Genomic DNA, 144,179 nt, shown 5'->3' on the forward strand with positions numbered 1-144,179 from the left:
GTCGTTAAATTAGCTATTGGTAAATTATATTCGATTAATTAGCGACTAATATTTTATATTCAATTGTTATAAATTTAGCGATTGAACATTTCAATTAATAATAACCATTAAATACATTTACCGAGTGATGTGACCAAATAATCGATTTCTTATAATGGTTATTGGTGAAAGCTCGATATATAGTAAATATTTGCTATAACTAATATGAATTACCTATATATTGATCCTCAAATTAATATTTGAAAGATAATTACAAATCTAGCTCGAATCCTACAAATCTCACGTAGTATCCTATTCTTCAGTAAGAAAAATTTACCTAGTGTTTTACTTAGGCACTAAGTTTACAATTTAGTTGACAAACAAGAAAAGAGTTATATAAAAATATTGCAACCAAAAATTATCAAACTAATAACAAATAATTACACCATATATTATAGCAGCGTAAATATTAATTTTATAATCTCCTCGGATAGGTCTAGTGGTTAGTACATGAAATATTATCATCATAAGGTCTGGGGTTCGAATATCGGCAAAGCCGAATAAATATCTTCCTTATGTGTTAGTCACTATTCCAAAAGCTAGTAGTCGCCCGTGATTTACCTCCTCCGTGTTAGCCCTGGGACGGGTTGGCGGGGGTGCTGGGGGCAAACGTATTCACCTTTTGCCATTGTAAATATTAATTTTATGGTCTGGATTATAATGTAATGGTAGGGTATTTAAGTTATTAATCAAGTATTTATGGTTCGTTCTTCAGTTATGATATATTTATAAGAATTTTTTCTTCAAATGGTGTCGAACCAAGAGATGTTAGACTTATGGCTGTCCGCCATGAACGCTTCCTAATTTACCCTGATGATCAGTGAAAACAAATCTATGGGATCGGACCGGTGCAGCAGTAGGGCTAGCTGAGTTTATCTTTTTTTTTTGAATATATTAATTCTATGCTCCCAGGCTATGGTGCAATTGTAATACATCTAAGTTATCACCTAGGTATTTATAGTTCGATCTCCAGATATGACGTATTTGTAAGATTTTTTTCTCCAAATGAGGCGCGCAACCAATGGATGCTAGGCTTATGGCCGCCTGCTATGAACGCTTTCTAATTTATTCTAGTGGCTGATGGAAAAAATTCTATGGGACCGAGCCGGTGCAACGGTAGGGCTAGCTGAGTTTATCTTTATATATATATATATATATATATATAAAAGTTGGCACCTAGGTATTTATGGTTCTATCCCCGACTATGACGCATTTGTAAGGAATTTTCTTCCAAATGGGGTGTACAATTAAGTGATGCTGGGCTTCTGAGCCGCTCGTCGTGAGCGCTTCTTGATGTACTTAGTGGCCGGTGAAAAAATTTTGTGGGTCTGGACTGGTCACCCCGGGGTTAGCTGGGTTAACATTTTTTTTTGAGAAAATTACATTTTCAGTCCTGTAAATTACATCTTTTTCAATTTTAGTCTTGTTATGAGTTAATTTACGTTCTTAGTCCTGTAACTTATAATATTTTTCAATTTCAGTCCTTTTTCCTCTAAAATTGAAATTTTTCAACGAAAAATGATGAGTTGTAAATTGAATTTGGGGATTTTGATTTTTTTATGACCCATGTGCTTTTTATATTCCAACTACAAACTAGATATTTTTCGTTGAAAAATTTCAATTTTGGAGGAAAAAAGGATTGAAATTGGAAAATATTACAAGTTACAAGACTAAAAATGTAAATTGACTCATAACAAGATTAAAATTGAAAAAAATTGTAAATTACAGGACTAAAAACATAATTTCTTTATATATATATATATATATTAATTCTTTCCTGATCCGAGTTACTTGCGGTGAACAATATCATATTTTTGCTCTAATATATATTAATTCTTCATGCCTCCAAGGACACAGCGAGATGGTTAGAGACACGACGGTTGAATCTCAGGGGGCGTTTGGTTTAGGGGAATAGGAGTGGGGAATGGGAATGAGAATCATTGATTGCCATTGTTAATGTTTGGATTATAGGAATAGGAATACAAATAAGGGAATGGATCCTTGAAATTGGGTAATAACTCATTCCCATGTACCTCCCCTTCAATGAGTCATTACCCTATTTTCATCAATCAAAATATTCCCTTATTCCAAAAATACCCTTGACCTAAAACTAAAATTTTCTCCCTTAATATCAAATATTAAAATTTATTTATTTATTTTTTCTTTCATATCACTTCTCTCTCCTTATTCTCTCTCATCATATTTTCTCTCTCATCATTTTATCACACACTTTCTCTCTCCTTAATCTCTCCTATCACACTCTCTTTCCTTTTTTTTCTCATTACACTTTCTCTCTCATCATACTTTCTCTCTCCTCAAACTCTTCTAGCGCACTCTCTTCTTTCTTTTTTTTTTTCATCATACTTTCTCTCTCATCATACTTTCTCTCTCCTCAATCTCTCCCATCACACTCACTGTTCTCTTTTTTTCTCATTACGCTTTCTCTCTTATCATACTTTCTCTCTCCTCAATTTCTCTCATCACACACTCTCTCTTCATTTTTTTCTCATTATATTTTCTCTCTCTTCATCCTCTCCCATCATACTTTCTATCACATCATATTTCCTCTCTCATCATGCTCTCTCCTATCACACTATCTTTTCTCATTTTCTCTCATCACACTTTATCTCTCTTCATTCTTTCTTATCACACTTTCTCTCTCATCATTATCTTTCACCATATTTTTCTCTCACATTCATCTTTCTCTCACATCTAATTTTTTCTCTTATTTTCCTTTAAGGGTAAAAAAAGAAATTTTGATTTATTCTGATAGAAAAAATGCAACTAACCAAACATTACTTTTAATAGTGATATTCATGCTCATACTCATTCTCATTCCACAATACATTGATTCTCATTCCGATTCCTATTCTTGGGAAAGAACCAAACGCTCCCTCAGTGTCGATGATTTAATTTTCCAAGAGCACATTTATCAGACGTCTGCAGTGCTTGAAATCCTGGTGTGCTGGGCCCATCAGGCAACGGGTCGACTAGTTTGCTAGATTTATTTGATGGTTGAAATATGAAATTATATAAATATATAAATCAGCATAAAGGTGATATTGACACCACGAAACCATCATCATCCACATTTGTATTGGCATCATCAAACGAACATCATCCATCTTAGGACTAATTTCTACAAACAAACATAATTTGGTGCTAGTTTACTAACCAAGTATTCATTTCTACAAATTATCATCACTCTCTGTTATAGCTGATTTTTAAAGACCAACATTAATATATTAAAATTGATATTTAAAGATTAACATCACCACATTGAAATTAGTCTTTAAACATCAGTACAATTTTAGTATTGATTTATATATATAAATATTAAGTTCGTACTAATGTTTATAAATTCAAATTAAAGTGGATAATATTGGTTATCAAAATGGATGGTACCTATAAGAGTCGATGCACGCCGATCAAAAAGGGTTTAAATTTTTTTTATTTTAATCGCGTCGGATATCTATGTCGGTCGTCACTCTTCTTCTCTTCCAATTCTATGTACCGTATATTTGTATATAAATAATTTTTTTATTTAGTGTAACGAAAAAGTTGTTTCATATATGAATGTGCAAAAATACTATTAATTAGAAATATATATATATATATATATCAAATTGCCCAAATACTATAATTAAAAAAATGACGTACCTACGAGACAAATATTTAATAAATACATCCATTAAGTTTTCATGCCAATGCTAGCTTATTCCCAAAAGAAAAGTTTTAGAGGATCTAATAGGGTTCTAGAGCTTGTTTGGCGCACCGGCCGCGACCTTAGCCACGTGAAGAAGGGAGAGCTTGTTCTTGAGATCCTTCAACTAGTTTTTAATTAAGCTCGCGGACCTTAATCGCACAAGATGTGTAACGAATTCTCTTATAATTCGTCATAAAGTGATAGTCACACATCCGCCATGAGGAACTATCAGTTTATGACGAATTACCTATCCATTCCTACCAAATCGCCTCTCCCTCTTCGTCCAACTTCCCTGCGTCCGCCATGAGGAAACCCTAAGTTTCCGACACTGCGGAGCTTATACACAGCTCACCGCTGACGTTGCAGGAGCGGTAAGGGGTTCCTCCGGATGAGGCGGAGGCCTTGGCGGCAGAGGAGGTTGCACAAAAGCTGCTCGACCATCTGCAGGGGTGGGGAGAAGTGAAGAGGGAGGAGCCTCCTCCGTAGAAGAGGTCTCGACTGGAGAGGGATGGGCTGTGTCTTCGTCGGAGGTCACGTGGAATTCGAATTCCGACATGAAGTCTTCCCCCTCCATGGACGATCTCCGCTGCATGGTGGCATCAAGGGAAATTTTGATTTTACCCTTAATATTTCTTCTTTTTCTAGGTGCCTTCAAAAGTAAATATTATTCTATCTAGACTTGTGTATCTAGGACTATAAATAAACCAAACGTTCATGAACAAGTTTGATGTTCGGCTTGGTAAGAGTTTATTTATATTCGTTCAATATACACAAGCTTTAATTAAACAAACAACCTTGAACAGTTCGTTAAACTAAACAAATAAACTTGAAGACACACTACAAAAAATCATTAAAATAGCGACGAAACTTAGTGACGAATTAATATTTCGTAGCTAAAATATGGTGTTAGCGATGAATTATTATGATTTGTCGTAAAAAAACATATTAGCAACAAATTATTATAATTCGTCGTAAACTTCATTATACGTTAGCGACGCAAAAATATTAGCTACGAATTAAAATCGCTACTAATCTCATAAGTTTTTGTTAGAAATATTTTTTTTAGACGGTAGAACGTGGTATAAGCTTGATCCCATAATCAAGATTTCTACCGTAAAACGGATCTTATCAAGTATATAAATGAATTTAGAGAATAAGAATTACCTGCGTTGAGCGCCGACATAATTGGAGACTCGATCTTCACCTTTTTTGCTCTACGAGGGGAGATGGATTCCCGTGTGTACTTCTAAGGGTTGTTGTAAGCCTTCGTGTGTAAGAGTATATAAGAAGCATCCAAATAGGCTAGACGTAAGTGTCTATTTATAATAACAACAAACCCTAATTCTTAATAGGTAGAGCAAGAGGTGAGACCAGCCCAATAAGAAATACAATCACTAGTCCGTCCAACAAGACTTTAGTGATTGGGCTAATTAAATAAATTATTAAGGAATAACCCAACTAATTATAATCTGTAGGTCAACATCATGGATTGGACCCCGTCGAATCCAACATTCTCCCACTTGGCCAAAGGCATAATTAGCTTCAAAATGGATTTAATATACCGGCAACATTATATTCTTAATAATCCACATCATCTAAATGTTTGATCGGATATAGGCCGAGATCTAAAATTATATGTAATAAATTCGTTCCTAACTCACAATCTTACACTGTCGATGTTATGGTTCAATAAACATAAGTGCTCTTTCAATGATTTATTTATAATGCTTAACGTTAATGCGCAAATAAAAGCAATAAATCACATGATCATAAATAGGATCCAAAACATTACAAATGTGATCACAAATCAATATTAAAATCAAATAAATGTCCTCTCTAAATTAAAACTTGCAAAAAGTCTCAAGTTATGCACATGCTCGCGAACCATCTTGGGAGGCAAGGCTTTTGTCAATGGGTCCGCCACCATAGCACTAGTACTAATGTGCTCAATGGATATTAACTCGTTTTAGATCCTTTCCTTTACAACAAGGTACTTAATGTCAATATGCTTGGAAGCACTACTTGACTTGTTGTTCTTAGAAAAGAATACGACAGCTTGGTTGTCGTAGAATATTTTCAGTGGTTTGGACATAGAATTCTCCACTTGAAGCCCCATGATAAAATTTTTAATCCATATAACATGACACAATGCTTCATAACAGGCTACAAATTCTGCTTCCATAGTAGAAGAAGCTGTAATAGTCTACTTTGTACTTTTCCACGAAACAGGTGTTGGAGCAATCCCAATGGTCCGTGCGACCATGTGTTTTGGTGTTTGGGCAAAGGTTTTAAGTTAGGTTCACCCTTGTTATTTGATATGTGTATGTGAGTGTGCAGGTATGCAGGATACACATGTGACTCAGGTTGATGGCTTCGGGTCTGGTAAAGGATGGAGCATCCGAGGGACCGTGGACAAGGCAGCGAGGACAAGGGCCGAGGTAAGCGACTTCGAGGCATACGCGAAGGATGGCATTGGGGACGAGCCGAGGGCTTGAATGCATCCGAGGGACGAGAGCCAAAAGAAGTAAGCTTGAAGGCAAGATGTCAAGGCTGCAAAGAAGCATCAAGTGAGTCATAAGGGTGAGGGTACGAGTGCATGAGAGATTGTACTCGGAGTAAAATCCTAATTTTAGGGTTTTACTGTAGCAGTACTGTAGCGCAACTGTAGCAGTCGACTGCATGTTTTAGCAGTCGACTGGTGCAGTCGACTGGGGCAGTTGACTGGCAGTGTGGAATCGAGCCGTTGGGATGTAACGGTCGAATTTCTATAGAGGGCAATCGACTGCATGTTTTAGCAGTCGACTGGTAGGCGGGGTTTTCCAACCCGCGGCCTATATAACCATGGCTTGGAAGCTTGGTTATCCCTGACGAAATTAGACTTGGTTAAGGTCTAATTAGTAGTCTACAAGTGCTCAAGAGTTTCCCTTGTGTCCAAGAGGTCTTGGTGAGTTTGTGGTGAGGTTTCTCCACCCACAAGGAGGTTTGAGCTAGCCGGAGATCTTCCGGGGAGTAATCCACCGACGGATAGGGATCGTCCACCTTACGGGCACGCTGTGGAGTAGGAGCTTTATCTCCGAACCACGTAAATGATCGTGTAGCTTGGTTTGCATTCTTTCCTTTAGTATTTAGCTTTCTACTTGTTTTGTTTGCATTTCCGCTTGCGCACTAACATTGTAGAAAGAAGCGAGTATTTGGGGGCGCCGTCTATCCAACCCCCCTTCAAGCCGGCCGACCGATCCCCAACAACAGGTGCTCCAGATAACATAAAAACATATACAGATGTAGATTTTCTAGTATTGAGGTATCCTGCGTAGTCAGAATCAGAATATCCAATGGCCTCGAGAAAATCTGATCTCCTGTAAATGAGCATGAAATCTTTTGTACCCTGTAAGTATCACATAACTTTCTTGGCATTCTTCCAATGATCCAGTCCTGGATTAATTTGGTATCGACCAAGCATGCCAACAATATATGTGATATCTGGACGCGTACACACTTGAGCATACATTAGACTTCCTACAGCAGATGTGTAAGGAAATTGCTCCATCTCATTAAGCGCCAACGGGGTCCTAGGACACTGTGATAAACTGAACCTGTCACCTTTATAGATCGGTGCAACTGTGGAAGAACAATTATGCATGTTGAATCTTTTTAGAACCTTTCCAATATAGGCTCTTTGAGATAGACCCAACATACCACGAGATCTATCCCGATGAATTTCAATGCCTATAACATAAGAGGCTTCACCGAGATCTTTCATATCAAATTTACTTGATATAAAATCTTTTTGTCTCTCGTAACATGCCTAAATCATTACAGGCAAGTAAAATATCATCCACATACAGTACGAGAATGATAAATTTGCTCCCACAGATTCGCATAAAAATGCATTGGTCGACAACGTTCTCCTTGAAACCAAATTTACTGATCACCTCTAGAAACTTCAAATACCACTGTCGAGATGACTGCTTAAGACCGTAAATGGATTTCTTAAGTTTGCATACCATTTGTTCCTTGCCCTCAACCAAAAATCCTTCTAGTTGCGTCATATAAATATCTTCATGTAAGTCACTATTAAGGAATGCAATTTTGACATCCATTTGATATAACTCTAAGTGAAAATGAGCTATAAGGGTCATAATTATACGGAACGAATCCTTTTTAGACACGGGTGAGAAGGTTTCATTATAATCAATACCTTCTTTTTGCGTAAACCCTTTAGCAACCAAACGGACCTTGTACCATTCGACATTTCCTTATGGATTCAGTTTGGTTTTAAAAACCCACTTACAACCTATCGGTTTAAATCCTTGATGTAAGTCTACAAGATCCCACACATTATTTAATTTCATTGAGTTCAACTCTGCATTCATGGCTTCAAGCGATTGAGGTGTTTGGTCGCCTGTCATTATATCATTAAATGATGTGGGATCATTCCCAATAGAATTGTCACAACCATCAAAATAGATAAAGTCATCAAGAGTAGTTGGCTTTCTTACTCGTTCTGACCTTCGTAAAGGTGGGTCACACGAACAATAATAGGAGAAGGTTCATCAACGTGGTCTGAAACATTAGGCATCGTCTCATTATTTGATGATTCTCCCACAGAATTAGGGATAATCAAATCTCTTGAAATAATGGGAACATTTAAAAATTCACGTTCCTCTTCAAGAATATTTTTGCGAGACGTGCTATCACCACAATTACCAACATCCTCTAAAAATATTACATGCCTAGTTTCGATTATTCTTGTGGTATGTGATGGACAATAAAATCGATAACCCTTTGAACGTTCTAGGTAACCTATTGTTTTAGGATCAAGCTTTTGTACATTTGGGTTGTAAATTTTAGCCTCTACAGGACATCCCCATACACGCATATACCCAATATTTGATTTCCTTTGTGCCCATATTTCATAAGGGGTTTTAGGCGTAGCTTTAGTAGGAACATGATTTAGTATATGCATAGTTGTCTTAAGAGCCTCAACCCAAAGATACTCAGGTAAAGAAGTTTGGCATATCATACTTCGTACCATATCCATAAGGATACAATTACGTCTCTCAGCGACACCATTTTGCTGAGGCGTGCCTAGCATAGAAACCTGAGCAATAATGCCACATTCTTTCAGAAATAAGGCAAAAGGTCCAGGATTATGTCCTGAGTTGGAGAATCTTCCATAATATTCTTCTTCTCTATCAGATCGAACCACTTTAATCTTTCGATCAAGTTGGTTTTCAACTTCAGATTTATAATCCTTAAAAACTTGAAGTGTTTCAGATTTTTCACGAAGGAGATAAATATATCCATAATGAGAGTGGTCATCAATAAAGGTGATGAAATAGTGATGTCCATGAATACTAAGAGTATAAGGACCACTGATATCAGTATGAATAAGTTCTAATAGTCCATTACTTCTGGTGGCGCCATGTTTGTTCTTTTGTGCAAATTTTCCTTTAATACACTTAATACATGTGTCAAAATTAGAGAAATCTAATGAAGAATGAGACGTTGCATTCTATCCCGAGATATATGGTCCAAACGTTCGTGCCATAGTATTGAAGAATTCTCATCCATTAATTTTCTTTTGTTGCTGATTTGGGTTGTACAATTTTCATGTATGGATTCCAATATGTTCACAGAAGAAACATTTAAACATAATTTAAAGAGGTCTCCCTCTAAAATACCAGAACCAACAATTTTGTTGTTTAATGAAATGATAAAACCTTTTTTCTTGAACAAGATAGAATAACCATGAGCGACAAGTTGAGAAACTGAAATAAGGTTTCTTGTAATACTAGGAACATAACAGAATCAAATAAATCCAGTTTGAAACCACTCTCCAAAACCAAAGGGAGAGTTCCTACGGCTTCAACTGGAACTTTATTTCCATTTCCAACCAAAACGTTGCGTTCTCCTTTATTTAGCTTCCTCGCGAAACGAAATCCCTGCGATGAACAAGTAATATGTATAGAAGCACCACTATCAATCCACCATGTATCATTAGGAACATTTGCAAGAAATGATTCATAACAAACATAACTAAACATTTTATCCTTTTTAGCTAACCACTCCTTGAATTTTGGGCAATCCTTCTGAAAATGAGTAGGCTTGCGACAAAAGTTGCATTTACGAGTCTTGGAACCTGAAGTCTTTGCCTTATTTCCGTTATTATTTTTCTTCACATGTCTTTTGTCCTTTCCATGCAGTTTTCATTTCTTGCCCTGTCGTTGAGTGGTAAAGTGGGCACTATCAGGTGTCTCAGCCTTAAGTCTTTCTTCTTCCTAATCACACATACTAATCTGTTCACTCATTTTCCATTTCTCCTTTTAAATATTATAGTTGATATTGAAAGGACCAAACTGAGAAGGAAGAGATGTCATAATGAAATGAACGAGAAAACCCTCAAAGATCTCCATGTCCATGACCTTAAGCTGAGCGGCCATATCATTCGAGTCTTAGGATATGCCCATGAACACCACCAAGACCGTTGTACTTAGAAGTTACCATTTTGATGATCAGTGTGGTAGCAAGTGCTTTAGAGGAGCTCTGAAACTACTCCTCAACGGAATCAAGGAAGTCCTTAGCATTTTCAGAATCAAACACACCTCCTTGAATATCCGACGATATGGAACCTTTCATTATCATAAGTGACAAACGATTGGACCTTTCCCACTTTTCATAAATAGATTTTTCATCTTGAGTACTAGTGTTTGAAAGTGGGGTAGGTTTATTAACCCGTAAGGCATAATCAAGGTCCATAATGCCCAGAACAAGGCGAATATGTTCATTCCATTTCTTAAAATTACTACCCGTCAAAGTTTCAATGGACGCGATTTGGCTCGTAATTGAAGCTGCGTTCACAGAGTTAAATCATGATCATTAACAATAATGGAAAATATAAATTATAATCATAATACATAAGTGATTGAAGAAGTACACTTTAATGTAATTATAGAATTGAATTTATATCACCGTTGGGTAGAAAATAAATTGAGACTACAATTAAGCATTACATTAGTGCCAAAAATTATGATGGAGAATAATGACATACGTTATCCATCGAGAAAATAGCAAATGTTACAACCTTCTGTTGGGTCGATTGTAATAAATGCACATAAATTTTCTTCGTTAAATTTTTGACTTAATCATAGAACTAAATTCAAATCACCGTTTGACAGAATTAATTTAGAACTACGATTAAATTGTGCATTAGTGCTAAAGTATGATAGAAAATTAAACATAAGTTTTCTATCAAGAAATAGCAAAATATTACAACTTTCCATTGGGTCAATTGTAACATATGCATGATTTTTTTTTATCCATAAAAACTTTAGCATAATTATAGTTGAATTCACCCCACCATTAGTCAGAATATAAATTCATACTATAAAAAATTATATTTAATAATTAAAAATAATAATTTTCGGTTAGGCCAATTATTACTTTTAATATAAGAATGTAACATAAGTGTGGTTTCGTTATTCCTATTTATTTAATTGATAAATCTTCCGTTGGATCGACTTATCATGACAATAAATAAGAGCCCACATTAAATTTAATATATTTATGTCATACTTTCAATCATGCATACCATAATTATATATATGAAAATAATAATTATGATTTAAAATCAATTAAAGATATTACAACAAGTTAATACCTTAAATAACGAGATGATGAAGTCAACAATCACATAAAATATTTATCTTAATAAATAATATGACAACTATTAATGACATATGCTATAACAACATTGATAATTATGGCAATTATCTTGATATAATGAATAAGTCATCTATAGAAATAACTTATGCAACATAGATTTATATTTAGCAATTAATTATGTCATTAATTACCATCAAAATATTTTTGGAGACATAATTATATTACCATTCAAAACAAATAAGCATATCGTTTCAAGACTAAAATAAGCATATATATATATATATATATATATATATATATATATATCCAGGAGAACACATCCTTTTAACACTTAATAATGGTGATATTTGCAACTATAACAGATTCAACTCCTTTTAACACTTAATAAAGACGTATCCATAAAACATCATCACAGTCCATATTTTTGAAATAAGCGAGATGGAAATATATTATTCATTGTGAATATAAGTTATTTACCTTCATAATTCGTTGTAAGGCATCAAACGACTAGATATAACATGTCGACAGGTAATAACGTATTATCTCAATTCATATACTTGAATTAACACGGCTCTGATACCAAATGTTAGAAATATTTTTTTTAGATAGTAGAACGTGACATAAGTTTGATCTCATAATCAAGATTTCTACCGTAAAGCAGATCTTATCAAGTATATGAATGAATTTAGAGAATAAGAATTACCTACGTTGAGCTCCGACATAATTGAAGACTCAATATTCACCTCGTTCGCTCTACAAGGGGAGATGGATTCCCGTGTGTACTTCTTAGGGTTGTCGTAAGCCTTCGTGTGTAAGAGTATGTAAGAAGCATCCAAATAGGCTAGACCCAAGTGCATATTTATAATAATAACAAACCCTAATTCTTAATAGGTAGAGCAAGAGGTGGGACCAGTCCAATAAGAAATACAATCACTAGTCCGTCCATCAAGGTTTTAGTGATTGAGCTAATTAAATAAATTATTAAGGAATAACCCAACTAATTATAATCTATAGGCCAACATCATGGATTGGACCCCGTCAAATCCAACAGTTTCATCGCAAAAATACGCAGAAAAACCTAAATCTTTCTTTCTTCTCCGTCATTTCTCTACCTGATCTACTCTGCAATGATCTACTCCGATGATTCTCTCCTCTATGCTAGTGTCCTCATCAGCTTTTGCTTCAACAATCCATGCTAGTGTCCTCATCGACTTGCTCCAACGATTCTCCTCCGTGATAGTGGCTTTTGCTTCGACGATTCTCGAGTGATCGGTACTCCTTTCCCCCCTTGGTTGATACTGTTATATATATTTAAACACAAGAAAGGCATTGCAAATGACAAAAGTGATGTTTAACAAATTCAATTAAGTCTGGTGTGAGAGTAAACTTCTTCAGCTATTTGACATCAATTATGGGTTGGTGGATTCTTCCTTCTGCGTTTTAATACTCTAGATAGATTAGTTTCCTCTAGATATATAACTCAAGTTTATTCTATGTTTTTGTTTATGTGGTCTCCTAGGTCTAGATTTATACTAACTACCTATTGTGATACAAAATTATACTTCATTTTAATCACTCAAATTTTTTGTGGCATGCTTAGGCATAGAAGGATAGTCTACAAATGTAGAAGCGAGTCACCTTTTGGGAGGGCCTTACAAACTTTAGATATTGTCCTCTCGTATGTATTTAGTGGAGTTTCATAAGTGTTTTTTCTATCACTTAAGCTCTTTTTTTTATCTTATTTATCCGTTTAGTATCCCAATAGACCCAAGGAATCTTCTGTCTCTCTCTTGGTCTATTAACTAGTACCTTTTCTTTTCTCCATATCCTTCCAATTTTATTAGATGTCTCCATGTTCACTTATATCAGTTTATCTTAGGCGGTGATACCTTTTTACTCTTTTTGCCTTCAGACTTCAAATCTTTGAGTCCAATTTTTTTTTCCTTTATTGATCTTAACGCTTAGATGATAATTTTAGGATTATTTTGATGCTTAGATGACAATTTTAGGAATATTTTAATACTTAGATGATAATTTTAGAGTTATTTTGATGTTATTAATTAATTTTAGGATTATTTTATTAAATAGTATGAAAGTTTTTATATATTTAATCAGGTTATAAATATGGATAAAAATTGGATAATGATTGAGAATCGGATTGAGCCTGAATATATCTAAATGGGTTAAATCAGTTTTTAAATGTGCAAAGAATTATATGATAAGTTTGAATTTATCCAAAATTCGATGTCGATGTCGAAGGTGTGACAATTTGTTTAAATATGAGTTGGATTATATTCGAGGACATCTTTATAGGTGGGGATTTGATAAATTATACAAAATTTGGAACTTCCACGAAGAAGCTGTCACATCATCTATTAATATAAATATTGTCAATGAAAAGGAATATGATTGTGGTTTTGAAGAAGATGATTTTGAAGATATGTTTACTGATTTAGGAAATGCAGAAAATATCAATATCAGTGAACCTCAATTAGATGATATTAATGCAGATGATATTAGAGGAACTTATACCTCAATATTTAAAGAAGCACAAAAAGAGTTGTATCACACTTGTATTAATTTTTCTGTTCAGTTTTTTGGTCAAGTTAATGTATATGAAGGTGTTAAATGGATGGAGCAATAAATCTTTTGATATATTACTTTAGTTATTGCAAGAGGCATTTCCCAAACCAAATGTGATTCCAAACTCTCATTATGAAGCAAAAAAATGTTAAAAGAGTTAGGATTGACATATGAGAAGATACATGCATGTAAGAATGATTGTATATTATTTTGGGGTGTGCATGAGAATAAAAATATATGTCCAGTGTGCAAGGAGCCCAGATACAAATATGATGGGATGAATAAGAAAAAGAATGCTCAGAAAATTCTTTGATATTTTTCTTTGAAACCTAGACTTAAGCGGTTGTTTATTACTAAACATACAACAAAAGATATGAGATGACATAAAGAAAAGAGGGTTGAAATAGATGATGTATTAAGACACCCAGCAGATAGTGAATCATGAAAAGAATTTGACACTTCGCATGAAATATTTGCTAGTAATCCACGAAATATTCGCTTAGGGTTGGCTACTGATGGTTTTAATCCGTTTGGAAACATGTCAAATGCTAATAGTATGTGGCATATTATACTTATGAATTATAATTTACCACCATAGAAAATGATGAAACCATCATACTTGATAATGTCTCTTTAATTCTTGGGCCTAAATCACCTGGGAAAGAGATACATGTGTACTTAAGACCTTTGATCAACGAACTGAAGGAGCTATGAGATGATGGGGTGGAAGCATATGATGCATCGACTGAACAAGTATTTCAATTACATGATGTTGTGATGTGGACAATTCATGACTTTCCAGCATATGGAATAGTATTTGGATCGAGCACAAAGGGTTATAAAGCATGTCCAGTATGTCTTGATAAAACTAAATCTCAAAGATTACGAAGTAAAATATGCTACACATGCCACCGTCGATTCTTGAATGTGTAACACCCATGGCGTAGAAATAAGAATTTCAAGGGAAAGGTTGAACAAGAAGGACCACCACGAAGACTTAATGGTTATGAGATTTTAGCATAGTTAGATGCATTACCCCAAGTGACATTCAGTAAGGATCCTATATTAAGTAAAAAATGGCAACGATCTTTGGATGATACAAATTGGGTAAAGAAGTCTATATTTTTTGAGTTAAAGTATTGGCCAGATTTAAAGTTGAGACACAATTTAGATGTGATGCACATCAAAAAAAATATCTGTGACGCTTTGGTTGACACATTATTTAATAGATAACTTTGACTTTGGATTTGAATGATGTGTCATCCCACGTCGCTTTTAGATTATACTTGGGTCGGGCTGGCTTCTTATTCTTTTCCTTGTTTTTGTTCTTCAATTTTGGGCAGTTATCTTTGACATGCCCTTCTTCATTGCAGTTGTAACACTGAACCTTCCTTTTGCTCCGAGTTTGTTTCTTTGTCTGCAACTTATTAAATTTATTAGTTTTAATAAATTTATTGAATTTTCTTACCATTAGGGCCGCTTCGTCTTCATTGATTGATATTTTAGAGTCAAGATCTTCCTTCTTGGCTTTCAAGGCAAGATTGTTGTTTGACTTTTTGATTTCTTTAGAATCTGCACATCGAGTTTTGTGAAGTTCAAAAGTAGAAAACAAATTCTCTAGTGTACTTATCTCGAAGTCCTTAGAGATGGAATATGCATCTACAAAGGATGACCATTCTGGAGTTCTCGGGAAGGCGTTGAGCACGTACCAGATTGAATCTCGGTTCATTACCGATTCTCTAAGATTGTTGAGCTGAGTGATGAGTTCTTTGATCTGTGCTTGGAGTTGACCTACCTTTTCTCCATTGTTCATCCGCAGATTTGTCAGCTGGTTCTAAGGATGTCTTGCCTTGCTAACTTTGCTTCCGAAGAACCTTTGTGGAGTTCCAAGAATTTCTCCCAGAGCTTTTTGGCGAATTCGTAGCTGCCGATTTGATTGACCTCCTAGGGTGGAAGGACGCTCAGTTGATGGAACTCTGCTTTGCCATTCACCACAAAGTCGGTTTGTTTTTTCTTCATCCATAAACACTCTTTCTTTCCAGCTCCATGTTGGTCATTAAGGGCTATAAAACCATATTTCATAATTAAAAAAATCTCAAAATCCGTTTTAAAAAAATACCTCCATCCGGCATTTCAATTGTGTGAAGTCTCCCTCAAACTTTGATGGATGAATGCTTGCACCGACCATCGTCTCATTACTTCTATCAACAGTTAGTCCTTCAAATGCATCCTTGCTCTGATACCAATTGTAGAACCATTGGCGGTCGGCTAGAGGGAGGTGAATATGTTGGTGCAATCGACCTCCAAGGTTTTAATGTCAAACAAATATGTTTGATCCGGTGGTAAGAGCCTGGGACCCCCTAACGAGGGGTCAACGCCACGTGGAGGTCAAATGGCCAAGTAGCCCGCCGGAGAAGGGTGAGCCGACCGGACTGGGAAGAAATGGATAAGACCGATCGGCCGACCAAGGGACATTCGGTAATAAAAGGCGCCCCGACCGGGTAGGGGTTCCGACGCTCTGTCGAAACAGTAGTTAAGAGCCGAGTGGAAGAACCAGGAGAAAATGACACTGCTAACAGTCTCTACATAGCGCCTACTGGAAATTTCCCCAGCACACCAATGTCAACGGCAGGCCGGACGCGAGGTGAGTGCCGTCCGGCCAGCGCGTAAAAGGAGGAGGGGCCGGCCGGACGGACTCCCTGTCCAGCCGGTCGGACGCCCCGGATTATGAGCAGTAAAGAAGGGGGAACATCTTCTGACAGCCGTCAAGTCATATGGCTAGGCCATACTCCTAGTCTGACAACGGGGTGTCCTGTTGTCCCATCGAAGGCGCAATGAGACTGTTGCAGTATGGCGTCAGGTAAGTTCTCTGACAGGTGCATACCGGGGTATGGGCTGCAGACATGTATGCACCTCAGTGGACGTGCATTAGTTCTTTCACCGCTCTATATAAAGAACCTCTTACTTTGCCGGAGGTACGCACGCTACGAGTTTTGGAGCCCCTTTCTCTCTATTGAGCTTTGCCTGACTTGAGCGTCAGAGGGTCGCCGCCGGGAACCCCTTCCCGGCCCGATTTCTGTGCAGGATCGCCGGAGCTTCGGAGGCCTGCGCCATCGACTAGGAAAGCACCACGTGCCCAGCGTCCTTTGGTTCGGCGATTCGGACAGGATCAATTTGGGGCCGTCTGTGGGAACGCTCCTGCATCCGATCGGAAACAATGGACGGGGCTGGACGACAACACACGATAACGCTTTCGAACGAGGAACTCGACGCTCTGATCGAGATAAGGGCCGCCAAGCTCGTGGAGCAAAAACAGAAAGCCACAGCCGAGCGGCCGGAGCAGCAAGCAACATCAGCGTCTGGTGGTCGAGCGCCACCGTTGCATTTCATCGAGCCCTGTTCCGCACCCCTGAAGCCGTACCAGCTCACAGAGATAGGGGATCTTCTTCGGATGAAATGCCTAGATGAGATGACAGAAAGGGGAAAGCCCCCCGAGCGGACGCATCGCCCGAGCGGATCAATCGTCAATTTTCAGAGGCTATTCTACGAGACCCCCTGCCCAAGCATTACGTGCCTTCGACGATCGGCGAGTATAATGGGACAACCGACCCAGATGATCATTTGGGTAAGTTTGACAACACGGCAACCCTACATCAATACACAGATGGGGTGAAGTGTCGGGTTTTCCTCACCACCCTCTCCGGGTCAGCTCAACGGTGGTTTCGGAGGCTGCCGGACGGATCCATCATGAGCTTCAAGGATTTCCGAACGGCCTTCCTCCACCATTTTGCGAGCAGCCGACGCTACCAGAAAACGAGCGTGAGCTTGTTCACCATCAAGCAAGAAGCCCGTGAATCGCTTCGAGGTTACATCCAGCGGTTCAACCAAGTGGCGATGGACATTCCAACGGCCACCTCGGAAACTATGATGAATGCCTTCACACAAGGCCTAGTGGATGGAGATTTCTTCCGATCGCTCATCCGAAAGCCGCCCCGGGATTATGATCACATGCTACACCGGGCTAACGAGTACATCAACGTGGAAGAAGCGCAAGCGGCAAGGAAAAAAGAAACTCCAGCCGAGCGGCCCCCTCCGTCCGAGCGAAAACAACATGCCGCTCATCAGCCGCCCAGAGGACCGAGGGCCGAAGCAATCCGAGCCCCTCATGTCCGATCCCACGTGCAAGAGGTAGCTGCCGCTCGGCCAAAGCTAAAGAAGAAATGGACCCCTATGTTCTGCTCCTTCCATCGGACGAATACGCATAATACAAGGGATTGTCGAAGTTTTCCCTTCGTGGCTCATCCCGTGCCCCGGAATGCCGGACGACGGTCTCCCTCAGTCGACAGGCGGCAGAGAACTCATGATGCCGAACGGACACGAACCGATAGGCGCAGCAATAGGCCCCCGATCGGCATCGTTCTCCAAGGCAGGAGAATCGCCGAGCGTCCAAAGAACGGTCCCGACCGTCTGCTCGGGAAGAGGAAAATAGAAGCAATACTTCCTGAGGCGAGATCAACGTTATTGCTGGCGGGCCGACCGGAGGAGACTCCAATCGAGCTAGAAAGGCAAGCGTCCGGCAGCTCCAAATTCATGCGGTCGGCTGCAGCCAAAAGCGGGCGAACGGACCGGAAATCAGTTTCGGGCCAGGGGACTTGGAAGGAGTTGAAGTACCCCACGACGATGCTCTGCTCATCAAAGCAGTAATAGCCAATTACACTATTCACCGCATATTTGTTGACACAGGGAGCTCAGTCAACATCTTATTCAAGAAGGCGTTCGATCAGCTGCAAATTGATCGAGCCGAGCTGTTACCCATGACAACTCCGCTCTACGGGTTTACGGGTAACGAAGTTCAGCCGGTCGGACAGATCCGGCTGGCTACCTCGCTGGGAGAAGAGCCGCTCAGGAGGACAAGGACAACAAACTTTGTGGTGGTCGACTCTCCCTCGTCCTACAACGTCATTTTGGGACGACCGGCGCTCAGCGAATTCCGAGCGGTCGTCTCAACCTTCCATCAGAAGATCAAGTTCCCCGTGGAGGACAAAGTGGGAGAAGTACGGGGAGATCAGCTAGCAGCTCGGCGATGCTACATCGAGATGGTCCGAGCAGAAGCCAATTCCGCTCGGAAGACGCCCCGAATCGAGGTAAACGCCATCACTGAGAAGCCACCTTCTTTAATTTATGAAGAAAAAGAGGAGGTACAGATTCACCCAACCCGATCGGAGGCCACGACTTTTATTGCGTCCGATCTGGAGGAGAAGCAGAAAGAGGAGCTGATCCAATGTCTCCGAAGAAATCATGATGTCTTCGTCTGGTCGACACATGAGCTGCCCGGAATTTCGCCGAGCATAGCGCAGCACGAGTTATATGTCCGACCGGACGCCCGGCCGGTAAAGTAGAGAAAAAGAGATTTCAGCGCCGAGCAGAATGCCATCATCCGGGCGGAGGTAGAGAAGCTTCTGGAAGCCGGCCATATACGCGAGGTGCAGTTCCCGAACTGGCTGGCGAACGTAGTATTAGTCTCCAAGCGGGGCAACAAATGGAGAGTATGCATAGATTTCAGGGATCTCAACAAAGCTTGCCCGAAAGACTTTTATCCCCTGCCCCGGATAGATCAGCTGGTGGACTCTACGGCCGGCTGCGAATTAATATGTATGCTTGACGCTTACCAAGGCTATCATCAAGTGTCGCTCGCACGTGAAGATCAAGAAAAAGTCAGCTTTGTGACGGCCGACGGCACCTATTGCTATAAGGTGATGCCGTTCGGATTGAAAAATGCGGGAGCCACTTATCAGCGCTTGATGAACAAAGTGTTCAGAGAACAGATCGGGCGGAATCTAGAGGTATATGTGGACAACATTCTCATCAAATCCGTCCGAGTGGCCGATCTCCTGGAGGACATGGAGGAGACTTTCCGAACACTGAGGAGGTATGACGTCAAACTAAATCCCCAGAAGTGTCTGTTCGGAGCGAAAGGAGGATGTTTCTTGGGTTACATGGTGACCGAGCGGAGGAACACAGAGCTGGATCTGGTCGAAGAGGAAAGAGCCAAGGCGTCCGTCCGGCTGATGGCGTACCGGCAACGGATGAAGCAAAATTACAATCGCCGCGTAATCCCCAGATCATTCCAGGTCGGCGATCTTGTCTGGAAGAAAGTCAAGCCGGTCGGCGACGTCGGCAAATTGGAGGCACCGTGGGCGGGCCCGTTCAAAGTTATTGAAAAGCTCCACTCGGGCGCATATTATTTGGAGGATGAAGCCAGGCGGCAGCTGGATCGACCGTGGAGTGCAAATCATCTCCAGCCTTATCGAGCTGGATGAAAGGTGCATGAATGTAATTCATTTTTGTGTATATACTAGTCGCCTGCGTCCTTGTAATGCAGGAAGCAAAAAGATGAAAACGCATTGAGCATTATCCGCCGAACGGCTTACTGCGTGAGGACCCCGTGCCGTTCGGCCGGGGCGTATAAATATATAAGCCAAATGCTCGAAGGTGAAGACCCTGCGCCGTTCGGCAGGGGGAATTGTACCCGAGCCAAAGGCTCAATATCGAAGGCCCCGGGCCGTTAGGCCGGAGGTATATTGTACGAGCCACACGCTCGATAGCGAAGACCCCTCGCCCCTCGGCAGGGCGTATATAATCAGTTAAAAGTTAGCCGTAAAGGCCGTCGAGCTCCGACGTTAAATATCGAGAGACGAGCCGACGTCTATAAACGTCCGAGCGGAAGACCGTCGAGCTCCGACGTTAAATATCGAGAGACGAGCCGGCGTCTATAAACGTCCGAGCGGAAGACCGTCGAGCTCCGATGTTAAATATCGAGAGACGAGCCGGCGTCTATAAACGTCCGAGCGGAAGATCGTCGAGCTCCGACGTTAAATATCGAGAGACGAGCCGGTGTCTATAAACGTCCGAGCGGAAGACCGTCGAGCTCCGACGTTAAAAATCGAGAGACGAGCCGGCGTCTATAAACGTCCGAGCGGAAGACCGTCGAGCTCCGACGTTAAATATCGAGAGACGAGCCGGCGTCTATAAACGTCCGAGCGGAAGACCGTCGAGCTCCGACGTTAAAAATCGAGAGACGAGTCGGCGTCTATAAACGTCCGAGCGGAAGACCGTCGAGCTCCGACGTTCGAGAGCCGGGCGGCTACCTAGTTGCATGGCGAAAGATGTTATTGAAGGCAAGCGGCTTGAGTCCACGTTATAGCGTAAAGCCGAGCGGAGGAGTTATAAAGAACACTTAAAATGTGACGAAAGAAAAATTTCTTGTCAAAACAGAAGTTGGAGGAACCGAAAAGAATATCTATTATGCACTGGGTGAACCAGAAAAGTTACTACAAAAATAAGTTGAGCCGAACGGCTGGAATACAAAAAAGTTCAAAAAACGCTTATCACGCGTCAAAGTCAAAAAGAGTGTCTGGGATGGCGCCCATCACGGTCGCGAGGTCCTCGGGGGGATGGCCAGCTCGGCGGGCAGGTGACCCTTGGTCTTCAGGTAATCTACTGCCGCCTTGATCGCTTCTTCGAAAGTGAGGGATATCTTGTCAGTAAACTTCTCTCCGAAATCTTCCGAGCGGAGATACGCCTTCCTCACTTCGTCTGAACGGGTCGACTCCCCCTCTTGATATTCTTTGAGCGCGGCGTGGGCAGCGTCGCTGGCGGCTTGGAGATCCTTCAAGTCTCCATCAAATCTTTGGAGATCGGCCGAGCTGCTCTCCTTCTTGGTAGCCAGCAGAGCATCCAGATCCTTGATGCGTTGCTCCAGCCCTCGAATCTCCACCTTCATTCGGTCCATATCATCGATGGCCTGGAGCTTCCGGGTGGTCACCGTCTTGATCTCCTTATCCCGTTGCTTGATCATCGCCTCAAGCCGAACGACCTTGCTCGCCAGATCGGAAGCCCTTTTCCGTTCAACATCCAGTAGTTTTTTTACCTTCTCCAGAGCGGTCGTCGACTGCCCGGTACCCCCCGTAGCTTTTTATTTTTTCAACTCGTCCTCCAGTTCGGCCAATCGATCGCTAATGGCGATCTGCTCCACCCAGTTCTGCTAGCAAATGTGGGCAGGTTAAAAACATAATTCAAATACGCAAACAAAGAAACAGAGCATACCCCAGTGGCCTGTTGTAGGTTGTTGTCCCCGAGCTGCCCAGGAGTCATCTTGGCTATTCGACGCCGAGCGCCCACCCAAGCTTGGGCAAGAGGGCCCGTCAAGGTGATCTGCTGCTCAGGGACCATTGGCCGATCAGCAGCAGCCATGTACGCCTCCGAAGGAAGGCGCAGAACGGTTTTAATTAAATTCTGGCCGCTCGGCTCGCTCTGAGAAGCGTCGGCCTTACCGGAAGGCCCACCGGTGGACGAGGAGGGAAGCTTGCCCAAGCGCCTGATACGGCGCAGAGTTCTTGTAGGACTGGACGACGGCACCTCGAAGCTTGCCCTCTGAGAGCCATGTGGGGTCGGGGTACTCTCTAGGGAAACCGTCCCGGACAACACCGGAGCATCCGCGCCCCGCTCGGGCTGTGGTTCATCAAATAGAGTTGAGGCAGATGCGGATTCCGGTCGTCGGCGTTTCCGAGTGCGTAGCGGCAAATCATCGGCCGAACGACCCTCCACCTCGGCTTCGGTAGAAGGTTCTATGTCACCCACGGCCTCATCGTGAGAGGCAGGGGCGTCTAAGGCTTCGGGGACAGTTGGAGTCCCCTCACCTTCTTCGCCGGCCGGATCAGCTGGAGCCAAGCCCCGCTCGGCGACCTCTTTGTTCTTCACCGCCTCGATCTGAGCAGCTTTCAATTTGAGCTTTTCGGTTGCCTTGGCACGCCACATGACTTCAGCTGCAGAAGTAAAAAATAAATCAGTTAGAACAAAACAAATGGGAGGATAAGGGAACTTACTCATGCTGCAGGGCAGATCGGCCGGGGTAGAAGACAAGCCAAATATGTACATTACTCCCGGGAGAAGTAGCTTGTTGATATGATATCGTTGGCCGACCAGCCGTTCGGCTGCCTGAAGGTAGGCCGCGTCACCTCTAAATTTGCCGAGCTCCGGTTGCGCCGGCATCGCCGTCTGCCACTTGGTACGAAAAGTTGGCCGCTCGGGAAAATGTATATAGAAAAAATGCTCCTTCCAATGTTTGTTGGAGATCGGCATATTATCAAAAAGAACGAAGCATATCCTAGACTGGAAAACAAAGGTGCCCCACTCGGCTTGCTTGGGATAAAAAAAGTAGTGGAAAATTTTTGGGTCTAAGGGGATGCCATTCAGTTTGAACAAAACTATCACTCCGCTCAGCAGCCTAATAGAATTGGGAACTACCTGGCCGAGCGGAATGCGAAAATAATTGCAAACTTGTAAGAAAAATTGGTGGGGTGGAAAACGCAGTCCTACCAGAAATTGGTCTCGGAAGAAAAGAACTGTGCCGGACGGCGGTTCATGAGGCCGATCGGCCGGTGTGGCTAACACTATTTGATGGTCGGTCGGCAGGTCATAGGTTCGAGTAAGGCGCAAGGCGTCCTCCTCGTCGAACCGGCTTTCCATGGTCGAATACCAAAGACCCGGAGCACCGCCGGTCGACTGCGAAGTACTGGTCATGATCGAAAGACAAGAATGCGAGACAAAAGGGGAGGTTCAAGCGAGGAATGGATGGAAACCGACTGAAGGAGACGATTAACAGAAAGAAGAAAACGTTGGGAGCGAGAAAAAAGGTCTTACGAGCAAGGAAGACGGTCTGAAGACGCTGTAGGGCCGCTGAAAAGCCGAAACGCAGGGTAGCCGGCGAAAGGAGGAGCAGCGGGATGTCTGGAAACGAGGAGGTCGAAGTGCGGCGAAGAGCAAGGGTCGGGAGCTTTATATGGGCGGCCGCCATCAATTTCCACCGTCCGATGCAGGTCACCGATATCAAGGTCGTCATCCAGCCGTTCATTTCAAACCGCGGCTGTCCCATCGGAAGTGACGCCACCGCCATACGCTGACAAACGCACGATCGCCACGTGTCAGCGGGATATTGGCCGCATTTAATGAGCTCCCCTTACCGTGCGTAGCGCACGTGATGGATAGTAGGGGAGAGCATCGGACATGGATTCCAAGAAAACACAAGGCACGGACAAGATGCCGCCGAGCGGACGAGCATCCTTATGCCTGGCCGAGCGGCCCAATGCAGCGATCATTGCTCAGTCAGATCGGCAGTCCAGTCAGTCGGATTTCGCCTCCTTCGACTAGACTCGAGGGGAAGGCAAGTGATCCGGTGGTAAGAGCCTGGGACCCCCTAACGAGGGGTCAACGCTACGTGGAGGTCAAATGGCCAAGTAGCCCGCCGGAGAAGGGTGAGCCGACCGGACTGGGAAGAAATGGATAAGACCGATCGGCCGACCAAGGGACATTCGGTAATAAAAGGCGCCCCGACCGGGTAGGGGTTCCGACGCTCTGTCGAAACAGTAGTTAAGAGCCGAGCGGAAGAACCAGGAGAAAATGACACTGCTAACAGTCTCTACATAGCGCCTACTGGAAATTTCCCCAGCACACCAATGTCAACGGCAGGCCGGGCGCGAGGTGAGTGCCGTCCGGCCAGCGCGTAAAAGGAGGAGGGGTCGGCCGGACGGACTCCCTGTCCAACCGGTCGGACGCCTCGGATTATGAGCAATAAAGAAGGGGGAACATCTTCTGACAGCCGTCAAGTCATATGGCTAGGTCATACTCCTAGTCTGACAACGGGGTGTCCTGTTGTCCCATCGAAGGCGCAATGTGACTGTTGCAGTATGGCGTCAGGTAAGCTCTCTGACAGGTGCATACCGGGGTATGAGCTGCAGACACGTATGCACCTCAGTGGACGTGCATTAGTTTTTCACCGCTCTATATAAAGAACCTCTTACTTCGCCGGAGGTACGCACGCTACGAGTTTTGGAGCCCCTTTCTCTCTATTGAGCTTTGTCTGACTTGAGCGTCGGAGGGTCGCCGCCGGGAATCCCTTCCCAGCCCGATTTCTGTCCAGGATCGCCGGAGCTTCGGAGGCCTGCGCCATCGACTAGGAAAGCGCCACGTGCCCAGCGTCCTTTGGTTCGGCGATTCGGACATGATCAATGTTTAAGTATGTTAAGTATGGAGCTTGATCTAGGGAAGTCCTAGTTGTAGGTTAGGCAAGGGAAGTCCTATTTGTAGACTAGGCAAGGAAAATCTCGGTAGATCGTGGAAATCATGTGGATAGGTCTGAAGGACCTGATCCCTGGGCAGCCGAATACTGAGGCAAGGGAAATCTCGGTGTATCGTGGAAGACAGGTGGATAGGTTTGGAGGACTTGATCCCTGGGTAGCCGAATACTGAGTCTTAGTGAGTAAAGCCAAGTGGTGAAAAACCTAGGGGGAGATAACCTTAGGTAAGGAGAAGTCTTGGAGGAGTGAACTCCAAGCAAGGTTTAGGTTTACCATTGTTTTCTGCATTATTATTGTTGTTGGCTAATATAGTATTGCAGGAAATGTCTTAGTGGATCAGGCGATCAGACACTGAGCAGGCAAAGTCCAAACATGTCTGGAGGATCATGTTTGGCAGGTAAGTTAAGGTAAACAACTGGAGGAGCGACAGTGATGTCGGGTTCCTGAAAGGAACAACCTAAGGTCGCTGATCCAACTGAAGAAACCGGAAAGGTTTCCAAGTTGAGATCAAGACAGTTCTACTTTCTAATATTACTCATGCATTATATATTACTGTGCTAACCTTTGTATTGCAGAGATACTTTGTTTAACTCTGTGTTGTAGGTTCGGCCGGATCGGTCAACCGAATGCAGGGATCGGTCGACCGAACCATGATGACTCAGCACAGGCCAGTTCATCAGCATCGATCAGAAGCAAAAGGAAAAAAACTACTTTCTATCCGCTTCTTCCAATATGGGAAATCATCCCTATTGAATAGCAGCAAACGAATGATATTGTATCCTTCGTTTTGAGCCATTTATCACTGGAATAGAGAACTAAAAGGAGGTACCAAGACTTAGTCTTTGATTAGCAGAGTTTGAGGAGAAAAATAATATCGAAGAACTCGAATGGTGTCGAGTTGAAACCGAACTAGAAATAATTATCTGAAGAGGTAAATTTTATCAATTCAAATAAGATACGAAACGACCAAAAGGAAAAAAATGATTCCCCGGCTTGATTGGAGGTTGCACTAATTCAAAGCAGAACTTACTCTGATATCACTTGTTGAATCGAGACGCGCGTGAGAGGGGGGGGTGAATCACGTGGTTTTAAAAACTTTTATTTTCATTTTGAAATCAAAGTATACACAGCGGAACAACAAGGAAAAAAATAAAAATAAGTAAAAGGATAGATTCGATTTTACTTGGTTCGGAGCCTTCGGTGACTCCTATTCCAAAACTCAAATCCCGTGGACCTATCGACGGGTAATCCACTAAGAATCTCCTTCGAGACCACCGGAAAAGAGAATCAAGTACACGAGAATTAAAAGAGTATAATAAGCTACACTTTCTATTTGCAGAAACTAAGTACAGTGATTAAATTATCGTTACCAAACACTCTTGTAGATGGTTAGCTTGAGCTCGATGTTTGGATGACTTCTTGACGGCAGTCGGGTGTAGTAGAGTCGTAGCAGGGCAGCAGCAGCAAGCCGAAGCAATTAAAAAGTCGAACAAGCGCATAAAAGCTCGTATGGAAGTTGTTCTTGAAGCTTTGCTTGAAGTGTCCTTATAAAGAGTGTGGAAGACGTCTTCCATAGTGTTAAAGGCGCCTCCAACATGAGAAATCTGATCCCGAATAGCTCGGTCCTTATCTGTAACGAAATCTGAATTTTATCGTGCAGAATGCACTTTCCATAGCTTTGAATGTGTCTTCTATGAACAGTGCAAAGGCGTCTTCCATACCATGGAAGGTGCCTCGAGAACTGTTCATCCGAGGCCTTTTGTGCTCCTTTTACCCTGTAAAATATGTTAATCCAACAATACTAAGTATATCCTGCAAAACAAAGTTTAGCATAATTATAGTAAGAAGTAGTAATTAGATTATGTCTCTCCGAAACCAAGATCTAGTCAGGGTCTCAATTTAGGTTTTCGAAATAAACTTAAATTGGACTGACACCTACTGTCTCTTCGAAAGGAGATACGTCCTCACATAGTCACTCTCCTACAGTGACTTACCTTTATTTACCAATTTGTAATCTATCGACTAGCCTCTTGACCCACCAGATCTTCATACCAGTTGTCAGATCCACAGATTCAACTTGACTTCTGCCAGTTATCAAGCCCCGCGGACCCAGTTGGACTTCCCACCAAATATCAGGTTGACCCTTTGACTTATCTGGGGTTCGTACCAACTATCGGGTCCTTAGATCTAGTTGAGTTTCATCCTAGTATCAGATCTTCTAGATACGTCAATCTCTGTATGCTCAATAAATATATTAAATTATAAAAAAATATCTAATTTAACTCATTTATTATTCATTAAAATTTGAGTGAGACTCATGTACAAATTAGACTAACAACATCAACACCAAAAACACAATAATGTCTAATCCCACGCTTATTAGGTGCCTGGCCTAAGAAATATAGTGTTGAGCAGGGCACATTCAACCAATAATTGGCCTTGCAAGCTCATGTTAATTTCAAAGTCATAATTGCATGTAAACAGTATATTTTTTTACAAAAATAGAAAATAATATTAAGCTTTTCAGTAACGAAAAGTATATAAACTAAATAATAACTAGGCAAAGGGCAGCGCTAACAATGTATGGTCATCCAGATAATAATAATTTCATTGCAGTCCCTTTGCAATTAAAGGTTGCTAGTATGAAAGCTTAAAAACGTGGAGATGGATCTATAAACACCACAAGTTAGAGAGCAGAAAATATTCAAACTACAAGTTTGCCAGTTATATCCATCTATGAAACTACAGTCTCAAGCAATTGCATCTAACAAGTCATTACCAAATATTATTGTCGAGAAGCTTTTTCCTGAGTTCCAACGATCTCTATGTGAATTTACTTCTCGTCAACATTTGAAAATGCATGCCATTTTCTATTATTATTATATACCCCACTAATACGCATAATCTCTGCTCTTCACAGTGATTTATTTCTCTTTTACATTTAATTGCTTGGTTAGAAGCAATAAAAAAGTGTATTGAGGTATTAAAAGAATCTCGACTCAAACTATCATATAGAAAGGCAAACCTCCTTCACAAGAAAATTTATGGAACCACCAACATCAAGGTGTACATTATTATAAGTGGAAATTACTGCCAAAGAGTCGTAATACAAAGATGGCAATTCTTTAAGAAGACTTTTATTTCTAAAACCGGTTGCAACTGATACACAAACAAGAAAAATCAATTAGGTAGTAGTTGCAACAAAATCAAATCTAAGTACACATGAACATTAGCTTCAGGGGATGACTCATTTTTTCATCTAGCAGTTGCATGTAGATTGTTCATAAAAGCAAGCTACACAATGATTCACTTTTGACAGAAAAAAGGTAATTAGAGGATGAATTATAAGAAACATAATTTGTAAAGTTTTCTTCCTGTCAGACACTGAAAATTGAAATTGCAAGAGAAGATAAAACACTTCAGTTACGCATGACGAATCGATTGCAATGGATCTGATTTATCTTGTCTGCTTCTCTTTACATATCACTGACATTACCAGCAGAGGCTTTACAAATAAATGCAAAATTTCTAATGCTATATGAAATGTGAATAAAAGTTGACATTCCTTTCACATTCAACTCCCCAGAAGATGTATGTTTTTCTTCAAGAACCGTCTCAAATGAAAAGTGAGGACTGCAGTAGTTCTAGGAGGTATTTGAGTACCTGTTGGGGCGGTTGATCTTGATGGTATCATAGAATAAATTGTGTTCATGCTTCTCCTCAGATTCCACTAAACCTTTGGAAGGTGATAGCTATTAGGAAGGATGGGGCAGGAGAAGTACATACCAAACAGAAACAACATTAAAGGATGAAGCCTAAAGCAGGAAGAGTACAAATGTATATACATGAGTAGTTCGTAATCGACTACCTCAGCACACCCGGCATAATAAAGACCTTTCTCTATGGCAAACTCAAGCATACCCTACTCTTTTTGAGAGAGTAATAAATGATCATTTTTTTCTTCAAAGTAATACAATCTCAGCACATACAAAAGCTCACCTCACTTTGCTTAAAGCATATTAATGTTTGACAGAGAATAGGCTTTCTTTTAATAGTCTGGATACATTTTGTAGTGCTATCATCACATGCGACAACAAGAGGAAGATGGTTAGCAGTTAGCACCACATGCTGCCTTTTGCTCTTGTAACAGGGAAAAAGCTTCACCTTTACTCAACTCCTGTAGGGCTGGAAGAAGAAAACAGGAGTGTGTTAAAGTGATGTGCTTGCAATCTGGAGAAATGGATGCTTTTAATTCCTATTGTGTGGATGTTTTCTGCTATTATTACTACACTTTTAGTTGTACTAATTTTACAATGCTAAGCATTTGCTAATGTTCTTTGCTACCACCATTCTTGACAAAGTAATCAGTGACTCTTAATTCATTGACATTAAACAATTATTTCCACAATTAGAAAAGCTTTCTTACTATAGATAAAGAATTCTTAATTAGTCGCTTTAACAATTTGCATTGACTAGTGATCTAAAGTTAAGTGATTAAATATACAAAGATAACTATAATACAAAGGTGTGCAAGAAGTTTAGCGAGTTTGGTAATTTCTACTTTTCCACATTAGAATTAGTCCTAAATAAAACCTCAAGTTAGATGGTTATAAGAAACTGGACAAAAAGCACCTTGATAATCCAAACCAGTTAAATAGTGCAAAAGACAGAAAATTTACAGTAGGCTGTAGAACGGGTGAATACAAAGAGAATGTGATTGGGGTGGGGGACGAGGGGATAAACATGTCAAAGAGGAGTCCAACCCTTGGACAATTGTGATGATAACATGCCAAATTAGTCTATGTTTGATAGTTAGTATAATAGCATTTTTAATAGAGACAATTGTATTTTGATTAGAACTATCCATAAAGAAATATAAACCAGGTCGGTTTGAATGAAAACTATCCTAGCTTGAACCACGTAGAGGCTATGGCCATAACTACATACCACTTAATAAATGTGATGGTTGCAAGAATCCTCCAAAGTCATTTGAAGAAAGCAAGCACCAATTAGAAAGTTCAGTGCGCTTGAGTATCATATGCAGACTTTTGTTTATGGTTTAGATAATCTAGTTCAATTTTTCAAATGTTATCAAGTGATGTCATACTTTTAAGTTCTATCTACAAAAATATAAAAAATACTTTTCAAATGTACAAATAATTGGAAACATTGGAAGGAACAAATTATAATCTCCCAACAATATAACAAAAAAAATTAACAACCATGTATAAAGAAGTGATTTCATATATCTCACTGAGACAATGTGAACTACTTATCAACTATAGGGAAACAAGTGTAGGAACATATAATCTCCTAATAATATAGTCACTTTTAACAATAGCAACAGACTAATCATCTAACATTCGTGTTCAAACTCAGTTTGAGAGTTGATTGCAAACAATTTAGATCCATACAAGTAAAAAACAAAATAATTCCGTGAACATAAGTTTGAAAAAAAAAAGCAATGGATTTCAGTTTCTAATTTAAAATTTTAAAAGCATGTTTGATAGATCAAAACAAAGAATTCTTTTTAAAAAATTGAAAATGCACACACGCACAATGATCTAAGTATTTTCATTAACTAACCAGTGTTCTTTTCAATTTCTAGATTTTGATAATGCAACTAATAAATAAATCAATAAATTGCAAGGAAAGGGTTACCCGTGAAAATAAAGGCATCTGTGAATCTAACTTCCCATAATTAATTCCTAATGCTTAAGATGGCTAGCAAATGAAAAAAAAAATATTGCCTAGAGTATAAAAGATAATTTAATTCATTTCAATGTCTTTGGAGAATTTTTATAAATAAGAATTATTTTAAAAAATATATATTACAAGCAGCTCTCAAAAATAAGAGTTGAGAGAAACTATCAAAACTCCTTTTTTATTTTGATGGTTATTTCTAGTTTGAAGGTCAATTTATGCCAACTAAACTTTCTTTGTTTCTTTCACACCCTGTTTGGAATCCTATGGAATTGAATTCCTATGATAATTGGAATTCAATTCCATAGTTTGGAATGAATTTTTGAGATGGATTTGATATGGAATTCAATTCCAATTCCATTCAAAACGTGAATAGTAAATCAGACCTCAAATGGTCAGATTTGGATAGGGATTTACCATGAACAACTAAAATTACTTAATTGCCCTTTTAACTTAAAATCCTTTTTTCCATCTGCCGACTCTCTTGTTTTCTCCTGCCTTTCTCCCGTGCGCCGTTTCTCCTTGTGTCAAAAACTTCTCCTTGCACCGTTTCTCCCGTGCGCCACCTTCTTCATACTGCTGTCTTCAGTGTGCGATCCCTTCTTCCTATTCTCTAATACTTAACTTGATTATTAAATGATTAATTATGAGGATAAAATGGTAAATGTATAAGAATGGAATTCAATTCAAATAGATTCCAAATTAAGGAATTCAATTCAATTCTATTATTCACTAATCCATTCCTAACATAGGAATTGAATTCAATTCCTGCCAGAATTCAATTCCTAATGGAATTCAATTCAATTCCTTCACTTAAGTTGTTTCCAAACAGGGTGTCAGTTTCCACAAAGGCCTTATATCTGTATGGGGAAAAAACAGTAAAGTGGCAACCATTCAACTGCAAATATTTGTGTTTGTGCATGTGTATTGTGTGTGTACAACTACAATCATATGACCAAATGCAAGGAAACATAGAAGTCTGCTAATTTGCATACAGAATGAGGAGGGATAGAATATTACCGCTTGACATTGAGCATTTCCTTGGCCTCTTTTTCTTCCTGCATCAGCTCCTCACTCATGTACTTGCTCAGCAGTTCCTTCTTCTTGTTCTCCACAACCATCCTCTCAATCTCCTTATCATCTGGAAGAGGCACATGCACCACAAACTCCTGTTGCTTGTTCTTCTCTAGCTCCTCCCGCTCTCTCTCCTTCCTCTCCTCCTCCACAACATCCTCGACCTCTTCCATCAGCAATGACACAGCCACAGAGGCATCTGTGGGTTCCACACTTGCGACCTCACCACTCTTGACCATCCTCATAGCCTCACTCTGGATGGCTTTGATGCGCTCGAACTCCTGGATCAATTGATGGCGCATCTCTTCCTGTGAAGTAGCCTCTAGCTTCTCCAAGATGCCGTCCTCATCGTCACGATAGCCGTAGTAACTAGCATCGATGCGCTTATAGATCTCATAGCGGGTGCGGCGCCTCTTGACCTCAGGGGGTTTCTCAAAGAGCTCGCGAACACCAGGAAGCTTTTTGGCAGCACCAAAGTATCGGTATCCGGGGCCACGCCCGCTGGGGTTAGGGACGTCAATGATGTTCCCGTCGAGATCGGTCATCTTGGCAGCGTGCTTGGTGTAGTTGGGGCCGCCGAGGTCGACGATGCGGCGCTCCCAGTGGACGCGCTCGCGGAGGAGCTTGTTGATCTCGTCGTTGAGGTCGCGAAGGCGATGCTCGCCGAGGCCCTCGTTCTGGATCTCGGAGACCTTGATGCCGATCTCGCGAAGGATCTCGGAGCGCCATTTGTGGGCGTCGGCCAGGTCGCGGCACTCGGAAGCCAGGTACGGGCGGCGCTCCTTGGGCTTCCTTTTTTCCTCAGACTTCATGTCCACCCATCGATTCAACATCGACTGCGCCTTCTCCTCGTTGCGAGCCATGGCTGCCTTCTGTCTCCGGCGGAGGTGCAGGAAATCGACTACTAGAAAACAAGAGATGGGACAGCAGCTAGGGATTCTCCTCCGGTGGGAGATGTGTGTTGAGAAAGGCCGGCGGAAACTGATTAAAATCTTACTGGGCGGCGGGACAAGGGAGTTTTTATTTTCTTAGGGTTTGGGACTTGGGAGAGAAGCTTTTGAGGGTGTTTAAGATAGTTATTTTTCTAAGCCAGACGCAGCACAGAAAAGAAAATTGTAAATTATATTAATATTTCCAAATTATACAACGTATTTTTTATAAAATAATAATTTCCCCCGATAAATTCTAATTATTTTGTTATTTTTAAAAATTAAATATTTTTTAAAAAACCATTATTTATAAAAGTTAATGAATTAGATAATATTTAATAAAATTAAATTTTTGACCGCATTAAAATGTGGCTAATGTATTTTTAAATTTAAAATATCTTTTTGTGGTCTGCAATCTGCATGCTCAAAGCCTCACACCAAACGCTCGAACCAAATTAAATTACAACAAATAGATAGAAGTTTTAATTCTTTCATCAAACACTTTTTAATTCTAAAGTGTTTGATGATTAAAAAATCTTATACTCCTATCGAATTGATATTATTATATTCTTAATAATATTCCTTTAATTCATTCAAATTTTTAAAAATTTATGGTATAAAAAAATATTTATGATATAAAAAACTCATATTTGTATCAAATGATAATGATTACACCATAATGTTCCTCAAAATATGTTTTCTTTTTAATATTTTAAACCTTTTACTGTCAATTTTAAACCTTAAAAATTACAATCATTGTATTCCTAACAGCCTCTTAAATTTATCCATTTTTTTTCCTCTGAATTTTGAGTGCAAGATCATCAAATATTGTACCAGCAGAAAAGCACCCTTAAAAGTTTGATATTCAGTTAGAGACAAACTAAAATGAAGTGGATGCTGAAGTACCCGCCTCATTTAATTTCATTTCATTTCATTTGGATAAAAAATAAATAAATAGGCTTTAATGTTAACGATACTTGAAGATTTTAAAATTTACCAACAAATCTTCCTTTTGAGAAAACTAATTGCAAATATTAAGTCAAAGAACCCAAATCAATGAATAAACAAGGCTATGTCTTTTACCCAATAAAGGAGAAAAAGGTTGAGTTGTGAGGAGATCATCACCATCACACTGCAAGCATGTCAAGGGCTGCTACAACTGCACCCGCAACTGCAGCACGGTCGCTGCCTGTCGCGCTTCCACATGATTTCCTCATACATTCCGGCGAGCACGTCGGCGACGAAGCCAGCACCGACACCGACAGCCAAGTCGATGGTGTAATGGCCTCTCGAGGCGAGCAGCCGAATGCTTTGCAACAGATTAAGAGTGTCAAAGACCCATGCCATCTTCTGGCGCCGAGCCCGCCTCATGTCCAACGAGGCAATCACTGCTCCGGCAACATGGCCGGAGAAAAAGAGGAAGAAGGAGACATTGCCAACAGGGAAGTCTGCGCCTGAACCTAGGAACTCCTGCGACATTGAAATAATTAAAACACATGAAGTTACAAGGAAAAAGAAAGCCAAAGCAAACCATAAATTGTTCGAATGCATCTGATTGATGTGTGAGGATCGTTTGATATCAAAATAAAATTCTTTCTCAAATTTTGAAAAAAAAAAAAAAACTTTGACAACATGTTCCGAATCTGATTTGATGCATTCAATACAAAGGCCTAAAACTCTTGTCAAAAGCTAAACTTTGGCTCTAAATTAGCGAGGGTAATTAATGTACCTGAGGCAGTGGAAGCTGGGTGCAGCAACCTAGTATTCCTCTGCAAGGGAACATGAACAGAGCTGCAATGGTTGGGCGTGGCCTTGCCTCCACCAGGAAGGTCCATAGTATGTAGAAAATCTGCATGCCCACGAATACCTGAGACGACAGTGAAATTACCATCTCGAATTGGTCAAGAAGAACATGAAATTGTGATGACTGCAATGGCTGTTCCTAATTAATGGCACAAGAAATCTAAATAGATTGCGGTCCCATTAGGAAAGCGACTGTAGCATTTCGGTTGAGAGCCAGTGGCTCGAGCTGGAAAATTGTGATCTTATTTAGTTTAAGAATTGAATTCATGATATGGAATGGATCCAATGGGATGGCATGAAGTAAAAGAAAGATACAAAATTGGTGATCATTTCAAGAATTTGGAACATGTTCAATAGGATCAGTGGCAGAGGCCCTTCACACGCAAGCATTTTATGATCGGTAATTCTATCGCGCAAGAATCGAGTGGAGGCAGGAACTCACCGTGTTTAGGGCTGCGAGCGCAGTGTTGAGCGCGGGAGCGACGGCGAGCGCATCATGGAGCGGCTTTGTGACGACGAATCCCAAGTCCAGCGGCGGGGAAGCCGATGCGACCATGGGGATGGTGTACTCCACGCCCATGAAGACCAAGAGTAAGAGGGCGAAGACGAGCGGCAAGGGATGGTGCCTCACGGCGTCAGCCACGCCCGAAACAGACCACCCAGCGAAGAACGGACCGTGCGGGGGTAAGATATGAAAAGGCGAGGGCTTTGGCGTCGTCCCTGCTCTTACGCCGACGAGAGATTTGGGAGGTGGTTGATGGAAGTGGTCGGTGACGCCGAGGGCGACCATAGTGGCTGCGGCGGCCGTTCTCCGGTGAACGCGTAGGCGGAGGTGCTCACGTTAGGGCCTCGCGCATGGTGGTGCCATGGTGGCGGTGTGTCTCGGTCAACTCTTGGAGAATCCGTTCGGAGCGTAAGTGGGCGAGGATTCGGAGGAAGACGCGGGATCATGGAGGGAGAAAATCAGCCGCGTGTTTCCGGAACTGAAAAGGCGGAAAGAATTGACCCTTGATTGTTTATTGTTTAAAAATAAATAATCTTAACATAAAGAGCATGATTGATTAGTAGTCGTTCATGATTTACTTCTTTTGTATTAATCTTGGAATGAATTAACAGAGGTGTTGGGATGAGCATATTCATCTTTTACCATCATGATTGGATTGACATCTGTCGTTTGTAAAATTGTGAGTCAGATTGTAGATCGTACTACGATTTAAAGTATAAAATCGTTCTTGAATCGTTTGGAATCTTCTTTTACGATAGGATATGGGATCACTTAGGATCGATAGAATCAGTACCATCTTACATTAATCTTCTTTTACGATCAGATCAGAGCATAATTGTTGGGATCACTTAGAATGATAGAATCAGTACCATCATACACTACAACAATCCTACTCATTTTTCTTCCGTCAAAAAAAAAAAAGAGCCCTGAAGCTAATCATGGATGAACAGGTGATCACAGCGGGGATTACAGTCCGTGCAGTGCTCCACGTTGGAGCTCCCATGATCTACAAATTCCCGCAGCTGCTGCATTGCAGTGATGCCGAGTATGAGACGTTGAAACCCTTCTTCGACAAGCAGGCCGCTGAACTAATGTGGTTTGTGATGGGGATGGGGAGTGGTGATGTTGGTGCTCATGGCGATAGGCCACCTGCTAGTACAATCCTAGTTTTGTCAGAACTGACTCAACTGGACCAACCCCTTTCACCAACTCCCGAATGCCTTCTGGTACTTGCATCGTCTCTTCGTCGTCTACACGCTCTACATCGTTCGCACTAGTATCTCTACCTCATCAAGAAATGGTATAAGAAGACAGTAAACGACGAAGAATAAACTAGATTTTCCAACCTCTCAATAATATTGCCATTTTGCCCAATTTTTAATAGGATTGTATAATTTTATACTCTGATCCCAAATCGATCATGCACATGATCACAATCTACGAACTATGTTAACACCATGGCATAAGAGTAAATACCATGATTTAGACAATATTATTTCTTATATGAATATTTTATCATTCAAACAGATATTTTATATATTCCTCAACATCACATGTATCTATTCAATTTCTTATCCATTCTAATCTTAAAAACAATATGATTCCCGTTTTGATATTTTCCTGGAAGTAGATTAAATATTTAAACGTGTATTAAACAATAACTCACGATCGACAACATCTTATTTATAATTATATATCAAAATAAACTTATTATCTTGTTTTGCAATAATATCTTGCTCGTTTAGCACGGCGCTCGATGGAAGAACCGTTGTCTTCAATTTCGACTGCATTATTCCACAGAATTGAATAAAAGTATGTAAAAGCAGATTAAATTGATTGTCAAGATAGCAGTTATTAATCTTTGCGTGTATTAATCGCGAAGGAAACTTGTAAAAGGATTAAGTTTGATAGCAAAAAGACAATGGTGCTCTCATCCTTTCCCCGATATATATATACCCAACGAGTCGAGCAGGAATTTGTGCGATTCCCCGCTTTGTTTTGTTCACTGTTGCGCAGACGGAGAGCGCAGAAGGAGTCGCAGAGCTGCGCGAGAAGGGCAGCCATGGGGCGATCCTTCGGCTTGCCCGCGTGAAGTGCTGGTGACAGTTTTGTGCTCCGATTTTTGATTGAGAGCATTTACAGGATGATTTTCTGTTAAAAGATCGATTTTGTTTTTGTCCCCCTGTCTTGCCGCGCCTGGCTGAGTTTTCAATCGATTGATGTTTCTTTCTCGGTCTATACCAAACTCGATTATTATTGTTTTATTTATTATAATTATTTGGAGAATCCGTTGAAAGGAAAGTTCTTTGCTTGCCTATGCAGATTTGGTAAAATTTGTAACTTTGCTTGATTCGTCCCCTCAATCTGCGCCTCTTTGCTTATCTACGAAAATCCAGCTCTTTAAACTCAGCAATGGCGGATAAGAGGTTGCAACCAGTCGAGAAGAACAGCTTCGAGCTTGTCCTCCCTCTCCCAGAGCTGCCGGGCTTCTCATGGAACCTACCGGAGGGGTTCTGCCCCGCCGGCGGCTTGTTTGCCTGTGTTGGTCAGATGGGGGTAGGTTTTGGTGTTCCTTCGCAATCTCTCAATCCGACAACGCAGGTCGGTTATCAGGTCCTTGGGACTGCTCCTGCCCTATCCACAGTGGAGGCCACTAATAGTGCCGATGAAGCAGTGGTTAAGAAGAAGAAGAAGGGTGGTCTGAAAGTAAGAATCAAGATCGGAAACCCTCATTTCAGAAGGTTGTTCAGTGGAGGAATTGCTGGGGCAGTGTCACGGACTGTAGTTGCACCTCTAGAAACAATTAGGACACACCTTATGGTCGGCAGCAATGGGCATTCGACGACAGAAGTGTTTCAGACTATAATGCAGACTGAGGGATGGAGGGGGCTCTTTCGCGGTAATTTTGTCAATGTAATCCGCGTTGCGCCTAGCAAGGCCATTGAGGTGAGTGATAGTAAGTGTAGCATTGTTCTTCCTTACTTTCTTCCTCTAGTAAGGCTATAGCATTGCATTCATGCTGATCAAACTATTTGCTAACCTGATGTCTTGCGTTGTTTATGAGATCTTCTCCAATAGATGAACTTTCACATTATGGTGATTATTATAAGTTAGATTCATCCATCTGCTTCTCCTCGTTGAAACTAAAGAAAGTTGTGATATCCTTTTGACTTTCTATGCAATGTCAATGTAGAGAATGTTTCATCTTCTCCTGAAATAAGAATAAGAAGATTCTATGCAGTGCCCCTTTTGTTCCTTGCCTCGTGTTTCCATAAAGTACCAGCTCTTAGATTCTGACTAAATATCATGTGTGTGATAATATAGATTGGAAATTTTCACATTGAAAATGCAGTTTTTACATTATGTATTTGGATACCAATTCATGCAAGTCGGGAGATAAATAGGAGCTTCCAAACAATTTGTTCTCTTTTAGTTGATAATTCCATCTCTATCTTAGTTGGTTTGTTTGTTCAAGGAAAATACATACTAGAGACTATCTTTTAGTGATGCTTAAACTGCCAATCAAATCCTAAATGTACACGATAATACCGAGAGCAACATCCAGTTAGGAAGGATCTGTGATTGTTCCTAGTTACAAATGCTATGAGCTAATGAGTTATTCAAAATATTTCTATTGATTTGTGTTAGATTATGTATGTTATTCAAATTAATTCTAGTAATAACCTATGTAAATATGCTTTATAAGTTTATGAACACATAAATAAATAAATAAAACAGGTGAAAAAAATGATTCTCTTGTTTCTATAGATTCTAGTTCTATCAGTTAATTCTTGGATTGTTCTTTGATTAGAAATATATACACTTGGAGTTGACAGATTACCATATCCAGACTATTTGTAAAAGATATAAGTTGGCATTGAGATATACAAATATTCACTAAAAGTGCCAGTTTCAGATAAATGAAATTATAATTGATAGGATGAATCATTTGTTTGGCTAGAATATTAGAACAGGCCATGATTGATCAGAAAGGACAGTGTTGGTTTCAGTAGTCATAAATTTCTGTTTTGTTTGGGATACTATATGCATCATTGCTTCGCCACCTAGGCATTCTGATGTAGCACCAACAGTTAAATTCACCAAAAATTCCTTATCAATATAAAGCAAAGAACATAGAATCAAAAGGACAGTGCTTGACTACAGACAGATGACTAAATGAGGCTTTAACCTGTCATCGACATCTTATTTGGCAACGAAAATACAACGGTTCTAGGTGTATGGTTGTATACTCACATTTACGAACTCGAATTATGTAAATGTGCACAGGGCATCCTATTAGTTTCCTGTTCAATACTTTATTTGTGCGTGGATCTTTTTTAATCTTGATGAACCTGTTGCAGTTATTTGCTTACGATACAGCTAAGAAGGTTTTGACTCCCAAAGAGGGTGATGGACCAAAGTTTCCCATCCCCCCCTCGCTTGTTGCTGGGGCATTTGCTGGAGTCAGCTCAACCTTGTGTACATATCCGTTGGAACTATTGAAGACGCGACTAACCATACAGGTTTGCTGAAGTCACTGTAGTATCAAATTTTGCTCCTACATGGTTCTAATTCCTGTTTCTTGTGCAGCGAGATGTCTATGACAATCTTTTACACGCATTTGTGAAAATTGTGCGCGAGGAAGGTCCTGCAGAGTTGTTCAGAGGTCTCACTCCAAGCCTCATAGGAGTCGTGCCATATGCTGCTACTAATTTCTATGCTTATGATTCACTAAAGAAACTCTACAGGAAGACCTTCAAGAAAGAAGAAATAGGGAACATTGCGACTCTTTTGATTGGTTCAGCAGCTGGTGCTATCTCAAGCAGTGCTACTTTTCCACTTGAAGTTGCGCGAAAGCATATGCAAGTCGGAGCAGTTGGTGGTCGGCAGGTGTACAAGAATATGCTTCATGCTTTTTTGAGCATACTCGAAAAGGAAGGGATTGGTGGGCTTTATAAAGGCTTGGGACCGAGCTGCATGAAGCTGGTACCTGCGGCTGGGATCTCATTCATGTGCTATGAGGCTTGCAAGAAGCTCTTAATCGATGAGGAGGAAGCTTAACTCTTTATGTTCTTCTAATAAAGAGGATCACAATGGAATGTCAGATCTCAAGCTTCCCTTTGAAAGTTTTTCTGGTTCCACCTTCTCTTTAATTTAACTGAAGCTGCCTGAGATTTAGATTCTTACATTAGCAGTGATTTTTCCCTCTTTTTGTTTTTACCTGATGATCCATTTGACGGGATCAAACTCTGTTGTTATTGAACTTGGAAAAGCAATTATACCTGGAAAATAAAGAATATAACAATGCGGTTCATTGGATTCTTCAGGTTTTGGATTGTTCTGATCATAGCAGGCCAAGTTTCTCTTCTCATTGTTGATTCGCCATGAACTCTTGCTCTTTTTCACTCTCCCATAACAACCATAGCTCAGCAATTCCATAAAGACAATAGCATCTACTCTGGTATTCAAGCTAAAGCACTGAAGGAATCGAAGGATAAGAACTGATTGCATGTCCAGCAATTGCCACATCTCCCGTAGCATCTGTCAGCATGGGCGGATATAGGTTGTTAATTCAGTGTAGGCAATATTTACCACATCATCAACAACGAGAAAGAAAAAAACAATTTTAGGTTGCATTCAAGTTGGATGATATAAGTATGAGAAAGATCTACATATTTGCATACATTTTTAAAAACTGAATTCAAATAGTTATGCAAGTTCTTTGTTGAATCATCAATGTTATGTTAATGGCCGAGCATTTGAAACCACGAAATCAACAATGAAAAATGAGAAGGATTTGTTTGATTCTGTGGAATGAATGAATCTCAAATAAAATTGAAGAACAAATGGAGTTTTCCTTATGTTTCAGTTCGAGTGTTATCATGGAATGTTAAGGGCCTTTGTAGAGCCTCTAAAAAGCATATGCTTATTGAACTCATCAGTGATGTTAGGTGTGATTTTGTGTTAAAACAAGAAACTAAGCATCAAAAGACACATCAACACCAAAAACACAATAATGTCTAATCCCATGCTTATTAGGTGTCTGGCCTAAGCAAAGATAATGTTGAGCAGGGCACGTTCAACCAATAATTGGCCTTGCAAGCTCATGTTAATCTCCATACTTGCATGTAAACAGTATATTTTTTACAAAAATAGAAAATAATATTAAGCCTTTTCAGTAACGAAAATTATATAAACTAAATAGCAACTAGGCAAAGGGCAGCGCTAACAATGTATGTTCATCCAGATAATAACAATTTCATTGCAGTCCCTTTGCAATTAAAGGTTGCTAGTATGAAAGCTTAAAAACGTGGAGATGGATATATAAACACCACAAGTTAGAGAGCAGAAAATATTCAAACTACAAGTTCGCGAGTTATATCCATCTATGAAACTACACTCTCAAGCAATTGCATCTAACAAGTCATTACCAATCATTATTGTCGAGAAGCTTTTTCCTGAGTTCCAACGATCTCTATGTGAATTTACTTCTCGTCGACATTTGAAAATGCATGCCATTTTCTATTATTATTATATACCCCACTAATACGCATAATTTCTGCTCTTCACAGTGATTTATTTCTCTTTTACATTTAATTGCTTGGTTAGAAGCAATAAAAAAGTGTATTGAGGTATTAAAAGAATCTCGACTCAAACTATCATATAGAAAGGCAAACCTCCTTCACAAGAAAATTTATGGAACCACCAACATCAAGGTGTACATTATTATAAGTGGAAATTACTGCCAAAAAGTCATAATACAAAGATGGCAATTCTTTAAGAAAACTGTTTTGTTTCCTTAAACCAGTTGCAACTGATACACAAACACGAAAAATCAATTAGGTAATAGTTGCAACAAAATCAGATCTAAGTACACATGAACATTAGCTTCAGGGGATGACTCATTTTTTCATCTAGCAGTTGCATGTAGATTGTTCATAAAAGCAAGCTACACAATGATCCACTTTTGACAGACAAAAAAGGTAATTAGAGGATGAAGTATAAGAAACATAATTTGTAAATTTTTCTTCCTGTCAGACACTGAAAATTGAAATTGCAAGAGAAGATAAAACACTTCAGTTAAGCATGACGAATCGATTGCAATGGATCTGATTTATCTTGTCTGCTTCTCTTTACATATCACTGACATTACTAGCAGAGGCTTTACAAATAAATGCAAAATTTCTAATGGTATATGAACTGTGAATAAAAGTTGGCATTCCTTTCACATTCAACGCCCCAGAAGATGTATGTTTTTCTTCAAGAACTGTCTCAAATGAAAAGTGAGGACTGCAGTAATTCTAGGAGGTATTTGAGTACCTGTTGGGGCGGTTGATCTTGATGGTATCATAGAATAAATTTTGTGTGCATGCTTCTCCTCAAATTCCACTAAACCTTTGGAAGGTGATAGCTATTAGGAAGGATGGGGCAGTAGAAGTACATACCAAACAGAAACAACATTAAAGGCTGAAGCCTAAAGCAGGAAGAGTACAAATGCATATACATGAGTAGTTCCTAATCGACTACCTCAGCACACCCCGCATAATAAAGACCTTTCTCTATGGCAAACTCAAGCATACCCTACACTTTTTGAGAGAGAGTAATAAATGATCATTTTTTCTTCAAAGTAATATAATCTCAGCACATACAAAAGCTCACCTCACTTTGCTTAAAGCATATTAATGTTTGACAGAGAATAGGCTTTCTTTTAATAGTCTGGATACATTTTGTAGTGCTATCATCACATGAGACAACATGAGGAAGATGGTTAGCAGTTAGCACCACATGCTGCCTTTTGCTCTTGTAACAGGGAAAAAGCTTCACCTTTACTCAACTCCTGTAGGGCTGGAAGCAGAAAACGGGAGTGTGTTAATGTGATGTGCTTGCAATGTGGAGAAATGCTTGCTTTAATTCCTATTGTGTGGATGCTTTCTGCTATTACTACTACACTTTTAGTTGTACTAATTTTACAATGCTAAGCATTTGCTTATGTTCTTTGCTACCACCATTCTTGACAAAGTAATCAGTAACTCTTAATTCATTGACATTAAACAATTATTTCCACAATTAGAAAAGCTTTCTTACTATAGATAAAGAATTCTTAATTAGTCGCTTTAACAAGTTGCATTGACTAGTGATCTAAAGTTAGTGATTAAATATACAAAGTAAGATAACTATAATACAAAGGTGTGCAAGAAGTTTAGCAAGTTTGGTAATTTCTACTTTTCCACATTAGAATTAGTCCTAAATAAAACCTCAAGTTAGATGGTTATAAGAAACTGGACAAAAATAGTGCAAAAGACAGAAAATTTACAGTAGGCTGTAGAAAGGGTGAATACAAAGAGAAAGTGACTGGGGTGGGGGGTGAGGGGATAAACATGTCAAAGAGGAGTCCAACCCTTGGGCAATTGTGATGATAACATGCCAAATTAGTCTATGTTTGATAGTTAGTATAATAGATTTATAATAGAGACAATTGTATTTTGATTAGAACTATAAAAAAAAAGGCAGCCTGGTGCACGAAGATCCCGCTATGCGGGATCCCGGGGAAAGATCCATTGTGATGGTTGCAAGAATCCAGGTCGGCTTGAATGAAAACTATCCTAGCTTAAACCACGTAGAGGCTATGGCCATAGCTACATACCACTTAACAAATGTGATGGTTGCAAAAATCCTCCAAAGTCATTTGAAGAAAGCAAGCACCAATTAGAAAGTTAAGTGTGCTTGAGTATAAAAATATATATGCAGACTTCTGTTTAGGTTTAGATAATCTAGTTCAAATTTTCAAATGTTATCAAGTGATGTCATACTTCAAAGTTCTATCTACAAAAATATAAAAAAAAAAATTTCAAATGTACACATAATTGGAAGCATTGGAAGGAACAAATTATAATCTCCCAACAATATGACAAAAAAATTAACAACCATGTATAAAGAAGTGATTTCATATATCTCACTGAGTCAATGTGAACTACTTAGCAGCTATAAGGAAACAAGTGTAGGAACATATAATCTCCCAATAATATAGTCAATTTTAACAATAAAAGTAACAAGTAAAAACAAAATAGGAATTAGATCCATACAATATGACTAATCATCTAACATTTGAGTTCAAATTCAGTTTGAGAGTTGATTACAAACAATTTAGATCCCTACAAGTAAAAACAAAATAAAATTTTCATATTCAGTGAACATAATTTTGGAAAATAAAAAGCAGTGGATTTCAGTTTCTAATTTTAAAAATTAAAAGCATGTTTGATAGATCAAACCAAAGAATTCTTTTTAAAAAATTGAAAACGCACACACACAATGTTCTAAGTATTTTCAATTTTCTAGTTTTTGATAATGCAACTAATAAATAGATTACAAATTGCAATGAAAGGGTTACCCATGAAAAAAAAAATGCATTTGTGAATATAACTTCCTATAATTAATTCTTAATACTTAAGATGGCTAGCAAATGACAAAAAGAAAATATTACCTAAAGTATAAAAGATAATTTAATTCATTTCAATGTATTTGGAGATTTTTTATAAATAAGAATTAACTTTTTATACAACCATAGCTCAGCAATTTCATAAAGACAATAGCAGCTACTCCGATATTCAAGCTAAAGCAATAAAGGAATCGAAGGATAAGAATTGATTACATGTCCAGCAATTGCCAGATGTCTCGTAGCATCTGCATCAGTAGGGGCGAAGCTAGGATTTTTATTTAACACATCATCAACAACGAGAAAGAAAAAACCATTTTAGGTTGCATCCAAGTTGGAAGATTTAAGTATGAGAAGGATCTACATATCTGCATACATTTTTAAAAACTGAATTCAAATAGTTATGCAAGTTCTTTGTTGAATCATCAATGTTATCTTAATGCCCAAGCATTTGAAACCACGAAATCAACAATGAAAAATGAGAAGGATTTGTTTGATTCTGCGGAATGAATGAATCTCAAGTAATATTGAAGAACAAATGGAGTTAATCAGATGAATGGATGCACACTGCAAAGTTAGACCTTGGAGCAATCTAATGGGATGTAGTTCTCCTCCAGTTTTGCGCCATTCCTTCAGTTTAACCTCACAAATCATAAAAATTAAGCCAATGCAGATCAGATGCATGGAAAGATCACGAGGAGAATAATCAACAATTTAAGGCATAAAAGTTTACCTAGAAGACCGGTATAGTCCGTGTATCTGATCTTGAAGAAACTCCCCAAATCAGAGACGATGAGGCTGTAATCAGATCACCGACCATGAAATCGGGATGCGTGGATTCCACCACTACTCACTCCAAAGCCAGTAATCACCTTCGAACAAAGTAGAAACATGAAATCGAATCTCCTTCGACTATTATCACAGTAATCGAGTCGATTTTAGGGTTGCGATGTGCGCGCGTACAGAGCCGGGAGTGAAGTCGGGGACGTAGCTAGGCGAGTCGTGCTTGGCCATGCTGCCGCGTATGTAGGCATCGCAGGAGAGGTAGAGATTCTTGACCAGGAGCGCCGGAGGAGAGTCCTCGGGAATCGCCAGAACTCTTGACGTCGTACTCGGCCGTGTTTGAAGCCGCAGAAGTCGAGGCAAACCCGGGCGTCGGCGAGGCGAGGTGGCAGTACTCGTCGCGGCGGAGGCCGTCGATTTGGCTGGAGGACTGGTACTTCGGGGTACATGGTGACGAACTTGGCGAAAACCTCGTCCAGGGCGGGGATGGATTCGGTGAAGAGTCTTACTCGCTCAGCGGCGAGGGCGGTGGCGCGGAGGAACTCCTGCTGGGTGAGAAAGCACATCGAGATTCCCTTGTGGTGCCGACTGAGGGATTTTTTAGTCCCGCATCGGAAGTTGGCAGGAAAGGAACTAAGTGAAGTGTTTAAAAGGGAAGAGTGGGGCAACATTACAAACTGCCTTAAACTAATGAGTAAGGAAAACAAAGCGGGCGGTGGGAGCTGCCCGCAGCGCTCATAACATTGCTTTGCGCAAGAATTTATGGAGGGGTGATAGGCTGGCCGAGTGTTGACGCTGCTTACTTTGCAGAACTCACCCGTGCGGGCCTCCCGCTAATGCTCAATAAGAAAAATTGCTTTACCAAATTATTTAACTAAACACAAGTGAGCAGTTAAATTTGAGACAATCTTCAATTATCTGATTAAAAAAATTGAGAAATAGCTGCAGGTTGGTCATATACGAATGGGCATTCATCCTTTTCATAATTAACGTATAAATAAATATTTAAAAATAGGGACATAGCACGTGATTGACTAAAGCAAGTTTTAATTAATTAAACATAAATTTTCTGTTTTAAAATTTATTTTTGATAAAAAATTAAAACGATAATTTACAAAGGCGTAATTGAAAAGCCGTAATTGAAAATCTGAATTTATCAAAATGCATATACTGTTTTGTAAATATAAATAAATATTTAAAAATAGGGACATAGCACGTGATTGACTAAAGCAAGTTTTAATTAATTAAACATAAATTTTCTGTTTTAAAATTTATTTTTGATAAAAAATTAAAACGATAATTTACAAAGGCGTAATTGAAAAGATGTAATTGAAAATCTGAATTTATCAAAAATGTATATACTGTTTTGATATTTACAAGAATGTAATTTTTTAAAACCATTTCCTAATTTATCCTCATGATAATTTAACTTTTTCTATTGTTTTTATTTTCTTCATTATATTTCTCTCACTTCTCTCTCTCGGTAGAATATAGGAATAACATTAGTCAATCTTTAATCACATTTTAATACATTTGAAAGAAGCCAAAATAAATAATAGACACCATATTTAGACTCCTTGTAATTTTAGAAATCCACAGGAACTGAAATGGGTCCACTGATGGACCTAGAGAGCTCCGATTGCACTCATTTCAGTTTCTATGGATTTCTAAAATTACAAGGAGTTCAAATATGGTGTATATTATTTATTTTGGCTTTTTATAGATGTTTGGGCCTGATATGGAATCATATCAGGCCCACGTTGGGCCTGATTTGAGTCCATATCATGCCAATGTGGGTTTTTTTTGTCGATTCTTTGATTTTACTTGTTAACATCTATAAAAAGCCAAAATAAATAATGGACACCATATTTGAACTCCTTGCAATTTTAGAAATCCATAGAAACTGAAATGAGTGCAATCAGTGGGTTTTGACCGAAACCCACTTATCGATCTAGAAAGCTCCGATTGCACCCATTTCAGTTTCTATGAATTCCCAAAATTACAAGGAGTGAAAATATGGTGTTCATTATTATTTTTGACACTCCTAGTGGTGGACCAGAGGTTTTGAAAAACCCTAAATCTCTCTTTTTTTTTTCCTTTTTTTTGTTTAGGTCTGATATGAAGAGATATCAGGCCCAACGTGGGCATCAGTGGAATTATGTTTCATATCAAGCCCATTGCGGGCCTGATATCTCCCCATATCAGGCCCAATGTGGGCCTGATATGGGAGATATCAGGCTTAGTAGTAACAACAAAAAATAAAAAAAATAAAGAGAGATTTAGGGTTTTCAAAACCTCTGGTCCACCACTAGGAGTGCCAAAAATAATAATGGACACCATATTTTCACTCCTTGTAATTTTAGAAATTCATAGAAATTGAAATGGGTACAATCGGAGCTTTCTAGGTCGATCAGTGGGTTTCGGTCAAAATCCACTAATGGACCTAGAGAGCTCCGATTGCACCAATTTCAATTTCTATGGATTTCTAAAATTGCAAGGAGTTCAAATATGGTGTCCATTATTTATTTTGGCTTTTTATATATGTTAAAAAGTAAAAAATCAAAGAATCGACATAAAAGTCCACGTTTGGCCTGATATGGAATCATATCAGGCCCACGTTGGGGTTTACGTTGTCCAAGTGTTTTTGCTGATTCTTTGATTTTTACTTTTAACATATATAAAAGTCAAATAAATAATGGACACCATATTTGAATTTATTGAACTCTCTAGGTCCATCGGTGGGTTTGATCGAAACCCACCGATCGATCTAGAGACTATTCATTTCAGTTTCTATGAATTTCTAAAATTACAAGGAGTGAAAATATGATGTCCATTATTATTTTTGGCACTTCTAGTGGTAGACCAGAGGTTTTGAAAAATCTTAAATCTCTTTTTTTTTTCCTTTTTTTTTTGAGGCTTGATATGAAGATATCATACCCACGTTGGGCCTGATATCTCCCCATATCAGGGTCAATGTGGGCCTGATATGAGATATATCAGGCCTAGTAACAACAAAAAATAAAAAAATAAAAAGAAATAAAGAGATATTTAGGATTTTTCAAAACCTCTAGTCTACCACTAGGAGTGCCAAAAATAATAATGGACACCATATTTTCACTCCTTGTAATTTTAGAAATTCATAGAAATTGAAATGGGTGCAATCGGAGCTTAGAGAGCTCCGATTGCACCCATTTCAGTTTCTATGGATTTCTAAAATTACAAGGAGTTTAAATATGGTGTCCATTATTTATTTTGACTTTTTATATATGTTAACAAGTAAAAATCAAAGAATCGACATAAAAGTCCACGTTTGGCCTGATATGGAATGATATCAGGCCCACGTTGGGCCTGATATGGACGTGGGCCTGATATCATTCCATATCAGACCCAACGTGGGCTTTTATGTCGATTCTTTAATTTTACTTGTTAACATTTATAAAAAGCTAAAATAAATAATAGACATCATATTTGAACTCCTTGCAATTTTAGAAATCCATAGAAACTGAAATGGGTGCAATCGGAGCTCCACCGATCGACCTAGAAAGCTCCGATTGCACCTATTTCAGTTCCTGTGGATTTCTAAAATTGCAAGGAGTCCAAATATGGTGTCCATTATTTATTTTGGCTTCTTCAAATGTATTAAAATGTGATTAAAGATTGACTAATGTTATTCCTCTATTCTGCCGACATAGGAGAGAGAAGTGAGAGAAATATAATGAAGAAAAGAAAAACAATAGAAAAAGTCAAATTATCATGAGGGTAAATTAGGAAATGCTTTTAAAAAAGTTCGTTCTTTGGTAAATACCAAAGTAGTGTACGCCTTTTGGTAAATTCAGATTTTCAAGTGCGCCCTTTGGTAAATTGCCAAAATTAAAAAGAATAATTTATTTTTATTATCACATTTTTATCTTAAAAATGTTATTAAATATAAATTTATTAGAGTAAAAATTCTTTAAAAATTTTAGTTAAAATTATTAAAATATTAATTAAGTTGTTAAAACTTTTTCACTTTAGTTAAAATTGTTTTAATTTGATTTAACATTAGTTTTAAATAAAATTCTTATAATAATTAAGTATTTTTTATTTGAAAAAACAAAGAAGACTACCACTTTAGATATTGAAGACAATGAAATCGTAGCTTGATGATCCATCCAGAGTGATTTTTATTATTAGATTGGATAACGTCGAGTCTAAGATGATTTTATTATTAGGTTGGGTAATGTCGAGTCTAAGATGGTAATGTCGAGTCTAAGATGATTGATCTATATGATTCTTATTATTAGGTTGGGTAATGTCAAGTCTAAGATGATTGATCTATATCCTTTAATTATGTGTCCTATTTCGAGGAAAATTATTCCTATTATTGAAAATATGGATGGTAAATTATGACAGTTTTAACTAGTAACATTGGAGATAGTCAGTTAGATATTTTATGTCCACTGATCTAAGTCGACGTCGACGTGGGGATAAAAATAACAGTAAATATACTTTAGATATTGAAAAAATTAGTGATATTATTCATCTCAAACGTCCTAATATATGTCCTAATATAATTGGTTTCATGTTCTCGGGATAAGATTGAGTTGATTAGTGCAGGATAGAATTATTATAATAAGGTAAGGATTTGAATTTTAGTAAAATCGAGAAAATAATCTTTCGCAATAGTCAATTATAACTTCTCAATTTACCTCTTATGATCATGGGGTCAAACATGTAGGACTATTAGGATGATGAATTTCACTTTTTATTATAATAATATAATTGATTTTATGGTAAAATATAAATCGATAAATTATTAATATATTTATTCTATTTATACGAAGATTTCATAGATCGTCCAACCACCTATACTTTCGATATGCAAGTTGTCTTTTTTTTTTTCTTCATTTATTTTCCTGTTTAAAAAATTAATTTTATTGAATATTTGGACTTTGATAGACTATGTTGGGTCCAACCTCCAGGGAAGTCCGGTTCAGGAACGGCTTGACTCAACGGGTTTTGGAACAGTCGGGATATAAAATAGTCACCTACTTCCTCCCCACTTCGTAGGGGTTGCGAATAGATCGCCGTCTCCGATCTCTACTCGGGCCAAATCTCGCCAGATCGCCGTCCTCGACTAGGTTTGATCTCCATTTTCCTCTTGATCTGTTCTTCCTTGAGCTTTTTGGTTTCCCTTGCTTGTTTGCTGCTCGAATCTGCGAGCCGTTTGCTTGGGTCCGTGAATCTGAAGATCCGCGATGTCCATATGCTCCGTCTTGGCCTGATCTATTAGGTTATTTACCATTTAGTTCCGATGTAGTGATTCCGAAGCGATCTTTTTTGTTTTGACTCCTGGAAGTTTTTTTTTTACCTTTTCCTCGCTATCTTACGAATTTGATCAATTGATTTATTATATTTCCGTAGTCGTGTAGAATCACTTAGAAGTTAAAGCAACTTCGATCGGAAGCAGGCCACTGTAACCCCGTATTGTTTCTCAGGTGATGTAGCTTACATAAAACTATGCTCGAATCGAACATCCTTGGGGTTAATTTCTTTCTCATTACGCTTATAAACTCCCTCTAGACTTTATTTCATTTTCTTTCTGAAAAAGCAGATCCAGTATTCATATGGACATTGTGTCGCCATGCTTCGGCAGAATTGATCTTTCGGAATGTGGAATTTTTCTTGTGCTTTTTTTCTTTCTTGTTGATTGGATTTTCACGAGTTTTGAACATTTCGTTGTATTTATGCAACAAGCACCGATTTTTAAAAAAAATTTATGGTATTCATTTAAGCAGTCAAGCTGGCACTGTCGTCAGTCTATTTTGACGTTCTAGAATTTTCTCAAGATTTATTTTTGTTATATAAAGGATTAATTTCTTTTCTCTCTCTCTCTCTCTCTTTTTTTTTTTTTGAGCTGAACATTTGCAATGAGTTTGCCCAGCGATGAAATGGTAATTCTCCTCTTTTTTGCATTTAGCTTTGAAAATTAGCAATCTCAAGAGCATAATGTCAAAGTTCTGATTACACCTATTCATTTGAAATATTCCAGGTTGTAATAGTTTGTGTTATTCTTTGGCCTTTTAGAATTAAGGCATATAAAATTCACCATGTCGAAAGATAGCCATTTACATCTAATTTGGGGACCATGTGCAAAAGTTCATTAAAATGGCCCAGCAAAAGTTAGCGCCCCATATTTTCAAATCATAAAAAAGGGCATTCCTTCCTTTCTCATCTCCCTCATTTGCCGGTCCCAATTTGTTATAAATATTCTTTTAAAAGCTAAAATTTAGTTTAAATATTAATAATTTTGATTTTTTATTTATTTCATATATTACAAATTTTTGTAATGAACTATGCAAATTATATGAACAAAATAAATATAAAGCAAATTATGATTGTACTTTTTATATATATGAAAATTTTAATTCACTAAACATATTTAAAAATTAGGATATAAACTTGTACAAAGCCTATGATTTATTTATATGAAATTCAAGCTTGAAAATATTATCAAAATAATGATTGTTAAATTTAATTTAAGTTATTAGAAAATATATAATTCATTTATATACCAATGTGTATTTAAAAATAATAAAAAATTAAAATTTATTAGTTTTTGTAAAAATTTAAATTAAAAATATCACAAAATTAAAATAAAATTTTGAGATATTTTATTATTGGGGTAATTGAGGAATATTGCAAAAGAGTGACATGAAATATGTTCTTTAATAATTTAGAAAATGAAGGGTGTAAAATACGCACCTTTAATAATTTTGAAAATGAGAGACATTTTTTTGATTTTCCACCGGAAAATTATTTACTTGGCCTCAGTTAGATGATAGGTAAACCATAATTATAATTCATCGAATCTGTCAATGTATGCATCGGTTTCTGATTTAAAGGAAAATGCAAGGTTTGAAGTTTCTTAAATTCCGAACAGCTTTCTAATCTTTTGTATTGTTCTTTTGATTTTCTGTTTGTTTTTGGAGTATCTTCTAATCTTTTGGATGGTTGTTTTGATTCTCTGTTTGTTTTTGGAGTATCCACTTCCATGTATGTTTGATTCATTGTCTATTCGGGTTTGATTGTAGGAAAAAGAATGTCAGAAATTACAGTAGACTAACAATTTTAAGTATAATCACGTAAGCTGAGGAGCAGATCTCTGAGTTTGTTTTAGTTGCATTAATTGCTGAAGTGATTGGGAGAAAAGATCTATAATTTTACTTGACAGTGTGGCTTTGATTGTGGGAAAAAGAATGTCAAAATTGCAGACTAGTGATTTTTAAGTACAGTCGATGAAGCCGAGGACCAGATCTTGGAGTTTGTTTTAGTTGCATTAATTAGTTTAGTGATGGAGGAAAAGATATATAATTTAGTTGACAGTCTCCCGAAAATGGAGAACCAAATGGATATTATGATCTTTTAGAGCAATAAATAATGGACTAGATATGTAATCAATTGACTCTGCTCATTTAAAACAAATGTGGTACCGCCACGTTAGCGGCCCCCTCACGACCCTCTCATGCCATTGAGAGGGAGTTTAGCAGGAATACAAATTGGCAAGTGCATGAGGGTCCACAAAGGTGATGAAATCCTTTGTCGAGTTTTGACTCCCCCATCTCTCGACCACTACAATCATTATCCCATGCACTTACCAATTGAGCGCCCAGGGGCCTTGACTCTGCTCATTTAGTCTCAATAATAGGTGCTTCAAAGGAAATCAGATTTTGAAACCTCTGTCTAAAGATCAAGTATGCTCTCAAGCCTCCATGGGCATAGCCGAGTTGGTACTTGGGTGGTAGATTGCCACAGAGCAAGGATCGAATCCCCGGGAAATAATCCCGTGAGGAATAAAATCCCTCCTACCTAAAGAGACGCCACTTGGTCATTGTGATTTATCTCCCTTCCAAATGCCTTGGGGCGAGTGTGGAGGGGCGCCTAGGATGAGCGCATTGCCTTTTGCACAAGTATGCTTGAGAGTGCTCAATCTTTAAATGTCAAAGATTAAAGACCAATTATTTTTGTCTGTGTTGCAACTGTTCATGTGATGGTTGCTTGACAGAGTGGCATATGCTTTGTAACCGTACAACATCAATTTGTTTTAGGAAGTAAAGTTTTCTATATATTTTTTTTCTAATTGTTGGATTCAATACTTTTATTTCCCTTCCACATCAGTTGAATTTTTTTATTATGTCATTCTATTAATAATTTCTTCTGTATTAGTGTCTTCTTTGTGTGTTTTATCTGTCAAATAACTCTTGGAAGTTATCAGTAGTGTTGTCTTTCTATCTTGAGTTTCATATTAGTTCTTGGTTAACAATTCAAGCCAACCACATATGTCTATTGAATCTTCACAAATTTTGTTTAGTGCCACGCTATTCTTATCACATGACGAGTCTCAAACATTTAGAAGATGTGAAGACAGAAGCATGCATTGTAATTGCTATATTGTTGGAAAGTTTTTGGGTTTGTGAAGTGTTGCTCTGTCAGCAATCAATGCATACATTTTTGTACTGTGATAAGAGCAACACATGCTGTGTTACTTGTATGTATATAGATAGAATGTCGATTTCTTGGTTGACTGGATTTTGCGCAACTGAAACTTGAAGACAATGCTAACTTCTTATATTTACTTGATATCCATCTCATTGAGGTGACTAATCTAAGGATCTACACCACGGCCACACTTTTTACTATGAAATTTCAATAGAATACCTCACAAGGAAGAAGACGAGGATAGGGTTTTGAGTACACCTTCTTCTTCTTTGAGTGGCTGAGATTGTAGCACTAGTGAGAGCTTGAACACTTGAGCTTGAACATTGGTGAGCAATGGAGAACAATAGAGCGCAATCGAACAGTGTGCTTAAACAAACTCTTCGAGCCTTCTTAAACCCTTCCAGAAAGAGTTGTTTTTTTTATTGTTTTGTGAGTCTTAATCGATTACCCGACGTTAATCGATTAAAGTAATCGATTTGGTGCATGTTTCATTTACGCGACTCATCCAAATCACTTACCCTAATCGATTAAGATTAGAGTAATCGACTAGCTCAGACGATTATGGATTATTCTGTTTCGAGTAGAATATTCCATAAGCGACTGAGCTAATCGCTTAAGCTTTAAACAAAAGCATTATATTTGAAGCACAAGACACTGTAAGTGGTTGATCCAATCGCTTACGGTGTCCTAATCGATTACACCAATCGATTAGGAACCCTTATGTTTCAAACAGAAGGTTTGTTAAGCGATTGGTTCAATTGCTTAACACCTTCTTAATCAATTAAGCATTTTGCTTAATCGATTAGCACACTTTGTTTGTGTTGATTATCAATTGCCTCGCCATGAATCTGGTTCTTGACCTTGAACTTCTTTTGCCTTGCATTCGGTCTTCCGACCTTCAAGAGCTTCTCTTGTGCCAAAGATCTGTCCCCTGACCTTCTTGGACTTGTCTTGCCTTATATCCGGTCTTCCGACCTACAAGGGCTTCTCTTGCCTGAATCTGGTCCTCAACCTTCTTGGTCCTGCAAACTTGAACTCATATTAGACCTAATGTATTAGCTTAAACTTCAATAATTGTCAATCATTAAAATTTCTTCCTTAGGGTATGTTTGCACCAACAATCTCTTCCGTTTTGATGTTTAACAATCTATTTAAGTTTAGATTAATTTCCAGCATAACATAAACATAAACAATATTTTGCAGGATGGTAAACTCTTTGTGATAGCATGAAACTATGTAAACTATATTGCAAACTAGCAAAATGTATAGTAAAATTTTATAAAATAGCACGAAACTTAAATGCAATATTTTCTCCCCTTTGGCAAATATAAAAAAAATACATAAGGGAAACGAAACTCCCCCTTAAATCATGCATGCGCAAAGAAACATACGCACATACGCATATAATCCAGATCTCCACATGGAAAACACAATAAACATAAATACAATAGGGGCACTCCCCCTAAGTACATGCAATCAAACACGAAAGGAACACCGGGACACTCTCCCACCAAAAATTCATAGATAAAAACCAAAATGTACAGAGGAACATTCATAGAGAAATCAAAGTATTTAAACAGACCATATACAACCAATAGTCCCTATGGTGCTAAAAACTGCATAAAAACGTCGTCAGCAACGGAATCACCACCATTTGTTAGAGAAACATCTCTTCCCGAAGTGCCAGTACCGGCCGTGGAGACACCACTTGCTGTAGGAGGTCGAATTGGTGGACCGACGGTCAAGAATGGATCAGATCGTGCAATGAGGCAATATCTGATCGAATGTCAGCAAGAGACGTCTGAGTGACAGTCTGACCTTGTGTAAGAGTAGCAAGCCGCCCATGGATTTGTGCCATTTCCAGATCACGCTCCAATTGTAACTCCTCAAATCGAGTGTCCATAGTCTCCTTAGATTGAAGAAGCTGAGCCCGGACGTCAACCTTGGACTCAGACGGGTCAGATCCAGCCTCCGCCGTAGCATCAGCTCTGGTAGCCCTTGCCGCTCGCTGCCTCGGCCGATGCCCGTCCCGACGAAGATGATCACCCTCGAGCATAATGTAAGCCAAGGAGAAGGAGCATGCAGAGATCCTCGAATACTTCTGCGACATCGGAAGTTAATGACCACGTGTCACATCGACTCCCACAGACGGCAACCACTCCGTAATGACATGGTCAAATGACATGTGTATCGTCCAATGAGCTGGCCGAGTGAAATGGATGATGCATTGGAATATGTTTAATGCAATGTTGACGTCAAGGGACTAACTAAGGACATATAACATGAACATTTGCATGAGTTTGATCGATGCAAGGGCCCTAGTGACAATGGATGAAATACAGTCGACTATGACCTTAAACAAGGCATAGTCAGTTGGAGAGATTTCCATAGCAGAATATGTGGTGATGGAAGCTAGGAGTCCATCAGTACGTGGTGTCCATTAAAATGTTGATGTATACTATCAAGAGAAATGTGATCTAACGGTAGAGGTAGGAGCTTTGGCAATGTAGGGTAGAAAATAAAAGTATCGATGTACGACCGACACTCTAAAAATGACTTTAGAATAGAAGGAGATAAATCTAAAGTGCATTTAGTAACGCGAGTCCTATACTAGTATTCGTCACCATGAGGATGGAGGTTGTTATAGAATTGGGATACATAATCCTCATAGATCTCATGTTGAAGATATACTAATTTTTCTAGATGATAGTGGCGTAGAACGCGCACTACATTGGAGCAATGGTTATGAAAGAACTTTTAATTGATGGACCGAGCGGAAATAAGCTTGAATTTATGGGTGTTAAATTTATGTTGCAATGACGCATTAGGAAACCTAGAATCCATAGGTGGCTGACGGGATTGAGAAGAACCCTCTCCCGCAACAACAGACTTTCTCCTAATGAGTTTGAAACGCAAATAATTTTCAACATTTGAATGATGCATCAATAATGAAGTTCAAGCAACTGATTAGCAATGGGCTTAGATCGATAAAAACACAAAAAAATCAAGTTCTAGAGTTTAGGATTTTCTTAGGTTTCGGAGGCATGGCTGATGTGTGCTGTTGAAGGAGAGAGCCAATTGCCAATGGCAAGGAAGGGTCGTATAGGGCACATGGTCGACGGCTAGAGAGATCGTCAGCTAGTGCAGAGACACGAAGCAAGAGGGTTTAAGGGAAGTGGGTAGGTGACTCGTTATTTATGACATGGGGTTGTAAAGGCTCAGATCGTAATCGATTAAGGAATTGCTTAGTCACTTAAAAATGGTGGTAAGCGAGTAGAACAAGCGCTTCAGACGGATTTTGTGTGCTGCGAGAATGTGCGGTAAGCGACTATCATAATCGATTAAAGAGTTTCAATCGATCATTGTTCGATTCAGATAACTACTGTGATCGCGTGAATTTAGCCAAATCGATTATCGTAATCGATTCGACACATTTTTGACATGGATTGTGGTTCTAAATCGACTGATCCAATCAATTTGAGTTATCCTAATCAATTGGATTAATTGATTCCGACCTGAATAGTGGCGAAGTGTTGAATTCCTAAGCAATTGATAATTGATATCAATCGCTTAGAGGTCTGATAACTCCACAAATTTTAGATTTGTATCGAATTGTCACCAACTTGAGCCCACCCTTGGATTCAAATAGTCCAAGAGTGTCACTAAAAAAAGTAAAGTGATTTAATTTGACTAAGATTATTGGCAAGGTTTAAAATGTCCAATCATGATCTTTGGACCAAATACATATTAATTATGTATTGATCTTCCTCATGATTGATCAAATAAATGATCAATGGAAATATTTAGTCTTCTTGATCAAAGTAATGCATCGTAACAAGTATTATAACCAAGAGAATTGCCCCTAACCTCTCACTCTCATCTAAACATCAAGAGAACAAACAAGGAAAATCTTATGTTTTTGTGAGAGGCAAAACAAAGGTTAAGGAAACTTCAAGAATTTTATTTTTGAAATGATCATACAAGATTGTGGTCTAGTCAATACAACAAATTCCTAATTCCTTTTGAAGAAAATTAAATTCAATTTTTAAAAGAGGTTTAGTAAAATTGTCGGCTAAGTTTGATTTTGACTTAATATAATTAAGGATGATATCACCTTGATCACATAATCACGAATAAAATAATGTTTGACCTCTATGTGTTTTGTTTTGAATAATGGACGAGATTTTTTTGTCAAAGTTATTGTACTCACATTATCACAAAGAACTTAAACATTTTTATAAGTGAGTTTAGCAATATATTCCACTTCGATTGCAGAGAGAGTTATACAATGTTGTTTCCTACTTGACCAACTTACTAGAAAGGATTCTAGAAATTGACATCCACCACTAGTACTTTTGCGATCCAAATGACCCTTCGTGTCTCTGCACTAGACGACGACCTTAAAAAGGAAGAGGTATATGTTGAGAAACCAGTTTGAAAATTTGGAGTATCCAAAACCACGTATATAAACTTAAAAAGGCCTTATATGGGCTAAAACAAGCTCCTCGAGCTTGGTATGAACGATTGTCAACATTTCTAGTTTCAAAAGGGTTTCACAAAGGGCAAATTGATCCACTTTATTTTTGAAAAATAGTGGTAATGGTATGTTTGTGGCCCAAGTATATATAGATGATATTATTTATAATTCCACATACAGAGATTTTTTAATAAGTTCATCAATCACATGGAGAGTGAGTTTGAAATGAGTTTGGTTGGTGATTGATGAGTTGATATTTTTCCTAAATTTACAAATTAAACAAACAAAAGAGGAAATCTATATTCATCAATCTAAATATGTAAATGCGTTATTTAAGAAATTTAGAATGGAAAATGTCAAAGATAACTCCCATGACCACTAGCACTAAATTAGATAGTGATCTTAAAGAAAAAGTTGACTCTAAGGTGTATTGTAGTGCTGTAAGGAGTCTTCTTTATCTCACTGCTAGTAGACTCAACATACTCGTGGGTATGTGTGCAAGGTATCAATCGTGTGCTAAAGAGTTACATTTGAGTGTCGTTATATAAATTCTTCGATATCTCAAGGGAACTCAAAATTTAGGCCTTTGGTATCTTCGAACCGAAACTTTTAATCTAGTGGGATATACCGATTCCGATTATACCGGATGTAAATTGGATCACAAAAGTACTAGTGGTGGATGTTAGTTTCTAGGGTCCTCTCTAGTAAGTTGGCCAAGTAGGAAAAACATTGTGTAGCTCTCTCTACAACCGAAGTGGAATACGTTGCTATGGGAGATTGTGTATCACAATTATTGTGGATGACCCATACTCTAGAAGACTATAAACTCACTTATAAAAATGTCCAAGTTCTTTGTGATAATGTGAGTACAATAAATTTGATAAAAAAAAAATCTCGTCCATCATTCAAGAATAAAATACATAGAGGTCAAGTATCATTTTATTCGTAATCATGTCAATTATACTGAGTTAAAATCAAACTTAGCCGACATTTTCACTAAACTCTTCCCGAAGTTGAATTTAGTTTTATTCGAAGGGAATTGTGAATGTGTTCTATTAATTAAACCACAATCCTCCATGATCAATTCAAAAATAAAATTCTTGAAGTTTCCTTAACCTTTGTTTTGCCTCTCACAAAAACATAGGATTTCCCTTGTTTTTTCTCTTGATATGTTTAGATGGGAGTGAGAGGTTAGGGACAATTCTCTTGGTCATAATGTTTGTTATGATGCATTACTTTGATGAAGAATATTGAATTTTTCCATTGATCATTTATTTGATCAATCATAGGAAGACCAATACATAATTAATGTGTATTTGGTCCAAATATCATGATTAGACATTTTAAACCTCACCAACAATCTTAGTCAAATTAAATCACTTTACTTTCTTTAGTGACACTTTTGGAGTATTTGAATCTAAGGGTGGGCTCAAGTTGGTGACAATTCAATACAAATTTAAAATTTGTGGAGTTATCGGAATTCAACGCTTCATTACTGTTCAGGTCAAAATAATCCAATCGATCGGATCAATCGATTTGGAATCACTGTCTGTATCAAAAGTGTGCTGAATTGATTATGGTAATCGATGCGGCTAAATGCACGCGATCACAGTAGTAATCTGAATCGATCACAGTGATCGATTTAAACTCTTTAATTGATTACGGTAGTCACTTACCACACATTTTTGTGGCGCACATAATCCGTCTGAAGCGCTTATTCCGCTTACCGTCATTCTTAAGTGACTAAGCAATTCGCTAATCGATTATGATCTGAGCCTTTATAATCCCACGTCATAAATAACGAGTTATCTACCCACTCCCCTTAAACCCTCTCACTTTATGTCTCTGCACTAGCCGACGATCTCTCTCGCTGTCGCCCTTGTGCCCTAGACGACCCTTCCTCTCGCAATTGGCTCTCTCCTTCAACAACACACATCAACCATGCCTCCGAAACCTAAGTAAATCCTAAACCCTAGAACTCAATTTTTTTGTGTTTTTATCGATCTAAGCCCATTGCTAATTAGTTGCTTGTGATGTGTTCATGCATCATCTCATTTGCATTCATGCTTTGTGTTTAAATTTCATTGTTGGTGCATCATTCAAATGTTGAAAATTATTTGTGTTTCAAACTCATTGGAGAAAGTCTGTTGCTGCGGGTGAGGGTTCTTCTCAATCCAGTCATCCACCTACAGATTCTAGGTTTCCCCATGTGTCATTGCAACATAAATTTAACACTCATAAGTGCAAGCTTATTTCCACTCGGTCCATCGATCAAAAGTTCTTTCATGGCCATTACTTCAGTGTAGTGTGCGTTCTACGCCACTATCATTTGGAAAAATTAGTATATCTTCAGCATGAGATCCATGAGGATTATGTATCCCAATTCGATAACAACCCCCATCCTCATGGTGACGAAACGCACTTTAGATTTTTCTCCTTCTATTCTATAGTCATTTTTAGAGTGTCGGTCGTCTACCAATATTTTTGATAGTATGCTCCTACATTGTCAGAGCTCCTACCTCCACCGTTCGATCATATTTCTCTTGATAGTATGCATCAACATTTTTATGGACGTTCATGTCCTGATGGACCCCTAGCTTCCATCACCACATATTTTGCTATAGAGATCTCTCCAGCTAACTATGCTTTGTTTAAGGTCATAGTCAACTATATTTTACCCATTGTCACTAGGGCCCTTGCATCCATCAAATCCATGCATATGTTCATGTTATATGCCCTTAGCCAGTCCCTTGACGTCAACATTGTATTAAACATGTTCCAATGCATCATCCATTTCACTCGGCTAGCTCAATGATACACATGTTGTTTGGCCATGTCATTACTGAATGGTTGGCGTCTGTTGGAGTCGATGTGACACATGGTCGTCAACTTTTGATGTTGTGGAAGTATTCGAGGATCTTTGCATGCTCCTTCTCATTGGCTCACATTGTGCACGAGGGCGATCATCTTCGTCGGGACAGGCATCGACCGAGGCAGTGAACAGCAGGGCTGCCAGAGCTGATGCTGAGGTGGAGGTTGGATCGACCCGTCTGAGGTTGACGTCCGGGCTCAACTTCTTCAGTTTGAGGAGATCATTAGACACTTGATTTGAGGAGTTACGATTGGAGCGTGATCTGGAGATGACACTGATCCATGGGTGGCTTGCTACTTTTACACAAGGCCAAGCTGTCACTCTTGTCGACATTCGATTAGATATTGCCTCATTGCACGATTTGATCCATTCTTTGACCGTTGGTCCATCGATTCAACCTCCTCCAGTTGGTGGTGTCTCCACGGCCGGTACTGGCACTTCAGGAGGAGATGTTTATCTGACAGATGACGGTGATTTTGTTGTTGACGACATTGTTATGAAGTTTTTTGCACCATAGGGACTATTGGCTGTATATGGTCTGTTTAAAAACTTTGATTTCTCTGTGATTGTTCCTCTGTCCATTTTGGTTTTTACTTATGGATTTTTGGCGGGAGAGTGTCCCGGTGTTCCTTTTGTGTTTGATTGCATGTGCTTAGGAGGAGTGCCCCTATTGTGTTTTCCATGTGGAGATCTGGATTTTATGCGTATGTTTCTTTGAATATGCATGGTTTAAGGGGGAGTTTCGTTTTCCTTGTGTATTTTTTGCCAAAAGGGGGAGAAAATATTGCATTAAAGTTTCATGCTATTGCATAACATTTTACTATACATTTTGCTAGTTTACAATATAGTTTACATAGTTTCATGCTATCACAAAGAGCTTACTATCCTGCAAAATATTGTTCATGTTTTTGTTATGTTGGAAATTAGTATAAACTTAAATAGATCGTCAAACATCGAAATTTCTTCCTTAGGGCACGATTGCACCAACATGTTCAACACTTAGGCAAATAAGATAGATCTCTAAGGTTATCTATTGAATTGATTGTTTGAGGGTGGGTGCAGTTGTACAATTTCATTGCTGTGCATCTGCAAAAAAAAAAAAACTCTTCTTTTCTGTTCTACACTTTTAGTTAAGTTTGTTTTTTCACAATTATCTTGTGTATCATATGATGATACATGTTAATGCACTTAGATATTCTAAGCCTAAACAGAACTTAAAATTATATTAGAATGTGCAAGGTGAAACTGTTTCCAATAAAATCTTTTGTTCCTATTTCCAATACTCTTTTCTCACATGTTCCCACAGATATATAGAACATGGCTGATGCTGAGGATATCCAGCCTCTCGTGTGTGACAATGGGACTGGGATGGTTAAGGTTAGTGTTTCACTCATTGGCCTAGTTATTGTGCCAACTTTTTAACTGGCTTTAGTAATTGATGTATAAACTGAATTAACTCTTTCACCTGTGTGTCAAAAGGCTGGATTTGCTGGTGATGATGCACCTAGGGCAGTCTTCCCAAGTATTGTAGGTCGGCCTCGCCACACAGGAGTTATGGTTGGGATGGGACAAAAAGATGCTTATGTTGGTGATGAAGCACAGTCCAAGAGAGGTATTCTCACATTGAAATATCCTATTGAGCACGGAATTGTCAGCAACTGGGATGACATGGAAAAGATCTGGCATCACACCTTCTACAATGAGCTTCGTGTTGCTCCTGAGGAGCACCCTATATTGCTCACTGAAGCTCCTCTTAATCCGAAGGCGAATAGAGAAAAGATGACCCAGATTATGTTTGAGACCTTTAATGTGCCTGCTATGTACGTTGCTATTCAGGCTGTCCTTTCACTCTATGCCAGTGGTCGCACAACTGGTTAGTATTTTCTCAGTAGCTTCTTTTTCTTTTTCAACTAAGGTTTACCTATGGCACATATTCTCAGGTATTGTGCTTGATTCTGGTGATGGTGTGAGCCACACTGTGCCTATATATGAAGGATATGCTCTACCTCATGCCATTCTTCGATTGGATCTTGCTGGTCGTGATCTCACCGACTGCTTGATGAAGATCCTCACAGAGAGAGGTTATTCATTTACCACCACTGCTGAGCGGGAAATTGTAAGGGACATCAAGGAGAAGCTTGCTTATGTTGCTCTTGACTATGAACAAGAGTTGGAAACTGCTAAGACTAGCTCATCGGTGGAGAAAAGCTATGAACTTCCCGATGGACAGGTTATTACCATCGGTGCTGAGCGATTTAGATGTCCAGAGGTCCTCTTCCAGCCATCCTTAATTGGCATGGAAGCTGCTGGAATTCACGAAACAACATACAACTCCATCATGAAGTGTGATGTTGATATTAGGAAAGATCTATATGGCAACATTGTGCTCAGCGGTGGATCCACTATGTTCCCTGGTATTGCTGACCGTATGAGCAAGGAGATCACAGCACTTGCTCCAAGCAGCATGAAGATTAAGGTGGTTGCTCCGCCTGAGCGAAAGTACAGTGTTTGGATTGGAGGCTCTATCCTTGCATCCCTCAGCACTTTCCAGCAGGTGAAGTGTCTATTGTATATGCTCTAGTATGAATGAAGATTTTATACATTTTTAGCTAACTGATAAACTGCATCTTGTAAACCTGCAGATGTGGATTACCAAGGGAGAGTACGAAGAATCTGGTCCAGCAATTGTCCACAGGAAATGCTTCTAAACTCATTCCTCTGTGTCTTTGGGCACTTTTTCTGGCTTGTTCTATCTAGTATTTGGCTTTGTTCGAACTGTGGTTTGCCTGATAATAGTATCTAGTGTTTGAGTCTCCTTTCGACTGTTGAGTTTGCTTGCAGAAAAGTTCTTTAGATGTTTTCCCTGAAGGATGCATTTCATTTGCAGTGGAAACGAAATTATGTATCAACTTTGTAATATTATTGCAAGTTTTAGTGTCCATGCCTTGGTCTGGGGACTTATCCATGGATGTATTCTTGTATGATGTAGTTACCTGGTTTATCTTTAACTTTTTTTTTGTTTGCCTTCTCTAGAGGCTGATTTTCTGGTTCTCTAGAAGTCTGATTTGCCAAAATTTCATTATTATTTTTTATGTAGCAATAATTATTTAAAGTTAGATGCCAAATATGCTTATTGATATTCATTCATTGTCCCGTTTAAACTAGGAAAGCTAATTCTCTCTCATGATGTTCTTGTGATCACGGCAGCTTGTGTCATTTTTGGTTGCTTGGAATTTGTATGGCTACATTTTTCTTCTAGTCTTTGTTAGACTGGAAAACCTTTTTTTACCTTCAAAGCCTTCAACTGTGATTTTCAGGTTGTTTACTTGGTTAAGGAAGACCCATCATTGCACTCCCTCTCACATACCGTGCTTGGACGATCACTCACAACCCTGCAAAACCTTGGAAACTCGACTGAGGACCACATTGTCGAACTACTTGATAATAGCACATGTTCATCCTAACTACGAGCATATTTGGTGTAAGTTAGTCAAATCAGTGTTCTGGAAATCTACATTGGTCCATTGGGAGGATTAAAATTTGCTCCTAGTTGTAGTGTAACGATCCTAGTTTTTTTTTTATACATATATAATACATAACCTGCGGACGTCACTTATTCATACTTCCATAATAGTGCCTTACTTAAAATAAAATTACATAGACGATTCGAAAAAAACATAACTATATGTGGAATTAATCTAGAAGGCCTTCGGGTTGTACTGTCTTTGCTCTGAGCTGGCTCACTAGTCAATGCCTCATATCCTATTCATCTCATTGTCTGAAAAAAAAGATATAAATTGTGAGTCGAGAGACTCAACATGTTCAAAACAATGTTTTGCATTAGTTAGTGTCTATAATCTAATGTACTATAGGATGCCCAGGCTAGGTAATTTAGGACTTACCTACTGGGACATTATGGATATGAGCATAGGCGTCGACATAGACATACGAGCATAAACATAAGCATAGACATGTAAATAAACTAAGCATGAAATAGACATAATCGTGAGCATAGGTGTAAGCATACTTGCATGTCATGAATACAAATATAAGGATATACTTAATCATGAACATGTATATAAACATAGGCATAAGCATACTTGCATGACATAAACGTATATACTAAGGATGGGCAAATCATAAGCATCATTGTGTACATAAGCTAAGCATGAAAATAAACATAATCACATAGAGTTAGTGAGCTCCCGGGCCAAGGGCACCGGTCACACTCAACTACATAGTTTGGTGAGCTCCCGGGCTAAGGGCACCGGTCACACTCTACCATATAAGATTTGGTGAGCTCCCGGGCTAAGGACACCGGTCACACTCAACCACATAGAATTTTGGTGAGCTCCCGGGCTAAGGACACCGATCACACTTTACCACATAAGATTTGGTGAGCTCCCGGGCTAAGGACACCAATCACACTCAACCACATAGAATTTTGGTGAGCTTCCGGGCTAAGGACACCGGTCACACTCTACCACATAGGATTTGGTAAGCTCCCGGGCTAAGGACACCGGTCACACTCAACCACATAGAATTTTGGTGAGCTCCCGGGCTAAGGACACCGGTCACACTCAACCACATAGAATTTTGGTGAGCTCCTGGGCTAAGGACACCGGTCACACTTTACCACATAAGATTTGGTGAGCTCTCGGGCTAAGGACAACGACCACACTCAACCATATAGAATTTTAGTGAGCTCCCGGGCTAAGGACACCGGTCACACTCTACCACATAAGATTTGGTGAGCTCCCGGGCTAAGGACGCCGGTCACACTCTACCGCATAAGATTTGGTGAGCTCCCGAGCTAAGGACACAGGCCACACTCAACCGCGTTCATTACATAAACATATACATAAGCATAAACATAAACATGATCTCTACATAGACATGAATGTAAATATGCATATAAACTTAAACATGAACTAAACATAAGCATAAGCATACTTGCATGACATCAACATACATACTAAATTATCATGGAGTTAATAACATGCATAATCATAATTTTCGAATGCCCTTAAGGCTCAATTTGAAATTTATAAACTAGTATGCCAGGGCTTTTAACAAGGAAATTATGGTATTTATTTCCTAAAGTCTTCTCATAGTATTTGATCCATAGCAAGTACGTTAATGTATTATCCAGATTATTTTAATATGTTACTTCTAACAATCTGAAATCATTTCATACCTCCTAATGGGGGTTAAAGGAAAATCAATCATGATCATATAAATGACAGAACACAAAATAGAGATATATCCACATAGAACATGCAAGCTGTAGCTTTCCTTTGATATTTCTTAACAAGAGGAAGTCAGGTTATATAGTTCCTACCAAACCATAGGGTATATCTACAGTAGTTGCATGCAAATAATCTTCTAGTTACTTTAATCGAATTATTAATCCTAATAAATTCATCCACCAATTGGTAACCTAATTATTTATTAAATGGTTTAATACTCAGTTAAACCTTTTAGTTAGTCAGACTAACTAATTAATCAATCAAGCTTATAATTCAACATATCTTTAATACTTCGCCATTCAATCTTTTTAATCATGATTACTACTTCAATCAATCCGTTAACTATGTCTCAAACTCTAAACCACCTCAAAACCTTATTAATTAACTAACTTTAATTAATTAATACCTATCAGCCTAGAATTAACCTGACTAATTAAACCTTGCAGTACCCTATCAACAAGAAGCTGGTGGATCATAATGGGCATTAAGAAGTGCTTAGCTCCTATGTTTCCATGCATAAACATCATTATACAAATTGACTAATGCTAAAACAATATAAAACGTGTATATAGGTTTCAACAATTATTTACAAGTGTCATTTTAGGCATGCAACGATACTGCTCAATGGAAATCAAAAAAAGAAAGTTTCTGCATTATACCTTTGCATGAACATGCACTACAAAAAATAAGGCATTTTGGGACAAAATTGGGGACGAATTTAAAAAAAAAATTCGTTGCAAAAATTTTTGGGACAAAATTTGGGACGAAAATTTTTTCGTCCCAAAATAGTTGATGCCAACTTTTGGAACGAATTATGGATTGTTGCAAATTTGGGAACAAATTTGGGGACGAATTTGGCGACGAATAAAATTTTCGTCCCCAAATTCGTTGCAAAAAAGTATACGAATTTGCAACGAAAGTTATTTTTGTTGCAAACTTAGGAACGAATTTGGGGACGAATTCACATAAAGTTTCCGCCAAATTTGTCTCTATTTTTTCAACAAATTTGGGGACGAATTCGGTGACAAATTATATTTTGTTGCCAAGTTTGTCCCTAATATTGCAACGAATTTGGGGACAAATTCGGTGACAAAATTTTTTTTGTTGCCATTTTTGTTCCTAAGTTTGCAACGAATAATAAATTTGTTGCAAAACTGATAAATTTTCGTCCCAGAATTCGTCCCAAATTCTGGGACGAAATTTGGGACGAATTTTGTGGATTCGTCCCAGAATTCGTCCCAGATTCTGGGACGAATTTTGGGACAAATTTTGTGGATTCGTCCCAAAATTCGTCCCAGAATCTGGGACGAATTCTGGGACGAAAATAATTTTGTCTCATATTACAATAGAATTGGAACAAATCATTTTCGTTGCCAAATTCGTCCCTATATCAAATATTTTTTTCCAGCTTCAATTTATTTCTACAATACAATCCAAATACATAAAAACCAAATTCAAATAACAAATAATATGCATTCAACACATCCTAATTTAACATTCAACACATCCTAATTTAACATTCAACACATCAACTCATAATTCAAGAAATATAAAGATTTCAACAAAGTTTACAAGATCCATCTTATTCAAGCTGCTAGAAAATATGATACAAAGTTCAACAACCCAATGTTTTATAAGTCCATCATCCATCCAACAACACTAAGAATACATATAGTCATCTTCGTGTGCCACAAAATCTTTGATCTCCATCAAATCTCCTTGGCTACATAACAACAAACAAATAAACTAGATCATGTGTAACAGGAAAGATTGTAAATATTATACGATATGGCCATGTAAAAAGAATAATTGGAAACAAAATATAAATGTGAAATTCCTTAAACATTCTAATAAAAGCCCTAATTCTAAAAAAAGTCATATTTACCAACGATATGAATCATCCATGTCATAGCAACGGTAAATAAAATTATAAGAATTATTTTGAAGCTAAGTACATGTATCGTAACTATGATACAACCTAATATAATTGACACATCATATAGAGAGAAAGAGAGAGAGATCTTGTGAAGTATGATATTAGGGTTCAAATTTTCTCACTTAGTTAACTTTATTTTTCATTTTAATTTACTGAATTTATAATTTTGTCTTTGGTTGGTATTTAATGTAAACTAAAGGATGTTTAAAATAATTGTTCCTTTCATTGTGTTAACTAGTTGACAATTTCATATGAATAACTTTGGCACATTTTTAACAACTCTTTGCAAAATATTAAGGTAGGAGGATGCATCGTTATCTAGTAAAGAATTTTAGAATAGTGTGATGTAATTCTAGATGAAATATAGAACTTTTATGTATCTATATAGTTTTGAGACTGTACATAGATCAAATTCAGAACTTTTATGCATCATTATCATTGAAGACAAAACAAGAAAGAGCAACTTATCAAAAAGAAGGAACACAATTAAACAACTATTTAAAGCTAACTTTAACATTATTATTTAAACTTAACTTTATATAATTAAACAACTATAACATAATTATTTAAGTCAAGATCATTACATAAGCAATAAGTGAATTCAACATAGACTACTAATTTTTCTGGGAAAAAAAAAAGAATTTACCTTGAGTATCCAATTGATGGCAACAGCACCTGATGCAGCTGTATTTTTGGATACTCCTACAGAGTTTAACAGTGTCCGTGTTGTGAAAACACCCATGGCTCCACCAAAGAAATGCTGAACAACAAAAAGAAACACTAGTGAGGAACTCAAAACAAAAAAGAAATAACAATTTCCTTCATTGCTATAAGAATAAAGTAACAAATGGATTCACACTACTTCAGATAAACTAGTATTTACCTTCAAAGCCCTCCATCTCATATATGGGACATAAGAAGGTGTCACACTGTCAGGAAAACCTTCAGGCACTACATACGATCTTACGAATGACATCAACTCCTGCGTGTGAATGCGTATTTTAGCAATTCAGCATGGATCTACAATAGCCATCTTAAATACACAAAATATAAGTCGTCACTTGCCTTAGGAGTCACAGGAAAAAAATCGACAATACGTTCAGGAATTTAAGCATAAATAACTTATCTTGATCATCACAGAGGTACGTAGGTGAACAAGATGATCCACATTATAGGGGGCAAAAATGAACTAGGACAGCATGGTGAAAGACTAAGGGCAAGCTTCCTCATTTCACAGGATGCATATTGTTCAATATCCGATTTTAGTTTCTACAAAGCCAAGATATTGTTTTGACAAACATTTCTAGGGAAAGCAACCTTGAAAACATCTTCAGTATAATGATTTATGATCTGTCATCTTCCTTAACCTACTGAAGGCAGAGTCTTTCTTTAGAACATCAGAGAACAAGAGACAGTGCCATATAAAAGACATATATAGTCTTGCTTCGTTTCACCAAAAGAGATTAAAATCAATGCAGAGACGAATTGAAGCAAAAGAATGCTCAGAGATGTCACCTCCAAGGGATCCACGGGGCTCTGCATCGGGACGGCGCGCAGAGACGGTCCCTTCCGCGCCTTAGTTCCGGGCGGGCATTCCACGTCGTCCAGCACATAACTCCACCTCCTCCCGTCGATCTCCTCGCAGCAGAGGACCCTGAGCGCGGCGAGGGCGAGGGCGAGGTCGAGGCCGGGGTCGACGGTCGCCCCGAACTTGACCTCGGTCTGGATCCGGTCGTCCCGCAGCGGCAGAGCGGTGGGTGAGGCGAGGGTGGCGACAAGTTGGCGCGGACGGCGTCGCGGACGATGTCGCGGGCCTCGAGGCTGGGCGAGGGCTTCAATGGAACCGGAGCCATGGTCAGATCGAGGCGGCGGATTGGGCGCTGGAAGAGTGAGGAAGGGGGGATTTAGAGGGCGAGAGTAGAGGGGTCGCCTCGGTTGTGTCGCCGGCGATTTTGGGGACGAATTCCTGGATTCGTCCCTGATTTTGGGACTGATTTTGGGACGAATTCAGGATTCGTCCCAGATTTAAGAAAAATTAAAATTAAAATAAAAATTATTCGGAAGGTCTAAATATTGATCTAACGATCTCGGAATTTCATGAAATAAGTTTCTTTGGGTTTCTAATTTTCTCATGATCTTAAAAATATACTCATCCATAATTTTAATCTCATATATTTAGTGTAGTGATTTTTTAACCCAAATTTGACCTAATTCAGGTAAAAAAAAACACGAAATTTAATATATTATTTTAAAATTAAGGATGAGGATATATTTATGATTAAGGGGAAGTTAGAAACTTATAGACTCTTGTTTCATGAAATTCTGACATCTGTAGACTTATATTTTAAGTTTTAAACACATATTCAAACATGCCTTAAACGCTAACATATTTAATTAATACTAAACTATCTATGTTTCACTAAATATGGACCTAACGATCTCGGAATTTCATGAAACAAGTTTCTACGGGTTCCTAATTTTCTCGTGATCTTAAAAATATCCTCATCGATAATTTTAACATATTATATTAAGTGCGGTAAATTTTTTATTACGAATTAGGTAATATTTATGTTAAAAAATCACCACACTCAATATATTAGGTTAAAATTTAGATTTAGGATATTTTTAAGATCACGAGAAAATTAGAAACCCATAGAAACTTGTTTCATGAAATTCGGAGATCGTTAGGTCCATATTTAGGCCTTCCGAATGATTTTTATTTTAATTTTAATTTTTTTTAAATCTGGGACAAATCCAGGATTCGTCCCAAATTTTGGGACGAATTCCTGGATTCGTCCCTGATTTTGGGACGAATCCAGGTTTCGTCCCAGATTTAAGAAAAATTAAAATTAAAATAAAAGTCATTCGGAAGGCCTAAATAGGGACCTAACGATCTCGGAATTTCATGAAAGAAGTTTCTTTGGGTTCCTAATTTTCTCATGATCTTAAAAATATCCTCATCCATAATTTTAATATATTATATTCAGTGCGGTAAATTTTTTATTACGAATTAGGTCATATTCATGTTAAAAAATCACCACACTCAATATATTAGGTTAAAATTTAGATTTAGGATATTTTTAAGATCATGAGAAAATTAGGAACCCAAAGAAACTTGTTTCATGAAATTCCGAGATAGTTAGGTCCATATTTAGGCCTTCCGAATGATTTTTATTTTTATTTTAATTTTTTTTAAATCTGGGACGAATCCAGGATTCGTCCCAAATTTTGGGACGAATCCAGGATTCGTCCCTGATTTTGGGACGAATCCTGGATTCGTCCCAGATTTAAGAAAAATTAAAATTAAAATAAAAGTCATTCGGAAGGCCTAAATATTGATCTAACGATCTCGGAATTTCATGAAACAAGTTTCTTTGGGTTCCTAATTTTCTCATGATCTTAAAAATATCCTCATCCATAATTTTAATCTCATATATTTAGTGTGGTGATTTTTTAACCCGAATTTGACCTAATTTAGGTAAAAAAAAACACGAAACTCAATATATTATTTTAAAATTAAGGATGAGGATATATTTATGATTAAGGGGAAGTTAGAAACTTATAGACTCTTGTTTCATGAAATTCTGACATCTGTAGACTTATATTTTAAGTTTTAAACACATATTCAAACATGCCTTAAACGCTAACATATTTAATTAATACTAAACTATCTATGTTTCACTAAATATGGACCTAACGATCTCGGAATTTCATGAAACAAGTTTCTACGGGTTCCTAATTTTCTTGTGATCTTAAAAATATCATCATTCATAATTTTAACATATTATATTAAGTGCGGTAAATTTTTTATTACGAATTAGGTCATATTCATGTTAAAAAATCACCACACTCAATATATTAGGTTAAAATTTAGATTTAGGATATTTTTAAGATCATGAGAAAATTAGAAACCCATAGAAACTTGTTTCATGAAATTCGGAGATCGTTAGGTCCATATTTAAGCCTTCCAAATGATTTTTATTTTTATTTTAATTTTTTTTAAATCTGGGACGAATCCAGGATTCGTCCCAAATTTTAGGACGAATTCCTGGATTCGTCCCAAATTTTGGGACGAATTCCTGGATTCGTCCCTGATTTTGGGACGATTCCAGGATTCGTCCCAAAATTTGGTACGAATCCAGGTTTCGTTCCAGATTTAAGAAAAATTAAAATTAAAATAAAAGTCATTCGGAAGGCCTAAATATGGACCTAACGATCTCGGAATTTCATGAAACAAGTTTCTACGGGTTCCTAATTTTCTCATGATCTTAAAAATATCCTCATCCATAATTTTAACATATTATATTAAGTGCGGTAAATTTTTTATTACGAATTAGGTCATATTCATGTTAAAAAATCACCACACTCAATATATTAGGTTAAAATTTAGATTTAGGATATTTTTAAGATCACGAGAAAATTAGAAACTTGTTTCATGAAATTCGGAGATCGTTAGGTCCATATTTAGGCCTTCCAAATGATTTTAATTTTAATTTTAATTTTTTTTAAATCTGGGACGAATCCAGGATTCGTCCCAAATTTTGGGACGAATTCCTGGATTCGTCCCTGTTTTTGGGACAAATCTAGGATTCGTCCCAAAATTTGGGACGAATCCAGGTTTCGTTCCAGATTTAAGAAAAATTAAAATTAAAATAAAAGTCATTCGGAAGGCCTAAATATGGACCTAACGATCTCGAAATTTCATGAAACAAGTTTTTACGGGTTCCTAATTTTCTCATGATCTTAAAAATATCCTCATCCATAATTTTAACATATTATATTAAGTGCGGTAAATTTTTTATTACGAATTAGGTCATATTTATGTTAAAAAATCACCACACTCAATATATTAGGTTAAAATTTAGATTTAGGATATTTTTAAGATCACGAGAAAATTAGAAACCCATAGAAACTTGTTTCATGAAATTCGGAGATCGTTAGGTCCATATTTAGGCCTTCCGAATGATTTTTATTTTAATTTTAATTTTTTTTTAAATCTGGGACGAATCCAGGATTCGTCCCAAAATTTGGGACGAATCCAGGTTTCGTCCCAGATTTAAGAAAAATTAAAATTAAAATAAAAGTCATTGACCTAGCGATCTCGAATTTCATGAAACAAGTTTCTTTGGGTTCCTAATTTTCTCATGATCTTAAAAATATCCTCATCCATAATTTTAATATATTATATTCTGCGCGGTAAATTTTTTATTACGAATTAGGTCATATTCATGTTAAAAAATCTCCACACTCAATATATTAGGTTAAAATTTAGATTTAGGATATTTTTAAGATCATGAGAAAATTAGGAACCCAAAGAAACTTGTTTCATGAAATTCCGAGATCGTTAGGTCCATATTTAGGTCTTCCGAATGATTTTAATTTTAATTTTAATTTTTTTAAATCTGGGACGAATCCCGGATTCGTCCCAAATTTTGGGACGAATTCCTGGATTCTTCCCTGATTTTGGGACGAATCCAGGATTCATCCCTGATTTTGGGACGAATCCAGGTTTCGTCCCAGATTTAAGAAAAATTAAAATTAAAATAAAAGTCATTCGGAATGCCTAAATATGGACCTAACGATCTCGGAATTTCATGAAACAAGTTTCTTTGGGTTCCTAATTTTCTCATGATCTTAAAAATATCCTCATCCATAATTTTAATCTTATATATTTAGTGTGGTAATTTTTTAACCCGAATTTGACCTAATTCAGGTAAAAAAAACACGAAACTCAATATATTATTTTAAAATTAAGGATGAGAATATATTTATGATTAAGGGGAAGTTAGAAACTTATAGACTCTTGTTTCATGAAATTTTGACATCTGTAGACCTATATTTTAAGTTTTAAACACATATTCAAACATGCCTTAAACGCTAACATACTTAATTAATACTAAACTATCTATGTTTCATTAGATATGGACCTAACGATCTCGGAATTTCATGAAACAAGTTTCTACGGGTTTCTAATTTTCTCATGATCTTAAAAATATCCTCATCCCTAATTTTAACATATTATATTAAGTGCGGTAAATTTTTTATTACGAATTAGGTCATATTCATGTTAAAAAATCACCACACTCAATATATTAGGTTAAAATTTAGATGTAGGATATTTTTAAGATCACGAGAAAATTAGGAACGCTTAGAAACTTATTTCATGAAATTCGGAGATCGTTAGGTCCATATTTAGGCCTTCCGAATGATTTTTATTTTCTTTTTAATTTTTCTTAAATCTGGGACGAATCCAGGATTCGTCCCAAAATTCATCCCAAAATATAGGACGAATCCTGGATTCGACCCAGATTTAAGAAAAATAAAAAATAAAATAAAAATCATTCGGAAGGCCTAATATGGACCTAACGATCTCGGAATTTTATGAAACAAGTTTTTTTGGGTTTCTAATTTTCTCGTGATCTTAAAAATATCCTCATCCATAATTTTAATATATTATATTCAGTGCGGTAAATTTTTTATTATGAATTAGGTCATATTCATGTTAAAAAATCACCACACTCAATATATTAAGTTAAAATTTAGATTTAGGACATTTTTAAGATCATGAAAAAATTAGGAACCCATAGAAACTTGTTTCATAAAATTCCGAGATCGTTAGGTACATATTTAGGCCTTCCGAATGATTTTTATTTTATTTTTTATTTTTCTTAAATTTGGGACGAATCTTGGATTCGTCCCTAAATCTGGGACGAATCCAGAAATTCATCCCAGAATTTGGGACGAATCCAGGATTCGTCCCAGAATTTGGGACGAATCCAGGATTCATCCCAAATTTAAAAAAAATAAAAAATAAAAGAAAAATTATTTGAAAGGCTTAAATATGGACCTAACGATCTCGGAATTCTATGAAACAAGTTTCTATGGATTTCTAATTTTCTCATGATCTTAGAAATATCTTCATCCATAATTTTAACATACTATATAAAAGCGGTGAATTTTTTATTATGAATTAGGTCAACTTCGGGTTAAAAAATCACCCTACTAAATATATGAGGTTAAAATTATGGATGGAGATATTTTTAAGATCATGAGAAAATTAGAAACCCATAGAAACTTGTTTCATAAAATTCTGAGATCGTTAGACCCATATTTAGGCCTTCCAAATGATTTGTCTTTTATTTTTTATTTTTCTTAAATCTGGGACGAATCCTGGATTCGTCCCAAAATCTGGGACGAATCCTGGATTCGTCCCAAAATCTGGGACGAATTCTAGATTCGTCCCAGATTTTGGGACGAATTTTGCAACGAAAATAATATTCGTTGGAAATATGCGACGAAAATGTTTTGTTGCAGATTTCGTTTCTAATTTGGATCAATTTTTTTTTTGTTGCCAAAATTGTTGCGATTTTGGGACGAAAATTTTTTGTCCCAAACTTTCGTCCCTAAATTATTATTTTTTTGTAGTGATGGGACGAATAATAACATCTATCATATCATCACTTGCTCAATTAATTTTAGTTAATAAAATTTTCTAACGTCTAAGGTAAACACATGGTAAATCATGACCATAACTTACACTTCTCGACCTGCTTCTATCTACTGTTATTCATGGCTTGTACTTCCCGACCTGTACGTTAGATCTGTATCCTGACCTGCCTCTGTATACTTGTTATCCTTGGCTTGTACGTTCCGACCTATACACCAGGTCTGTGTCCCGACCTGCTTCTATCTACTGTTATTCATGGCTTACACTTCCCAACTTGTACGCTAGGTCTGTTTCTCGACCCGCTTTCGCCTACTGCTATCCATGGCTTGTACGTCCCGACCTGTACGTCTGATCTGTTTCCCGACCTGCGTTCGTCTACTATTATCCATGGCTTGTACGTCCCGACCTGTACTTCTGATCTGTTTCCCGACCTGCGTTCGCCTACTGTTATCCATGGCTTGTAAGTCCCGACCTGTAGACCCGATCTGTATCCCGACCTATGTTCGCCTACTGTTATCCATGGCTTGTACGTCCCGATCTGTACACCCGCTCTGTATCCTGACCTGCGTTCGCCTACTATTATCCATGGCTTGTGCGTCCCGACCTGTAAGTCTGATCTGTTTCCTGACCTGCGTTCGCCTACTGTTATCCATGACTTGTACATCCCGACCTGTACACCCGATCTGTATCCTGACCTGCGTTCACTTACTGTTATCCATGGCTTATGCGTCCCGACCTGTACGTTTAATCTGTTTCCCGACCTGCGTTCACCTACTGTTATTCATGGCTTGTACATCCCGACCTGTACACCCGATCTGTATCCTGACCTGCGTTCGCCTACTGTTATCCATGGCTTGTGCGTCCCGACCTGTACGTCTGATCTGTTTCCCGATCTACGTTCGCCTACTGTTATCCATGGCTTGTACATCCCGACCTGTACACCCGATCTGTATCCTGACCTACGTTCGCCTATTGTTATCCATGACTTGTGCGTCCCGACCTATACGTCTGATCTGTTTCCCGACCTGCATTCGCCTACTATTATCTATGGCTTGTACATCCCGACTTATACGTCTAGTTTGTTCTGCGCCAAGGGCCTTCTTTCCTTTACCTTTACGTGGCTTGTGGGCTCAGTCCTCAGTTGTACTTGGCATGTGGGCTTTGTCCTTGACCTGTACCTGGCCTGTGGGCCCTGTCCTTGACCGCTATCAGGGCTGGCACTTGTCCGACTTATAATCCTATCCTTTGACCGCCCCGTCAGCTGAGTCTTTGACCCTGGCCACGTAAGTTGGACTTCTGACTAGCCACGGAGGCTGGACCTCTGACCTCCACGTAAGTCTGACTTCTAACTAGCATGTAAGCTTGACTTCTGACCAGCCACGGAGGCATGACTTCTGACCATCCTGTGGTCTTGACTCCTAACCACATCATCTTACTGACCTCACGAACATGCGCCGTATCAACAGTAATTAAACCTGAACCCTATAAAATCCGAATTCCAAAAAAAAAAACTATAAAACTAACTAGAGCGTTAAACAAGATTAGGAACATACACAACCTTCCTAAAGCGAGAATATGATAGGCAACCATTACAATTTAGTGAAGGAACTACCCTCCTCAAGAGATCTGAAATACTCCATCTACACAAACCTTTAAAACTTAAGAAGAGAACTTAAACTAGCGCATCATACCTCAACCTATGGTACCCGAAGTTCACCAACCATAGAAACTAACTAAAGCATTACAAGTTAGGGAGCATGCCTTTAATTTCCTTAGCTATCAACTCTTCCACCTTTGTCTTCCCTTGGAGCTCTAGTACCGATGGAAAAACAAAGGGTGGGGGAAATCTTCTTAGCGCCGACGGCCATGAATATCACACGTTGGATTCTAGGTGAGGGTTTTTATATAAAGTAGAGGTGTTAATTTTATCTAAATTCTATCAACTATACTATATAAATCTTATTATATGTATATCAAACCGTCAATTTGATATTGGATAAAATTTCCTATATATATCCATATCTATATCATATATACATAGTAATATTTAATTCACATATTTGTTTCTTATATAATTTATATTACATATATATATTTATAAAATATATTTATGATACTATAGTTTACAATTGTATAATTAAAATAAAATATTTTATTTCCATATTAATTAGATATCCATCTATCATACATACATAGTAATATTTAATTCACATATTAGGCATATAAATTCATATACTTTTATTACTTACTAGTTATATTTCCTAAACGATAAGTCCTATATAATCTTGATACTAAATATAAATAGAAATATATATATATCTATCTATATATATCATATACATAATTTTACGTTGAAGACATATCCATATCTTCAATTAAATTCTTATATATTATAATCATAATTTCTTATATACCCATTTTATATCATATACTTTATATTTTACCTAATATATTATTTATATTTTATTTTTACTACACGTTACATAATATATTAATTATATATATATTCCTTATTCCTTTAAATCTATCTATATTTAAAAAATTCTTAATTCAATTGGACGAAGCCTCATAATTAACCATTGGTTTGGTTTACGGATATTACATGTAGATATGCTATTACAAGGTCGGTTGCATTGTCAATTTTCTACTTGTTAGTAGGAGTGGCGGCTTTGTTCATGTAGGCACAAATCACACGTTTTTTTGGGGGGAATTTTGTAGCTATGCAAACTGTTGTAATTAGCATTGTTTACATATATGATACTCTTGTTTAATAAGATGAGCTGTCTTTGTTGTCGACTTCTTGTAATGAGAACATCCAAGATTCTAATTTATAGTAGGAAAAAAGTTTCTGATATTAAATAGGTCATACTAATATGAAATTGGTATACCATGACTAATTGTAAAATTGTTTTTGCAAGTTAAAAACAATTATGACTAATTCTAATTACAAGTATACCATGAAAAATAATTGACAAAGTTGCCAACTATTTTTCATGTACAAATATGCTCACAGAACATATAAAACACAATTCAAAAGTTTTTTGACTGTTAAAACCTCCACAAGAATAACTAATAGAAGACAATGAGAGATCCTGTATCTGGAGTAGTTGTTGTCTGGACATGGTCATAAATTTGGCCACATTATTCCAAGGCATTGATCAGGTAATCATTAAATCATAAGTTAGAGAGAGAGCTCAATTGCTTAGACTCCAACCCATTGCTAGAATGTGTATCTTCATGAACCCATGATGATATAAGATGGTGAGCGATGGCATATGGTCCAGGTACAAACATTGGCGCAAGATCTCCACCTCCAATATTCAAGTCTATTGCGGAAACCTGACCTCTCTCGAGACCCTTGCAGATTTGGTTCACTTTGTTTGCAGTTGTCTTGTAAGTTCTCTCATATTCGTTGTAAGTGAGAGCTTTCTTCACGTCCTCTCTTTTATACCACTGTGCATCTAGTGAGATGAGAACAAGAATGAAATTATGAACTGGTTTTACTATAACATTTTGCGTGAAAGCTACTGACTGTGGTTACCTTGAAGCTCCGATTTGTCGACATGGATATCAAATGTTTTAGCATAGGCAAAGAACCCCATCATCAACTGGCAGGGCATACTGCCAGGCCCAACTGAGAAAATCTTAGATTTCATCAATACAAGTAGCCAATTCTTTATGTAGTAAGTTAAGAGAACAGAAAATTCACATTTCAGTGAGGACATTCATGTTTGTTTCTTGATTAAGGCAGAAGAAAAAGACTGAGTATGCATATTTTGTTTATTAGCTATCATGAAAAATTAAAAGGAAATTGAAGGTTTCAAAAGATTCAAAAGATTCATGAACCATGTGACTGAATTATTCAAGTGCTCAAATGTTAAACAAAATAAAATATTGTTGAATGCACAATATATACCTTTTTGTTGCTAAAAATATTCAAATTGCAAGTACATTTTGTTAATTTGTTCTAATGAATACTTTTTTAATATTAAAAAAAGAATTCAAAAGATTCTTGAATCATTTGACAAAATTCTAAAAGGCTGCATGCGTAAAAAAAAAAGCACATATAATTGAATACAAGAAAGATATACAACTTGCCTTTCATTTACCTATGTGCATTCAAATTTTGAACATCAAATTTTGTGTTCAATTTCTTCATCTCCTTTCACTTAGCTTTCTATCTTCACAATATTGTTTGGAGTGTGAATTATAAAAAATCATTCCGTATTTTTTTTGCCTACCTGTTCAAATTATATTTACTAGGAAAAGGTTTAGAGTTAGTTAATGTTTAGGATGTTACATCATTGCCATTATGAGAACCATTATTAAACCTTATGGCATTGTTTAGTTCAAGGAATTGTTTCTTTTGGCCGGATAACTTTTAACTAGCTACTTTGTGCATTTATTTATTTTTGTATTCTGAAATATTTTAGGATTATATGATTACTTAGGACAAATGATTTACTTAGGATAACAAAGTTGAATAATCTACTTGCCCTCTCAATAAGAGGTTCTTTGAACTACCTTATTGAGGGGATCTATTGTATTACCCTCTCTGGAAAATAACGGGGGTATTTAGTATTTTCATAAAAGTTCACATATCTGGTTTAAAATTTAAATGCAGACCTTCAAATAAGACCAAGAATGTGCCGGAAAATACTATAGTGGCATGATTACTTAAGTCGATGAATAGGAGTGAGAGAGAAAGGGGAGTCGCAAGTCTCAAAGTTATTTTTAAAATTGTTGCAATAAATCCGGATTTCCCTTTTGTAACCAAACAAGTAAGCTGTTTCCTAAGTTTTGGAAGTATGTCACAAACAAGAGAGTAGTGAGACAAAAACAAGTAAATAAATAAATAAAAATCTTATGAAATGCAGTCTTAGTCTACTCTGTCAAAATACGTTACACTAAAAAAATCAAAAAGAAGAGACAAATAGGTACCAGGCCATGGCTGAGAGCTATGGTAAACAACTTCACCAACTTCAATACCAGTCTCTTCCAAAGTTTCTCTTCTTACAGCCTCTTCTAAGCTCTCCCCTGGCTAATAACATTTAGCGGTTAAGATGTAGTGCAGACAAGACCCATTCAAGCCAATTTTACAAACAAAAAGTCGTTCAAACTGAATGAGAAGAAGTTCATATTGTAATCATACTAATTTATCAATAAAGCAAAACATATCAGTTGGGTGAATATGGGATCAATACCTCTATAAAGCCTGCAAGACAAGTCCATAGACGAGGTGCCAACCTGGATTGGTCACTTAACAATGCACGATCATTCTCTTTGTCAATAACTAGCATAATTACAACCTGCTCCAAGCCATAATCCATATGCACATCAGCGAGCAAATAGAACAATTGAATAATGGCAAAAGTAGATGGATGAAGCCATACAGGATCAACTCGTGGATATATCTTCTTTTTGCAGGACTCATTAGCGCATTGCTTTCTTCTTCCTGAATCAATGGAAGATGTGGGAGATCCACAGTGCCCGCAAAATCGCGATGTTCTATGCCACTCCAGCAGTGCCCCAGCCTGATAAGACACAAGGAGGAAAAGTTGAAACTTCTATTGCAAGATGCCATGACAGCATATAGAAACTAACAGATAGCAAAAAAACTACCAAGATTTGTTACCAAAATTCACAGAGATCTGCAAGTATTCAAAAAGAAGGAATAGCACAATCATCATCAAGAACAACAATTTCCATTATCAGAATGATTGGTTGATGAAACAGATGGGCATTGGCTGTCATTAGGTTAGCTCTTTTGTGATCAATTCTCCTACAAAAAACAGTGGAATCAAAGGAAAAGAAAGAGGTTATTACATGTCCAGCAATGGCCAACGCCCCCATCGCATCTGAATCAGCCCAATTGGTAGCAACCATTAGGGTCCTCAGGTCGACGAAGCCAAATCCATCCCCAGGGAGTCCCAAATGAAGGTTTTCTGCGTTAGAAACGTCGACAGCCCAAGAAACGGGGCCGGCTTCCTCCTCGGGATCCGATCCCAAGTAGATAAAGGATTCCGCCGGGATACCGCTTACCTTTGCTGGAGAAACCCATCCGATGCTCCATTTGGGGGCCGAATCCGATGTGGAGTCGGTGGAGCGGACCCAAGCTCGTCCCTTTCTGAAAGGCAAAACCCTAGCGACGGCGGAGGACTCGGCATCTCCACCGGAGAGGAAAGACTTGAGGGAGTCGAGGGCGGAGCTTGGGGAAGACGTAGAGTCCGAGTTGGAGGATCTCAGCGGGTTCCCGGCAAAGGTTTGGAATTTGAGGTTGATGGGCATGGCTGCGAGGTAGCGAGGACGAGAAGGAGCAAAGGCTTCGAGGACTAGGGTTAGCGCCGTCAGAGAAGGTCGTCTCCGCCCTGGAATGAGGTTGAGTAGCATCTCGCGGCCGCCATGGTTTTCATGGCGACCGAAAACTTTCTTCCACGGCGACAGAAAACCATGGACGGATGAACCTGCGAACGCAAGCTGGTTGGAACGGATGATGTGAAGGAAAGCGTAAACATCGGTCTACTTGTCAAAGTGTTCGTTCGCAGAAACCTGCGAGAGAAATTGAACCACAATCACGTGCTTTTAGATGCGCACACGTGGACGGTGCAGATGGATGGTGGACGCCGTCTTGCGACTTTCGCATTGGCTTCACTTATCATTCCGTTGACCGTTGCGTGTTTTTATTGATAAATATATATTGTTTTAAAAAAATATCTTTAGGTTTTTTTTAGAAAATACATGTTATTCCTAAAAAATATATATTGATTTTTTTTTAAAAAAAAAGATCTTTAGCTTTTTTTTAGAAAATACATTTGTAGTAATTTTAATCATAACTATTGTATAATTAATTTAGGTTAAAATTTTTTTAAATAATGATATAATACTTTTGATCAAAATTAGTATATGGATTTGTTTGATCACTTAAAAATTATTCATAAATTCTAAAGTTCTTCTAAATGCATTTATTTAGCAAGATTGAATTATCATAATCTTTAGAGTGCAATTTAAATTTTAAAAAAAATTATTTAAAGGTTTTGGTTAAAATTGATGACAAATTTGTATGTTACATTAAAAAAAACTCATATATTTAAAGAATGTGTATAATGTATATTTATTTATTTTTAAATATATATTTGATGATAATTTTTTGAATTTATAAATTTCAAAAATATATATTTTTTAAAAATATTTTTATAAACTTTGACTGTTTTTAACAAATTATTTTTAAAAATTTTATGATACAATTCATATGTTCTCTATTTTTATTTTTATTTTTAGAATATCTGAAATTTATAATTTTTTAAAATTTGGTATTCTGAATGATATCTTTAAACTTATAAATTAAATAGCGATTTAAAAATTTTATGTCAATATCTATATTAATTGGAAAAAAAGCAAAAGGATGACCAAATTAAGAGAAACCTCAAATGAGCATCTCTTTGTTTTTTTTTTTTTTTTTTTTTTGTAAAAAAAACATCAAATGAGCGTCCTATCTATAATTTTATCTCTTAAATATCCTTGATCTATTGTTATTATAGCAATTACCGATAACTACTATAACATATAGAAGCTATTAGCTGATAGCTGTTATAACATGTAGAAGCTAACTATTCGCTGCTACACATTATAGCTATTAGTTTCTACATGATGTATTGTGATCATATAATACTCATTTCAAATATAGTGGATATGATGAAGTCTCCTTAGTTTGTTTTGCTCAATGAAATATTATTTTAACTAGATTATCACTCTCAAATAAGTAAAATTAGCATAAGTTAATCATACAGTTATAGAAGCTAGCAACCAACTTCTACCTATTGTAGCAATTAGCTGCTAGCTTCTACACGACCAATCATGATTAAATAATGCTTATTTCAAATGTAATGGGCATGATGGAGTCCCCTTAGTTTGTTTTACTCATTGAAATATTATTTTAATCATATTTGATCTTGTCCGAAAGCGGAGAAGATGGTTGTCTAAGGATATGACTCTATGGTTGACTAGGCGAAGACTCCACGTGATTCTGTAATACAAAAGGAGTTAGTGCCGAGCCGGGAAGGTTCCCGGTGTTGGCACTCTAACGCTCAAGTCAGTCCTTCACGAGGAAGAGCAAGAAATCTATAGCAACGAGGGTGTAGAATAGCAAAGTAACGCATACCTTTTCCTATAAATGAGAACCCCTTTTATAGTGTCACTACAGTATTTGTGCACGTATTTCAAAGCATATGCATATTTTCCAAAGTGCCCTAGGAAAAGACAAGTCAAAAAATGTCCTTGACATCTTTCCTTAAGCGATCATACAAATCCATGATGTGATAGGCTGGAAGCTTCTAAAGTACAATCTAGCTGATGGACATGCTCCGTTGTCAGGGACATAAACCTCCAAAAGGGTACGATGAGATACGTAGGTGTGCCCCACTACAGGTCGATCGAACGCTTACAAGAGCTTATCGACAAGCAGGGGTGGATCCAGAGATAAATTTTAACGAGGGCTAACATAATATCTTTTGCAACATAATAAATATATTTAATAACAAAAAGTTCAATTTGACATCATAAAAAGATAAAATACTAAATTAATAAATTACAATTAGACTATTGCTTATTGAAGTATTGGTTAACACTTGGTGACATATTAGGTGGTTGTTGGATAAGAAAGAGGAGGCAACTGCATCCTGCGGCTTTTCATCTTTTGGAAACGCTGTAATATTTGTTCATTTTCAATTTTTGAAAAGATATCTTTCTCGATGTATACGACTAGACTGTTATTCATCCACTTGTCTCCCATTCTATTACGTAAATCAGTCTTTAATATCTTCATCGCAGAAAATACTCTTTCAACAGAAGCGGTCGCAGTTGATAAAACTAATGTCATCTCAATCAGACGATAAACCAATGGATAAGCTTGATTTTTAGAGTTTCAATAATTTTTTGAGCCAAACTTCCCAAATCTTCAATTCCAGAAAAATTTGGATCCTGTCATATATTATGAATGAAATTATGAAGTTGTTGTTCAATAACTATACAATCATTTGTTGAGAAGTTCTCAGGATATAAATCACAAAGTCGAACGAGTTTCTGAACATTGAATTCAGAAAAAGAATTCCTTGGATGAAGACATGCTATACAACTAAGCAATTCTGTGCCAACTTCTGAAAAACGAGTATTCATCTCTTGTATAACTAAATCAACAACCTAACATTGTAATTTGCAAGAATAATAATTAATAAGTAAAAAAAATCTTATTAATGAATATAATAATAATAAAATTTCTTTTTTAGAAATAATACCTAATAGAAAATCTCCACACGATAATAATGCAAATTGGTGATGACTTGCCTTCTACGTCTACTACGACCACCAATCAAACAATTGTCTTTCATCTCCGGCACTGGGATCTCATTCAACTCACAAAATGTGTTGACTTTATCTGTAATTGTATGTCATCCTTCTTCCCTAAATATTTGAAATTGATCTTTCACACTCTCAATCAAACTTATGGCTTGGACAATATTTTGATCCTTTTGTTGTAACACAAGTGACAACTCATGTGTCATTCCCAATATCATCTTCATCAAGTGCAACATGAAAACAAACTCATAATTCTCCATTTCTGAATCAAACTTTTGGCAACCCCTCTACTATCAAAATAACTAGAATCATCACAAATATTCTCCAACACTTGTATCACTGAAGGCCACATAGATAATAAACGACCCAATGTCAAGTAGTGTGATCCCTAACGAGTGTCTCCTGGCCTTACTAAATTAGTTTCTTGATTTTTGCCACTGCCCGTACTAATGTCTCCACCCTCCAACATTACAACAATCCTATCATGTTCAATTTGCCTAAGTTGATCTCTCCTTTTACATGATGCTCCCGTCATATTGACAATCATAGTGACATAGTTAAAAAAATCACTCATATTGAGATTACTCTTGGCAACAGCAACAATAACTAACTGTAATTGGTGAGAAAAATAATGAATATACCTTTCATATGGATTTTCTTGCAAAATGAGAGATTTCAACCCATTAAATTCATCCCGCATATTTGAAGCTCCATTATATCCTTGACCTCTCAGTCTAGATAATGATAATCCATGTTTCACAAATAAAGCATCAATAGCATCCTTCAAAGAACGAGAGCTAGTGTTAGATACATGTACAATTGCAAGGAATCGTTCAATCACCTGTACTCTTTTGTTCACATATCTCAAAACAACTCTCATTTACTCCTTCACTGAAATGTCTCGAGATTCATCAACCATTAAGGAGAAAACATTGTTTCCAATATCTTCGATTATGGAAAGTGTGATCTCAGAGGCACAAGCACGCGTAAAGTCTTTTTGAATTGCTGTAGAAATCATTTTGATCCGGCGGTTAGAACAGGGGACCCCCATTTCGAGGGGTCAATGCCACGTGGAAGTCAAAGGGCCAGGTGGCCGACCGGAGAAGGATGGGCCGACCTCTCGGCCGGCCGACCGGTGAATAACCAATGGCAAAAGGCGCCCCGACAGGAGTCGGGGTTCTGGCGCTCAATTGAACAGTAACGAAGGGCCGAGCGGAAGTCATGCTCGGCCGTAGACATAAGGTAACATACTGCTAGCAGTCCCCACATAGCACCTTACCGAGGATCTCCCCAGCATACCGATGCATATGGAGGGCCTGACGTGATGTGAGTGCCGACCGGCCGGACGTGAGATGAGTGCCGGCCGGAAGGGAAACGATGTCGGCCGGTTGGACGGGAGATGAGTGCTGGCCGGCCGGACGCCCCGGCATGGAGTAGGAAGAGAAGGACAAGAACATCTTATGACAGCTGTCAAGTCCTACGACTAGGCCATACTCCAAATCTGGCGGCAAGGTGTTCTGCTGTCCCATCGAAGACGTGCCTGGACTGTAGCGGTATGGTGTCAGGTAAGCTTTCTGACAAACACCTACCGAGGTATGGGCTAAGGACACGTATTTGCCTCGGTAGGTGTGCGTGAGCTCTTTCACCACTCTATATAAGGAGCCCTATACTTCGCCGGAGGTACGCGTTCTACAATTTCTGGAGCCACTTCTTCACTGTTCGCTTGCCTGACTTGAGCGTCGGAGGGTCGCCGCCGGGAACCCCTTCCCGGCCCGACTTCTGTGCAGGTTCGCCGGAGTTTCGTACGACCAATCGAGGATCTACGCCAGCGACTCGGAGAGCGCCACGTGCCCAGCGTCCGTTGATTCAGCTTTCAGACAGGATCAATTTGGCGCCGTCTGTGGGAACGCTCCTGCATCCGATCGGAAGCAATGGACGAGGCTGGACGACAGCACACGGTGACGCTTTCCACGGAGGAACTCGACGCTCTGATCGAGTTAAGGGCCGCTAAGCTTGTGGAACAAAAATAGAAGGCACCAGCCGAGCGGCCTGAGCAGCAAGCAACATCAGCATCTGGTGGCCGAGCGGAAGCACCCCCAGCCACAGTTCCATTCCATCGAGCTCTCTTCCGCACTCCTCCTGAAGCTGCAGCAGCTAATCGTGATAGAGGTTCTTCGTCAGATGAAGTACCAATGCGAGATAACAGAAAAGGTAAAGCCCCCCGAGCGGACGCATCGCCCGAGCGGGTCAATCGTCAGTTCTCAAAGGCCATCTTGGAGGACCCTCTGCCAAAGCACTATGTGCCCCCGACGATCGGTGAATACAATGGAACCACCGACCCGGACGATCCACCGACCTGGAATGATCTGGGGATTACTCGCCGGTTGTAGTTTTGCTTCATCCGTTGACGGTACGCCATCAGCCGGACGGCGACGTCGGCAAGCTGGAGGCTCCTTGGGCGGGCCCCTTCAAGGTTATCGAAAAGCTCCGCTCGGGCGCTTATTATTTGGAGGATGAAGACGGGTGCCTGCTGGACCGACCGTGGAGCGCGAATCATCTCCAGCCTTATCGAGCTGGGTGAAAGGTGCACTAATGTAACTCATTTTTGTGTATATTCTGGTCGCCCGTGTCCTTGTAATGCAGGAAGCAAAAATGATTTAAAGGATGGCTAATGTGTTCGCCGAGCGGCTGTGTTAAAGTTAGCCTTTAAGGCCGTTGAGCTCCGACGTTAAAAATCGAGAGACGAGCCGGCGTCTATAAACCCGCCGAGCGGAAGACCGTCGAGCTCCGACGTTAAAAATCGAGAGATGAGCCGACGTCTATAAACCCGCCGAGCGGAAGACCGTCGAGCTCCGACATTAAATATCGAGAGACGAGCCGGCGTCTATAAACCCGCCAAGCGGAAGACCGTCGAGCTCCGACGTTAAAAATCGAGAGACGAGCCGGCGTCTATAAACCCGCCGAGCGGAAGACCGTCGAGCGGAAGACCGTCGAGCGGAAGACCGTTGAGCTCCGACGTTAAATATCGAGAGACGAGCCGACGTCTATAAACCCGCCGAGCGGAAGACCGTCGAGCTCCGACGTTAAAAATCGAGAGACGAGCCGGCGTCTATAAACCCGCCGAGCGGAAGACCGTCGAGCTTCGACGTTAAATATCGAGAGACGAGCCGGCGTCTATAAACCCGCCGAGCGGAAGACCGTCGAGCTCCGACGTTATAAATCGAGAGACGAGCCGGTATCTATAAACCCGCCAAGCGGAAGACCGTCGAGCTCCGACGTTAAAAATCGAGAGATACGTCGGCGTCTATAAACCTGCCGATCGGCAGATCGTCGAGCTTAGACGATAAAGATTTACGTTAAAAGGCGAGCAACCGGAGGCTATAAATCCTCCGGATGGATAACTTTCTGTAAGATCCTGCTCGGTTGTAAAGGTCGACCTCTGATCGGGCATGCTGATGAGGCAAGAATAAGGAAAGTGTGGGGCCGAACGACTCCTTTATAAAACGCACTTAGCGCGAGAAAATTAGGACCGGCGCAAAAAGTTAAAGATTGGAAGCTGGTCGAACAAACAAATAACAAGAAGACAATCCACTTACGCCGAGCGGCGGACAGATAAGATTTATAATATTCGCCCCGAACGGCAGGAATACAAAAGATTGCACACTTAGAGAAATTACATAAACCCCTCATTCACTATCATCAAAGTTAAAGAGAGAGTCGGGGATGAAGCCCATCATGGCCGCCAAATCTTCGGGGGGGACGGATAGCTCGGCAGGTATGTGGCCTTTGGTCTTCAGATATTCCACTGCCACTTTGATCGCCTCTTCAAAAGTCAAGGACAGCTTGTCGCTGAACTTTTCGCCAAATTCATCCGAGCGGACGAATGCTTTGCGCGCTTCCGCCGACCGACCGGGCTCCCCATCTTGATATTCTTTAAGAGTGGCTCCGGAAGCGTCAAGGGCCGCCTGGAGATCTTTCAAAGCCCCTTCCGCTTTGACCTGGTCGGCCGAGCGGCCCTCCCGTTCAGTCTTCAGCAAGGCGTCTAGTTCCTTCACTCGCTGTTCTAGCCCCCGGTTCTCTACCTTCATCATATCCATGTCATCGATGGCTTTAAGCTTCCGGGTGGTCGCGGTCTTTATTTCCTTGTCCCGCTGCTTGACCAAAGCTTCGAGTCGAGCCACCTCACTCGACAGATCGGAGGACTTACCCCGCTCGGCTTCCAGCAGTTTTTTGGCCTTCTCCAGAGCGGCCGTTGACTGTCTGCTTTCTCCCGCTGCTTTGAGCTTTTTCAGCTCGTCCTCCAGTTCGGCTAGGCGATTAATGATAGCAATCTGCTCCACCCAATTCTGCAAACGGACTGGAGCAAGTTAGAAACTAAATCTAAATAACTAACAAGACAAAGAACATACCCCAGTTGCCTACTGTAGATTGTCGTCGGCTAGCTGACCGGGAGTCATCATTGCAATTCGAAGCCGAGCATCCTCCCAGGCTTTGGCAAGAGGACCCGTGAGGGTGATCTGCTGCTCGGGGACCACTGGCCGATCAGCAGCCGCCATATATTCCTCCGACGGAAGGCGTAGGACAGTTTTTATCAATCTCGGGCCGCTCGGATCACCATGGGGCGCAGCTGCTTTACCGGACGACTCACCACTTGAGGAAGGAAGGTCACCCAATCGCCTAAGGCGACGCATGGTTCGCGGAGGACTGGCGGGCGGCACCTCAGAGGTAGCCCTTGGAGAGCCGCGCGGCGTGGGGGTACTCTCTATAGAGACCGTCCCGGACAGCACTGGAGCTTCATCGCCCGGCTCGGACTGCGGTTCATCAGATGGAGTTGGTTGAGAGACTGGCTCTGGCCGTCTGCGTTTCCGAGCCGCTAGGGGAACTTCGTCGGCCGAACGGCCCTCTACCTCGACTTGAGTAGAGGGCTCTATATCGCCCGCAGCCTCGCCGAGAGAAGCAGAAGCGTCTAAGGCTTCGGGGACACCCTGAGTCCCCTCACCTTCTCCGCCAGCCGGACCAGCTGAGGCCAAGTTCCGCTCGGCGACCTCCCTATTCTTGGCCGCCTCGATCTCAACGGCTCGCAATTTCAGCCGCTCGGTAGCCTTTGCGCGTCACATAACTTCAGCTGCAGAAACAAAGAATAAATCAGTTAGAACAAAAGAAACGGGAAGATAAGAGAACTTACTCATGCTGCAAGGCAGATCGGTTGGGATAGAAGACAAGCCGAATAGATACAGTACTCCCGGAAGGAGCAGCTTGTCGATGTGATATCGCTGGCCGACTAGCCGGTCGGCTGCATGAAGGTAGGCTGGATCGCCCCTGAACTTGCCGAGCTCTGGTTGCGTTGGCATCGCCGTTTGCCATTTGATACGAAAGGCCGGTGGCTCGGGGAAACGCACGTAGAAAAAAAGCTCCTTCCAATGTTTGTTGGAGCTCGGCATGTTGTCAAAAAGGACAAAACCTATCATAGATTGGAAAACGAAGGTACCCCACTCGGCTTGCTTAGGGTAGTAAAAGTAGTGGAACACTTAGGGGTCCAACGGGATGTTGTTCAGTTTAAACAAAACTACCACCCCGCTCAGCAGCATGATGGAATTCAGAACTAGCTGGCCGAGCGGGATGCGAAAGTAGTTGCAAACTTGCAAGAAAAACTTATGGGGTGGAAAGCGTAGCCCGGCCAAAAATTGGTCTCGGAAGAAAAGAACCGTGCCGGGCGACGTTTCATGAGGTCGGTCGGCGGGGGTGGCTAATACTATGTGATGGTCGGAAGGGATGTCATAAGTTCAAGCGAGGCGCAGCGCGTCCTCCTCGTCAAACCGGCTCTCTATGGTCGTGTACCAGAGACCAGGAGCGCCACCGGTTGACTGTGAGGTACTAGTCATGGTATAAGGCAGGGAACGAACATGGAATGAAAGGAAAAGGAAATAAAGCAATGAAAGAAGGGGGCAGAATGATAGAGACGACTAACAGGAAGAAAAGGAGGGAGGAAGCGAGGAGAAGAAAGGCTTACAAGCAGAAGGATGATCGCAAGGGGCTTCGGGGTCGTCGGAGAATCGGGGTCGCCGGAGAAGAAAGGAGCAGCGGGGCGTCGGGGATCGATGAAGCCGAAATGCGGCGAAGAGGAGAAGTCGCGAGCTTTATAACGACGGCCGCAAGCAGCTTCCACCGTCCGATTCAGGTCGTGAAGAACGAGACCATCATCCAGCCGTTCATTTCAAACGGCGGCTGTCCCATCGGAGGTAACACCACCGCCATACGCTGACAAAAGTGAGATCGCCACGTGTCAGCGGGATACAGGTCACATTTAATGAGCACCCCTTACCGCGCGCAGCGCACGTGATTGGCAGTAAAGGAGAGGATTCGGCAGGGATTCCAAGGGAATACAAGGCACGAGCAAGACACCGCCGACCGGATGAGCATCCCTATGCCTGGCCGAGCGGACTAAGGCAGCGGCCGTTACTCAGTCAGATCGGCAGTCCAGTCAGTCGGACTCCGCCTCCTTCGACTAGACTTGAGGGGGAGGCAAGTGATCCGGCGGTTAAAACAGAGGACTCCTATTTTGAGGGGTCAACGCCACGTGGAAGTCAAAGGGCCAGGTGATCGACCGGAGAAGGATGGGTCGACCTCCCGGCCGGCCGACCGGTGAATAACCAATGGCAAAAGGCGCCCCGACAGGAGTTGGGGTTCTGGCGCTCAATTGAACAGTAACGAAGGGCCGAGCGGAAGTCATGCTCGCCCGTAGACATAAGGTAACATACTGCTAGCAGTCCCCACATAGCACCTTACCGAGGATCTCCCTAGCATACCGATGCATATAGAGGGCCTGACGTGATGTGAGTGCCGGCCGGCCGAACGTGAGATGAGTGCCGGCCGGAAGGGAAACGATGTCGGCCGGTCGGACAGGAGATGAGTGCTGGCCGGCGGGACGCCCCGGCATGGAGTAGGAAGAGAAGGACAAGAACATCTTATGACAGCTGTCAAGTCCTACGACTAGGCCATACTCCAAATCTGGCGGCAAGGTGTTCTGCTGTCCCATCGAAGACGTGCCTGGACTGTAGCGGTATGGTGTCAGGTAAGCTTTCTGACAAACACCTATCGAGGTATGGGCTAAGGACACGTATTTGCCTCGGTAGGTGTGCGTGAGCTCTTTCACCGCTCTATATAAGGAGCCCTATACTTCGCCGGAGGTACGCGTTCTACAATTTCTGGAGCCACTTCTTCACTGTTCGCTTGCCTGACTTGAGCGTCGGAGGGTTGCCGCCGGGAACTCCTTCCCGGTCCAACTTCTGTGCAGGTTTGCCGGAGTTTCGTACGACCAATCGGGGATCTACGCCAGCGACTCGGAGAGCGCCACGTGCCCAGCGTCCGTTGATTCAGCTTTCGGACAGGATCACATTTGATTGTTTCCGGGAGCATTTTGATTAACAACCTTTGAAACTTCCTCATTTCATTGACTGTACCATTGAAGCAATTCAAGAAAGTTTCCTCTATTTAAAGAATTACTTGACTCATCATGTCCACGGAAAGACAGTCCCTGCTTCAAAAGAAATCGTGTAACATCCAACATTGTTGTTAAACGGGTGTGATAAGAAACCTCTATATCTCACCCATGTGCTCGTAATATATTTGAAACACTATGTCTTTGATCTTGAAAAGATTCAAATTGTACTCTAGCATGATTGTGACAACTATCTATGACACCATTATGCAAATTAAATCTTTCTAAAATATTTTTCCAATTAATGAATCCTGTTTTTACAAAGGCATCTTCTTTATATCGACCTCCTTTATTTGATGGTTTAAAAAGATAACACCATAAGCAAAACACAGCATCTTTTGATATGCTATATTCTAGCCATGTATATATTTTATACCAACTATCTTGGAAACTCCTTTCTTGATTACCAAAAGATCTTTTTGGATACGTATGCCTAATTGGTTGGCAGGGCCCCCTAATCAAGTACTCTCTTTGGACTTGATCTCAAATAGAAATATCAAATTCTTCAATTGATTTTCGTAATCCAGGATCACTAACAATATCATTTAAATCTAATTCCACATGAGATTGAATTTCCACGACTTCACTAATATTAGGATCATTGGAAAAACCCTCACGAAAATGTTTAGGTTTAAAAAATCTCTCCATGATCTACATAAATAAATAATTAAAAATAAAGTCATGTATATGATGTAATTAAATTAATATTCATAAATCACAATTAATTTAAACCCTAAACCCCCTAATTTAAATTGAAATAAAAAAGTAAAAAAAATTAACCTTGAATTATGTGAATGACTTGAGCAATGGTGGCCTAGTGGCTAGGGGCTTCCCAATAAGACAACGACTTTGCAAAACAAGTGAGAAAACAACACAATAAGTTTACTATTTACCTCGAATAACACTGTGCCACTGAATAATATTAATTTTCATATTTGGTAATGGTAGTCAATAGAACAATTTAAAATAAAAGAGATTTTGAGAACAAAGTCACACATAATCCAATCAATTAATCAACACAAGAAAAAAATAGTAGAGAAAAACACAAGAGAGGGAGGCAGCAGACCAAGTGGGCGGCTACTGTAGTCGGCGGGCGGCGGACCGACAGACCCAGGATTGGTCGGCGGCGGACTGGTGGGTGGCGCATGGCAGACCGACAGACAGTGGAATCAACACTAGAAAAAAAACATAGAAAAACAAGGAGGCGGCGGACCTAGTGGGCGGCTGGCGGCTGCTAGCCTGCTGTAGTTGATGGGCGGTGGACAGGCGGGCGGCGGACCGACAGACAGCGGAATCAACACAAGAAAACAAAATAAAAGTAAAGAAAAAACTAGAGAGGGAGGTGGCAGACCGCGGACCTAATGGGCGGCTGCTGCAGTTAGCGAGCGGCGGACCAGCGGCGACGGACCAGCGAGCGGCGGACCAGCGGCCGACGGACCAACAGGCGGCGAACCAACGGGCGTCGGACTGGTGGGCGGTGGATAGCGGACGATAGAACGCGAACGGCGGACGGCGGAACGAAGAGCCGACTGCTGACTGCTGAGGCGGAGTCGCAATTCGTGATCGCGAGGAGGGAGAAAGCACAATTGATGAACTGACGAAGGCCAAAAAAACCATATGGATGACCTATTGGGCATTGGGCTTTGGCTGCAAAGTGAGGCTTTTAAATTTTATTTAAAAACATTTTAAAAAAAAAGATGAAAACCTAGCTGCTTTCGTTTTTGTCCGCTGTCGGACACCGAACTTCTCACGTCAGACACCGAACTTCTCATGTTGGACTCCTCTTTAGCTCTTTCTGCGGCAAATCTTGGCGAGGGCTTCAGCCCCCTCCAGCCCTCGCCTAAATCCGCCCTTGTCAACAAGGACATCCCCGCTCGGTCATACTTAACAGAGCTATCTTACTTTATTCAACCTTTCATCCGACTGGCTATGGCGTCCGGCCAGGATGATGGTCCGGGGGATTTATGTCTTGTCTCTTACCACAGTCACAAGCTCTCCATTGATAGTCGTCCTAATAGCCATGTTCGATAGGCCGTGTAGCCCGTTCGACCCACTACGCTTGGCTGGGGGACCTGTGCTTCGATTGTCTTTACTTTAACCTCGACGTCAGCTGTGTTGGAGCAATCCCAATGGTCCGTGGGACCATGTGTTTTGGTGTTTTGGCAAAGGATTTAAGTTAGTTCACCTTTGTATTTACTATGTGTACTTGAGTTGTGCAGGACTGCAGGATACACATGTGACTCAGGTTGATGGCTTCGGGTCCGGTGAAGGATGGAGCATCCGAGGGACCATGGACAAGGCAGCGAGGACAAGGGCCGAGGGAAGCGACTTCGAGATATACGTGAAGGATGGCATTGGGGACGAGCCGCGGGCTTGTATGCATCCTAGGGACGAGAGCCAAAGAGGAAGTAGACTTGAAGGCAAAAGGTCAAGGCTGCGAAGGAAGCGTCAAATGAGTCGTAAGGGTGAGAGTCCGAGTGCTGTGAGAGAATGTACTCGGTACCAGTCAACAGCATGTTTCATTAGTCGACTGATGCAGTCGACTGGGAGCGAACGGAATGCTTCTGTTCACTCAACCAGTGTGGAGCAGTCGACTGGTATCGAGTCGTTGGGATGTAACGGTCGAATTTTACAGAAGGCAGTCGACTGCATGTTTTGGTAGTCGACTGATAGGCGGGGTTTCCAACCCGTGGCCTATATAACCAAGCCTTGGGAGCTTGGTTATAGTTGACGAAATAGAGGTGGTTAATCTCTATTAGTAGTTTACCTGTGCCCTAGTTTGTAAAGAGTCCTTGGTGAGAGTTGTGGTGAGGTTTCTCCACCCACAAGGAGCTACGTGAGCTAGCCGGAGGTCTTCCGGAGAGTAATCCACCGACGGATAGGGATCGTCCACCTCAAGGGCACGCCGTGGAGTAGGAGCTTTATCTCCGAACCACGTAAATGATCGTGTAGCTTGGTTTGCATTCTTCTTGTCTTTAGTTTAATTTCCTTTAGCTTGTTTGTTTTGTATATTCCGTTGCGCATACTAACAAGTGTAGGAAGATCAATCGATTTGGGGGCGCCGTCTATCCAACCCCCCTTTAAGCCGACCTACCGATCCCTTACAAGTGGTATCAGAGCGAGGCCGCTCTCTGTTGGACTAACCGCCGAGGAAGCAAAGATGACCGGCTTGATAGAACCGCCAAAGTTTGAAGGCGGATACTTATGAGACTTCACATATTGGATGATGAAGATGGAGGTCTTCTTCAACACGGATTGGGACACCATGATGGTGGTCCAAGAGCCGTTCAAAGTTTCGAAGGACAAGAAGGGAAAGAGACTCCGACCGCATCATTGGACGGAGGAGCAAACCTCACGGTCAAAGGCAAATTCAAAGGTAATATCGATTTTAATTGATATTTTACCTAATGACATGATGAGTCGTATAGATGAATATGAGAACACCCATGATTTGTGGAGCAAGATAAAGGTTCCATGGGAAGAACCTTTGTCTACACAAGAGGAGGAAAAATCCAAAGAAACGGATGAAGAAGCTCAAGTAGAGAAGGATCAATCGGATGTGAAGACCAATTCAACATCAAAAGAAGAAGAGGAAGTGAATTTGGCCACATTTGAGGAAAAAGGTGAAGAAAGGCCATCCACAAGTGTGGATGAGGAAGATATAGCATCTACATCCTCAAAGGTTGAAGAAGAATCCAAGACAAGTGAAGAAGAAGAAGAAGAAATCTTGGAAGAAGTCAACCTAGTGAGCACCTCCACTGAAGCAAAGTTAAAAGATCACATTGTGTGCTTCGGATTTAATGAAAGGGGACACTACAAAAGTATATGTCCAATGGGTAAGAAGGTAACTCCTAAACCCACTCACATTATTTTAGATACTAATTTGGGTTGTAGGAATGATGGTGCTAAGAAGAGAAAGAGAAGAAGCACATTAGATGCTTCACTTGTGGTGAAATAGGCACTACCACACTAAATGCCCAAAGAAGAGAGAGCTCAAAAAGTTAGGGCATTTAAGGATGTGGGAAAAGAAGTGGAGGAAGAATGGAGGCTCATGTCAAGGGGGAGCTCCAAAGGTAAAGGGTAAGGTAAACGCTAATTTAAATTTGAAGTCAAATTTAAATTCCTCCATGCATGTTAGAGAAAATAATGTTAATCATTATATGCCCATGCAAAATTTTGGTTTCAAATATCATGATAGGAGTAGGGTAATTGTAGATCAAAACCCTAGGAGACTCATTCATGAAAAATCTAGAAATGGTAGACCTAAGGAGACCCAAGACATTAATCCCAAGAAGGGGAGACATATGCCTAGAAAGGATAGGTCTAGGAATGTCCAATTTGGACAAATTAACTCTAGGGTTAGGAACCTAGAGAATGAGAATCAAGCCTTAAGGGGAAAGCTTAATAAATTAGAACAATTCCTTAAGAGATTCAATGTTGGATCTAAGGAATTAAATATGGTGTTGGGTAGCCAAAGACCCAACCATGATAGATCGGGCTTGGGATACCGGTCTATTCCCTCCAAGGCTAATGAGAGATCATATGCTAGGGTGGCAAATGATCGTGGCAAGGGAGAGTCCTCCAAAGTTAAGGGAAAGTCTTATGCTAGGGTTGCATATGACTATAGCAAAGAGAAGCCAATAAATGACAAGGGAAAGTCATTTAAAGGTAAGGATAAATTAACCAAGGACAAGGTGTCCAAGGTTAAGAAAGTTAGGTTTGTAGGCCAAGTGTCATCGGAGGTGCGCCAATGTGGCCTAACTATTGTGGATGAGTCACCTAGGGAGGTGGCTAAGACTAAGGGCTCTAGGGGGAGGTCTAAGAGTCAAGTTGGGACTCATGGCCAATGGATTTCAAGTGAGTTTTACTTGGGAGTCTAAGTTGGGTCATGAAATGTGCCAAGTGGTTTGGAGACAGACTTGAGTCTTAAACCTAGGGTTTTGGCACAATTGGTTTATGTTTCATGCAAGAAATATGACAGTTGGGGTCATATAGCATGAAAATTGGTGTTGGATGTATAGATGTCATATAAACCAATGCTAGGGATACATTATGGGTTAGTATGGGCAAATACATCAAGAGGAAGCCAAAACTAGGACTTTAGGTCAAGGTTCAGTTGAACCATTTAGCTAGTTTTGGATTTTGTGTCAATCTTGGGATTGGTGATAGATACATTTTTGAATGTATTTTTCTCAAGTAGACATGGGTAAAACAGACATCTCCATAAAATTTGGAAATTTTTGGATGTCTGTGGAATTATTGGCGTATTTTTGAATTTGAATCAGAAATGTTGAAAAAGACTGAAACAGTGTGCCAATCAACTGGTACAGTTACCAGTCGACTGGTAATAGTAAAAATCAAACACAGAATGGTTTTGTGTGCTGTTTCGATGAGGCCAGTCGTTTCGATGAGGCCAGTCGACTGGGGCAGTCGACTGAAACCAGGTTGATTCTGTTTTCAGCTTTGGTTTTGACTAGGTCAGCTCATATATGTGTATGAGATCCATGGGGGATGAATACAAAAGTTTAGGGTCAATTTGGATGATAAGTTTTCAACAATTGGGATATTGTTGGAAAGCTTTTTGGATGTTAGGCAAAGGGGGAGAAGTAAGGTTTAGTTGGGAAAACCTGAAAATGTCTTTGCGTAGGGGGAGCCTTGGGATAGGTTCTTAAAAAGCCTGTTGTAAAAATCCTAGCTCGATGAGGAGCTTAGGTGTAGGGGGAGCCTTGGGATAAGTTCCGATGTATGTTGCATTTTGTTTCGGCAGTGGAAGTCCAAGTGTGTAGCCTTGGCAACGTAAGTCCATTCGACAATGTAAGTCCAAGTGTGTAGCCTTGGCAACGTAAATTCATTCAGCGGTGTAAGTCCAAGTGTGTAGCCTTGGCAACGTAAGTTCATTTGCTTTAGCATATTTATTTGCTATTATGTTTTCCCTAACTTAAACATATTGCCAAACATCAAAAAGGGAGAGATTGTTGAAACAATCCATATAGTCCGCGGGACTATGTGTTTTGGTGTTTGGACAAAGGGTTTAAGTTAGGTTCATCCTTGTATTTGATATGTGTACTTGAGTTGTGCAGGACTGCAGGATACATATGTGACTCAGGTTGATGGCTTCGGATCCGGTGAAGGATGGAGCATTCGAGGGACTGTGGACAAGGCATCGAGGACAAGGGCCGAGGGAAGCGACTTCGAGACATACGTGAAGGATGACATTGGGGACGAGTCGTGGGCTTGTATGCATCCTAGGGACGAGAGCCAAAGAGGAAGTAGGCTTGAAGGCAAAAGGTCAAGGCTGCGAAAAGCGTCAAATGAGTCGTAAGGGTGAGAGTCCGAGTGCTGTGAGAGAATGTACTCGGAACCAGTCGACTGGAGCAGTCGATTGGGAGCGAACAGAATGCTTCTGTTCGCTCAACCAGTGTGGAGCAGTCGACTGCTAGTTTTAGCAGTCGACTAGTATCGAGCCTTTGGGATGTAATGGTCGAATTTCACAGAGGACAGTCGACTGCATGTTTTGGTAGTCGACTGGTAGGCGGAGTTTCCAACCCGTGACCTATATAACCAAGCCTTTGGAGTTTGGTTATAGTTGACGAAATAGAGGTGGTTAATCTCTATTAGTAGTCTACCTTTGCCCTAGCTTGTAAAGAGTCCTTGGTGAGATTTCTCCACCCACAAGGAGCTACGTGAGCTAGCCGGAGGTCTTCCGGGGAGTAATCCACCGACGGATAGGGATCGTCCACCTCAAGGACACGCCATGGAGTAGGAGCTTTATCTCCAAACCACGTAAATGATCATGTAGCTTGGTTTGCATTCTTCTTGTCTTTAGTTTAATTTCCTTTAGCTTGTTTGTTTTGTATATTCCGTTGCGCATATTAACAAGTGTAGGAAGATCAATCGATTTGGGGGTGTCGTCTATCCAACCCCCCTTCAAGCCGACCGACCGATCCCTTACAAGCCGTTCTTTCCTGCTTTGACCCATTTTCTGTGAAGCCCCTTTTCATCACTATATCAATGCTATTACTCTCAAATAAGTAAAATTTATATAAATTAATCACACTATTGTAGCAACTAGCAACTAGCATCTACACGTTGTGATATCTAGCTACTAGTTTCTACAATGGATCGTAGTCAGATAATGTTTATTTTAATTATAGTGGGTATGATGAAATCCATTTGGTTTGTTTTGCTGATTGAAATATTATTTTAACCAAGTTACACCTTAATATAAGTAAAATTAATATACATTAATCACATGAAACTAATAGCCAGCTGTTACACGACAACCAACTGTAATAGCCTAAATCTTAAGATTGATTAGGAAAATTTCAGATAATTAATTTTAAATGAGATGCTCATTTGACTTTAATTGAAAAAGGAATGTCCATATGACGATTTGTCAAATGATGTGTATCCTTTTAATTTCTACCTATATTAATTTTCTCTTATTATTTAAAAATAAATAATTTTTTTGTTAATTGATAACTAAGCTATCTGTGTCCTTAAATGTAATGAATCAGCTAGATTTGGCAGTTTAATTAGATGAGTTTAAAATATTGGATCGAAACGCACATGATAAGGAGAGGGGTAAATCACGTGATTTTAAAAACCTTTTCTTTTCGGTTTTAAAAACAAAGTACGCAGTGAAAAAAATTAAACACGAAAGCAAAATAGAAAACTCAAACTCGGACGATTTTACTTGGTTTGGAGTCGACGACTCCTACTCTAAGACTCAGGCAGCACGGACATATCGATGAGTAATCAACTAATAACCGTTTCCAGAATCGTCAGAAGAGGGGATCGAGTACAAACAAAAATTAGGACAAGTGTAACACGATACACTTTTCTTTTTTGCAAAAATTTAGTATAGTAATAACTGTTCGTTACCCAACAACTTTGAAAATGTTTGGATCAAACTCGGTGTTGGACAACTCCTCTATAGTAGTCGGGTGCAGCAGCGTTGTATCAGAGCAGTAGCAGGAAGTCGGAGCACTCGGAACGTGAAACAGACCTGTAGAAGCTTGTAGAAGAGTTGTTGTGTAAGAAGCCTTGGTCGATATACTTTTTTATTGAGCGTTGAAGGCGCCTTCCATAGCACTGAAAGCGCCTTCAACCCCAAAACTTTATCTTGGAACTTTAGCTTCTTATCGCTGGCGAAGTCTTCTGTATTATCCGACTGAAGGTACCTTCCAATCTCCCGAAGGCGTCTTCCATTAATAGTACTCAAGGTGCATTCCATCGCATGGAAGACACCTCGGGTATTGTTCACCCGAGGCAACTTGTGCTCCCTTTGCCCTACAAGTTCATGTTAGCTCAAAACAAATAGTAACTTGCAAAAGAGGGTTAGCATAATAAAAATAATATGGATTAGTAATTAAATCATGTCTCCGTGAGACTGAGATCTAGTTAGGGTCTTAATTTATATTTCCAAAATGGATCTAAATTAGACCAACACCTATTGTCCCCTCAACTAGGACGCATCCTCATTAAGTCGCTCTCTTCCAGCGACTTACCTCTGTTGCCCTCTCTTTACGCAACAATTGGTATTAGAGCTACAGGTTTTTTTAGCTAATTTCTTCAACATGTCAGGGACAACTTTTGCGAAGTTTGATATGGTGAAGTTTGACGGAACCGGAAACTTTGGATTATGGCAGAGAAGGGTCAAGGACTTGTTGGTGCAACAAGGCATGGTGAAGGCGCTAGGAGAAAGAAAATCGGAAAGTATAGAGAGATCAGATTGGGAAGAACTTCAGGTGAAGACAGTAGCAACAATCAGACTTTGTCTTACGGATGATGTGATGTACCATGTCATGGACGAGGAGTCACCGGTGGCAGTTTGGCAAAAGCTGGAAAGCCGGTATATGTCAAAGTCATTGACAAACAAGCTGTATCTCAAGCAGAAATTATTCGGGCTGAAGATGATAGAAGGAACCGATCTGGGTCAGCACATCAATATATTCAACCAGATTGTAAGTGATCTGAAGCGGGTTGATGTGAAGATCGAAGACGAAGACACGACGGTGATGTTGTTGAATTCTCAACCTTCATCTCCTACGTATGAGAATTTGGTTATTTCACAAAACGACCGAAACTTTATTAGAATTCTCTCGAATCACATCTAACGATTCTTGTGTTTGTTGTTATACAATAGACTTACAATAATCTCTATAAATAATGCTAAACTCCAGACTCGGTAAAATCGCAACAGAATTTTGTTATGAAAAATCACAACAAAATTCTGTTATATAAAATCTTAACAGAATTTTATTACGAAAAATCTTAATAGATTTTTTTTATTACATCCCTCATATTAACCTTATCCAAATATGAGACACTCATCAACAACCTCTACTTACCAAGTGTCAAGTTACCCCCTTAACGTCCAATCTGACCCACCAAGTCTTCCTGTCAGAATCGCACATCCGGCCTTCACCAATCGGGAATCGAACATCCTGATCTCCTGCCGGAATCATATATCCGGTCTTCAACCCATTGAGAATCGTTCCACATTTGGACTTCGCTAATCAGGAATCGGACATCCCGACCAAACTTCCTACCTAGTGTATAGTCTTCTTGACCTGTCAAGTTAGTCAACTCTGTACACTCGATAACAAGATTAGATCAATAACATGTCTAACTTTAATCTACTTGTCATTCATCAAAACTCAGGATAGGGCATCTAAGTTGTCACCCAGACATCCGCGGTTCGATTTCTAATTATGACGAATTTGCTGGAATTTTTTTTCGAAATGGGACGTGCAACCAAAGGATGCTGGGCTTCTTGGTCACCCACCGCAAACGCTTCTCGATTTACTCTAATAGCTAGTAGAAAAATTCTATGGAGCCGGATCGATCATCTCAAAATTAATCAATGAGGCTAACTGAATTTAATAAATTAGTAAAAAAAAAAAATAAACATTCTTTAAATCAGCAATTTAAAAAAGAGAATTTTTTTGATATATAAATTTATTGGCACGATCAGCAAGTCATTGACCATAAAGTTCCTCCTGTAACGAGGATAAAGAAATACGGTTAAGGTGAGAAATTAGTTGGCGTGCACCCTAACCCCCAAATTTCCATCTAATCTAAAATCTGAGCTTCTTTTGAAGAAATAAATTTCATGAAAAATCTCCACGTAACTTCTTGAGCATCCAGAGAATTTTGAAGTTAAATTTGTGACCGATCTCTCACACAATTTTTCATCATCAACCTTCAAATTTACTTTTGTTTATTCGACTGCAAAACATTTTTAATTCGATGTTTTGGTGTGTCAGATTAGAGGATTTAGATGGCGAATTTGAAGTCCGCGTCGTCCATCAGCTTCATGAGCAGGGCAGCCTGGTCCCTCAGCTTTGCCGATCCTCTTATCGACAAATCGGCGAGCAGGATGGACGTGTCTTCGCTTGCCGCCACCTCCTCCGTCAGCTCCCGGCTCTCCCCTACCAGCCTTACCAGCACCTCCATCGCGCTCTCCCGGCCAACCACGCACCCCTTCCGCACCGCTTCCAGCAGCACCCACGCCACCCCCGGCACCTCCCGGATCGCCCCCATCCCCTCCTCGAAACTCGCCAGCCTCGCCAGCACCACCGATGCGGTGCCGACGAGGTCCTCCGCCTGGCCGTCGAGGATCCGGATCAGTACCGGCACCGCCCCGGCGCGGACGGCCAGGGTGCAGTTCCCGTGGAACTGCGCTAGCTCCGCCAGGGAGCTGAGCAGGTGGCGCGCCACAGCTCCCTCGGAAGGGGAGGTGGTGGCGATGACGAGCGTCTCGACGACGGCTTCGACGGCGCCGGCGACGCCGAGTGGGGCCTTGTTCTTGTCGTGCATGGCGAGGCTGCAGACGAGGGAGGCAGTCAGCGCGGCGGTCTGGGGGGAGGTGGAGGGGCAGAGGAGGAGGGAACTGAGTCGACCGAGGAGGCCGTCGACGGAGGCGATCGGCTTCTTGAGGTTGGGGTTGAGGGAGAGGTGGAGGAGGGTGGAGAGTGCGAGAGGGGAGTCGGAGAGGGAGAGCAGCAGAGGGAGGGCGCCGTCGGTGAGGGCGACGAGGTCACGGTTGTGACTGCTGAGTTTGGTGAGGGCGGAGAGAGTCTGGAGGGCGGTGGCGCGGGCCTCCTCCGACTCCGACTCCGCCTGAGCCAGGCATTCTGCAACGGCGTGGACGGCTTCGCTGACCATGTCTTAATTCTTCCACCAAAACACCGCCTTATTCTTCCACCAAAACACCGCCTTAACGCCGTGCTGCTTGCTATATTTGACTCGAAAATAGTGAATAACAACACTGAAAATGGGCGCTGCTTCCAATGATCAACTGCATTGTAGTAATCCACGATCACACTGGAATTGAGACAATCTGTTCGACAAGTTCGATAAAGACATAGAAATAAAACAATATTGATAAAATAAAGAACTAGAAAGGTCAAAAAGAACTAGAAGACTTGGCCAAAACCACAAAACCTCGTAGATTAGCATCACGTAGTTCAACGTATTTTACCCTTGGCGTATTAGCATGGAGTTACAGGCTTTATAGAATTTAAAAGATTGCTCTGTGGGTCCGGTGATGAACAAATTTGAGAGTTCAAACATCAACAAGACGAGTAACAAAGATCTACTACTTCCACAGTTTTCGGAGGGACATGTTCTTCTCGGTCTCTTTCTTCATGACTTTAGCAACTGCCATCTCAAAGTCCTCCTGTGTAACATGGACTCTTCGTTCTCTGAGCGCAAACATCCCAGCTTCCGTGCATACTGCCTGCGAAACAAATCATCATAATAAATCCTTGAATTATTACTTTCTATAATTGTATTTAGAATAAAAATATGATTTCATCAGAAAGCTAACTAGAAAAAAGGTTGAGTTTTCATGTGATACACGTCAATCTCTATTAAGATGGATGATAGAAAAAAATAGTTGAAATGTTTACAGATAATAAAAGCTTCAGATAAGATTGGTTAGCCACAGCACACGCAATGATGCAATAATTACCTTAAGTTCTGCTCCGGATGCTCCATTCATCTTTTCCGCAATCTTTTTAAGATCTATGCCACGCATCAAGTTCATCTTCCTTGAATGAATCTTCAGGATATCAAAGCGGGACTGCAATACAATTTGATGATTAAAATGTCTCACAAAGCCATGCGTAAAACGATAGTGTTATGATGTGGCGATCATTTGTCTACCTCTTCATTGGGATTTGGGAACTCGATTTTTCTGTCAATCCTACCAGGCCTGAGAAGTGCTTGGTCTAGGATGTCGATCCGGTTAGTGGCCATTAGAACCTTAAAAAAAGGGAAAATAATGTCAAGAAAGTTATAGAAGATCTGTTTCTATGTAGTCCAATGAATATGTAAATATAAATGCACCTTAATTTTGTTTGATGCCTCAAACCCATCAAGCTGGTTAAGCAGCTCTAGCATTGTCCGTTGCACTTCACTGTCACCATTACCAGTACCGGACTCCATTCTAGTAGATCCAATACTGTCTATTTCATCCATGAATATAATTGATGGAGCATGTTCCCTGCAGGAACAATATTTGCATCATAAAAGCAATTTGTTATTCTCATGAACAATTATATCTTCCCAATTGCAAGGGCGAACACCATGTTTTGGATTAATAGAAACAAAGTCCTAGGACTGAGATATAAATCCCCATTCTTATTTGTAACAAGATTACAACTTCCAAAGACCATTCTATGGTTAAAACATATTTTTCAAAAGTTTTCATGGAATTTATTAGTAAAAAATAGAGCATAACATACCTAGCCATAACAAACAATTCCCGAACCATTCGAGAGCCTTCTCCAATGTATTTCTGAACCAACTCAGAACCAGAAACCCTAATGAAGGTGCAATCCGTATGATGAGCAACAGCCCTCGCCAACAGAGTTTTCCCTGTGCCAGGTGGGCCATAAAGCAGGACTCCCTGAAAATAGCACATATTAGACAAACATTCTGATATACCATGGATAAGGTGACTATACCTTTGGTTGAGCAATTCCAAGACTTTCAAACAATTCCGGATGCTTGATTGGAAGCTCAATAACCTGAATAGAGACACAGACATTTATGAAAGGATCTTAATATTTCAATAGACCAAGGGAATATCTTAAATTGAAATAAGACGTGGACATTTGAAACTTCACTGACCTCCTTAATCTCTTTGATTTGCTGGTCAAGACCACCAATCATGTCATAGGTTGAATCAGGAACCTTTTCCACTTTCATTAGATTGACCAGAGGGTCCACTTTGCTGGGTAGGATAAGATGAAGAACATAACTGTCATTGCGAAGTGCGACTCTGGTTGATGGCGTCAACTTAGTGATATCAATACTCTTATCAATATCAACAACATATTTGCCTTCTGGATGAACCTGAAGCGGACAAAATACTGTTTGCATTAGCACCCACACTATTAAATAACCAAAGTTGTACCAGTTCTGATGTCCAAATGAATGCATTAAATCAGTGAAAGTTTATTTGCAACAAGCATGATCAATTGTATATATCAAAGCTAATATTTCAAAAATTACTCAAGATTTTTGAAATTCTAAAGATGACCAAGTTAATGCAAGAGAATTAGGCAAAAAAGTTCAAGCCACAACTTAAGCTTATTTACACTAGGTTTCATGTCTCAAATACATATAAAAAAGTGCTACAAAATTATAGTAACATAGAAAATTTTCATAAGAATAGAAAAAATCATAAGAAACAGAAAAACAAATCCAAAAATAAAATAAAATTTTATTAATTAAAATTTCGATAATCATAGAGAAATATTTTAAAATTTTAGGTTACTTTAGTAAATTTAGGGTAAATTTAAGCAAAAAATCCAAAATAGCTGTTTTTTTTTAAAAAAAAATGGTGAATAATTTAGACATATCATGTGTTTTTAACTATTAAACTCATGTTGCAGACCATGCCAATCACACGACCGAGCCTGGGTCATGCCCAGCTCAGCCCAAACCCTGCCACCTAGCCTGACACAATTTCCAGGCTGAGATAAGCACGACTCAACCTAATTTTTGGCAGGGCTATACTGTGTCAGATTGAGACCGCCTAGCCTGTTTGCCACCTCTATTGGAACCATTGCAATGCTTATGAGGAGGAAGAGGAGATCCAATTATGTGAGAACTAGAAACAAAAGAAATAGAATATAATATACATTTCAACTTTGAGAAAAAATTGAGTGACCAGGAAGGTCATTTGAGTCTCGTTAGAAGGATCATGGGGAGAGTTCATTAGGTTAAATACAATAGGGAACATTTCAGTTGTGGGCATTAGGTAGGAGAAGAACTAGACAATGCTGACACAGACGCATATGCAAAATATATTGCAGGAATAAACTGTACAAAGAACAATTGTTAGGATCAAGATGTCTTTACTTCTTAAAACTAAATTAGCAAAAAAAAAATTTGTTTTTTTTTGTTTTTGCAAGATTCTTGTTAATTTGTAGTTGAACGAATGGACCAGATGACTTACCTTGACTAGGACCTTGGATTTCCCCATCACTTTCACCACCTCTCCAACATACGAACCAGGCTCCTGAAGCAGCTGCAGCTCTTCTCGGAGCATTCTGACTGCAACCACAACGTACAACAACAGACAACCAGAAAAGTTATTGCGATGGATCTGACTCTTCTTATTGCTAAAATCTCTGTTAAGAATCCGAAACTAAATTTCCAGCAGAACAAGTAAAATCACATTGGGAACCACTGCTATGAGTATCGAAAAACCTAAACCTTCTCAGGATTAGGGCATCGTGGGAAATGGTGCAAAAACACACATCGAGGGTTGGGATTCCTAACCGCGAGAGTTGAGATCGTTCCGTTGGGCCTCGAGGCGCTGGAGGTTGTTCGCCTTCTGCCTGATCTGGAGCTGGAGATCATGGATGTGCTGGACGTAGTACTGCCGCAACCCCTCGCCGCCGACTCCTCTCACCCGCGCTGCTGGCGCGCACATCTCGCCCTCCACCTCCGCCGGTTGCTTTTTCTCCACCGCGGCAGACGCCATCGCCTTCCGCCTACCTCACCGCTGTCGTCGCTGCGTCTCGTTTCCCCTTGATTTCGCTCGGCCTTCGGTTCGCAAATCGCAATGGGCACTCTCTCTAGGGCTGATAAATTATAAATATTGAATGAACTAACCAGGATCGGTGTAAATGAGGTTGGGCCATCTGGGACAAGGCTGGACCCGGTTCAGTTTGGGCTGAATGACAAGGGATTTATGGCTGGATCGTGCAGTAATGTTAGACATGGCTCACGTGCCATATGAGATCGTGAGTGAAATTGAAGGGCGATTTTAAAATGCTCGTATTTTTTTTTTAAAACTTTTAAATTATTTTATATTTTTTATTTTTAAAATATTTTTTTTTTATTTTATATAATTTTCAGTTAAAATTTTTATTATTAAATATTTAAAGTTGCTTCAGAAAAATAAAGAATCGAATTAAAAAAAATAAATAAATTTGAACCAATTTTTTCTAACGAACTTAACTGACTGCTAGTAATTCTCATTCAGAAACTATAAATTTCTGCCAAGAACAGATAGAACAACTATCGTCTTCCTCTCTTAATCTCTCCTCCTCTCGATCGATCTTCGACTGATAATCTGCCGCGACGATGCCGATATACACAGATGGCTTCGACTGGTTCCACTGCGTGGGGTACGCCGGTGTCCACATCACCGTGACCGCCGCTGGTAAGATCGCCGTGGTCGAGCTGTGCTCTGATCCTGTGGTCATCAACCCCGGCGGCGACGTGGTGGACTATGGAGAACGTACTGTTTTGAATGTGACGGCGTTAGAGAGCGAGAGTAGCATCTACGACGAGGGCACAGAGACGTGGCTGCACTTGTTCGATGTCTACTTGGGGGACACGCTGGCGTCCTTCAGCGCCTTCGTCTCCGGCCGCCGGATCAGGGGCATCGCTCGCCTCGGCTGATCAGAGGCGGTGGTAGCATATATCCATGCGTTTGAAAACTGACTATTAGAGCGTACTAATGGTGATTTGAAGAGCTATAAAAGGAGGCAAGGGAAACTCAAATAAGATATTGAATTCTATTGTGACAAAGCCCTCATTTTTTGTTTCGTTTTATGTAAAGAATATATTTATTTTATTATTTTAATCTTACTTTTATTTTTGAACTTAGTCTTCACGGTTGATAGTTTTATAAATTGTTTGACTGTATTTTATTTTATTGTTATTGTAAAAAATTTGGATAAAAAACAAACAAGCGCTCTGTGTTATAAAAAAAACTTTCCTTTTTAAAAAAACATTAAAATAATATTCTTGCATATTTTTTATCTCGAAAATATATCCTTATTCTAATATCATTATAGCAGTTATGACCTTAATTATTAAAAAAATACAATTATTATAAATAAATGAGAATTATTATATATGGAGAATTGTTATATTAAAATACTATCAAAATTATTTACACTTAATTAAAATCATTTTAATTTAATCAAAATTATTATAGTAACTATTGACATGGCTACTAATAAAAATATGTTTAAAATGAAAAATATATTTAAATGCTGCTCTAATATATATTTCTTTGAAAAATGATTTTTTTTTTTTTTTTTTTTTTTTTGATGAAAATGATAATAAGGGGTACTGATCCTGTCCGATAGTCAAGGCGACGGAAGCTGGTGATATGGTGCTCCGGCTGACTATGTGTTAACTCCGTGCGACCCTATAACCACAACTACTTCAGTGCCGAGCCAGAAAAGGGGTCCTCGGCGTTGGCCATTCGACACTCAAGTCAATCATCGGCGATGTATGGAAGAAAAACAAAGTAACGAACAGCAGCAGCAACAGTGGGTTATCATATACCTCCGCTGAAGCTTGGACCCCCCTTTATATAGGACTCCTGTAGCGCGCGTGCATGCTTCCCAAGATGTGCACGCTTCTCAAACCTTTCCTTGAAAAGATGTATCAGTAAAGTGTCTCTGATACAATACCTTAACGAGCCGAGAATATCTCTGAAGCTACAGTGGAAGATTCTGTCGTACGATCTTCTGTTTGAACCAGTCGTCGACTATGCCGCTTGCCAGCGGCGCATGCTCCCAAAAAGAAGCTAGCAGTGTCTTTTACTGGGTCGAGCGGGATAGCCGCTCGACTCAGGTTCTCACTTTCTACTCGGATGAGTGTATTATCTGGCTAAGAGGGAAGGTCGCTCGACCAGCGCTCCCATCGTCTTGGTCCATGAGTCACTTTTCTAGATGAGCGGGAAAGCCGCTCGGTCACCCTTCTGTTTCTGTGTAGCTCGATCGTAAATCCGCTCCGTTCTTATAGCTCTATATAAGGTTGAGTGGGGAAGCCGTTCGGCGTGCCCTTGCAGATACCTAGTCTCTCTGAGCGTCGGAAGCTCGGAACCCCATCGAGTTGTTATCATGCTAGATCAGGTCTTCATTATCCTAATCAGTCGAGCGGACTACCCGAGCGGTTAGTGATATAAGGGTGTTTGACCACCTTGACTCTGAACTCCACCGTGGCATTGACCTTCCGTGGGGTGGGCCCTTCCTTATCGTCGCATCACACATGCCTCCCCCTCAAGTCTAGTCGAAGGAGACTGCAAGTCCGACTGACTGGACAAAAAATTATCTCTGGAGATTGGCCGCCTAATCAGCCGCAGTATTGGCTGGGCTCCGATCGGTATGCCGGAGAATGTCGATCGGCATTGGGGCTGATCCCTGAGGCCGTCCAGGGCTAGGAGTGTTTGTATCTGGATCTTCCTTCGGTGTCCTTGAGCGAGTACAATCAACATTGACGTCACCCGGATTTCTCAGAATTTGTTCAAATCCCGTCCATTAAGGCCGAGCATGCTCCCACCCCTATTAATGGCACCCATTAAATGCTGACCCATGGGGATGTGCCATGTGTCGCCGATGTTGTCGCCGCACGCTAGAAGCGACAGGCGCTGATGTGATGCTCAAAGGTTTAAATTCTACGGGCGGATCCGTGTCTTGGTTTCCGCACCCTAGATCGAACGGTCCCAATCAGCCAAGCTCAAAGTTTATAAACTTCGCAGCGCCAGCTTCCTCTCTACAATTGGGTCTTCCTCGAGAGCTACCCTCGATTTGTGTCTATGCGATCCTCCGGTGACCTCCAGCACTCCTTCTCCGACGACTTCCTTCTCCTTCCCTGTAAGCTTTCCTCCCTATCTTGCTCATCCTCGATTCTTGGCCTTTTTCTTCATTCCTGATGACCCTCCCATGGTCTTTTTGCACTTTTTGATCACATTTCTTCCACTGTTTCCGCTTTCTTTTGCAATGGCCAACTCTTCTTAGCCGTCAGACCCCCCTCCTGGACTATGGTACACCACTATGGAGACCAGATTCGATTCGGACGACGCTGAGAGCCTCAAGAACGTTTTTGAGATTCCCCCTAATCATGAGATCATTTTAGTTTCCTCATCCGATCGGCTAAATGAACCGCCGACCGACACCATCTGTCTGTTCAGGGACCAATTTGTGGTCGGTCTCTGCTTCCCTATCCATCACTTCATTATTGAAGTCTGTAATTATTTCCGTGTTCCCCTTCTGCAACTCGTCTCGAATTCTTTTCGCCTTCTGTGTGGCGTCATTATGTTGTTTTGGTTGCACAACATCCCTCTGACTCCTCGAGCTTTCCACTACTTCTATTACCCAAAACAATCCGAACTGGAGACCTTTCTGTTTCAGTCTCGGATCGAGCTGGTGTTTTTTTTGGGAAAAATGCAGATTTCCAATAAATATTAGAAGGAATACTTCTTTTTTATACGCCTCCGTGAACGACCGAGCTTCCGGACCCGTTGGCAGGTCGACCTACCACCTCAATCCGATCTGAAGAAATACAAGAGCCGCTCGGACTACCTTCATGCCACATCCATGTTGGCCGGCCAGAAGTATGACATCCACAAGTTGCTGCTTGAGGGTGTGCTGCACATCTTTGGCCTGAGTCCGATCCAAGCCAGACTCCCGACCAACCTAGGTAATAGAGCTACTTTACTTGCTTTCTTTGATTTTAACTGATTTTTCTTACTTTTTTGCAATCGAAGTCATGTTGCGAGCCCGTCTATCTGACCAGACAAAACTCAAGGATGTCGTAATCAACGTGGCAGCTACTACAGAACTGGCGAGCCGCGGCCTCCAGCCGGTCGGCTCTCAAGGAGACCCGCAAGGCAGGGATGGGGCAACCCCCGTCGTGGCGAGTAAGGGAGCAGCCAGCCGAACGGCCAGCATGGAAGAGGTTGGTCGACCGCTTGCTCCACCTGAGCCACACCACCCCGCTCAAACTGAGGGCTTCGGTTCATCTGGCAAACCCCTCATTAAGCGCAAGAGGCGCCGAGCAGACACTCAATCCTGCTCCGTTACCTCTGTCGCGAGGGTCGCCGAGCGGGTTGAGACTTCGACCCCAGTACCAATTCCAAAAATTGAGGCAGCGTCATCTAACCGGACACCTTCCCTCGTCGAGCCACCGCAGGGCGTTGTCGCCACATCGCCTGTGGCCTTCTTGCCGCCCCCACACAACCACTGAGGGTTCTAAGGTCTAGCATTTGTCCAGCGACCACATCCCGTGCCTCTGGTCGGGCGTCATCGGTTCACTCGGCTCGAGCGGTAGGCGGTTAATTACCGTGATCCTCCATCTACCAATGGAGGACTATAGCGAGCTGAGCGCCCAGTCCAGGACTCCCGAACGTCAGATCCTCATCAAGGGTCTGCTTGCCGAGGTCTGGGAGGAGGCAAGAGCCCGCGCGGCGGTGATGCCTCCGGGCGCACTTGCCAATAGTTACACTCAAATGCCCACCGGGGTAAGTATTTTAATCGCAAATTCGTTGTTTACCTCCATTCGACTCTAACCTTTTTCCGCTTGTTTGCAGTACTGAGTGGAGAACCTGGCCATGTGCCACAAGCTCGCGTTTCTGGAGGATGAGTTCAAGAAACTCCAAGTCTCGAGTGACCCATCCTCCTCCCAAGGGTCGTCAGCCGCCGAGGTTGATAAGTTGAAGGCCGGCCTAGAGAAGACCACCAAGCTCCTCAAGGCCGAGCGGGCGAAAACCACCGATCAGGAGGTGATGCTGAGCTGACTCAATAAACAGGTCAATACCTTCAACAAGAAAATCGAGTCGGCCATAATGAGGAAGAACCGAGCCATTGCCGACTTAGAACAGAAGAACCAGGAGGCTCGGACCTTGCCCAGAAACTAAAGGAGGCCGAAGATTTACTTGTGATCGAGCGGAGCAGTCGATCGGCTGAAGAAGCTTCGATTCGAGGAAAGCTAAAAGCTCCAAAGATGAGTTGGAGGTCTCCCGAGCGGCTCTAATGACCTACCAAGAGGCCAAGCCAAGTAGGTTTGAAGTCAGGAAACAAGCCTACCTCCGCTCAAACGCTTTTAATGATAAGGTCACCAATCGGATCCTTCGGCTCTTCGAACTGGCAATCGATGGGATGCTCTCCGGGAGGGCAGTCACATTTTCGCCACTCTGACAGACAGCGCCATCAGTCGCGACAAGTTGAACGAGTCGCTGCCTGATAACATTTTAGATTATCTCGAGTGAGGTTGATCGCTCATCTTGTAATTCTCCTTTATGAGCCCCCTTTTTTTGAAGTATTAATGGATACTCGCCCGTTCGTCGAATGTTTTATTTTCAATATATATGTTTACAGTCCAACGAAGCTTTTCCTGTATGATTTATCTTTTTCCTGATGAGTGCCTCGCGACCTTCTCGCTCGGCTTCACTGTGTATGCTTGTTCACTCGATCTTGTTTGGGTTTCAATTTTTTCGTTTTCAATGAAGTATTTCGGTACCACCTCCTGAACGGCCTATATACCTCTAGGGTTTAACGTCGTCGCTCGACGGTGCATAAATTATTCCGCTAACTTGTCTGAGTTAAAGGTTGTCACTTGATTGTTGTGGAGACACACATTTAACGTCACCGCTAGATGGTCTGATGCCGCTCAGGGTTTAAGGTCACCACTTGACCACTGATGACGACTAGGGTTTAAGGTCGCTGTTCGATCGTTGGTGGATACACGCGTTTAACGTCGCTGCTCGATAATTTGGTGAAGACTCGGGTTTGAGGTCGCCGCTCGACCGTTGATGACGACTGGGGTTTAAGGTCGTCGTTCAACCGTTGGTGGAGACATACGTTTAACGTCGCCGCTCGACGATTTGGTGAAGACTGGGGTTTAACGTCGCCGCTCGACGATTTGGTGAAGACTTGGGGTTTAAGGTCGTCACTCGACTGTTGGTGGGGACACGCGTTTAACGTTGTCGCTCGACGATTTTGTGAAGACTCGAGTTTAAGGTCACTGCTCGACCGTTGGTGGGAGCACGCGTTTAACGTCGCTGCTCGACGATTTGGTGAAGACTCAAGTTTAAGGTTGTTGCTCACGAACACAGATTTGGTATAAAGAGCTTCTTGGCACTCGTATCTCACGGACACCACTCCAAGACGATTGCATAGCTTTTGGGAGGACACTCAATGCCGAACAGCAAGCATCATTGATCCTTCTGCCATCGGAAGAAGACATCAAAAGAGCCCTCTTTAGCATTGGTGATCAAAAAGCCCCGAGGTCGGATAGGTATGGGTCCAAATTCTTCAAGCATTCATGGGATACTGTTAAAGGGGATTTGGTGGCTGCCATACAAGAATTCTTTAGACATGGAAGGCTCCTCAAGCAAAAGAATCACACGCTCATCTCACTAGTGCCGAAAGTACCACAAGCTAGTCGACTTGTAGATTTCTGGCCTATATCGTGTTGTACAGTCTTCTACAAGATAATTTTGAAGTTATTGACATCTAGACTTGCTGAGGTTGCTGATCATCTTCTTCACCCCGCCCAGGCTGCTTTTGTCAAGGGGAGAACCATCACGGATAACATACATCTAGCACAGGAGCTTATGCGGAATTACACAAGGAAGCGTATCTCCCCTCGTATCATCATGAAGATAGACCTCCAAAAGGCATTCGACACAGTGCATTAGGACTTCCTATTGGAGGCGCTAGCAGGGCTGTAGTTCCTACCCACCTACATTGCTTGGATACGGGAGTGCATCACTACGACCAGTTTCTTCCTGTCCATCAATGGTGGCATGTATGGACATTTCAGAGGTGATAGAGGACTACGGCAGGGTGATCCTCTCTCCCTTTTCGGGATATGCATGGAGTACTTGCCCGCATGATTAGCCAGCAGACACGGCGTGTAGATTTCCATTTTCATCCCAGGTGCCAGGGACCCGCATAGCCCACCTGGTATATGCTGACGATCTACTGCTATTCTCCAGGGCCGACCGCTCCTCCACCAGTATTCTCATGAGCTGCTTGGAGAACTTTGGCATAACGGCGGGCTTGTGGCCGAACTTGAGCAAATCCTTCATCTACATGACTGGACTTGAGGAGGATGTGCGGCAGGACTTGCTCACCATTACGGGGTTTCAGAAGGGACACATGCCTTACAGATACCTAGGGATCCCCTTGGCCTCGGAGAAGCTGAAGATTGCAGATTATAGCCCCCTCATTGATGCTCTGGGTAGGAAGATCAGTGCTTGGCCGAAGCTCACGCTCTCCTATGCGGGGAGAGTGCAGTTGATGCAGTCTGTCCTGTAGGGGGTGGAATGCTACTGGATGTCGATCCTACCACTGCCGATTGGAGTTATCGAGCGCATTTATAGCTTATGTCGGATTTTTCTTTGGACATCGAAGCACCCCCCCCCCTATTGCTTGGCTTAACATGTGCAAACCTAAAGAAGAAGGAGGGTTGGGGTTCAGAGAACTAAAGGCTTGGAATACTACTCTGTTATTAAAGGTGCTTTGGCGCATACATGAGATATAGGACGCCCTCTGGATTCGATGGGTTCATCACACATATCTGTAAGACACAGACATATGGAGGTGGAGGCCCAAACACATAGATTCTCCGCTTCTCAAGCGGATAACCCAGATACGAGATTAGATGATTACCTCGGCTGGTTTCATAGTGATGGCTCAGCAGACCCTGGCTACCTGGTTTGGCCAGCAGAGTTCACGCCGCTGCGACACTAGTCAGGCGTATGACTTCTTCAAAGATGCTGGAGCCCATGTTGCATGGGCAGGGATAGTATGGAAGAAGCACATCCAGCCCAGCACAGATTCACTCTTTGGTTACTCGCGCACCGTAGGCTGCCTACCCGGGATCGGTTGGAGTACCTTGATGACGCTGAGCGGGTCTGTGCTTTCTGTGGTAGTGTAGAGGAGACGCAGGAGCACCTCTTCTTCGGCTGCTTGCAGACAAGACAACCGTGGGACTGCATCAGAGCTTGGCTATGCATGACGCATGAGATGACGACTTACCGAAGGATGTTGCGGGTATATGTGCACCAGTTTCGAGGGACAGGCATACTCACGAGTGCACGACATATTGCCATGGTTGCGATGATACACTATATATGGCAGGCCCGCAGCCGCTTGAGGTTCGAGAGTGAGCTGTTTGACTCGGACCAGGTCTTCAGGAGGATCCAGACTCACGTCTACCGTGCCTTGGACGCCCGCCATGACCAGATACGATACCACCCGCCTTGATGTGCTGCTGGAGGAGGACTGTGATATTTTGTATTTTATGAGGAGGAGAGGTTTGCAGGGGAGGGATGAGTGTGAGGGATGTATATAAAAAAAAAGAGAAAAAAAAAGGGAAAAAAAAGGAAAAAAAGGAAAAAAAAGAAAAAAACCGTGGATCACAGGTTCAAGCTCCACTTCTTCCCTTTGGAGAATTTCACAAAAGGAAAAAAATGTGGATCACAGGTTCGAGCTCCACTTCTTCCCTTTGGAGCATTTAAAAAAAAACGTGGATCACAGTTTCTAGTTTCTTGCTCCACCTCTTCCCTTTGGAGCATTTCATCACAGTTTCGAGCTCCATGGATCACAGTTTTGAGCTCCACCTCCTCCCTTTGATGACTTGCTCATCAACACGTGATGGTGAACCTCCACTGAAGGTCTTCCTCTTCGTCACTTGGAGGCTGCTGATCTCCAAACGCTTCATCAGTTGGTGTCTATTTCCACTCTTCAACATGTGATGTTTTATTCTTCACTCCACCATATGATGTCCATTCTCCATGGAGTTGCTGGTCACAGAGAGATGCATGGGGGCTGGATCCATGGAGCTGCCGGATGAGGGGTGTTTGTGTTGGCCTCACAAATTGAGAGTGTGAGGTGGGGCCAATGATGTAAGAGTGTAATAAGAATGAGTGACATCATTTTGGGTATGAAGAGAGTTGTACATAGAGGGGACAATGAGAGTGAGGGTGGAGTGGTTATATTTTGGTCATTGCGGAGTGTGGCTTAGGTGAGGATGGTGAATAGATCCACCAAAAAGATCTATCTAGTCCGCAGCAAATGACTCACGGTAAGGATAGCGCCAAATCCGTTGATGGATGGGGCTTTGCCAAAAAGCCCAAGAGGGTGAATAGGTCCACCATAATGACCTATCTAGTCCACAGCAAACGGCTCGCGGTAAGGACAATACTAAATCCGTTGATAGCTGACCACTTGCTAAAAGTAGGGCGACGATCTATGGGTGGAGGGCGGCTTGGTCAGATGACACTTACCTTGGACACCTCATTGACCCATTTGCACCAGGGCTGCCTCTTCATGGAGGGAGCAGCGAGGGGCACTCGACTAGCGCTGAGCACACTGGGGTAGTGATCATAGAGCTATCTGGATGACCCTGCGAGGATACAGATGCTGGAGCGAGTACATTGAGGGCAGTGGTAGAGGGCCCCTGAGGATGGTACAGTGAGAGTATATCCCGCACAGATAGCACCGAGCATACAACTACATGGATCATATTCCCACTTGGTCGATTGTGAGTGGATGTACGGGCTGGAGCAAGTAGATCGAGGACAGCTGTAGAGGATGGTACAGTGAGCCTGCATGACGGTATATGTAGTAGGAGGGTGGTATGTCTGCTGGGTGTATTTTGTGGATGGTACAGTGAGAGTACGCTACATGTATGGGCTTACCTTAGGTTCATACCTCTGATATCCTCCGGATCTGATATTTCATCAGAAATGGAGGCTTATCTTAGGACATGTATAGTTGTACATCTTTTCTTGATGATATATATTTACCTTTCATCAAAAAAAAAAAGTTTAAGGTCGCCGCTTGATCGTTGGTGGGGGCACGCGTTTAATGTCGTCGCTCGACGATTTGATGTGTCGTTCGACAGATAGCTTAGAAATCTTTTATTTTGATCCTGTAAGGACCTCGGGATCACCCTACGATTGTAGTTTTGCTTCATCCTTTGACGGTATGCTGTTAGCCGAACGGTTGCTTTTTCCCGTGCTTCGTCCACTAGGTCGAGTTCCGTAAGCCTCCACTCGATGTTCCCTTTGTCGTAGTGTTGCACTCGATCGGACTCCACTCCTACTTCCATAGGCACTACCGCCTCGCCTCCGTATACCAAGTGGAACGGTGTTAGGCCAGTTCCCTCCTTTGGGGTCGTGTGAATTGCCCATAATACACTCGGGAGCTTGTTAGCCCAGCTGCCTCCGACGTGGTCGAGCCGAGCGTAAAGGATTCGAAGGATCTCACGGTTTGCAACCTCCGCTTGCCCGTTGCACTGAGGGTAGGTTACTAAAGTGAAGGCTTGCTGAATGTCGTATCCCTCGCACCATTCTTTGAGCCTTTGACCTGCGAACTGCCTCCCATTGTCGGATACGAGCCGCCGTGGTATGTCGAACCGACATATGATTTGTTGTCAAATGAACCTTATGACCATCTATTCGGTTATCCTTACAAGCGGATCGACCTCCACTCACTTTGAGAAGTAATCTACGACCATGAGCAGAAACTTCCGTTAGCCGATTGCCATGGGGAAGAGCCCGACAATGTCCATGCTCCATTGGTTGAACTGACAAGAGACTGTGGATGCCTTCATCTCCACGGTGGGTCGATGCAAGATGTTATGATACTTTTGACAGGATAGACACGTGGCCACCGTCCGAGCGACATCCTGCTAGAGGGTCGGTCAAAAATATCTGGCAAGTAGTATCTTCCTTGCCATGATGGACCGCATGGATGTCCTCCGCAAGATCCCTGATGTATTTCTTGTTGGGGTAATTTCCCTAGGTTAAGGTTGGCCAGTTTGACTAAGCTTGAGTTAAGTCAAGCTTGAGTCAGGATTTGAGTTTTGATGTTTGACAATATAAGGAGATTGCTGGAGCAATCGTCCGGTTATGGATATGGTCAAAGGGTTGACCAGATTGATAATAATACAAGTCAAGTAAGTCGAGGTTGACAGGAGACTTGACTGGGAAAGTCCTAACTGGATGTTAGGCATTTGGAAAGTCCTGGTGAGGAGCCAGACAACGGGAAAGTCCTAGTGAGGAGCTAGGTAGGAGAAAGTCCTGATGAGGAGTCAGGCAATTGGAAAGTCCAAGCATGTGGTCTTGGAAAGGTAAGTCCTGGTATGACTTGGCAAGGAAGACCTGATAACTAGGATGAGGCCGAAGGAAGCTCCTGAAGGCAAGACGTGAATGATGGAGAGATATCTGAGGGAAGCAAGACTGATGGAGGAGGCTAGAAGGCTAGTTCGAGGTTGGTCGGGTGTGGCCAAATGCTAGACATGGAGACCCAATAGGTCACGGTTGACCGGAAGTTAGGTTTGGGACTTTGGACTTGAGGTTGAGTCAAGTTCAGAGTATTCAATCTATCGGGCGATCGATTGAACAGGGTCCAAATCAATCGGTCGATCGATTTAGACTGTGCTGTGATTGTGGGAAGACCCAATCGATTGGTCGATCGATTGGGATGTGAAATCGCGAGCACAGAGACTTTCCCAATCGATCGGGTGATCGATTGGGAGCTATCAATCGATCGGTCAATCGATTGGGCAGCAGAAGCTCTCACACGGATGCGAGAGCACAGAAAGGTTCTGAATCGATCGGGCGATCGATTCAAGAAGTCCCAATCGATCGGTCGATCGATTGGGAAATAACCGTTGCGCAAGATGCAGGTGATGGACGGCTGCGACAGAGCGGTGCTGACGTGGCAATCGATTGAGGATGAATTTGATCGATTGGGAGCACTGTTTAAAGCCTGGGCGGAGCGTTTTCTTCGCCGGTATTTTGCGTTCTTTCCTGCGATTCCTCTCCGATTTTCACAGCGATTTCTCCATATCTTCACAGCCAGTTCTTGAAGGCTCTTGGGTTGCATTCCCAAGGTTCAAGAGGCTACTACAAGCAACAAGTAAGCTAGAGGAAGAGTGTATTCATTTGTATTTATCTTTCTTCTTCTTGTGGAAGTGTTATGTTGTAGTGTGAGTTTGTACGAGGCTTCTCCACCTCCCCAAGGTTCTTAGTGGAGATAGCGTGTCGTGTGTGGATCCTTGGATTAGTCACCTCTTCTTGAGGTGGATACCAAGTAAATCCTAAGTGTTAGCGTTTTGGTTTGTTGTGTCTTTCTTTCCGCTGCATATCATCAAGACGACGCAAGCGCGACGAAACGTTATTCACCCCCCTCTAGCGGGGCACATCGGTCCCAACACTTCTTGCAATATGTAATCAGCATCTTCCGATCCGACACACTTGAACAAAAGTCGGGAGAAGACTTTCGTGCACAGCTGGTCTCCGATCAGAGTGAATCGCCCGAACCTTTTTCTCAATAACCGAGACTCCTCCTGATCGAACGGTGTCGTTCCTGACTACAAGAATTCTATCAGCGTTGTCCTCCAGTCGTTCGGGAAAGTGAGTTCTTCCATTTGATCGATGTCTGCCACCAAAGAGATTTGCTCGATCGGCTGCTCTATGATAATCGGCAACAGTGAACTGGCTAGCTTGGCTAATTCATCGACAGCCTAATTTTCTGATTGGGGGATGTTATGTATGACACCCTCTCGAAAGTGAGACTTCATCCTTTCGAAGGCCTCGGCGTAGAGCTTGAGTCGGACGTTGATTATCTCGAACGCGCCGGAAAGTTGCTAAGCGACCAACTGAGAATCTGAATGGATCAGGACTTTGACGGCTCCGATGTACCGAGCGGCCTGTAAGCTGGCTATCAGCGCCTCATATTCAGCTTCATTGTTGGTAGCCCTGTAGTCCAGCCGTACGGATAGCTACATCCGCTCTTCTTCAGGGGAGATGAGTAATATGCCTATGCCGCTTCCTTGCCTGGTAGACGAGCCGTTGATGTATATCTTCCAAACGGCTCCTGACTCAGGGTTCTGTACCTCAGTGACGAAATCTGCCAGGGACTGCGCCTTGATGGTCGTTCGAGGTTGGTACTGGATGTCGAATTCGCTGAGCTCCGTCGTCCATTTGATCAATCGTCTAGACACTTCCGGATTGAGGAGGACCTTGTCTAGGGGACTATTGATCATTACAATTATGGAATGCACAAGAAAGTACGGGCGAAGCCTCCGAGCGACAAGTACTAAAGCGTAAGTCAACTTCTCGAGACCGGTGTAGCGGGACTCAACGTCTTTTAATATATGGCTCAAGAAGTACACGGGTTGTTCTTTGCCGTTCTGCCTTACTAAAGCCGAGCCGACCGCGTGCTTAGTAGACGACAAGTAGATCCGTAGTGGCTCGCCTACACAGGGCTTAGCTAGTACAGGCAGGGTGTTGAGGTACTCCTTGAGCTCTTCAAACGCTCGATCGCACTCGTTATCCCACTTGAATTTGGTCACTCGGCGCAGTATTTTGAATAACGACAAGCTTTGATCAGATGACTTTGAGATAAAGAGGGGCAATGCCATGATCCGCCCAGTGAGACGCTGTGCTTCCTTCAAATTTTGAGGTGGTGGCATGTCTTGCAATGCTTGTAATTTGCTAAGGTTCACCTCGATGCCCCGCTCGGTGATGATGTAGCCAAGGAAGCACCCACTTTTCGCGCTGAACAAACATTTGCTTGGATTCAGCTTTATCCCATATTTTTTGAGCGTCTGGCAGGTCTCCATGATATCCACGCATAGGTCGGCAGCTCAGAGGGACTTTATCAATATGTCATCTACATATACCTCCATATCATGACCTATCTTCTGCCAGAACACTTTGTTCATTAGTCTCTGATAAGTGGGTCCTGTGTTCTTGAGTCCGACGGCATGACATTGCAGGAATACGTCCCATCGATCGTAATGAAGCTGACTTTTTCTTGATCTTCACAGGCGAGCGGCACTTGATGATAACCCTGGTAGGCGTTGAGCATACAGATCAACTTGCGTCCCACGGTGGAGTCCACCATCTGATCGATCCGAGGCAATGGATAGAAGTCTTTTGGACATGCCTGTTGAAGCAATCTAGGTGCCCTAGGTTTTGATGTTTGGGCAAAGGTTTAAGTTAGGTTTATTATTGTATTTGATATGCATTGTGAGTGTGCAGGATATAGGTATAACAAGGAAAGCCCAAGTGTGATCTTGGTAAAGGAGGAAAGTCCAAGAATGAGTCTTGGCGGTGTAAGTCCAAGCATGTAGTCTTGGCAACGTAAGTCCAAGTGTGACTTGGCAATGGATGAAGTCCCGGAGGTGAGGAGCCTCTTGGCAAAGGAAGACCCGACAATATAGACAAGGCCGAAGGAAACTCCAGAAGGCAAGACGTGAAGGATGGGGAGACATCCAAGGGACGCGAGGCTGATGGAGGAGGCTAGAAGGCTAGGTCTAGGTTGGTCGGGTGAGGACCAGTGCATGAGAGATTGTACTCGGAGTAAAATCCTAGTTTTAGGGGTTTACTGTAGCGTTACTGTAGCAGTCGACTGGTGCATGGATCAGTCGACTGATGCACTATAGCAGAGAGCCGTTGAGAGAGCCATTGGGCTGGCACCAGTCGACTGGTGCATGGACCAGTCGAATGGTAACGGGCAAATCAGGTTGATGATTTGTTCCAAGCTCTATAAGAAGGAGCTTGGTATGTCCGGCCAAGGTGACGAAATTAGACTTGGTCAAAGCCTAATTAGTAGTCACCAAACGTGCTCAAGGTTCTCTTGTGTCTAAGTGTTCTTGGTTGGTGTTGTGATGAGGTTTCTCCACCCACAAGGAGTTGCTTGAGTAGCCGGAGTTTGCCGGGGGTTAATCCACCGAAGGATCGGGATCGTCCACCTTACGGACAACCGTGGAGTAGGAGCAAGTTATCTCCGAACCAAGTTACATTGACGTGCATTGGTTTGCATTTCCTTTCTTTGTCTTTAACTTTCTTATTCGTATTTAGTGTCATATTATTCCGCTGTGCAACTAACGAATACGTAGGAAGCCATCGATTTGGGTGAGACGCTATTCACCCCCCTCTAGCGGGCACATCGGTTCAAACAAGTGGTATCAGAGCGAGGACGCTCTTCTACGGACTAACCGCTAAGAGAGCAAGAAGCTAGAGGAAGAAGAAGATGGAGTCCGAAGGACCGCTCGGATGGGATATCTGAATTCCACCTCCGTATGACAAAGAAGACTTCAATTATTGGAGGAAGCGGTTGGAGACATGGTTCCAAATGGATTGGAACCAATGGGTTGTCTTGAGTGACCCATTTGAAGCTCCTACGAACAAAAAGGGGAAGCCCCTCCGACCTCGACATTGGACCGAGGAACAAAGGGGGCAAGCGGAGGCGGATAAGGAGGTAACAAAAATTTTGTTAAATCTATTACCTTCTAATATCATTGTGAGTGTAGGTGAATGCACAAGTGCATGTGATCTTTGGAAAAAGATCATTGCCTATCATGAAGACCCGTCACAATTCCAAGGAGTGGAAGAGCCCAAGGAGAAGGGTTCATTGGTTCAAGAAGAGATGGACCAATTGAATGTTGACACGATCTCAACATCCGAGGAGGAGAAGGAAGATGAGGAGGTATCATCCACATCATCAAGGGAGGAAGAAGTGGAACCGTCCACATCTTCAAGTGAAGAGGAAGAAGAGCAATCCAAGGAAAAGGAGATCTTGGAAGCTCAACCCTCCACCTCAACTACCAAGAAGAGCACAAAGGACCACATCAAATGCTTTGAGTGTGGTAAGATGGGGCATTACAAGAGTAGGTGTCCTTCACTCAAGAAGGTAAAGGAGATAAATTCTAAACTCACTAAAGTTAATTTAGAAACTAATGTGAGTTGTAGGAAGAAGAAGAAGAAGGAGAAGAAGCACATTAGGTGTTTTACATGTAGTGAGTGAGGTCACTACCACACAAAGTGCCCAAGGAGAGGAGAGCTTAGGAAATTGGCGCACTTGAAGAAGTGGGAGAAGAAGAGAGCTTCAAGGGTAAGGGAGGTAAACCCTAATTTGAATGCTAGTTCAAATTTAAATCGTTATAATGCTATTTATCATGAAAATAGAATGCATAATAAACCTAAGGACAAATATATACCTCCTCATGCTAGATCTACCATACCTAAGGTTAGGAAGGTAGACAATTACTTAGGCAACAATTCTAAGGACTTTAGATATAAGCCTAAGGCTAGCAATGCTCATAGGAATCAACAAAAATCCAAATCTATGGATTTAGTAAGGGAAAACCAAGTCTTAAGGTCAAGACTTGATAACTTAGAGATAACCTTAGCAAGAATGGAAAACTTGCTTAAGGGGCAAAGTGAGCACAACCTTGGAAAAGCTAGACAAGAGTCATCCAATAGCTATAGAGGTTTGGGATACAAACTCAAAGTCAAGAAGGATGTGACTTCCTTTCATAGGGTTCCATATAGCTATGGAACCAAACATAGGACTAGTGGTCAAGTTAAAAGTACAAGGGAAGTTGTCCCTAAGAGTACTTTTGCAAAGACCAATGTGACTAAGACTTCTAAGAAGTATAATAAAGTCACAAATAAGGTTACAAGGGGAGTTAGCCCTAGAAGTGACCTAGTGGAAGTGACCAAGGCTTCTAAGAAGCCTAAAAAGGTCCTTAGGAAGGTATCTAGGGAAGTCATCCCTAGTGAGTACCTAGAGCATCCAAGGAGCACCAATAGGTTTTGAGTTCCTAGGAGCATAGTCTCTACACCCTAGATGGGTTTAGAGAGTGTCAACTCCAATTGGAAGGGTAGTTAACCCAACCTTGATAAAAGTTGACACTTGAAAGCATTTTCAAGGTTATTGTTAACCTTTGAAAATGAAAAGGATTATTAAGTGTACTCTTTAAGAAGAGTAAATTGTGTCAAAATTTGAGGATTTAAGTTTAACTTAAATTGACACAAATATGAAAATACAAGGAATACAAGTTGGGATCTTGGTCTCCTTTTGATGGGTTAAGGGAGATTTTTAACCTTAATCCAAAGTAATCACTATTTGGAAGAACAAAGTATGTCAAATCTTAAGGAATTGAAATACATGTAAATTGGCACACTTGAAAAGGATTAGAAATGGCTAGTTGAGATCTTAGCATGTTCTTAAAGGATTAAGAGCAAAATTAAGTCTCAATCTAAATGTTTGATCCTTAAAGAGAGTAATATGTGCCAAACAAATATTGGAGGATTGAATTCTTAATTTCAATTGGCACAAATAGAAAAGGGATAAAAGAAATGCCAAGTTGGGTTTTGTCATTCTTTCAAGAGATAAGCAATCTAGGCTTAATTTTAAGGTTTTAGCTAAGGTTTAAGGATACTTAGATTATCTAGGTATATTTTATTTATGCTAAAATACCATGATTGATTGCATATTATATGTTATGACATCATGTGTTGCATTCATTTTATTATGAAAAATATAAAAATATCATGTCATGTCATACATACATCATGTAGCTATAGCATGCTTTGCTTTTGAAAATTACTTATTTTGATGTATGTCATTAATCATCATGTAGTATGTCAATTTCCTTGTAATTAAGGACAAAAGACATTTATTATGTATGGAAGTGCCCCAACAAGAGGGATCATATCAAGTGACATCCTAGATGGATGATCATGATTTTTACAATGTCTAGATAGAGATACATGATCCCTTAGTTTAGGGCAAGACCAAATATACATCTCACAAAGAACTATAAGGTAACTTGTATGTGTTTTAATACACGTTAGATACAAGTGAGATGTTAAGATGGTGAACTAAACTCAAGATGTTGATCTAGTGCATCTTGTTGAGTTTTAGGTTCATCAAAACACATAGTTATGTGTCTTCCAATCATTGGGAAAGTTAATGTACAAGTCATGTGCATTGAGCCCAAAGAACGTGGTTGGATATTGGTTTTGAAAAAGATTTCAAAATACTTTTGAAAAACCTTGGTGAAAACTATCTTTTGATAGTAATCATCATTGGAAAGTTAGACACAAACTAGGAGAAAACATTGAAATTTTCAAGAGTTTTCAAATTTGTGTCAATCTTTGAAAATAGGAAGTATTTTCATAGAAAACTATTTTTCCCTGATAAAGTACCCTAAATAATGTCTACATGAGTTTTCATGATGCAAACAAGTATGGATTGGTTAAGAAAAATCAAAGTGAAGTTTCGGTTGAGGTTTAGTTTCATTATTGAATTTTGAACCTCAAAACTTCGAGTTTTGATTTTCCTAATTATTTAGAAATCCCAAGTCATTGTTGGTGCAATGATAGAAGTTTGACCATATTTTTAGGGGGAGTTACTCTTTGAAAACATAAAAATCTTTTAAAAGACCAAAAGGAGGTCAAGTGTTAAGGTAGCACATGATATTGGTATGAGAGGTGTTACCAAGAACAAGGGAGAGTTATCCAAGGCCAATAAGAAGGAATATGCTAGGATAGCATATAATTATAGCAAGGATAAGGTGTCCAAGATTAAGGATAAGAAAAAAATTAACCAAAGATAAGGTGTCTAAGGTTAAGAAGGAGAGTTTTATAGGCCAAGTGTCACCTGAAGTGCACCGAAGTGGCCTAGTCATAGTAAATGAGTCACCTAGGGAGGTGGCTAAGATTAAGAGCTCAAGGGGGAGCTCAAAGAGTCTTTGGGGCATATGGTAAATGATCTTAAGTGAACCAAGATGTGCCAAAGGGATTACAGATGGATTTGAGTCTCTATTATACTTGGTTGGCACAATTGAGTTAAGTTTCATGCATGAAAATATGACATTGGGGTTATATTACATGAAAATTAGTTTTTGATGTATAGATGTCATATAAACCAATGCTAGGGGTGCATTGTGGGTTGGTATGGGCAAATACATCAAGAGGAAGTCAAAACTAGAACTTTAGGTCAAGGTTCAATTGAACCATTTAGCTAGTTTTGGATTTTATGTCAATCTTAGAATTGGTGATAGATATATTTTGTAATATATTTTTCCCAGGTAGATAAGGGTTCAATAGACCTCTCCACAAAATTTGGGAATTTTTGGAGGTCTATGGAATTTCTGGTGCATTTCTGAAGTTGGGCTGAAAAGGGTGATTTTTACAGAAATAGGGTACCAGTCGACTGGTGTAGATACCAATCGACTGGTAACAATATTTTTTTTAGCACAAAATGTCTTTGTAAGCTCATTTTGATGAGGGCAGTCGACTGGTTCCGATATCAGTCGACTGGTAACAGTGTATTTCGAATACAGAAGGTTCTGTGAGTGGAAATCGAAGGGGGCAGTCGACTGGTACCTAGTTCAGTCGACTGATACCAACCTAAAAGTATTTTTCACCGTTGTTCTTGACCGTGGCAACTCATTTAAATGTATGAGATCCATGGGGGATAAATACATGAGTTTAGGGTCAATTTGGATGGCATGTTTTCAACAATTGGGATATTGTTGGAGCTCTTTTTGATGTATGACAAAGGGGGAGAAGTTTAGGTTTAAGTGGGAAACCTATACACCTTTCCAAGAAATCCTAGCTCGAGGGGGAGCTTAAGTGAAGGGGGAGCGATTGTTTAGGCAAAGGGGGAGAAGTTTACCTTTGCGGGAAATCCTAGCTCAAGGGAGAGCTTAGGTGAAGGGGGAGCCTAGGGATTTAGGTTCCATTATTTATGCATAAGTTGATTTGCATATGTATTGCATTTATGTTTCCCTAACTTAAAAAGGTTGCCAAACATCAAAAAGGGGGAGATTGTTGAAGCAATCTAGGTGCCCTAAGTTTTGATGTTTGGGCAAAGGTTTAAGTTAGGTTTATTGTTGTATTTGATATGCATTATGAGTGTGCAGGATATAGGTATAACAAGGAAAGCCCAAGTATGATCTTGGTAAAGGAGGAAAGTCTAAGAATGAGTCTTGGCGGTGTAAGTCCAAGCATGTAGTCTTGGCAACGTAAGTCCAAGTGTGACTTGGCAATGGATGAAGTCCCGGAGGTGAGGAGCCTCTTGGCAAAGGAAGACCCGACAATATAGACAAGGCCGAAGGAAGCTCCAGAAGGCAAGACGTGAAGGATGGAGAGACATCCGAGGGACGCGAGACTGATGGAGGAGGCTAGAAGGCTAGGTCTAGGTTGGTCGGGCGAGGACGAGTGCATGAGAGATTGTACTCGGAGTAAAATTCTAGTTTTAGGGTTTTACTGCAGCAGTTACTGTAGTGTTACTGTAGCGTTACTGTAGCAGTCGACTGGTGCATGGACCAGTCGACTGATGCACTGTAGTAGAGAGCCGTTGAGAGAGCCGTTGGGTTGACACCAGTCGACTGGTGCATGGACCAGTCGACTGGTAACGGGCAAATCAGGTTGCTGATTTGTTCCAAGCTCTATAAGAAGGAGCTTGGTATGGCCAGCCAAGGTAACGAAATTAGACTTGGTTAAAGCCTAATTAGTCGTCACCAAATGTGCTCAAGGTTCTCTTGTGTCCAAGTGTTCTTGGTTGGTATTGTGGTGAGGTTTCTCCACCCACAAGGAGTTGCTTGAGTAGCCGGAGTTTGCCGGGGGTTAATCCACCGAAGGATCGGGATCGTCCACCTTACGGGCAGCCGTGGAGTAGGAGCAAGTTATCTCCGAACCACGTTACATTGACGTGCATTGGTTTGCATTTCCTTTCTTTGTCTTTAACTTTGTCTTGATCTTCGCAGGCGAGCGGCACTTGATGATAACCCTGGTAGGCGTTGAGCATACAGATCAACTTGCGTCCCACGGTGGAGTCCACCATCTGATCGATCTGAGGCAATGGATAGAAGTCTTTTGGACATGCCTTGTTTAAGTCACGGAAGTCGATACAAACCCGCCATTTGTTGCTTGGTTTGGAGACCAATACTACATTGGCGAGCCAACTCGGGAATTGAACTTCCCATATATGGCCGACCACTAGCAACTTTTCAATTTCTGCCTGGGTGATCAGGTTCTGTTCAGCGCTGAAGTCTCTCTTTCTTTCCTTCACCCGTCGAGCGTCCAGTCAGACATGAAGATTGTGTTGCACGACACTTGGGGAGATCCCGGGAAGCTCATGTGTTGACCACGTGAACACATCATGGTTTTGTTGGAGACAGGCGATCAGCTCCGCCTTCTGCTCGACTCCTTGATCCGCGGCTATGAAAGTAGTTGCCTCATCTCGGCGAGGATGGATTTGGACTTCCTCTTTTTCTTCATAGACTAGGGCAGGAGGTTTTTTAGTAACAGTATTTACCTCTAGCCATGGAGTCTTCCGGACGGACCTAGCTTCGGTTTTGACCATCTCGGCGTAGCAGCGCCGAGCGGTCAGTTGATCGCCTTTGACCTCCCCTACTTGGTCGTCCACCGGGAGCTTGATCTTTTGGCAGTAAGTAGAGACTACTGCCTGGAACTCATTGAGGGTCGGTCGGCCCAAAATGACATTGTAGGCTGAGGGGGCGTCTACCATGATGAAGTTCGCGGTTCGGGTCCTCCTGAGCAGCTCCTCTCCGAGCGATATGGCCAACTTAGTCTGGCTGATTGGTAAAACCTCACTGCCCGTGAACCCATACAGTGGGGTCGTCATAGGTAGCAGCTCGCTTCGGTTGATCTGCAGTTGATCGAACGCCTCCTTGAAAATTATGTTCTTCGAGCTTCCTGTGTCAACAAAGATACGATGAATGGTATAATTAGCGATCACCGCACGGATGATCAAGGCGTCATCGTGAGGGATCTCGACTCCCTCCAAGTCCCGGGGTCCGAAACTGATCTCGGGCTCGTTTGCCTTCTCCCAACAGCATCCTATTGCATGGATCTCCAGTCGTCGCGCGTATGACTTCCGAGCTCGATTGGAGTCGTCGCTGGTCAGATCGCCGACGATGATGTTTATTTCTCCCTGGGCGGCATTGCTTCGATTCTCTTCCTCCCGAGCGGAGGGCCTGCTTCGGCCATCCAGGCCTCAAGCGGGCTCAGCGGGCTTAGTGCGCTCTCTTCGTTGGTGCTGTCGCTCGGGCGATCTTCCTGTGATTCGACGGGGAAGATCACACGCTCTTAATTAATTTTCTATAGTCATCCTAAATGGAAGTTTGAACTAGTGATCCGCAAACAAACTCATCCAATATGGAGGAACGCACTCAGAGCCAACGCGCAAGTTTGCTTGCATCACTTACAAACCAGTAATAGAAACCGTGGAATTTATTAAAATAAATCTCTCTCCCACTTAGTTATTTAAAATGAGGAATTTTAAACTATCCTAGCATACATCACATGCATATAAACATCACAGTAAATAAAAGTAATAAATTTGGAAATTATTTTCCAACTATTATGGAATTTTCCATCACTGTCTTCAGTATGCTCCAACCCTAGCTGCTGTCATCTTTAGCCACCGCCATCGGGTCGAGTTGTCGTATCCATCTTGCTTCTTATTCCGTTGCGCCTCTGGTGCTCCAAAAGTACCACGCCTCGCAAGAATCTGATCCGCAACAAAAATAGAATTTTACATGTATCGATCCTATATTCCACGAGGGAATGTACATGTATTCTAGATCGAAAAAATAAAATTCTAAAAATAATACAGCTCCTGTTGTATTTTATACATACAATCATGCACACAAATAATGCCCTTGACATGTCCAAGGGTCCAATCACACACAATATCAATAAGCCATAATAGTTGGAGCCTGCAACCAAAGAGTTAACACATCCTACTATTTTTCTGCCTAAATTATGTATGGCATGTGCATAACCTATTTGAATTCTAAAAATACACAGAGGCAAACCCTAGCTCTGATACCAATTGTTGGTTAATCCTAGGAAAACATACCAGTTCCACTGTACAAAATTTTTTGTACAAGTGTCGAACCTTTCCTTAAATAACCTATTGTGTTCTTTAGAAGTTAAATTAGGAATCGCAGATGAAACTTAACATCATTGATTACAAAGCCTTTTAAGGAAAGCTAATATTTATTTCCTTAAATAAATCTAGGTTAACCAAAAAGAACAATCGAATCACAAATTCGAAAAAGAAGAAAACACAAACTCGAAAAAACTATTTCGAAAAACTAGATCTAATTGTCTCTTGCATTTAGAATTCTTACAAAGAAAATAACTAGTATGATGCGGAAGAAAAACTATTAGTTATACCTTCTTTTTGTAAGCTAATAACCTCGAGATCTTCTGCCGTTTTCCTCTCCTCGCCTTGGACGTCGTGTGGGCGACGATCCTCCAAGATGAACACCACCCAAAAGAGTCCTTCCTCTTCCTCTAGAATTCGGCCACCACCACCACCAAGGAGAAGAGAGCAAAGGGAAAAGGAGAAGGGAGAGGGTCGACCACCAAGAGGTCTCCAAGCAATAAAATAAGAGTTGAGTCTCATGAAGCGCCCTCACCCCTTCTTTTATATTACTTGCCCAAGGCAAATAAGGAAAAACCTTTTACAAAAATAAAATCATCCAAGAGTTTTTCCTTTTTCCTTTTTATTTTTCCTTTTCTTTCCTCTTGATTGAATCAATCACCACTCAATGGTTGTGATCAATCCTATATGGTTTAGGATTAAGTTTGGTCGGCCCCTTGCTTGGGCACCAAGCAAGGTGGCCGACCATTTAGGAAAGGAATAATAATTTTTTTTAAAAAAAAATTACAAAAGAAAAAACTCTTATAAAATTTTACAAGCTCTCTTTCGTAAAGTAGGAGTTAAAAAAGGAAAGTTTCTAAAAAATTAAAATCATGTTTTAAATTTAAAAACTCTCTTATAAAATTTCCTTTTTTAACAAAATGATAGAAAATTTTAATTTTAAAACTTATCTCCCTTTTTTCTTAAACCATGAGGATGGTTAAAAAAGGAAAGTTTTAAAACTTTTAAAACTCTCTATTAAAACATGTGGCCTAATTCAAATAAGGAAAGTTTTAAAAATTAAAATCTCTCTTTTAAAACTTATAGTTTTCTACAAAGAGAAGATTTTAAAAATTCAAAACACCCCTCCTATTTGAATTAATCTTGGCCGACCCCTATAAGCTTGGTCACCAAGCAATAGAGTCGGCCCCTATAAGAGGATGTGTCCGACCATTGCTTGGTCACCAAGCAATGGTCCGACCCCCTTCTTGGATACCAAGAAGAGCCTTACATTTGGATGGACTTGAGGCTATAATGAGGCTATGACAGGGACCTAGAGGAGAAATTGGTTTTGGCCTTCCGATGAGCTTGAGTATAACGTGCTCGCCCCGAACACACAACTCAAGTTTATCGATAACAACTCATTCCACTAGAGAGTTATTACTGCACTACCGCACCAATCCCAAATTACATTATGGGATCCTTCTTATCATGAGTGTGTTAGTCTCCCTGTGTTTAAGATTACGAATGTCCACTAATTAAGTAAGTTACTGACAACTCACTTAATTAATATCTAGCTCCAAGAGTAGTACAACTAAACTTTATTGTCATGTCGGACTAGGTCCACCTGCAGGGTTTAACATGGCAATCCTTATGAGCTCTTCTTGGGGACATTCTCAACCTAGATAACTAGGACACAGATTCCTTCTATAATCAACAACACACACTATAAGTAATATCATTTTCCAACTTATCGGGCATATTGATTTATCGAGCTAAACCTCACCCTTTTATAAGTCAAAGAAATAAATATTAAATATATGTGCTTGTTATTATATTAGGATTAAGAGCACACACTTCCATAATAACTAAGGTTTAGTTCTTTTACTAAGTCAGTACAAAAAGAACTTACCTAAATGATCCTACTCAATACACTTAGAGTGTACTAGTGTAATTTATTAGTCAAGATAAACTAATACCTAATTACACTACGACTATTCCAATGGTTTGTTCCTTTCCATCTTAGTCGTGAACAACTGTTTATAATTTATAAAGAACTGATAACATGATCTTCTGTGTGTGACACCACACACCATGTTATCAACAATATAAATTAATTGAACAACTATATTTATCATAAATGTAGATATTTGACCAATGTGATTTTTATTTCTAGATAAATATTTATACCAAAAGCTAGGCTTTTAGTATACACTTTAACAATCTCTCACTTATACTAAAAGACTAAACTGTCATATCTACTGCCATACATCTGATTCCCAACCCTTCAACATGCCCATCAAAAGCTCTTGCCTTAAGGGCCTTAGTGAAAAGATCTATAAGTCATCATCTGATGCAATCTAGGCGACAACAACTTCTCCTCGTTTATACGATTTCTCGTATTGGGTGGTACTTGCGCTCTATTGTATTTACTTGCCTTATGGACTTATGGTTTCTTCGAGTTTGCTACTGCACCAAATTATTTTGGGTAAACCAGAAATCATATCTAAGTCTATCTTGAAGTATCTGAGCCATACAACTTCTATGGCTACCTCAGAGGCTGTCATATACTCAGCTTCTATGGTGGAGTCCGAAAAAACACCTATGCTTATCACTCTTCCATAGTTATGACTTTACCTCCTAAAGTAAACACAAAACCCCGAGGTTAACTTACTATTGTCCCTTTCCGATTGGAAATCAAAATCCGTGCAACCCACAGGGACCAAATTATCTGCCGTGTAAGCTAGCATATAATCTCTTGTGCCTCTAAGGTACTTCAATATATGCTTTACTGCAGTCCAATGTCCTTGTCCAGGGTTACATTGATATCTGCTGACTATGCCATTGGCAAAACAGATTTCTGATCTCGTGCAAAGCATACATTAGGCTTCCGACAGCCGAAGCAAAAGGAACTGCCTTCATTTCCTCTATCTCCTTTGATGTCTACGAAGATATCTCTTTAGATAAAGTTACTCCATGCTTAAAAGGTAAGAAACCTTTCTTGGAGTTTTGCATGCTTAAAACGAGCAAGGATTGTTTCGATATTGTTTCCAACTACCAAAAATGTCATCTACGTATAGTACAAGAAATACCACCACGTTTCCATCACACTTCTTGTATACACAAGACTTATCCGGTCACTAAATAATTCCATAGGTCTGGATTACTTCATTAAACCAGATGTCCAAGACTTTGAAACTTTGCTTCAGTCCATAAGATGCTCTTTGCCCTTTGTAATAAACCCCTACTGGTTGCCTTATATGGATACTTTCGTCAAGACTTCCATTAAGAAAAGCTGTCTTGTCATCCACTTGCCAAATCTCATAATAGATAAAAGAATCTGGATAGACTTAAGCATGGCTACCGGTGAAAAAGTTTCCTTTTCCAACAAGCCTTGCTTTAAAAGTTTCTACTTTCTTGTCTATCCCTCTTTTCCTATTGTAGACTTATTTTCACCCAATGGCTTTTACACCATTTGGTGATTTTATAAGCTCCCAGACTCTATTAGAATACATATATTCTAATTCTGTATTTATTGCTCTTTGCAAAGATGCTGCATCTTTATCTTGGAGTGTTTCGTCATATGTTCAGGGATCAGATTCATGTCCACCAGGGATCGAGTCCAAAGATTCTCCCAAAACATGAATCTTTTAGGTTGCCTAACAACCCTCCCACTACGACGAGGCACTTTCTGCAATTGTGTATCATTTGTGATACGTGTTGCAGTTTCTTGTGACATTTCATCTTATACAGTTGGTATTAGGTTAGACGTGTCCTTTAATTTCCGTAAGAACAATTTTTACTCATGGACTTGTGGTTCATAGTATAGTCCTTTTTCTAAAATCAGGCATTGGTGCCAACAATGACCTTCCGATTTTAAGGATTATAAACCTCTTTTCATTTTTCTAGGATAACTCACAAACAAGTGAACTCATGTCCAACTTATCAGTATCTCTCACGTGCTAGACCACCCAAATCTGAATATGCTTCAGACTAGACTTACACCCATTCTGCAATTCTGTGGGAGTAGAGAGTTCTGACTTAGAAGGTACTATGTTCACTTCCGTTTCTAGTGTATATCCTTAAAATAAATTTGGTAATTTTCTGAATAACTCATCTTTGATCTAATTATTCCATAAGAGTCTTATACCTTCTTTCTACTACACTATTCTGTTGGGGTGTACCAGGTGTAGTTAGTTGGGATTAAATCTCGTCTTCTAATAAGTGACTCCTAAACTCTCCTAAGAGGTACTCGTTACTACGATTTCACCGTAGTGTCTTGATACTTTTACTTTAATGTTACTCCATATTAGCCTAGTACTCTTTGAACTAATCAAAGCACTTAGACTTGTGGCACGTTAAGTAAATGTATCCTTATCTCGAATAGTCATCTATATAAGAGACGAAATATTCGAAACAACCTCTCGCCTGGATAGTCAAAGGTCTCCACAAATTAGAATGAACCAATTCCAACATATTTTTGGCTCCATACCCCTTAGACTTAAAAGCTTCTTGGTTATTTTTCCTTCCAAGTAAGACTAGCAGGTTGGAAAGATTTCCACTACCAATGAACCCAAGAGTTCATTGGTTATTATCCTTTGAATCCTACTCAAGTTAATATAACCTAGCCTTAGATGACAAAAATATAATTGGTTCATTTCCGAAGGTTACTTTCTCTTATTTAGAAAATATGTTATTAATTTCCATTTATTGCATCGTGGGAGCTATTGGATTATAAATTGTCAACCAACGTACCAGAACAGATAACTTTCCTATTTTTCTTGATAACAAGTTTGTTATCAAAATAGACAGAATATCTATTCTTTAATAGTTTAGAAATCGAAATCAGGCTCTTTCTAAACTTAGTACGTAAAGACAATTTCTGAAAATCCATATTTTATTCCTATCATAGGATAAGCATCTCCCACTGCAACAGTTACCACTTTTGCAGCAGTGCCCATGTAGACGGTGACTTCCCCTTCATATAGTTATCGGGTTTCTTGGAACCTCTGCAATGAATTGCAGATATGATCAGTGGCTCCCATATCTACACACCAGGTACCGGTAGATAACACCACTAATCATGTATTAACTAATGAATGAAATACACCTATTTTGTTCTTAGTTCTAAGAGGACAGTCTACCTAAATGTCCAAGTCCTATTTCCAATCATTACAATTGGGACTACTAAGTCTATTATATAGTATAACAACTAGGGGATTGACAAACATTTTAAATCCTAAGAATCACAAAAATATTTGGTCAAGACCAACACCTTAAAATCCCCATGAATTTTGTATGCCACGATAGTGTGGACATATACAAAATCAAAGAGGAGATTTTATCCATTAATTTTATTATCTCGTCATCCTAACTTTATGACAAATAAAATTAATAATTGGTCTATCAAATATTTGGTCAAAACTTTGAATTTAAAATAACATTGATTTCTCAAACAATATTATTTAAATTAACCAACACCTCAAACACTGGGAATTTTGCATGCCATGATAGTGTGGACGTATACAAAATTGAACATTTATAAGAGGAGGGTTATACCCATTAATGACATTGTCAACCTATCTTTATGACAAATAAAATTATCTCAAACACCGTGAATTTTGTATGCCACGATAGTGTAGACGTATACAAATTCAAACATTTGTAAGAGGGATTTTACCCATTAATTTTATTATCTTGTCAACCTGACAAATAAAATTTCCTCAAACACCGTGAATTTTGTATGCCACGATAGTGTGGACGTATACAAAACCAAACATTTATAAGAGGATTTTTTCCCATTAATTTTATTTTCTTGTTATCCTGACAAATAAAATTACCTCATACATCGTGAATTTTGTATGCCACGATAGTGTGGACGTATAAAAAACTCGATATTTGTAAGAGGGGGTTTTAATTTTATTATCTTGTCAACTTATCTTTTTGACAAATTAATAGTTGGTTTTCTTCGATCACACAAATAATAGCAGTGACTCCGATGGGGAGGATACTTTTAGACGTGCCTAAGTGTATACCATTACGTGACACTAAGTCCATTAATAAGATTGTGCCCCTTCCGATGGGGAAGATCACACGCTCTTAATTAATTTTCTATAGTCATCCTAAATGGAAGTTTGATCTAGTGATCCGCAAACAAACTCATCCGATATGGAGGAAGACACTAAGAGCCAACGCGCAAGTTTGCTTGCATCACTTACAAACCAGTAATGGAGACCGTGGAATTTATTAAAATAAATCCCTCTCCCACTTAGTTATTTAAAATGAGGAATTTTAAATTATCCTAGCATACATCACATGCATATAAACATCACAGTAAATAAAAGCAATAAATTTGGAAATTAATTTTCCAACTATTATGGCATTTTCCATCACTGTCTTCAGTATGCTCCAACCCTAGCTGCTGCCATCTTTAGCCACCGCCATCGGGTTGAGTTGTCGCATCCATCTTGCTTCTTATTCCGCTGCGCCTCTGGTGCTCCAAAAGTACCACAGCTCGCAAGAATCCGATCCGCAACAAAAATAGAATTTTACATATATCGATCCTATATTTCACGAGAGAATGTACATGTATTCTAGATCGAAAAAATAAAATTCTAAAAATAATACAGCTCCTGCTGTATTTTATATATACAATCATGCACACAAATAATGCCCTTGACATGTCCAAGGGTCCAATCACACACAATATCAATAAGCCATAATAGTTGGAGCCTGCAACCAAAGAGTTAGCACATCCTACTATTTTTCTGCCTAAATTATGTATGGCATGTGCATAACCTATTTGAATTCTAAAAATACACTGAGGCAAACCCTAGCTCTGATACCAATTGTTGGTTAATCCTAGGAAAACGTACCAGTTCCACTGTACAAAAATTTTTGTACAAGTGTTGAACCTTTCCTTAAATAACCTATTGTGTTCTTTAGAAGTTAAATTAGGAATCACAGACGGAACTTAACATCATTGATTCCAAATTTAACTTATCTGTTCTTAATGGTTTAGATTTGAATCGCAAGCGGAACTTAACACTATTGATTCAAATCTACCTAAGTTATTAATTCCATAAATACTGATTTCCAAAATTGACTTCCAGGACTGCATGGCGAGGCACATGGCCTTCTTGGATATGGGAGCAACCACTACCGCCTAGGCAAAGCCTTTTAAGGAAAGCTAATATTTATTTCCTTAAATAACTCTAGGTTAACCAAAAAGAACAATCGAATCACAAATTCGAAAAAGAAGAAAACATAAACTTGAAAAAACTATTTCGAAAAACTAGATCTAATTGCCTCTTGTATTTAGAATTCTTACAAAGAAAATAACTAGTATGATGCGGAAGAAAAACTACTAGTTATACCTTCTCTTTATAAGCTAATAACCTCGAGATCTTCTGCCGTTTTCCTCGCCTCGCCTTGAACGTCGTGTGGACGACGATCCTCCAAGATGAACACCACCCAAAAGAGTCCTTCCTCTTCCTCTAGAATTCGGCCACCACCACCACCAAGGAGAAGAGAGCAAAGGGAAAAGGAGAAGGGAGAGGGCCGACCACCAAGAGGTCTCCAAGTAAGAGAAAAAGAGTTGTGTCTCATGAAGCCCCTTCACCCCTTCTTTTATATTACTTGCCCAAGGTAAATAAGGAAAAACCTTTTACAAAAATGAAATTATCCAAGAGTTTTTCTTTTTCCCTTTTTATTTTTCCTTTTCTTTCCTATTGATTGAATCAATCACCAATCAATGGTTGTGATCAATCCTATATGATTTAGGATTAAGTTTGGTCGGCCCCTTGCTTGGGCACCAAGCAAGGTGGTCGGCCACCATATTTAGGAAAGGAATAATAATTTTTTTTAAAAAAAATTACAAGAGAAAAAACTCTTATAAAATTTTACAAGCTCTCTTTCCTAAAGTAGAAGTTAAAAAAGGAAAGTTTCTAAAAAATTAAAATCATGTTTTAAATTTAAAAACTCTTTTATAAAATTTCCTTTTTTAACATGATGATAGAAAATTTTAATTTTAAAACTTATCTCCCTTTTTTCTTAAACCATGAGGATGGTTAAAAAGGGAAAGTTTTAAAACTTTTAAAACTCTCTATTAAAACATGTGGCCTAATTCAAATAAGGAAAGTTTTAAAATTAAAATCTCTCTTTTAAAACTTATAGTTTTCTACAAAGAGAAGATTTTAAAAATTTAAAACACCCCTCCTATTTGAATTAATCTTGGCCGGCCCCTACAAGCTTGGTCACCAAGCAATAGGGTCAGCTCCTATAAGAGGATGTGGTCGGCCATTGCTTGGTCACCAAGCAATGGTCCGACCCCCTTCTTGGACACCAAGAAGAGCCTTACATTTGGATGGACTTGGGGCTATAATGAGGCTACGACAGGGACCTAGAGGAGAAATTGGTTTTGACCTTCCGATGAGCTTGAGTATAACGTGCTCGCCCTGAACACACAACTCAAGTTCATCGATAACAACTCATTCCACTAGAAAGTTATTACCGCACTACCGCACCAATCCCAAATTACATTATGGGATCCTTCTTATCATGAGTGTGTTAGTCTCCCTATGTTTAAGATTACGAATGTCCACTAATTAAGTAAGTTACTGACAACTCACTTAATTAATATCTAGCTCCAAGAGTAGTACCACTCAACTTTATTGTCATGTTGGACTAGGTCCACTTGCAGGGTTTAATATGACAACCTTATGAGCTCCTTTTGGGGACATTCTCAACCTAGATAACTAGAACACAGATTCCTTCTATAATCAACAACACACACTATAAGTAATATCATTTTCCAACTTATCGGGCATATTGATTTATCGAGCTAAACCTCACCCTTTGATGAGTCAAAGAAATAAATATTAAATATATGTGCTTGTTATTATATTAGGATTAAGAGCACACACTTCCATAATAACTAAGGTTTAGTTCTTTTACTAAGTCAGTACAAAAATAACTTACCTAAATGATCCTACTCAATACACTTAAAGTGTACTAGTGTAATTTATTAGTCAAGATAAACTAATATCTAATTACACTACGACTATTCCAATGGTTTGTTCCTTTCCATCTTAGTCGTGAGCAACTGTTTATAATTTATAAAGAACTGATAACATGATCTTCTGTGTGTGACACCACACACCATGTTATCTACAATATAAATTAATTGAACAACTACATTTATCATAAATGTAGATATTTGACGAATGTGATTTTTATTTCTAGATAAATGTTTATACCAAAAGCTAGGCTTTTAGTATACACTCTAACAATAGGAACATGCTTTCTAAGGAATTGATCTAATTTAAGGCTAAAATTGATTTTTGAAATTCTAAAAATGGGAAGTTTTGAAAATTTTTTCCTAGAATTTAAAAATACTATTTTTGAAAACAATTTTTATAATTTAAGAGTCCTAGTCTATTAAACACATTTCTAACTTCCGTCGTAGATTGCTAAACTCACTTTCAGGGAGGGGTTTGATAAATATGTCAGCTAAATTAAACTTGGACTCTATGTATTTGAGTTCAATATCTCCTTTAGTAACATGATCCCTGATAAAGTGATGTCTAATTTCAATGTGTTTAGTTCTTGAATGATGCACAGGATTTTTTGTTAAATTTATTGAGCTAATATTATAAATTAATACTTTTACATTTGTGACGTTTAAATTAAAATCCTTTAGGGTGTGCATCATCCATAGTAGTTGTGCGATAGACTCTCCTATAACTATATAATCTGACTCAGTTGTAGATAGAGCAACATAGTGTTGCTTTCTACTAAACCAGCTGACAAGTGATGGACCTAGTAATTGACATCCACCACTAGTACTTTTGCGGTCTAATTTACACCGAGCGTAATTTGAGTCAGAATAGCCTATTAACTCAAAATTGTTAGTTCTAGGATACCAAATTCCTACATTTGATGTTCCTTTAAGGCATCTAAAGATTCTTTTGACTTGAGTTAAATGAGATTCTTTAGCATAAGTTTGGTATCTAGCACACATACTAACTGCAAATTAAATAAAATATCAGGTCGACTTGTAGTTAAGTACAGTAGGCTACCTATGACACTCCTATAGTATTTTAAGTCAATTGGTTTTCCATTGGGGTCGTCATCTAGAATTATGTTAACTGTCATAGGTGTCTTTATTTCTTTAGTATTTTCCATCCCAAATCTTTTTAGTAACTCTTTGATGTATTTTTGTTGATAAATATAATTACTTTCATTTGTTTGTTTGATTTGTAGTCCTAAAAAGTAAGTTAATTTTCCAACTATACTCATTTTAAATTCTTGTTCCATTAGATTTTTAAATTCTTCTAGGAATTCTGAGTTGGTCGAACCAAAGATTATGTCATCTACATAGATTTGGGCTATAAAAATATCCTCTTCTATTGTTTTAACAAATAGGGTTGGGTCGTTTTGACCTTGGTTAAACCCTTTTGATTATAGGAAATAGGTTAATCTTTCATACCATACCCTAGGTGCTTGCTTAAGTCCATATAAGGCTTTCCTTAGCTTAAAACATAGTCAGGATGTTCTAGACTTTCAAATCCAGGTGGTTGTCCTACATAGACTTCTTCTTTTATTAGTCCATTTAGAAAGACAGATTTGACATCCATTTGATATAGCCTGAACTCTTTATGGGTTGCATAACTGAGTAACATTCTAATGAAATCTAATCTAGCTAGCGACTGGGGCATAAGTTTCATCATAGTCAAGTCTCTCTACTTGACTAAACCCCTTAGCAACTAACCCAGCTTTGTTTCTAGTAATTTCCCCAGTTTCGCTTAATTTATTTCTAAACACCCATTTTGTTTCTATTATCTTCTTATTTTTGGGTGGTTGTACTAAATCCCAAATTTCATTTCTTTCAAATTGAGCTAGTTTCTCTTACATAGCTATGACCCAGTCTGGGTCAAGTAAAAATTCAGCTATGGTTTTGGGTTCGATCTTTGAAATCAGAGATATTTGACTTAGGTTTCTAAAGGATGACCTAGTCTGAACCCTTAGGTATAGATCACCAATTATTTGATCAATTGGATGATTTGGGTTGACTCTAATGGTTCTAGGAGGTTGATTTTCTTGAGGTTCTTCTTCCTCTTCGTGCTTTAAATATTGATTGGTTCCTTCTTGATTGCTGTTGTTGCCTTGAATAAACTCAATTGGTTGAAGTTGGATTTGTTCTAGGTTTTGTTTGGATTCCTCAAATTTTACATTGGTGGTTTCTTCAATTCTTAGTATAACCTTATTGTATATTCTGTAACCCCTACTATTTAGTGAATATCCTACAAAAATTCTATTTTCTATTTAAGAAATAAATTTTTATAAGTGTTCTCTTGTGTTTAGTATGAAGGCAGGACACCCAAATATTATAAAGTATTTTATATTGGGTTGTTTATTATAATATATTTCGAAGAAGGTTTTGTTATGTGTTTTATTTAGTGTTGTTCTATTTTGCACATAACAAGCTATACTAACAGCTTCTACCCAAAAGTACTTAGGTAGATTATATTCATTTAGCATTGTCCTAAAGGTTTCAAGTAGAGTTCTATTTTTTCTTTCTACAATTCCATTTTGTTGAGGTGTTTTAGGATACGAAAATTCGTGACAGTATCCGTTTTTAAGACAAAATTTATTAAAGTTATGATTTTTAAATTCTCCCCCATTGTCACTTCTGATCCTTTTAATTTTAAGGTCTTTTTCATTTTTAATTTGCTTGTAAAAGTTTGTAAAGATTTCAAAAGTTTTATCCTTATTTTTTAAAAATTTTACCCAGGTGAACCTAGAATAGTCGTATATCATTACTAGACAATATAAACTTCCATTTATTGATTTGACCCCATGGGAGTCAAATGAGTCTAAGTGTAGAAGTTCTAGTATTGAGTTGGTTTGAGATTGATTGGTTTGTGAGTAGATTTTGTTTGTTTTCCTTGTTGACATATATTACATATTGTTGAGTCTAAGTTAGGTAATTTTGGTAATCTTCTAACTAGTCCTTTTAATTTGCTCATATTTCTGAAATTTATGTGTGACATTCTTCTATGTCATAACCAAGTTTCTTCTTTTTGTGTTAAATAACACTTAATTGAAAAAGTGGTTAAGTTAATTGCATAGATGTTATCTTTTCTAAACCCTTTTAGATTTATCAAAGGATTATCTAAGTGTTTGATTAAACATTCTGAAGATAAAAACCTAACCTTATATTTAGTGTCACACAATTGACTAATACTAAGAAGATTATACTTGAAATTTTCAACAAGTAATACATTTATAATAATAAAGTTAATTTTAAGTTCAATGTTATCTATGCCAATTACCTTGAGTTTGACGTTGTTTCCAAAGGTAATTGTTCCTAAGCTTTTGTAGGTAAGTTAGGTGAATTTGGTGTGATCTCTAGTCATATGTTTGGAGCAACCACTGTCCAAGATCCACTTGGTTTCCTACAATGGGTAGGAGTTAGGGTTAGTCTGAGTTTGATTTTAATTTTACTTAATATGATTCTTAAGGACAATTTTTTGAGTTAAAAAGAAGATTTTAAAATCATTTTTGATTTTTTTAAGTTAAAATAATTTGTAAAAATATTTTTTTTTAAGTGAAAATAATTTTTAAAATGATTTTTAAGTTAAAATAATTTTTTTAAGTTAAAATATTTTTTTTTAAAAGTTAAAATAATTTTTTTATGTTAAAATATTTTTTAAGTTAAAATAATTTTTTTAGGTTAAAATAATTTTTAAAATATATTTTTTAAGTTAAAATAATTTTTTTAAGTTAAAATAATTTTTTTAAAGTTAAAATAATTTTTTAAGTTAAAATGAAAATATTTTTTTAAGTTAAAATAATTTTGGAATCGAATTTTCAAATTAATTTAATTTAATTTTTTAATTTTAGGTTCTTAAATCTAAATTTTCAATCAGGGAATCTTATAATTTTGTGAGATGAGTTAAATTCAATTTTTAGGGTTTGGTTTTACTGTGTGTTAGATTCAGGTTTAGCTTTGGGCTCAACAAATAGACATTTTTTGGATAAACTTATGGGCTATGGTGAGTCACTTACATCATTAGAGTAACCATGCCTTCGAGGTTTTTCAAATAGTCCTATCCACTGAACTTAATACAAAACTTTGGTCTAACTGGTTAGGATCCGTAAAGGGTAGCTTCAATTAGTTCCACTAAGCCAAATGCACTAGATCGAAGTCATATCTTCCTAGACATGTATAGACAAAGTTTCTCTAACGTACTATCATCCAAAACTTCACCAATACCGTTGGTCAAGTTAAACTATTATCCCTTTAAACTAGTCCTAATTACCCTGCCGGGTAGGTTAGTTTTTGGTTACCCTATCGGGTAGGTTAGTTTTGGAAGTGTCAGCTATTCTGGAGCCTTCCCCTGAATTATTGATATGTATTTTTAAGTTTTAGTTATAGGTTTATGTCTGTTACTTTTATAATTATATTTAACTTGATGATAGTCTAATTTTTGATGGGTTTTAAAATATTTCGATTTTGATTTAG

The 144,179-nt window shown here is 39.9% G+C and overlaps 8 protein-coding genes, 1 long non-coding RNA gene and 1 other non-coding gene across 13 annotated transcripts; 3 read left to right on the forward strand and 7 right to left on the reverse strand.

The window, feature by feature from the left end:
* Nucleotides 1-28,612: 28,612 nt before the first annotated feature.
* LOC122016282 (pre-mRNA-splicing factor ISY1 homolog) lies at nt 28,613-32,981 on the reverse strand. Of its 2 annotated transcripts, none has more exons than XM_042573520.1 (2): nt 31,852-32,981; nt 28,613-28,864 (listed from the first exon to the last, which is right to left on the reverse strand). In XM_042573520.1, the coding sequence occupies exons 1-2, from the start codon at nt 32,766-32,768 to the stop codon at nt 28,849-28,851; spliced, it is 933 nt and encodes a 310-aa protein (XP_042429454.1). In that variant the 5' UTR covers nt 32,769-32,981; the 3' UTR covers nt 28,613-28,848. The 2 variants fall into 2 exon arrangements, with proteins under 2 accessions (XP_042429454.1, XP_042429453.1); XM_042573519.1 differs by lacking the exon at nt 28,613-28,864 and adding an exon at nt 29,057-29,313 and having other exon boundaries at nt 31,852-32,980.
* An 830-nt stretch (nt 32,982-33,811) lies between these two features.
* Nucleotides 33,812-35,562, reverse strand: LOC122017259 (phosphatidylcholine:diacylglycerol cholinephosphotransferase 1-like). Its single transcript, XM_042574820.1, has 3 exons — nt 35,080-35,562; nt 34,564-34,701; nt 33,812-34,304 (listed from the first exon to the last, which is right to left on the reverse strand). The coding sequence occupies exons 1-3, from the start codon at nt 35,425-35,427 to the stop codon at nt 33,978-33,980; spliced, it is 813 nt and encodes a 270-aa protein (XP_042430754.1). The 5' UTR covers nt 35,428-35,562; the 3' UTR covers nt 33,812-33,977.
* Nucleotides 35,563-37,081: 1,519 nt separating this feature from the next.
* LOC122015433 (adenine nucleotide transporter BT1, chloroplastic/mitochondrial-like) lies at nt 37,082-40,468 on the forward strand. Of its 2 annotated transcripts, none has more exons than XM_042572305.1 (4): nt 37,082-37,241; nt 37,465-38,088; nt 39,504-39,665; nt 39,733-40,468. In XM_042572305.1, exons 2-4 carry the CDS (start codon nt 37,555-37,557, stop codon nt 40,201-40,203), a joined length of 1,167 nt encoding a protein of 388 aa, XP_042428239.1. In that variant the 5' UTR covers nt 37,082-37,241; nt 37,465-37,554; the 3' UTR covers nt 40,204-40,468. The 2 variants fall into 2 exon arrangements, with proteins under 2 accessions (XP_042428239.1, XP_042428238.1); XM_042572304.1 differs by having other exon boundaries at nt 37,101-37,375.
* On the reverse strand, nt 40,176-46,185 carry LOC122015434. Its single transcript, XR_006120892.1, has 6 exons — nt 45,539-46,185; nt 45,309-45,447; nt 45,157-45,217; nt 42,463-42,987; nt 40,425-40,683; nt 40,176-40,310 (listed from the first exon to the last, which is right to left on the reverse strand). It is a non-coding gene; the product is annotated as an uncharacterized LOC122015434 (long non-coding RNA).
* Nucleotides 46,036-46,192, forward strand: LOC122018196. Its single transcript, XR_006121628.1, has one exon. It is a non-coding gene; the product is annotated as a U12 minor spliceosomal RNA (small nuclear RNA).
* A 4,134-nt stretch (nt 46,193-50,326) lies between these two features.
* LOC122014435 (actin-101-like) lies at nt 50,327-64,150 on the forward strand. Of its 2 annotated transcripts, XM_042570669.1 has the most exons (6): nt 50,400-50,478; nt 50,762-50,835; nt 62,492-62,562; nt 62,665-63,058; nt 63,126-63,739; nt 63,828-64,150. In XM_042570669.1, the coding sequence occupies exons 3-6, from the start codon at nt 62,503-62,505 to the stop codon at nt 63,891-63,893; spliced, it is 1,134 nt and encodes a 377-aa protein (XP_042426603.1). In that variant the 5' UTR covers nt 50,400-50,478; nt 50,762-50,835; nt 62,492-62,502; the 3' UTR covers nt 63,894-64,150. The 2 variants fall into 2 exon arrangements, with proteins under 2 accessions (XP_042426602.1, XP_042426603.1); XM_042570668.1 differs by lacking the exon at nt 50,762-50,835 and having other exon boundaries at nt 50,327-50,478.
* Nucleotides 64,151-67,930: 3,780 nt separating this feature from the next.
* On the reverse strand, nt 67,931-77,268 carry LOC122013884 (protein root UVB sensitive 6-like). Its single transcript, XM_042570096.1, has 5 exons — nt 77,258-77,268; nt 69,886-70,360; nt 69,254-69,352; nt 69,017-69,130; nt 67,931-68,157 (listed from the first exon to the last, which is right to left on the reverse strand). Exons 1-5 carry the CDS (start codon nt 77,266-77,268, stop codon nt 68,110-68,112), a joined length of 747 nt encoding a protein of 248 aa, XP_042426030.1. The 3' UTR covers nt 67,931-68,109.
* A 1,443-nt stretch (nt 77,269-78,711) lies between these two features.
* Nucleotides 78,712-82,231, reverse strand: LOC122016198 (nudix hydrolase 19, chloroplastic-like). The gene is made up of 6 exons (XM_042573430.1): nt 81,644-82,231; nt 81,211-81,351; nt 81,022-81,126; nt 80,759-80,858; nt 79,359-79,451; nt 78,712-79,278 (listed from the first exon to the last, which is right to left on the reverse strand). The coding sequence occupies exons 1-6, from the start codon at nt 82,205-82,207 to the stop codon at nt 78,992-78,994; spliced, it is 1,290 nt and encodes a 429-aa protein (XP_042429364.1). The 5' UTR covers nt 82,208-82,231; the 3' UTR covers nt 78,712-78,991.
* Nucleotides 82,232-102,947: 20,716 nt separating this feature from the next.
* On the reverse strand, nt 102,948-103,838 carry LOC122013886 (U-box domain-containing protein 12-like). Its single transcript, XM_042570097.1, has one exon. It carries the CDS (start codon nt 103,836-103,838, stop codon nt 102,948-102,950), a length of 891 nt encoding a protein of 296 aa, XP_042426031.1.
* A 260-nt stretch (nt 103,839-104,098) lies between these two features.
* LOC122016357 (26S proteasome regulatory subunit 8 homolog A) lies at nt 104,099-107,775 on the reverse strand. Its single transcript, XM_042573628.1, has 9 exons — nt 107,469-107,775; nt 107,143-107,240; nt 105,810-106,034; nt 105,644-105,706; nt 105,422-105,585; nt 105,024-105,180; nt 104,841-104,939; nt 104,647-104,757; nt 104,099-104,412 (listed from the first exon to the last, which is right to left on the reverse strand). The coding sequence occupies exons 1-9, from the start codon at nt 107,671-107,673 to the stop codon at nt 104,272-104,274; spliced, it is 1,263 nt and encodes a 420-aa protein (XP_042429562.1). The 5' UTR covers nt 107,674-107,775; the 3' UTR covers nt 104,099-104,271.
* Nucleotides 107,776-144,179: the final 36,404 nt, after the last annotated feature.

This window comes from Zingiber officinale, chromosome 8B, assembly GCF_018446385.1.
Source record: "Zingiber officinale cultivar Zhangliang chromosome 8B, Zo_v1.1, whole genome shotgun sequence".
In the NCBI taxonomy this organism is placed as follows: domain Eukaryota; kingdom Viridiplantae; phylum Streptophyta; class Magnoliopsida; order Zingiberales; family Zingiberaceae; genus Zingiber; species Zingiber officinale.

Bases quoted from the DNA above. Each gene is read 5' to 3' on its own strand.
- LOC122016282 (XM_042573519.1), bottom strand. From the start codon at position 32,768: ATGGCTCGCAACGAGGAGAAGGCGCAGTCGATGTTGAATCGATGGGTG.
- LOC122017259 (XM_042574820.1), bottom strand. From the start codon at position 35,427: ATGGTCGCCCTCGGCGTCACCGACCACTTCCATCAACCACCTCCCAAA. The intron at 34,702-35,079 runs GTGAGTTCCTGC...CTGTCGTCTCAG, and splicing joins CGCTCGCAGCCCTAAACACG to GTATTCGTGGGCATGCAGAT. The intron at 34,305-34,563 runs GTACATTAATTA...TCAATGTCGCAG, and splicing joins CCCAGCTTCCACTGCCTCAG to GAGTTCCTAGGTTCAGGCGC.
- LOC122015433 (XM_042572305.1), top strand. From the start codon at position 37,555: ATGGCGGATAAGAGGTTGCAACCAGTCGAGAAGAACAGCTTCGAGCTT. The intron at 38,089-39,503 runs GTGAGTGATAGT...AACCTGTTGCAG, and splicing joins CGCCTAGCAAGGCCATTGAG to TTATTTGCTTACGATACAGC. The intron at 39,666-39,732 runs GTTTGCTGAAGT...TTTCTTGTGCAG, and splicing joins AGACGCGACTAACCATACAG to CGAGATGTCTATGACAATCT.
- LOC122014435 (XM_042570668.1), top strand. From the start codon at position 62,503: ATGGCTGATGCTGAGGATATCCAGCCTCTCGTGTGTGACAATGGGACT. The intron at 62,563-62,664 runs GTTAGTGTTTCA...GTGTGTCAAAAG, and splicing joins ATGGGACTGGGATGGTTAAG to GCTGGATTTGCTGGTGATGA. The intron at 63,740-63,827 runs GTGAAGTGTCTA...GTAAACCTGCAG, and splicing joins CCCTCAGCACTTTCCAGCAG to ATGTGGATTACCAAGGGAGA.
- LOC122013884 (XM_042570096.1), bottom strand. The intron at 69,353-69,885 runs GTGACATCTCTG...ATTCACACGCAG, and splicing joins GCCCCGTGGATCCCTTGGAG to GAGTTGATGTCATTCGTAAG. The intron at 68,158-69,016 runs GTAAATTCTTTT...GTTGTTATGTAG, and splicing joins CCATCAATTGGATACTCAAG to CCAAGGAGATTTGATGGAGA.
- LOC122016198 (XM_042573430.1), bottom strand. From the start codon at position 82,207: ATGCTACTCAACCTCATTCCAGGGCGGAGACGACCTTCTCTGACGGCG. The intron at 81,352-81,643 runs GTAATAACCTCT...GTGTCTTATCAG, and splicing joins CGTTGGCCATTGCTGGACAT to GCTGGGGCACTGCTGGAGTG. The intron at 80,859-81,021 runs GTATTGATCCCA...AAATGTTATTAG, and splicing joins GTCTTGCAGGCTTTATAGAG to CCAGGGGAGAGCTTAGAAGA.
- LOC122013886 (XM_042570097.1), bottom strand. From the start codon at position 103,838: ATGGTCAGCGAAGCCGTCCACGCCGTTGCAGAATGCCTGGCTCAGGCG.
- LOC122016357 (XM_042573628.1), bottom strand. From the start codon at position 107,673: ATGGCGTCTGCCGCGGTGGAGAAAAAGCAACCGGCGGAGGTGGAGGGC. The intron at 105,707-105,809 runs GTCAGTGAAGTT...GTCTCTATTCAG, and splicing joins AAATCAAAGAGATTAAGGAG to GTTATTGAGCTTCCAATCAA. The intron at 105,181-105,421 runs GTATGTTATGCT...TTGTTCCTGCAG, and splicing joins GAATTGTTTGTTATGGCTAG to GGAACATGCTCCATCAATTA.